This window comes from Mytilus californianus, unplaced genomic scaffold (assembly GCF_021869535.1).
Source record: "Mytilus californianus isolate M0D057914Y unplaced genomic scaffold, xbMytCali1.0.p SCAF_3, whole genome shotgun sequence".
NCBI lineage: Eukaryota > Metazoa > Mollusca > Bivalvia > Mytilida > Mytilidae > Mytilus > Mytilus californianus.
The window spans coordinates 59,744,975-59,889,153 of NW_026262679.1; the positions used below are offsets into that span (position 1 = coordinate 59,744,975).

Here is a 144,179-nt window from a genome sequence, read left to right on the forward strand (position 1 = left end):
TTATTTGACTTTGCCACCAACATCCACTATTTAAAAATTGTAAAACCCAAAATTAGTTACTGTGAAAATAAATGGACAAAGGAAAATAACTTATGTTGTACTTTTACGAAAATTTATTATCTGGAGTTGTCTTTCGTATACATACAAATTGAACAAATAAAGCAGTTATTGGCACAACTGTTTAGATAATATCATTTTGAATACTCTATTATTTCATGATTAATTAGCTTTCAACTGTTTGGAATCGAACGCGGCTGCTGAATCTAATATAGACAAAAAAGCTCGAATCAAGTACTTACTTTATCATGTTCTTTTTATGAGTTTGTTCCAAGCACCGTGTCTGTGCCACTGCTCGTTGACGTTTCGTCCCCGAAGGTAATTTCTGTGCGGACATGAAATATTATTAAAGCGATCATTTTTTTGAAACTTTCCTGTTCATTATATCATAAACACATAAGAAACACTAAAGTTTCTACCAATTGGTATAGATGAGTTCGGAACATCTGATTGGAACTTTTGGTTATAATATCTCTTTAACTTCGTAATTGATTTCACCTTCCAATTGTCAAATGGTAAGTTTTAAGTAGATGAAACGCGCGTCTGCCTACCCCTTCCCGATTGTATTTCGTTTACATATCTCAGTTGATGTGTTTCCCATTGCATGTTCACTTTATACGGACTACATTTTTAATGTACTATTGAAACGATCATTTTTTGTAACTTTCCTGCTGATTAAATCATAAACACATAAAACACTAAAGTTTCCACCCATTGGTATCGGTATAGATAAGTTTGGAACATCTTATTGGAACATTTGGTTATCATATCTCCTTAACTTCGTAATTGATTTAACCTTTCAATTGTCAAATGGTAAGTTTTAAGCAGATGAAACTTGCGTCTGACATAACCCCTTCCCAATTTTATGTTGTTTACATATCTCAATTGATGTGTTACCCATTGCATGTTCACTTTATACGGATTACATTATCAATGGTGTACTATGAAGAAGAACAACTAAAATCGAGACGTCACAACTTTAACGAGCACCGTCATGAACTATTTGACTAATACGATGTGACTGTGTCTGTATTCACAAGAGACATTTTTTTTGCGGTCCCAAATCTCTAGATACCCAAATACTGGTCTAATCTTTACATATACATATTGTGTCCTATTACCTCTTGTGACAATTTGACTGAATGTGATTTTAATGCATAGACAGAAGGAGATGCCTACCATATCAACGCAGTCGGTATTCCTCCGTTATGGGGTTAATGGAATTCCCACAGGTTTTTTAATCTTTATTCGTATATTCTATGTTGATTTGCGAATGACTGGTACGGTGCGGATTAACCTTTTGACCAAGGATAATTACCAGCTAAATGCTCAGCATTTCTGAGGTGACATAAAATATCATTGATGCGATCGTTTTCTGTAAATTTACTGTTCAATCATGCAAAACACAAAGCTTTTTCTACCCACTTGCACTGAAAACCTTAAACAAATTTATCATATTTTGGAAATTTCTGTTTTAAAAATTTTGCTTCCTTGAAAATGATTTGGCCTTAAGAGTGTTTTGAACCGAGGGTCACAAATGAGCCTTAATTATAAATCTGACATCTTTGACGATTTTTAACAAAAAACGTCCCACTTTTAGAATATATATTCCGTTACTGGATTACAGATGAATCAACTACGACGAAACTGCATCTTTAACGTAATTACCATGTTTTGTAACGAGGTTAAAGCCAAACTTTATAGGTTTTAAATGACCAGAATAATTTCACTCCATATACAGGTAATCTTGAAGTTTGACAAATGAAAGTTTGTATTTATTTTTTGTACGTTTGAATGTGGCCTAACCAGCTACGAAATATGATATATCATTGAAAAAAAGAGTTCTGATCAATTAGCGCAAATATTAGAGTATCTGAGTTCACCACCTGGTGCTTTGTGTGGTTCGTGTTACTCATTCTTTAGCTTCCTGGGTAGTGTTTTGCTAACTGTAATTTGTATGTTTTCTTTATTTTTTTGCCATGCTAGTGTTTGTTTTCTTTGACTTATGTTTAATGAACCCCCTTTCTCTAATTTGATAATGCTTATATTCATTAATTTGATGTGTTTGAGCTTTTGATTTTGCCATTTGATAAGGGACATTCCGATTTGAATTTTCCTTGGAGTTCGGTATTTTTGTTATTTTACTTTTTAGCAATTTTGTAGAAATTTGTTTAGGTTGGTTAAAAAGCCGTTTCAAAAACATTATTGCGGACACGACAAACATACATTAAAAAGTGCGACGCGCTTCAATAGATATGATTTTCTTTTTAGTTTTCTATATTACATTCCACATAACGATATTTCCAAAAATTTCACTGTAAGCTTCCTGATGAAGGCTTCGGACATAAAAAAAATTATAAAGTGTTATTTTCTTCTTTAAAATAATTAATAATTGACTAGACATTTATTTAGATTGACACCAAATTCTAAACAACAATATGATCGATAGTAATCGCATGTATTCAAGTGAAACCAGCTCAATGTTGGCAGTTTTCAGTGCCTCTGGCTCATTCTGTCGTAAATAAAATCATACATTGAAAAGTAGGTCCCTTAAGGATCAAAACTCAGAAGCTAGTGCTTATGTACTGACATGATTTATTGCATACCTTTCTTCAATTCGTCTTTGAAAAATTTAGAAATCCATAAAAGAATTAGGTTCGAACTCCCTCAGGCGATGCTGACCTTAGATTGAAATGGCTATTCTCTCTAGGCCCTTTGTGGTCATATAGCGTTTCAAGTACTGAAGTATTTATAAATCCTTGGCTTTCAAGTAATTGGTTCTGAGCGTTACAAAAGAATGCAAATCCAGAAAAGCGCTTCGGATGGACATCATTTAGAATTTGCTATTTATCTTTCTGTCAATCCTAAACCGGCCTCTGTACCAATACGTCAAAAAGGAAGTAGATACACCGGGGGAAATAAAAAAAAAAAGATTAGTAAAAGAAAAACAGACATCACCATTATCTAAAATGAAAAAGGATGAACAAATTAAACGACTGTCAACAAATCGTCGTGTGAATCTTATAGTGTTATATGTCCACTTTTGATAAAAATCGAAATATTTATTTGATATCCAAATGCAATGGTCTATCTCCCTTTACAACTGTAATACAAGATTTCTACACCCTAAAAGTTTTTGTCAGAACTACATTGTTCTATCTCTACATTCCCATTGGCTTATTCATCTAGTTAGTTCAGAGAAAAATATTTATATTGTTGCATGTCCATTATTTTTCGGGTATTTTTTGTTGTAAAATAATTGTTATCAAAATTATCTTAGTAGTACTATGCTTAAATTGTTTGCATGACTAAAATTCAATCTATGAGCAATTCTTATCAATTCCAGCAGTCAAGAATCGGGGTTATTACACCGTTAAAAAATCCATGGTTTATATCCTATAGAAATGTAGGGATACATTTTTAAAACAACATTGTTTGAAATGTTCTATCTCCAGAAAAGGGGGTGCTTTATTTATCTTAGTTGCTTGTCCATTTAAATAACAATCAAACAAAGAGTTACTATGCATGTACGTAAATTTGATTCCTATATAACTTTTTATGTCTCAGTCAAATATAAAAGATATTGTGCTCCTAAAATTTAAATTAAATTTTTACCATTAATACCAAATGGGAAATACATCATCATTTGATTCACACGACGAAATAGCTACATCACCTTCAATTTAGAACCCATGGAAGTTAAATTGTATTACCCATTTTTAATTTCACCGACAAATAGGATATATATGTAATAAAAGCCGGGATCCCTATGTCAGCTGCCCTCTCGGGCTTTTGTATTTCAGATAATTTAGAATAAAATATATGTTCAAGGAAACAAGCAACACAGAAACTAAAGATGCCAAATCAATTTTATGAAATTAATTCGGTGATATACATATTACTTTATACACATTGCGACTTGGATGGAGAGTTGTCTCATTGGCACTCATATCACATCTTCTTATTTCTATATAATTAACATTATAAAAAAGAAACGATGAAATTCAATGTATAATTGTAACCTTAGTAACTTGTGCAAACATTCCAGATATAAAACAGGTTAATCATAAACTTTGTCAAATACAAACCTGTATAAGGTTCCGCTTAATACAGGTGATTTTTACAGTAGGTCGACTGTAGAAAAAAAGACAATTTTAAAACTTGATAGTCCTATACTACTGTGTATGTTTTAATTGAAGACTTACTGTAAATAAGTTACTTATAGATAAGTGATTGTGCAGTTGCTAGAAAAAAATTAGATGTGGGGTTTACTAAACGAAAAAAGCACACAAAAAGAATAATTACTTAAGGAATGCTATACGTCAACATACAGGCTTTACCAATAGAGTTGTTTTGTTGCACATGTGTTCTTTAGCTTGTTTTGACCTCAGTATTGCTGTTATTTTTTTATTGTTGATATTTAAAGCTAGATATGCTATAAAGCATCACAGACGGAAAATGTGCAGATGATGCATCATTCCATTTCGGTATTTTTTAATTTTTATTCTAAATTTACTTCGATTTTGACACTTGAGTTGTTTAACTACAACATACAGTAGGGATACATTTTATACTCAGCTGAGTTCGAAGTCTATGTTTAAATCATTTTGAGTTGGATTCTCTTTTAACATTTCATACTACTGTATTTCTAATAATTGGCTCTTAGCATGACGAAACAGTAATAGATTTTGAAATTGCACATATGGTGATCACATTAATTTCTCTTTCTTGTAAATTGAATTTTTCCACATCTGTATGTATTTAGTACAGTGGAACCAACGGATAACGCAGATCAATAATTTTTAATGTATCTACATTATTTTATAGTAAAGAGTACTAATATTTGTACAAAAATATCAATATATGTAAAAAAAAAAATATTAATAGACATAAGTTTTGAACGAAAAATAATTCACCTTCTACTAGATTTTTTTCAAATAGTCTTAGTGTAATTCCTTTTATATCATCATTTTTAGTTTTTGTTTGATGAACAATGCGATTCCTAATTTTATTTCAATTTTCATTCAGAAAAGCGTCTCAAAGACGTGGGAGAAAATACCCATAAAGAGGTCTTCAACCCGAGCAAAACCACACACAACACTGCAAGTACAAGTCGGCCACTAGTATCTACTCGCTTGCATCATTTACTACTAGCCTTTTTTATGTTGTATTATTTGTTACATATATATTTATTTTTGTTGTGTGACAAACAAGTGTTTTAGAATTCATTTGTCTCTTCACTGCTACTTTTTACTAATATCCTTTGAGGAACTTTTATTATTATATCAAACGAGCTCCGGGAGAGTTAATGCCACAAAAAAACTAAGTTGACAATTCAACCCCGCAACATACTGACGCGTCTACCTGAAGTCAGGAACCTCTTCAGTTGTTGAAAGTAGTTCTATGTAAACCTTATTTGTCCTTTAAGAAATTTTTTTATAACTTATACTATAATACAAACACACAAGACTTATTGTATGAAAATAATTTTTATTTTTTTTCATTCATTCATAAAAATTGTTAACAATTACATTATAACGTTTTATGAAAGAAATAAAACCATATCAGTGATAATACAGGCACACACATCTAAACAGGACTTGCTGTTACTCAAAAGTTACTGTGGTTGAGTTACGTTTAAGAAAGTCAAATTGCGAATATAGAAATGATTATCTGTTGATACGCATTCAGTCAAAAGGCAGATGCAAAGATAAATTTTATTAATTGAACAATCCTTGAACAGAATTTATTTTTAGATTTGCTGTAAAAAGTTACACAAAAATGCTTGTTTTTGTTAATATATTTTAAACGAAACCAAACGAAAACCCAGATAATATAGGGAAAAAAATCAACATACATGATTCAAGCAATTCTTTAAAAATGATAGCAAATTTTGTTTTGTATTATTGTGTATACCCTGTGAGACTGAGCACTTCACGTAAGTAATAATTCATTTAAAACGAAAATCCTGTTCGAATTTACATTGAGAATATTCTAAATTTATCCTAAGATTAGTCTGGATGTCAAATTATCTACAAATTTAAAACGATTGTTTCACAGCTTCTTAGGAAATCTATAACAAAATTTTACTCATCCATCTAGATTTGTTCTATTATCTTCATTTTTCTGTAAAAGGTTAAGGTATGATAAAAGACACCTAAATGACCCCTGCAATCGCAGAATAATAAAAGATTTCAATCTATAGAAAATTTTTATGTTTATTTCATTGATTAATCTAGAGACTAACTGCCTAGTTGCCTTTTTCTTGTCACTGGAACGTCATGAAAACTTCATACGAATATTCACACAACAATGATAATTTCACACCATTTTTTGGTAAATCTGATTTGGACAAAACAGTTATATGAGGTCAATGTTTGTATAAGTCATTTTGTAAGAAACATTTCTTTGGTTAGGCTGTTGCTCATATCTTAATAGAAGATTAAAAATTGTAAAATCTTGTAGTTTTCAAATATATGCAAGAATTTTGAATGTCTCAATCAAATATTCCTTACAAAATTCAGTCATATTACTCATATATACAAAACTGGTGTCCTGTAAACATCTAAAGGAAAACCAAATATTCTTTTAATTTTTTGTCGGATCAAACACATAGCATTATCCTACCCTCTCCTGTAGTACATTGAAATCATATTGTATTAAATGAAAAACATTTTAATTCATTTACATTTGTTTGTGATCTTATTGCAACCACACAGAACACAGCACTCCATCTTAAACCAATGTAAAAAGTCCAAATGTTTGTATCAATAATATAAGAGTAGGCAAAATAACGGTCCAAAAAGTGTAACAAACAAAAAAATAAAAATCTTAAATCATTTTATCCAGCCAAATCTTTTGTAAAACAAGTCTAAATACATAATAGTCTCATACTTTGACTTTAACAAAAGCAGCTTAAGAACCGTGTATAGTTTCTAAAAGATTTATATTCCTCAAGAATCAGACTGCGTTATGGTCTGCTCGCCAACTACAACCTATTAAAAAGCTTGTACCAATGAATAAATTGGACTGAGAGCATAATCATGTAGCGTATTAAACAGTTGTCTATTAATTCCAATTAAATATACACCAACACAGTTACAGCATTAGCTAACTGATTTGTATAAATTTGTAGTGTATCAGACGTGCAGTTACTTTAACCTCTTAAAAAAATATTCAAGTATGATACCTTCATCTGCAGATTTTAAATGGAGTGCTGCTTTCCAATTTAACATTATCAGAAATAACCATTCCTAAATTAATGCACTTCAGATAACATGAAATATGAAATATAATTCATTAAAACGGAATCAAACACACAAAACAATATAAAAATATCAGTTAACAATAACTTGTGGTTACATCAAAAGCAATAATACAAATGGCGAACTTGGAAATTAGGAATGTTCACGAAATGAAACAATACAAAAATACACAAACATAATAATTCTCGCATGTCTGTTAAAATAATTAAGAAATCGTGCCATACTTGATCAAGTAATAACTGAGAAAAACAAATAAAAATATGTGTGGTCAACTTCGGTAACCTTTTGATTTTACTCGGAAAATGTCGAAAGAGGATAAGAACTTAGTACTTAAATATTATAACTTTAAAGTGATGAGATATTCTTAAATATTACTGCAATTTTCCATAAGGAACGGTGCTTCAGACAGAGAGGTATCTATCTAAAGAAGTTGACTAAGATTGAAACACATTACTCTTAAAAATCAATAATACGTTTGTGTAAACTATTTTCTTAAAGACAGGCTACGCTTCAAAGCGACGCCGGGTATTTTAATTCTGCTTTTCATTAATGTTTTAACAATATTGGCAAAACTACCCTAAGCAAACGCATTACTAATTTAAAAAGTTACCTCCTTTAATCCGGGTCGTCCACCTTAAGCTAAACAAGGAGGAAGTTTAGCAAAAATGGTACAAAAAGAGAAAGAAAAGTTATTTGCAGGTTAAGTATTTCTAACATTTGCAAGAAAGACTTTGGTCGTTTACATGGATAACAGGTAAAATAAATGAATTTTTAGACGATGGTTTAACAGCAAATAAAAAATAATCAGAAACGAAATTTAATGATTGATGAGCACTCGAAAAGAGGGAATGTTTGGTACGGAAAACAAATATTGAAAACATGATAGATATGCTGTAGTATGTAATAGTTCGTATCAGTCACTTGCCATTATACTCAATGTCATATGACAACTTTAACCTTGGCTTCTCTCGATATTTCGCAGCGTTTGTGTATTTAAGATAATATGTTTGGAGTTAATTACAACGAGTCTATTTTCTATCATATTTTGCCATTTTATCAGTCTTTAGAAATTTCAAAAGTAAGCATATCCAATCAAAACTAGTCAAAACGTAGGTAAGTCAACCCTTCCATGAATATAAAGACTTATATTACCATATATGTATTACACACTTCTTAATATACGGCTTCAGAAAAAGGCTCAGAACCTCGTACAAATATATCTAATTGTATTATGATAAATATTTTGTTATTATTTTAAAAATCGTCAGGTCAAGTAATGCAATATTTTCGTCAAAAGTTTGGTATTTTGTGTAATTGATAAATAAAGTCGTACCTACAGAAATTTGCCAAAATCAAGATGTTAGTGTGCACTCATAAATTCAAATTCAATCTTAATTACTTAAAATTAGAGTAAAAGGTTACATTACAATGCATTTTGAATACAAGAATATCTTATTGCTTTCTCTTTTTAAGAAATCGGTATGCTACAAGTCTTTTTATAAATATTCCAAAAAAAATCTTGAAAAAATCATACTAAAGTGAAAAACCGTTATGTAAGTGTTAAAATATTAGGTTAATCCCCTTTTAGTGTTAATGATAATGTAATTAACAATCCAACAATATACAATGGAATATAAACGAGTTACAAAAAAACAGGCTCTAAAATGTTTGGAGTGAGTTCAACTTGAATTTACTTCTTGTCTAAATATTAGTTCTGTATATAGCTGTAATTGTTTTAACAATGACGTTTGGTAAAATATTAAACAATATCTGGCACAATAGCTGTGAAAACAATCTATAACTATTATTGAGGTCAATCCAGAAGTTTCTACTGCATCTGCAAAATCAACCAACTAACCCAGACTACCAAACTTTTTTTTCAAATATTTTTTTCGTCGGAGAACCATTCATTATAATAAATGGACATAGACTACATGAATCAGATACAAGTACAAAACTCTCATAGATTTTAAATATTGTACAGTTCAGACAATTCAGTATGCTGAGTACAGGTAAATAAAAACCACTAAACTTTCTGGACATAGACTGAACAGATTTTAATTGACTGCAAGCGAATTGTGGTAACAGTACTTAATTTACCGCAGTAGATAAATCTGAAAATTGACTTAGAGACTGAAAATGACATAAAAGTTAATTGTTCAATCTTTTAAGCTGTTCAAATCAAAATGATCGTTTCAGATCAAAATTGGTTAAATAGTGTATTTATTTTGTAAAAAAAAGAAAATGTAAATTTAAAAAAAAAGGATCTGTATAGAGTTGTGCTTGACATTTCACGATAACTGTAGTAATGAAAGGACGGCAATTACATTTCAAACTAGTTTTTGAGTACATATTGTATTACACTTTTTAAATAACTAAATATTAGACTGAAACTTCCATTCTGATCTTAAGTTAACTCATAATTTGAAATGATTTTGAAGATGTTTGTCTAGTGATTAAAACACCACGTTTTAGTCATTTTGATTGCAGTGAAGTTAGATTTGTGAAGTCACTTTTCTTCAATACAACATTTACTTTTATAACATGTAAATTATGGCTACTGGATAGTTTAAAAACAAGACAAACCTTAATGTTTTCCTAGTTAGAAAATGAACAGTACTGGATTTATCAAAGCAGAAATGTCTTAAAATTCAACAAAAGATGAAACATGATTTGAAAATGTTGTGTTCAGACTATTCATATTCGTTTAAATAAAAATAGGCAATAGTAGTATACCGAAGTTCAAATGATTAACGAGTATATTTTTAATCAAATGCAATAATTGTAATCTGTCCAAAAAATATTGTCACACTACAGATGCATGTAAACATTCATAAATTTGAATACACAGTTTGAGTATTGCCACATTTAGAATATTATATTATGTGCTGATTTAATAAGTGTTATTTGTATTTAGTCGTGATAAGTGCACACAATGATTAAAGAACTGAATAACAAAATAAAGGTGAAATACAACAATATCCCAAACAGAAATTCAACAATATCTACAACATTTGAGCATAATATACTCATACCAGTTCGACATATTATGTACATAATTTTGGCAACAGCTTTGTTGGGGAAAACTGTCTTTAAATAACGACAATGAATTCCTCATTGACAGCCCTGAAAGACTTTGTAGACTTAATAGTTTGCTTCTGTTATCATATATTCGAAACTTACAAGTGTTTCAATATCTAAACAGAAACCACGTCTTAGGCCTCCCGTGATGACGTAATTAGTTAGTAAAATTTCTGGTTAATATCAATACAGTTAGAAGACTATATGAAATATTATTCCATATATGAGAAGTTTCTTAAATATAAGTTTGTTTACTTAAAAAACAATGAAAATTTGAATCTATGACTATGAGATTGCTGACAAAGTATTTCCAAGTTTTATCTACATGTACTCCTTATATAAATAAAATGTTTCAGTACTAATTCATGTAAATATCCATTAAATTTGTTTCATTAAAATATGAATTAGTCATTTTTGTATATTCAACAATCGATTTGTAGCTTTTAATATCTAAGAGATACAATATTCACACATTGTACAACAGGAATTACGTCATTATGGTGTTTTAATGGCCCATTTTACTAGTATTGTATTTCAATTAGGTGTAAAGTAAACCCTTTTGCATTGATTCTTAAACATTATTTAATTGAATAGTGACTTAAATTGTTCTCCATTGCTACCATCCCTTTAAAATTATCCAGATACATAACAGAAAATTCGATTTGATCAATTCAATATATATAAGTAATAATGCGGATAGTAATCTTTACAATCCATTTGATTGAACTGTTAACAGAAATTACACAAGTCACCAACCAGTGTTTTACAATATCGTACGTCGGCAAATATTGTCACAACCATGTTCCACTATAATATGAAAGTATCATAATATTTCGGACATACAATTAAAGCAAATTTCATTGAAACCACAACCGGTCTTAGTTTGGGCTCTTTCTGGTTTCGACCACGTGACCAACGAATTCTTTAATGCCTTCAACTTTAATTTAGTACAGTAGGGTTTGTTAGTAACTTAAAGTATTGTTATGCGGCGATTAATACACAGGAATCACACCACGTCAAACTAGAACCTTTGGTGAATTTAGGAATCGATCATCCTATTAATTTTTGATCGGGTTTCTCATTCGAAAACGATAATGCATATGGACATGCAATACAATGGTCTGTCCATGAAGTCGTAAATACTAGCCTAGGGATAGCGCATTATCGGTTTTAAGTTCTACCATTGTTTTTTATTGTGTTACAACTGGCCAAGACTATTTGAAGGCGGCACTGACGATCCTGAATGTTGAGGTGACTTTCGTCTTCGTGGTGGTGACGTTCTTCTTAATTGATTAAATTCAGTCCTTCTTTGATCAGTTTGTTGTAAATCTCTCTCACGTAAACTCATTTCTCGTTCGTGTCTGAGTTCTTGTCGACGTGTTATTACTTTATCCGCAATAAGTGCTGGTAGCATATCAAGCTGATTCTGCAAGAAAAACATACATATCAATATTAATAAGATAGATATTCTTATGTGAATTTGAATAATTTTAAGAATACATGTAGTCAACATACTTCAGACAATTAATAAAATATGGAGTTTGCATTTTATGATGTGTAGTTTTCCTTTTTTAGAAGTTATTGTTCAACACTTATATTGTGTTTTCTATTAAATATTTAATTCAAAACAAATTCATATAGATATATATCTCATCAGAACGTAAACAATTCTAAGTGTGCACTTGCAATCTATTCATTAATATTTGTGTATTATGATATTATCTATTAACGATTTTGTGATAATTCGAGTTTACAATGTATCTGTTTTGTGATGACAATCTAAATGGCACAGTGAACAAACAATTTACCTCCAATACAAGTAAACCTTCAAATACAAAATCCTGCCAGACAAAAAAAAACCAAACGTTTTAAAAATGAATGATACAAATCAATCGAATATTAAAACTTTTTCAATCGCAGTGATTTAGAAATCTCTATATACTAGAAGAGCTTTATAATAATAATAATAATAATAAAACACTTGAGTTTACCCAAAGTTCCAGCGGTGTCCAAATTGCTTCCTCGCAATGTTTTATGGATTGTTTGCTATTTCGTAGTTTTCTTTGGAAATGGCAACGATTGATGATTTAAAATAGCTCCATTGGTATCGTCTAATATATTTTATAACATAATTGATTTTAAAATGCTGTTTTTATCTATGATTCCATTGATACTTCGTTTTAAAGATTTAATTCAAATTCCAAAATCATTTTTTTAAATTGCATGTAGTAATGACAAACTAGTATAAACTCTCAAAATAAAATTTAGGTATTGTTAGAGTCATATGATAAGCCTCAAACACTTAACACTAAAAGATTGAGATGTTTTGGTATAATTTGTTATAAATTGATGACTAATTCTCACTGCATATGGCATTGATAAACAATGATAATAATTTCCAAGAATACGACAACAATTTTTTTTTTCTTGAATTGCAATTTTAATTAAACTTTTTGCCTTTAAGTAATGTAATGTTTACACAGGTTTGTTCATTTTGAAATGAAATGTCACTTTAATTTAAACGCAAACTGAAATGTCTGAACATTAAAAGATTTAAGTCTTAAATTTTATCCCTAAGAGTGTTTACAACCATTGGGTCGATGCCACTGTTAAGTGAACGTTTCAAACCCTAGTGCATCACAAAGACTCCTGTGTTGACATAAAATATTATTAATATGGGCATTTGCATTAAACTTAATGTTTATAAAATGTTATAAATCATTTGAAAACATTGTTTTTCTATCCCAGGCATAGATTGCCTTCGCCAGATGTGACACAATTTTTTGTATGGTTTGTCAGTGATTTTTAACTTCGTTAATGATTTTATATTCCAATTGTTCAAGTTCGAGTGCTACAGATGGGTTAGGCATAGAAATACGCGTATGGCATAATAAATTTTCTTTTAGGTAACATGCACTAAATCGTGATCTGTTTAGTCAATTTCCAGGCTACTCCCCCAAAACAGTTTGGTTAAATACAGGGAAACGACACCTGTGAGGTTTTATTTCATTTTTGTACATATAAGCACTCTGAAAATAGACGCATAACAGATCTTAATTGACCACAATGAAGTTTAGTGATGATAATACCGCAAAGGAAATGCATGAAACTTCACTATTTGGCTAAATACGACTCAATTATTTAAAGTTTAGTCTTTTTACACAAGTAAATATAGCAATTTCCGTTAGAACGTAAGTGTTCATTTATTTAAGAATGACATGATATTAAATTAAATTAAACAGATACTACTTGATAGGAAAATTGACAATTTATAATGTGTTATTGACAGTCTTTTTTTTAAACCTAGCTCTTCGTCTTTCCATCTTCATCAATGGGTTAATAAAAAGCATACAGAAGAATGCACCATTAAAATTTCAGAAAATTCAATTAAATCAAAATTATAAGAATAAGAGAAGACAAACCCACAAGTATAAATTAAATAATACAGGTGTTCTCAATTAAAAAAAAGTATCAGAAATAAAATGTTCACTGTTACTGAAAGCAAGCTCACATGACTTAATCTGATGATATTGAAATAAGGCCTTCCTAAATTCAATGTCGACCGCTATACTCGATTCAACAAAGTTACATCAGCAAAAACAGTTTAAAACAAACCGATTTCGTACAATGCTAAAATAAATGTACAGAAGTACAATCGACAAAAAAAAAGATTAAATATTTAGTATTGTTTAACTTCCAAATCAGCAAATCGATAATTATCGACCCATATACACGTGTGTTCCTTCAAACCATTATGATTTAACAACAATAGTAAAATTATAACTTTTAACAGTTAGTTTGTTAAGCCCAACGGAAGATTTGAAAAACACTTCACCTCGTATATGATTAATGCTTGCTTTATTAATAACATTGCAATAATTAAAACTTGTTTTGAATTACAATTGTATCTCTTGTTACTAAATTTCCGAGAGTGAAATCCCAAAAAGATAAATTTGTTAGTCCCCATTAGAATGCAAATCAATTTACGGTCCTCTCTAGCAAAAAAAACCGGCTGGCTTCAATCGTTTCTTTTCGTGCCCAAAAGTGCTTTTTTGTAAATTTGATCTTACCTAATTATGATTACAAAAGACATATTGTATTTAGCGGTATTTTTAACATTGCCATATAAGCGGGAGGTTTGGCTAGCAATAAAACCAGGTTCAACCCACATTTTTCTTTAAATGTCCTGTACCAAGTTAGGAATATGGCAGTTGTTATCAAATAGTCCGTTTCTATGTATGTTGGCGTTTGTTTTTGTTGCAGTTCAGTGTTTCTGTTGTTGAATTGTTTTTTTCTCTTATAGTTGATGTGTTTCCCTCGGTTTTGGTTTGTGACCCGGATTTGTTTTCGCTGAATCGATTTATGACTATTGAACAGCGGTATACTATTGTTGCCTTTATTTACAGTGACAACTAGATTGGTCAAAAGACTATTTTATTCAAAAGGATAGTTTCAGTTAAAATTGTTCAAGTTTTGCATAAATAGTATAAAAACTAAACTTTGAATGGACACAAAGTGAACATCAATGGAACCCAGTTACGAAAATTTCCAAATAATATTCAACGCTTCTGAAATATTTAATACCGCTATTAGCATAAGCTAAGTTATAACATAGTGTAAAACATCAATAAACAAACGAAACAGAATAGAATCTTTATATCAAAGAAGAGCAAACCTGTAGTTCTAAAAGCTTATCTTCTATTTTCACGACTCTTTTTTCAACAGAGAGGCCATTTGTCTGCATGTCAGCCACCATAGCTTGAATATGCGACTGTGTCTATAAGAAAAGAAAAAAGTTTGAATATATTATGGAATCTCCCATTTAATAATTCAATCAATACAATATTGCTCAAAAGATACAAGACATTTTAATTCTTATGAATTATTTCAGAATATAAAGATTTAATATCTTAATGAATACTTTTAACAATCTATTGTAAATAATAAAATACTTAAATTGAAAATAATATTTGCATATCAAGAGTTTTTATTTTTTGTTAGGAATAGAAATATCAACCCTATATATACATCTATAGAGGATGGGACACAACGCATTAATACAATCAGTATTTTATCTATTAGATATGACCAGATTAGATAAGACTTTGATATATTTTATACTTTTTTCTGTGTTTCAGTCTTCTTTTATGATATCAAATACTTATTGTTTTGGACAAATTTTGATTTGTGTCATCAGGCTTGACATATTGGATATATTTTGTCCTAATATGAAAATGTTTGATAGTGTGTAACAAATTCAAGGTCATAAAGTTATCTTTATAAATAAATATAATATTGCTCTTTCTATAACTTTTACTAAATTCTCGTGTAATATTGTCGAGTATATATATATATATATATATATGTCTGTTCATTGTGTATATAATGTTTTTCTTTTCATATAAAGATGATTTCAAGCATGGGTATATTTCTAATTGAAATTGTGATTGTTTTTTGTGTGCATTGGAACACTTCTAGAAAACTTGCATATTAAGGAAGACTGTTAGAAGGTAGAAGTCGAGATAGGTACATGTAGCATAGTGAAGCGTGAGATATTTTGGGGGAGGGGGTCATGCTGACTATTAGATTTAAGTGTCCCGGACAGATGCGGTATTGCACATACCTCTACCTTTAAGTTGAGACGTACATTCAATAATTATATCAGACAATTAATGTGAAATGCGATCAGCTGTTAATTTTGGTTCAAAATATAATTTTGACCTGCATATTTCTTATATTTTCAAAACTTTATTAATTATTGTAATATCTTTGATACATATTTTCGTGAAATAGAAAGTGTTTAATTACCCTTTGTTAGACAAAATACCACTTATCTATCATTATGTAAGTGATTTACTGTACCCGGTTATTATTATCTATAAGAGAATGATTTAAAAAAAATGTTCTGAATTCTAAAGAATATAAACAGCAAGCAAATCGTTCGATCCAAAATTTGGTTAATTCAAGAAGCCCCTGTCCCCTTGTGAATTCTCTTGATCATTTTTACTCAGAAAATATTTAAATATTATTGAATATTAATAATGTATAAGATGAAAAAGAAAAATCACTTAAACACGTTTTTCCAAGAAAGAGTCAAAAACAGTGCCCAAAATACCATAGGAAAGATAGTCAATAATGTTGCTCATCAAACTTGAAGAGAAAGACAATATAGCCATGTATCATTACAAAAAGTATATGATTAAATCAATCCACATTCAACAGTGGGAACTCGTGTGTACAAGAAGTATTAATAAGTATTTACTCCAATTGTGGCACCCATTAGGTTACTTGTAGTAACTTCGGGCTGAGAAGGGACGAGTTCAACCTAATCAGAAGTTTCCTTCATGTTATAAAAGTTTTGTGACCTTGTATCTTTGATGAAATTTATGCACGGATCGTATCAACTGTAACCTAAATATTTTAAATGCAAGTGGTGCTGAATGATTGATCGATTAACTGTCCAATGCTAAACGTGGAATGTCAAATAGTTGTGCTTGAATTGTGCTTAACATTTCGTACTCTAATCTTTTTTACCGTTCTTTTTCTGGTTTGTTTTTTCTCTACATGTTAAACGTTACAAATATGGGTTTTTAACTGATTTATAGAAATTGGTTTTCAATATTGATAAACTGTCTAGACGTAGATATGTCTCGATTGTATGCAATTTTGCTATAAAATGTAAATGTGGAAATTAAAATGGCTGGATTTTACCATTTAAACTATGCAAAACATTCAAAGTCAATGAAACATGACTGAAGGCCAAATATTATTCATGGAAATCACTGCATACCAATGATCATTGACTTATAATAGGTGGTTCCACTAAAACCGACTTGATCAAATACTTGTACATGTAAACTATGCAAAAATCTATGAAAGTCAATATAAACAAGACTGAAAACATCGGAACAAATAATATTCATGGACATAAACTGTGCCATGATAATGTAACTGCATCCCAAGTATCATTGACTTACCATTAGGTATTCTCCTTTCACTGAGCTAATTACAAACTTTATCATATAAACTATGCCAAAGTTTCAAAGTCAATTGACCCGGACTGAGTGGGCGGGGCAAAATAATTTCCTTGAAAATGAGATGTATCGATGATAATACAACTGCATACTATATATCATTGACTAACCATTAGTGGTTCCGCTTAAACTGACCTAATCAAACACATTGTTAAAGCCAACACCACCGAAAACAGCACATATGAGTCTCGCCTCAGCTGACAAAACACAAATTGGTATAAACTATCTTATGTTTTCACCTGGTCTTAAATAAGGCATTTCTATTGTAAATATGTGTGTTAATATTTCAATTATGTAAGCTCTCTTATTAAATGTGGTTAATGCTAAGAAACACATTTGTTTCTTCTCCAGCTAAAATGCTCCTACAACTTAATATATAGAACATAATATATTCATAAATAAGTTTTGTTTAGCAATAATATATACAAACAAAATTTACTAGTACAACGTTTTCTAATAAACACTACTTTAAATGAACTAGAATAATTTTATGTTTTGCAGCCTGTATCAATTCTTTGTTTATATTTTATATAACCTTTTCAGTGGCCTCTGGGTTTCGTTTAATCTTTAATTGACATGCTTCTACTTTTACTTTGAATTAGCCGCTAAATTGAATAATCGAAATATAACGGGCTTGAATTATTAAAGATTGATCGAAAGTAAATCTCCATTGAACTAATAAATAAATAAAAAGTGAAATGGATTTTAATCGTTTAGTCATTATTTCGAAGAATTGGTTTCTAATATGAAATTTGTTTCTGTATGTGTTTATTGCCAAATCAAAGCTTAGTAGACTCATTTCGTTCGTAATCCTCCATGTTGCCAGTGAAACACGTTTACAAAATATTCCGTTTGAAATTGATACTAAGAAGTCTCCTTGTAAAAAAATATGTATTTGGTGAAATGAGATTTACAAACTTTGACGCTATGCACGATGTATAACCTTAGATATCTCTTAACAATAATCTGAAACTGGTCATAGTAAGAAAATTGCCAAAAGGATAACAATACTATATCAAGTGAACCTGCTCGCAACAATACTCAAAAACTGCAACACATGTATTGTAACAATCAAAGGACACGGATTGCATAGTTGTGTATATCAATCCAATGTTAACATCTATATCAATATTTATCAATTATGGACTTTTGAGGAGGTCAATACGTTATATATGGACCTGTTCAGATTATATTGACCGAGGACGAAGTCCGAGTGTCAATAAAATATAACATGTCCATATTTAAAGTCTTGATTGAGTGAAAGTCCTTAATTTATATATTACATATGTAAATAATGTATCAGGAAAATGGCGTTCAATGTTCTTTCTGTGTATTATTAAATTGTATTTTGCAAGAATTTTAACATGTTATTGAAAATATCAATATTCTTTGACAACTTCATAGCTTGTTGCGTAAATTTTCTTGTATTCTTAGCGTCTGCGTTTAACCTAAAAATTCTTGTGATAAACTTGCAAATTTTCTTTTCATCTGCTGCGGCGCTTCCTCCATGGTTGTTATGTGTGACGTCATGACGTCATTAATCTAAATTTAACTATATTTTTCATATTGACCGTCAATATACATATAAATAGAAACATAGCGTCAATATACTCAAAAATAGAAACAAGGATTCGGATACATAAAATAACCTTTCAAACACGTGATCGTAATGTCCAATGAAAACAGGAAAATGCTACACCATATGTAATATTTGCAATTATGTGGTCAGTTTTTACTTACCTTTACATCTTAAATCATAACTTGATATCCACCTTAAGGTTTATAAAAGTGTATATAATAAATCTAAGAACTATGCACAATTGCATCTTGGAATTCTACAAGGAGTAATGTAACTTCAGGAAAGTGTGGTATTAAGATCATATGAACTAGTAAGCTACGGGAACAGTGATTGGTGCTGAGGTAGGAAGTTAAAACTTTCTACATATTGTTTTTTTATAATTACACGCCTAAACAAATAAAAATAACAACGAATGCATTTCATGAAAGCACAACCATGCAAAGAAAAGAAACTGCATGCGTTCTAAAGATGTCTATATTGCCATGCCTGAGATTATACAGGTGTAGCTATTTGACAGAGCTGTTATTAAACGTTTCAAACCTGACGAAATTCAACATGAGAAGTTGAAATGTAAACTTTGTGTCTTTGGGAAAATCCGTCAAAGCCTATCTTCTACATTGAAAAAAGGAAAGGAAGATCGATGGTCAGTTATTAACCGAATTCATAAAACAGATATTGTAATGCAAACATGCATTTTACAACAGGCTTTCAGGAGTTCATCGCAAATTTTAAACACATTGAAATGAACATCTACCGGAAGTTACAAAATATTTTCAAAAAAACCATCGAAGTCCTTTCCTTTTAACCATTAACCGTTTTTTTGTCTGATTTCAACAGAAGGAACACAGTTACTCACTGCACCAAAAAGGAAAAGGGGGAAGGAAAACGGAACTTATTTAACATTGCTGATGTTCTTGAAAACTTTATTTTCGAAAAACAAAGTTCTATCAAATGCTTAATGATTTTGACGTTTTCAAAAGAAGCTGTTAAGCAAATAAGTATTTACACACAACGGACAACGACAAAAATTTAAAGGTAAAGACGGGAGGGTGAAGGTATCTATGTACATTATAAACAACAAAAACTGTCTATTGATAAAGTATTTAACTGTTAAAAGGAAAGGCTCCGGTTGTCATAAAACTAACTTTAAGGTGTAATGTGCAAAATTGTGTTTACTTATTAATGCAAAAGTAACATGTGTACATAAATGTGTGCATGACACTAAATATTGAAAGGTTTTCAGGAACTAAACCAAATCATGATGAACACTTTAAGTATTTTTTCCTTGAACAATACGTGCCATTCTAATGTCAAATACAAGAGATTCCATATACTGGACGTGTGAACTATAATAACCTGCTATGTTATAAACAGCGTACCCAATTCAGAAATATATATTCATGATAATAGCAATGCAAATATGATTTTCAGCATTTCTTGTGTTGCCCTTATCGCAAAAATTGAATGAAAAATTCAGTTCTTGACAAAAACTTATAAATAAATATATATAATTTCAAATCTGTAACTGGTTAGTGACTACCTATACTATCAGCCATTTTGCTATCCAAGCTGTTTTATTTTCGATTCAATAATAAAATCAATACTCTAGAAAATAAAAATGCAAAATTTAATTTTTCAGCCAAACCATTTTTACCTTTGCCATATCAGCTACTGTATTCTGTTGCTCTGTTAACTTTCGTTGGTCCATTTTTACATCTCGCAGACTGAAAAATATACAAATAAAGAACATATTTGTTTTTTAGAAATTGTACTTACATAAGAAACACGACGCGTACCACATGTGGAGCAGAATCGGCTTACCCTTCAGGAGCAACTGAGATCACTCCCGGTTTTTTTGGTGATATGAGTGTTGCTCAGTCTTAATTTTTCAGTTTTTTTTTCTGGATTTTATAGACTGTTGTGTGTGTCGTTTCGGTTTTTTTCAATGGCGTTGTCAGTTTGTCTTCGACTTATTGGTTTGAATATTCCTTTAGTTTCTTCGACCTTTCTTTTAGAAATTAGAAGCTAATTCACACATCAACATGATTCAGTCGTTCACTGATACAGTTCTACATAATCTATCAAAACATGACAATATGTTTTGCTCCATTGTGGAAACTTTGTTTCTTATTATCAAGTAAAAATACTTATATTAGCAACACGACACATGTTGAGCCGGATGTGCTTGTCCTTCCTTAGCACCTGATATAACCGCCATTGAAATTCACAAACATGACGAAAACCGATGATTGATTCCTTTCTTTCCAAATTAATTTTTGTCTTTGTGCAGAAAGTGTGCGGTGAAAACTTTCTGCCCTATCCTCTTATCTACATTGTTCGCGATAAATGGTGGGAAAAGTCGAGTTTGATTCTTTTGCACACACTAAATGGCATTAAGGATGTTCCCTACTCTTGTTTTTGACTTTTTGTCAGATATTTGGAATTCTGTAGTTTTATCCATGAAGTGCCTTCAAATTGTTTGGCCGCTAACCCCTACTTTTTCTTTTCATTATTTGATTGCATATTGTTTATAACGCCATTTTTGAAAATCTTGAAAAAAACCTTGTTACTTTTATTGATAGTATTTGTTAGAAAAAAGGTGCAAATGTTAAATGTAAGAAAATCATTTCCCGCCAAATTTTTAATTGTTTGTATCTCAAAAACAGGTACACTGACCTGTAATTTTTTTCTGCTTTTTATGTCCCGTTATCTATATACTATCAGTTGATAACAGTCTTTAAAAAAGCTTGTTATTTTGAAACAGAGTAGCGAACATCCTTAAGTCACTTATTTGTTCATTCAGTTTGTTCTGTTTTTTCTGTTTAGTGATTTGCAACCAAACCAGTAGATTATACAAACACTTTCCGAAATGTGTTTATTATATATATATATTATATAGTATATAAAATTTAATACATATCTACACTTAAATGTCATAAAAACTTACTTATGAATCGCTTGCAGAAATTTTCTTTGATGCGATCTAACTCTGCTTGTATTTATTTTCTTCATTAGTTTTGTATGTTTGTATATCAGCCATGTTTCTCGTAAAACGTTGGCAGCTGAATTTTTCAACTATTTGAATAAAAAAAGACAATTATATAATACTTCATACATTTGTTTATGATGTTGATAAGTTGTCAATCAAATTTCTTAATATATGGTCCTGTAACTTACACTATCCTTAATGCTTAATAACACGAACCTTAAAAAATAAATGTATACTACATTATAACTTTGCGCCTGAAAACAATGAAACAAGTTTAAAAATATTAATTCTTTTTTAAAATATGTTTGTGTTTCATGTAAATGAGCCAATATATATATATAAACCTGGAAAGCATCAGTTGTAACAATCATTTTTTTTAATATATCTTATTAAATTATCCCGTATATCCTTTTTTCTAGGCATTTTTGAGTGACTTGCATCAGTTATGATCAAAATGTATAATCTTTCGCTACAAATTAGTCTAAAAATCCCTTCTCCATATCCATTTGAACTACAGTAAACATGAAATTCATTTTCTGTTTAGTCACATATAGGTTTTATTTATAGGATCAGGTTTCATCGTGAAAGTCCCCAAAATGGGGTTTTTTTTTTGTCAACTTTTGTCCGGCAGTAGGACCATAATGGGAGGATACCGTTTGACTGTACGGGATGTAAATTTTCAGCTTCGACCAATTTAAAGGAGGACTTTAGATCAGATTCTTCGTGTGAGGAGGATACCATGTTCTTTATGTGCTTATTTATCCTTGCAAAAGATCTTTAGGCGTTCTGAAAGTGATCTGTAGAAGGTTTTAAACTTTAATTCTTAAATGAAATGTGCCTACGTGATATATTGTGCGTTGCCTATTATAAAATATAAAAAAATGTATGTTGTCTCTTCAAATATGGTAAAATCTTATCTATTGATTAAATCAGAAATTTTAACTCAGCTTAAAGTTTGCCAAACAATTACAAATATTACTGAAATATATATCTGAAAAACAAATAGCGTTTAAAAGACTATAATAATTAACATGCATTGTGCAAATTTAAAATAAGGAGAAAGACAAATTGTACTTAATGACACATTTTAGTTGTGAATTTCAGTTGTTATTTAATAGTTCGTTTCTATGAATGTTGCATTGTTGTTTGTTTTTTGTTGCACTTCTGTGTTTTCCTCTTATAGTTGATGTGTTTCCCTCGGTTTTAGTTTGTAACCCGGATTTGTTTTCTCTCAATCGATTTATGACTTTTGAACAGCGGTATACTACTGTTGCCTTTATTCATGACATTAAACGGTACCAATTAAACCGAACCATATGCGCATGTCGATAATAAATGTCTCTTCAGTGATGCAAAAGGCCAAAATAATTTTAATCAAAAACCTAATACAAATTTTGAAAAGCAAATATTACCAAAAAGAATCAAAAAGCGAAGCCGAGACTGACAAGGAACAAAAAGTTGAGAAAGATACATTTCTTAATTTCAAATGATTTTCCAACTTTCAAAACAGAAAATGTCAATAACATGATATCAGTATTTTCATGCCAGTACCGATGTACTGAGTAACTAGCCTGGTGATACCAACAGGGACTAGTAGTCCACCAGCTGAAGTATCGACCAAGTGGTAGCACTAACGTTAAAAGTATTCTTAGATGAATTTGGTTGTTTTGTATATCAATAGTTTAAAGCAAGTTGCAAATCATCAAATATTTGCAAATAAACCCGAATAATTTCTCTTTGCAATTTACTCAGTCAAAATTGTAATTATATTATTTGGTTTGTTTTGTATAGGTCCGTTTTTGCTTTGCTGTATGCTTATTAATTATTGTTCATTTTACAATTTATTATGCTGAAAATTCATCTTTGAAAAAACATTCAAATTCAACATATGTTACGTAGATATGCGCAATCATTCTGTGTAAAGTTTCAGAAATCTATCTTCTTAGGAGTTGATTAAACAAAAGTGGTACTTTCTTTTGTAAATTTGGCTTCCCTAAAAAGATATAGTATCAATTATACCTAACGAGGTACATTCCAAAATCATGTATCAATCTTACTGAAATCGATATCATACGTTCAATACTAATTCGCTCAATCAGTTTTGTGCATTTGCATCGATGGCCCTTACAAAAATGTTCTACGTAAAAAACAAATATTGATACATGCAAATATTCGAAAATAGAAAATACACAACCTCCGTAGGAAATGCTTTTTTGGCCTGTGGTCTGAAAAGAGTTTAATGTGTTTTTGATATTAGTAGTCACACAGTGAAATGATCATGATTTAAATCTGTATAAAGAATAAAAAATTCTCTTTTGGATTGAGAAACTATAAGCCTTCCCTCTTTGAATGTGATGTTTTATAAAGGACAATCGAAATTCATAAGCCGAACAGAAACCGACAATACCATAGCAAATAAAACGAAAAAATACAAACAGCAGTCTTCAAACTACTACAAGAAAACTAAAGACTGAACCCCGCCAATAAAAACGGATTGATCTTATATGACCCAAAAGGGTAAGCAGATCATGCTCCATGTGTCCCTCGTGGTAGGTACATATGCAGTGTTGTCAAAACGGAGGAAACGAGGATGGGATTGTGGCTCAGACAACTGAGAAATATCCGTGGTAATCTGTGATAGAGATATTCCAACCAAAACACGATGGCGTCCATAAACCATTCGAAGTAATGACATAAATTTACTACTTTGAATCCTTAGTTCAATAGCTTCCTGTAAGCAGCAACATTCTATCCATGAAATCATGATAGGAAAAATCCAACTAGCACATTAACTTTGGTCTTAAATGGTCATTTTAATCTTAACAACATACGAAAAGTCTAAAACTAGTTTTGTGAAAAGTTCAAGTTATTTTTCAGTTTGATATTGTCTTGTTGAAAATTCATTACTGTTCAGAATTTTATTTCCTTGCAGTCGATCCAGTACTGTTCAGTTCCGTTTCAGACAATTCAGTATGCTGTTGCTATGTTCGGGTAAATAACCACGATTGAAAAGCCCGAACAAAGACGAAACAGATCATGATTTATTGTTCAATCGTTTAGCTTTTTAGACCAAAATGATCGTTTCAGTTCAAAATTGGTTTACTAGTTTCAAGCTCTGAAAAATTAAAACAGACTAATGCTCTTCTGTTCTTTTTTGTTTAAAACACAACAAATACAAATTCAGCTTAAAAAGTATAAAAATTGACAATGTTTCCTCAACCGGTGGAACATTCCGTGTCCATGCAACAATTTGACATATGTGTAGTGCACAAGACTTATTTTGATTTGGCGCTAAGTCACATCGACAACAAACATTTTATATTCTCTTGATTTATATTTTTCGAAAAGGTTTATGAATTATTGTTAGGCTAAAACATAATATGTTGGCATATCACATTGTAATATATCAACCAGAATGTTTTATTGTTGTACTGGAAATGCATTACATTGTCTTCTAATGTCAATTTTGCATTTATACAAACGGATGCTGTTGTACATGAGATTAAATCGCAAAAAGCTAACTCGATTAACGATTCAATAAAACACTGAGACATAACACGTGTGTGTTGTTCCCTCTAAGATTTGAGCGTTACTACAACATGTTCACAGCAAATAACAAAATATTTACAAATTGTTACAAAAGCTTTATGTTAGAGACAAATCTCTAAACAGGTTGGATAAAAAAAATTTACAAACGATTTTGTTTTATAAAATAGACAGTTTTGTGTTGGTTAATTATATTAGCATTTATGATCTTCCTACTGTTTCAGAAAGAGCAGAATTCTGCAATCAAAATTATTATAAATATCTGGTTTGTGCCAATTTCTTTTTTGTTTCTTGCATTGTCTGGATTTCTATACTTGTATTGTCGGTTAAACAGTAATTGGCTTCTTTTTTTTTTTAACATAAAACATTGAACAAAAAAAAAATATAATGTATATCATCAAATGTAAAATCGATCTATTTGATACAATAAAAGAAAATCAAATGAAATGAAATAACGCGTTCAATTAATTATATATCCAACCTGTTAAATTGAGAAGCAGGGTTAAATGAAAACATGGAATGAGAAGGTTACTCAACTTAATTAACACATTTTTAATTACAAATATGATTTATATTTGGTTTAAATGGATGTTAGAGCTGTATGTTTAATTAGGAACCGATAATTCTCTTACCGTAGTTTTAGATTAAGGTTTCCAAAAAAAATTTAAATCTAAGAAAATCCATTTTAAAACTGTTAGCAAATTAATACGAAATACAAATGTTATTGCAGACGTTTTAGCGCCAATTTCATCTTACGTTTTTCTCTATATCTTTAGAATGCATAAAGTTCATAACATTACGTTCAGCTAGAGACATCTCAACCCACTGTGTAAGAACTGCTACGAGTATAGCAGTGATGCCAGCTCCCTAATAAGGTAAAATATGGAAGAAGAGAGTTTAAATATATATAAGATAGTTTAAAATACAATACATAATTCGAACATACCCTCTTTGAATACTGTGTATCCATCATAAAATTATGGACATGTGTCTCAGCTCTGCTTAATTCAAGTTTTCTTGCTACAAGTGCTACAACTAATGCTGTACAACCGGAACCCTGATGCAAAATAATCAACATTATTAATGATATCAGATATAAATATTCAGACGAACAAAAAAGTATCCCTTTGCTCTCTCTTCCTTTGTGATGATCTGAAACTCATTAGGTGACGAATTTCATTATTTATTCCAATGTTCTTATTTAAAAAACGAGAGGAAAATGTTATCGCCAAAAGAATTTACTAAAAATTCAAATGCTGATAAATTGCCTGCTTTATTTAACTCAGACAATTATAGTGTTATTTTCAAAGCTGCAAAATTTTGTAAAATCATACTTTCTTTACTAAAATGATTGAAGTAACTGTATATCCATACATTTATTCAAATATGATGTTTATGTTTATATAATATGTCTGTTTTCCATATATTTGGAAATGCCTATCATGTATATTTGTTATATTGTTCATTTAATCAACCTATTTGGTTATATTGTGTTAATTTATGTTCAATTGTATTTGTTCACATACACTGGTTAAGGGTCTTGAGAAATAAAAACTTGAACTTGAAACATAACGTATTTTGTTTTCAAACTCATCTTTCTAATGTTGTGTTGGCGTTTAATTTTTCTAGAGGTTATTATATTGTTGACGATTTTGCAGTCTAAGAGCAAAAATGTCACAACGATAGCAAACGTCTTTTTTGTTTTCAATTGCCAATTAGTTTAGCTAGCTGTATTTCTGTATTGGATCCAATATAAGAATACAATACAAAATGTGAGACCTGAAGCAAACCAAGTTCCGTAACAATCTTATCTTATGTTCTCATTATTGATATAATCAAATGGGCTGGGATATTGGGACTAATTGAGTTGGTAATTTTGAAGGATAACTCGTAACTGGCTGCACGTTTAACAAATGAATACAAGATGAATTTGGCATTCACTTAATCAATTACTTTAACGATATCAACCATATTCTTATTGTAAAATAATGGAAAACAAGTCAATGGTTCAACCACAAAGTATACATGTGAAAACTCAAAATAAGAAAAACACACAACAAAGAAACATAGAAGACAATACAATATCGTTTAAAATTGTGTAATTAAAGTTAGATTTTTGAGGTTGTACCATTGAGTTATGATTTATTTTTGTATTTCCTGTAACCACTTCGCGGTTGACAAATGTGATAAATAAATGTAAGTATGTCATTATTTTTTTCATAAACAATTTGCATCTGATGTGAAGCAGTTATCTTTCAGAAAACCACTAAATGTTTTCTTTTTTCATGATGGGTCTATTCATCAAATTTAAACACAAAAAAATATGATTGTTTGCATAAAAAGCAAAATTTGCCAACATCAATAAAAAAAAATATTAGAAAATCCATAAATCAAATTAAGTCAATTATTCACTTTCAAAAGTATATGATAATCTTATTCAAAATAAATAAATTTAAAAGTTCATTTTAATCATAATCAAATGTACTAATATCTTTTAAAAGGTTTTGTATATTTAAAAGAGGAAGGCGTGCTTATGTGCCAAAACACATTAAATTGAAGTAATATGCACTTAGACAAAACAAATCGTCTGTGTAGCGCCATTTGTAGAATATGACAGCCCTAAATCTGCAACTACTGCTAATTTCATATTACCAACTTTTGACTCTGGATTTTATAATTTTTCGACAGGTTACCTACTCTGTGGTAGGACATCCTGGTACTCTGTCAAATAGGAGCAACCAAAAGAAGTAAAATCAAACATATAATCGGTGCAATTTGGGGAGAAAGTTTACTGTTTTCCAAAGATTTTGACGTGTATAAAAAACATAAAACAGTGAATTTCCCCCCTAAAGCTTGATTTTACTTCTTTATGTTGCTCTTACTTGACTGAGTACCAGGATGTCCTACCACAGAGAAGGTAACCTGTCGAAAAAATATAAACTCCGGAGTCAAAAGTCGGTAGTATGAAAATAGTCTATTTCATTATTGTTCACCAATCACATATTCATCTTTATTTTCCTATTTTTGTACACCGCTGGCCTTTCCTAGTAAATCATCAAACATTCTGCCCAACATTCCCACTATTTCTTAGTATTTTAAACATAATACATGTTCATCTGAAATACACATCGTACACGAGAAGAGATATTCAATGTCGAAATGTGCATCTGGTGCAGTAAAATGTGTACCGTTTATGTTATTACAAAATATTCTACTTTATTTTCAGAAACTTCAAGAAACATTCGTTTTCTTCGTTACATTTAAGATGAAAAATGCAGACAGCTTTCCCCGTGAAGATTTCTAGTTTTTAAAATGCTTGCATATCAAACACAAGCACACATGTCTTTGATATTTTTCATAAATTTGATGTCTTTGGTATCCTCTATGCATTTACGAAAATGTTTTATTTGTGATTTCAGCAGCATATATGGTTAAAGAAAAACCTTTTCGAATGCAAATGACCGTAATAAATCAGCACAACAGCCTTCAATATAGCCGAAAGAAAAAGCCAGAGTTGGTACAAACGTAATGAGCACTGTCCTGTGTCCTTAATTTAATGGATATTTCACATAATTATTGATCTAGCTATAAGAATCAACATAGAAATTGGGAACCGCGGTCACTTCTAAACATAAATGATCAATATGGCAAAACATTGTTTCTAAGTCTTTCGAATTGATGTTTAAGGAGATAGACCTAGGTTTAAGAACGAAAGTCTTAAGAAAGATTAACCAGAACGATTGTCTCAACCTTTCCATAAATTCAATTTTACGCTACTATGTAACACAGATCATTTTAATTCTGTTTCATATGAATGCTTAAAATGCATTAATACCACTGCCGTTTAAACACGTATTACTGACTTAAACAGTTATCTTCCTTAACGTAGGTCTATCCCCTTAATAATACACAGACGAAGTATAACGGCAAGTGTATAAAAACAATATTGAAATCAACTCTTCAGTCGTAAATCTTGTAGTCAGCGACAAAAAGCTGCTACCTAGAAATATGTCAAAATATGAATTAGATCTTCTTAAATCGCTGTACTTTAATCTCAAGTTTACTGAAACATTCTTATTGGAATTATATTGCGCTGAAAACATAACATCATCCAAATGTATGACAAGTTTGAGAACTAGGCTGAATTTATTTTAATAGATTTGTATTCATCCTTAATACACATTTGGTCTCTGGAGAAGAGTTGTATCATTGGCAATCATACCACATCTTCTTCTTTTTTGTATATTACTTTTCTTGTAGGAATGGCTCTTAAACATTGTAGTTACTTGAACGTATTTTATCCATTTATCTATTTTCATTGAAATCGTATACGTTTTCGTTATGAATTAATCATAGTTGGTAGGTTTCAGAAAAAGTTGACAATGTTGACCACAAATCATATTAGACAAAGACATTAACAAAAAGTCAGGATGAGGAAATATGTATGATAACTTATCGATTTAACGGTTATAAAGTTCGGTTGAGAGTTTCACAATCATGCCAGAAAATATGTGGCGTATATGACCTTTTTGCACTTACTTGTGTTTCCTACTATACTCATGTGTTTACGTATTAAAGAACTACTATGGTACTGACGCTTTACTAAACTAACAATATAAAACTACAATGATTTAGAAATTATGACTTCTAATTTACATTTAAACTTCTGTTTTGCGTGTTTATGGTTCTTTTTTCAGGAAGTGATTTTCATTTCGTTAAAAGGTTTACAGTTTGAAGTACACCTACCATAACTCCCGTTGCTATGGCGATTCCACGACCACAATATGTATTTGGAACTAAGTCACCATACCCAACTGATAAAAACGTAATGGCAATCATCCACATGGAATTTAAAATGTTGGAGTGCCTAGAGTCTAGATATCTGAAAGAAAATATCAATAAAGCGTTATATTATCCTACAAAATGGGCTAATTTAATAACATGCAAGAATTCCCTTTCTTATCACAAAATCACCATAAATGATGGATCAAAGCTTAAGAGAAACATACGATCGTGATAGTTGTCATGCTAAAGTAAAATAAGACCTAATTATTGTCCGGTATAAATACTTAAGTGCTTTATATGCGGAAGCAAGATTCAAACATGTGTTCTCAACTCTAGTTCGTATTTATTAAACTCCAAGGAACCAGTATTGATCGTATGCCATCTATGCATAATAGTAACTTAATCTGAGTACCATTTATGCAATTCTTGCTTCTTTAGTAACAGGTTACATTGCTGAAGCCCGCCTCCGGGTGCGGGATTTTCTCGCTGTGTTGAAGACCCATTGGTGGCCGTCGGCTGTTTTCTGCTGTTTGGTCGGGTTGTTGTCTCTTTGACATATTTCCCATATTTTTTAATTTTATTGAGTAAACTTTTCAAACTGTCTGTCTTTGAATGAAGCAGACTAAGCTTGTATTCAAACAGGCCTACATGTAATTATTTGAAAGAAGAAGATATTTTCATTTACTTTTCCTTGACGTATTTTGTATAACTATGATCCGAAAACTAGTATATAATATGTACTAAACGCAGAGCAGGGATATTGTGTAAATTTGATGAAAGTCGATAATTTTAACAAAATTCTAGCTACAAACGGTGACCCTAAGTCATTTGGTCTCTGGTGGAGAGTTGTCTCATGGGCAATTATACCACATCTTCGTATTTTGATATTAACTCTTATTTAACCATTCCAATGTTTCTGACAAGTTATAGCTGCATCTTTAATGATATAAATATTGCCTTTGAGATTCTTTTCATAATTGTTATGAAACGGTCTGATTTGAGATAATATCATTAAACAAAACAATTATGAGAGATGGCAATCAACGACAACCGCTGGAATACTTAACATTCCACATCATAATGAATCTGAGCACTAAGTTTCATGTTAATGTGACCACAATTTCGCAGTTAACTACCTTAACCAAAAACTTTAACCTAGAACGCTCTATCATATTCCCATGTTTAGTGAACCGTAAAATCGGAATCAAAACCCTAATTTGGCATATTTTAAAAGTATCACATCATAAGGACCATATGTACTAGTTTTCAAGTTGATATGACCACAACTTAATTGTAAATTGCCAAATGTACAAGCGGCCGTAAACATAATGCCTACCCCTTATGTCGTAGGCGGATCCTTAAAATCAGTTTAAATCATCAGATCTGTACAAAAACAACACAAAAAAAATGGAAGGAAAAAAAAGATACCGATCACTAGTACTCACAGTTATTGAAAACTAGTTCAATGCCTAATTTTAACTAGCAAACAAATCATGGTTTCTAATATTAAAATATCAATCAATACACCTTCTACGGATGTAGTTTAAAGACGTAAAATATATTGGTTCTAATGTCAAAATATTTCCAGTCACCTAGACTCTCAGATGAACATGTCGAAAGACCTGCGACGAAGTAAGAATCACTTTGACATAGACTATTTCATCATAGTTGGATTTCAATAAGCCAAGTGGTTTCAGGATGAAGACGAAAATGTGAAAGCTTACAGACGTCGTCGACAACAAAGACCAAAGGTCAATATGTGTCGGCAAAAGCAGCACACAGACTCTTTGCCGGTCAGGTAAGCTAAAATCGTAAGTCATGAATGCAGCACATATGTTTACATACGTACATCGGTACTGACATGATTTATAACAAACCTTTCTAAAATTGTACGTTTATAAATATAGCTCTTCAACTTTTTCGGTTTTTATACATCCTCGGCTTTCAAATATTCGGCTTTTAGCGTTCCTGATGAAGGTAAATCCAGAAAAGCGCTTCGGACGCATGAAATTAATAACGTGTTGTTTTCATTTTTTACAGAAAGAAAGTAATTAACCATCCTCCAATTCCATTTCATTTCAACAACACTGTTTTACAGTTTTCGTGTGACAGATATGTCTACACGTACATATTGGAATACCCTTGCGAAAAGGTAACAATGACTAAAAAGATAGAAACGTACTAAAACGATCAATGCATACTAGTAAAACACAGGTTACCAAGCAACAGCCAGTATTATTCACGTAATTGACCATAATTTCATGTAAAAAAGTCACTTGTTGCAAGAATTTAATTAAAGTAATTCATTTGATTTGATTAAAGTAATTCATTTTTCAAAATTACTATTACGGTGATATTTCACGCCAAGTCTGGCATCAGAGACTGTTATGGGGTTTTTTAAAACTTATTTGCATATTGAAGAAATAAAATTGAATAATAACGGCTTATAATTTGATTTCCTTGGGTAATTCATATTAAAACTGACACGAGCAGTCAACATCAAGAATGTATTGGTAGTTAAGCTTTTTTCTCATTCATCATTTTCTGGATCAATTTCGACGATGATATATTGAAAGAGGTTTTAGTGGTTACCGCAAAATTATAGCAGATTATCGGAATACTTAAAGATTTATCAAATTTCCGGAAAATTAATCGACTATTGCTAATATATCCCATGATTTAATCAGTATGTACTTCAATACAATGGGCTAAGTTTTAAGTTGGACAATAATTTTATATTTATGACATTCATTCACAATGAAGGTAATATTTCTGTACTAAGTAAAATTTCCGTTACTAATTATACAGTACTAATGGTTTGCCTTACAGAAATCAGACAAATATTTTGTTGAGCTGCATTAGACTAAAAAGGAGACATTTTCTCAATGTACTATTAGCTAAAAGCTTTGTGCTGTGTAGACACTTGAAACTTTGTTAATGGGAATAATTTTTCAAAGTAATAATTATTCATTTGGCTTTACACAATGAAATTCTGATTTAATTCCATAAATAGTGCTACTAATGTTGTTTGGATTTTTCAATTGATTTTTGTATGTTCAAAAGGGTCATGAAAAATAATCTCAAGCGAAATGTTATCAAAAACGCTGAAATGCGTATATGGAAAATTGAAAAAGACGACCTTACTTCACATAAAATACAAAACACACCAAACGTTTACAATTATGTTATAATTGCTCATTACCATCGGAAGATCACATGATGATATATCGTCCCGAAGATATATAATTTGCATCATGACCGTTTAAGCGATCACATGTTGTACATTTGACTTTCAGTGGGTTTAAACCATTTTGATAAGATGGTATCAGATGCTTTCTTTATTATTTATTTACCAAAGTACCACCCCTAGCCCTACCCACATATATAAACGTGAACTGATTTCCTTTCGAACAAAAGGTATCTCAAAACTCATATAGACTCGGGTCAGTTAAGAGTGTGTTCATCCGGCGGGGGTGTATTTTTTATCAAGAGGTTGTTATTTGGTGGTCAAACAAACAGAAACAAATAACAACCACAGGAATACAGGTACAGAGTACCTCGCTATTAGACAGGCATATATAGAATATGGCATGGTTAAACATGTTTGTAAGCGTAAGTGTAAACTCTCTACCTAACCTGGGAAAATTATAAAACTGAACAACAATCATGACAATAGAACATATTAAAAATCAGTTCAAAAGAGGGTATACTCATGCTGGTCATTGTATTGTCTGGTTTTTTTTTCCAGCTTATGAATTTTGAATAGCCCCCTTGGGATCTTCTTCAATTTTTGCAAATCAAGTGAAGAAAACAAGATCAGTCAAACAATAGCATTGACTATGGTTTGATTATATTGTTCACTGTGGGGAATTGATTCATAATGAATTCTTATACAATAACTTGTTTAATTCCAAAGTATGATATCCTCATGGGAAATAGTTCCTAACCTTTACATGTCATGGGAAAATTGGTATGGTTTATTAATACACTTTAGCCATGAGTTTGAATATCACTTTGGTATCTTTTGCCTCTCTTTTAGACATTTTGTAATTTGTAATACAATTTTTTATAACCAACCTTACGTTACAGGTCTAAATTACGTAATGGAATTATAAGAGATTAATTTTACTGAAAACCCTTATTAAAATTTGTCTCAACAAGTATTTAATTAAAACAAAAGTTTTTTTCAAGAGATAATTCTTAGACTAACGTAAATTACATTCTAATGTTTCCGTTATAATCCACATTTCGACGTTTAACAATAATGATTTGTAATCGCCATGACATAATAACTAGAAACAGCTGTTTTAGATTTGTCTAAATGAAAATACAATGTTAAGACATTTGGAGCAATATGATGTTCGCCAATAATTCAGCATGTGTTATGTAAACAGCAGATTATAACATACGACTTGTTGAAAGAGATGTGATTGAACAATCGCTATTATGTTATATGCAAGAACATTATGATTGAAATCCTGGCATGCCACCTGATATTCTAATTATAAAGTCTTCTTGACATATGAAAGAATTTAGTGTGTAAAAGTTGACCATTATAATTCCTTATATGAATAACTTGACCTTCTTCCTGTAAAAGTTACACGCGATGTGGTTTTATTTGGTTTCATTTTGTGATTTGTCTTACGGACCAAGGAATGCCTTAAAACGTCTAAGCTCAAACTTGACCATTATAAAGACAAAATGCAGTTTAAATATAGATGAAAATCAACGACATTCGATAGATGAACCTTAAAGGACTTGCTTTATGTTTAGGTTATTGCACGACTTTTGTCTCGAGTAGAATATTATGTTTGTGTGTGTAAAGGTTGAACACATGAATCCTCTCTTACTTCATCAGCACGTGATACACGTTTATCTTTTACAATTAACCAGCTTGGTGTTTACCCATATGTTTATAAACCTAAATCTAACCTCTTTGGCATTAAGCTGCAAGTAGTCATACAAAATAGACATATCAAAGACGGTGTGTTTAATAATGTTAAGAGGTTAGCAAAATATTGATAACTGTATGTACCGAAAGTCAATACAAATCATAATTACCAGAATACACCCGCGGTGACTAAATTTAATTAGTTTGGCTATTTTAGCCAGGTTTTTAGTATTCGCATTGTCATCTGACAAATGAAAATAACACATGGAAAAGTCACACAGCGAATTAGGTGGACCATTTTCTCTGCTTGCAATTACTTTTTGTCTGAATCCGTCCTTGTTTTCTTATTTGGTACTATCGGACTGTTACCGTGATCAGTACAGATATATACGAAGTTGCGAAAATCCTCTATTACATTCAAATGCATTTACCAAATATATTTTGTGAGAAAAAAACAAATTATGTATTTCAAGTTTCGATTAAAAAGCAATAAACTATCGAAAGAGTTTGTTAGTTGTTGTCTTGTATTCTTTAATGTTCGGAAATGATTGTATTCATACGGTTTTCATATATACATATATGTGTATACTTGTGGGCATCCGACAAGTAAGAAATTTTATAAAATCTGTTGGACAAATTATGATATATCGCCAATGATAAGATCAAATACATGTATTTGTAAATATATAATGAGTGTGAGAGTTCCAGACAAAGAGCGTTACACATGCTTCTCTTTGATTAACTATATGGTGTAAACCATATCACTTAACACTACAATAAATATTGCAAATATTATTAAATTTTTCTATGGTCGAAATAACAAGCTAAACACTTTATTACCGAAGCAGTTTAACCAAATTACTTGTGTCTATCAATATTGTTTAAATCATACGAGTTGCATTCATATAGAAATAATAACTTGCTCAATAACACGATTTCGTTAATAAAGCAATCATGGACGATATTCAGAGTATGTTTTATCCGTGAAATTCCAATTATTGGGAAATGTTTATGTGAACAAAGCAGAAACGAGTTTTGCTGCATTAATGTTCAGTGAATTTGACAATTAATTAGTCATGTGTGTACGGACAATCCTGTATTATGTATAGCGTCTGTAAATAGCAGACTACTAAATAAAATACGTACTTCATGTACTATAATAATCTTTGGGCATTTAGTGCAATATACGGAACAGGATATGATTACCCTTCCAGGGCACCATAGTTTAATTCTGAACGCCGTCTATTTCCGTTTTGAACACTGACGGCCAAAATTGAACAACCATTTTATTATGTGAAAGAATGATAGTTCTTCAGAAAAACATTCTTTTGATTAATCGCAGAATTATATGGATTAAAATGTTATAAATTGAGTATTCCATTGAAAAGCATGATAAAGAATTTGTTTCTCCCAGCCAAGTTTACAAGACCCGTGCCTATTCAGAAAATAATTCATCGGTCATAGTCATATGTTATTAGATAAATGAGTTCATTGATATCAATACTTACGCCTCACATGCACGTAGTAACCAACTCGCAATCACCCACATAGATATCATAAACACTAACATCACAGTTCCAGGACAGATTGTCATTAAAGTTTTTAGCACAAATTTAGTGTCAAAACTTATTCGATTTAATGCACCTATACTTCTAGACGAAGCGTCTGTAAAGAGTCTGCTATGTAATAACATAGATCGGGCAATGAGGTACAACCGCAAAAACATAGGTATGGATAATAAAATATCAACAGGAACCTCCGCAATCAACCACCTCTCTCCGTCGTAACTCTCAGTCTTCCAAGTAAAATAAAAAGGACCTGGTATGGGATTAACAGCACAAATGATTATTTCTAGTATTAATTGAAGCATTCGTTTCCATGATATGGCGATTCTCCAGTCTTCAACACAATTGTCTACTGCAAAAAGCTGAAAATAGAACAAAAGCGTTTTGAAAGAAATATAAGAACATTGAATGTAAGAGATTAATTGGGTTGAAAAAAGTAAAGGGATACAGATTGGTATTCTAAAACCATAACTGTCAGAAAGACAGAAAATGTAATGGCCAAAAGCAATCTCCGGCACATAGTTCATATCCGTTCCGTACATGCTTCGCAATACTTCACTTATTATGACATATTGGGTGTAGTGTTACGCAGTATAGAATGGAACGAATATGATCTTTGCGTCGGAGATTGGGCCAAAAATTAAAAAAAACACAAACAACAGACAACAGACACAAATTAAAACAATACACAAACAACTAAAAACTGAAAAAAACGCGAACTCCGCAAAATATACAGTTGTGAATTCGAGTGTTCCGAAAGTAGCAGCAGTTCCTGCTCCATTACGGACACCTGTCGTGTTACTCTTGTTTAAATTCGTTGATGAGTCATAACTGGAAGTTATTTGTCATTAAATAAGGGCAGTTGCATATTCTTTTCTTTGGAAATGAACATCAAAACACAACTATAAGCAGACGGGAGTTTGTTAGATTAATATAATTATGTCTGTTAGCACGATTCAACATACTATTTTCCTGGTTAAATGGGGTTTAATAACCCTTTGTAAGTAACATAAAGCTTAATAACATTGCGAAATTCAAACGTATTTTTAACAAAGTTTAACAGAAAGAAAACAGTTTGAATGCCATTGGAATTTTTCTATTGAATCCATCTAGTCGAAAAAAGTAAGGAATATTCTGTCTAGTTCCTGTGGATGAAGGTTCGGAGAGAAACAGTTGTCATTTTCATTTTTTGTTTAAGAAACCAGTTAACATGAAAATTTGTTATGCGTCTATGATCAACCTTTTTATATCAAATTATAAATGAAGAAAAAACTAAATGAACATGTTTAAGAAAGAGGTTGCTTCATGTAGGTATCGACTACATTCATGTATACAAGGAAATTATAAATATTTGCATCGCAGTACGCCCGAATGCTTACTACATTATTTATCTTTTATATCAACATCTGTTGGAATATATCCATCGTAACTAGCAACATGTATAAGAGTTATATTGTCTGTTAGAAGTACTTGTTGACAATTAATTAAACAATGTAATTCGCATGCAACATTGCATAGACAATAGACAGGAACTTCCAAGGACGCGAGATTACAAAAATTATGAGTACATGGTAAATTCAAGAGGTAAACACCATAAACTTCAAATTTGTATAGGAAATTACAGTTGGGAAATTGTGGGATATTTAGCAACATATGGCCCTATCAATAAATTACAAAAATCGAGATCCAGTTCCTTTCAAAGTTTTAAAGCGATTCTACCCAAAACATCATTTATCGGTATCAATATATCAAACCTATTTCAAAATTTATTTTTTTCAAATATAACCAAATCATAAATTAAGATAAACAGAGATATAATCCAAATCGTACCACAGACAGATAGACGAGGTGAAGGATTTTAAATATAATGTCCGTGTTTAAGCATTCATTTGCTTTAATATAATCAGTATTTCTGAATCGTTATTTTTAGAAACATGATTGGAGGGAAGCAGTTTTCAGTTCGTGATGTATAATCTTTCAATTAAACTTCAGCCCGGAACCTTCTTTTTCCCCAAACGAAAAAAATAAACATATTTCAATCAATACAAGAAACACACGCATATTTTCAAGGATGAAATCATAAGAATACAATGACACTTGCATGTGCATAAAACTGTATGTATTGCATACGAAATCTATCCAAGAAAGATTTAATGAACCAACGGAAATCGGAAATTGAAGAAAATAACAAGATTATGTCCAATAAGACAAAAAGTAGACAGCATAAAAATATGAGGACAAAATGAGGAAAAAAGACAAATAGAATACAACTTTCCCTAATTAAGAATGAAGAAAAAAGTAACAACATTCCACAAAAATATTACCCAGAAAATGGTAACAAATCAAATGATGTGATTTTAGCGGAGGATAAATCTTCTACTTGCATTTTAGAATTGCACTAAAATATGATGATTGTGATCAGTTTCTTATTTTGAATTTTTCATTTACTAATTGTGTTTTCTATGGTAAATGCGTCAGTTTAGATAATAGCAAACATAGTCTAATACTACAAGTCAGAAGCCTGATGTACAGTGGTTGTCGTTGGTTCATATCTGTCATATTTGCTTTTCGTAAATTGTTTTGTTTAAAGTTAGGCCGTTATTTTTTTTTTCGTATGAATTGTTTCTCATTTTTCATATGCCGTATGGTGACCTATAATTGCTTACTACCAGTTTATTTTAACTCTGATTGATAGTTGTCCCATTGGCAATCATACCACATCTCATCTTATATACAGTGTACAAATCTGAGTTACTTTACTCAACCTTCGTGACATTGCATATTCCACTTTCATGATTAACACTTCTAAGTCATACAAACATATAACACTACAACGCTAGTGACGCTTAGTTACATGTACTTCTGGACATTCCAAATTAAATTTCATGTCATTTATCTTTCATTGACTTGTATTGGGTTTTTAAGTAGACCTTTTAATCTTGATTTTGTCGAGCCTGCGACTTTTGTCGAAAAAGCGAGACATAGCGATCCTTCATTCCGTCGTCGTCGTTTTAAAAATTTTAATAACTTTCTTAAACTATCCTGGATTTGTACCAAACTTGGGTAGAAGCTTGTTTATGATCAAAAGCTAGTATCCAGAAGGAAATTTTGTAAAAATTTATTTCCTGTTTTTCCGTATATTACTTATAAATGGACTTAGTTTTCCTTCCAGGTAACATTACATGCAGTTAAAGTTTTTAAAACATTCATTAGATTCATAAACCATCCTGGATTTTTACCAAACTTATTTAAAAATTATCTTCTTTATCATTTGTTCATTCAATAAATTTATGTTTCAACTCTTTTATAAATCTATAGATTTGATTGCATACTGTATTCATTTTTTACAAGCATAATTTTTTTCATACATTTCAAACGTTTTATTTCATTAACTGTAAATATATTAAGTGCATTCCCCTATCACAATGAAAACATAGACAGCAAAAGTAGGCAAGAAACTAAGTTCCGCGGAACCCTTACAAATTTTATACTTATTTCTTGTTTTTACGCCTTAAAACACTTCGAAACAAGTATTTGTACATTTGATTCAAAAAGCAATTTATTATTCACCCATTACACTAAATTATTCCATTGTTTTGGTTTTTTTTTAAATAAACTGACTAATGATACTAAGTTAATACATAACCGATTGACTATTAGATCTAGAACATGCAGACCTTGAAAATAACAGTAATTATGTCCTTTACTGAATTAATGACGACGATATCAGAGGACATTTATTATTTATCAGACAGTATCGTTCAAGCTATAATGAGAAATGTTTCAAAAATAATCAAACTTTAAATAGAATTACAATGTTTACATAATCGATTGCAGCCTCTCTATCTTAATGTTCAATAATTTCCATCAAAACATAATCAAAACCAGATCAGCTTAAAAGGCATTATTTTATTTGTTTAATTTTTCATTTATATCAGTCACGGCATGGGTTTTCGGAGTTCTATAGCACTGTTGTGTACATTGTTATTCTTGCAACTGGTAAGCAAAGAGTCGGTTCTTTTGAGGTATGAGGGTCTGAATGGTTGGTGTTTACAGAATAGAGGAAAATGGCCCAAAATTGAAAAAAATAATGAATAGAGAAAATTAAGCAAAAAATATCAAGAATAGAGAATATTGGGGTACAAAAGTATAAAGGGTAACTGAGGAAAATAAAAGATTAAGGTTATACAATACTGATAACAGAAATGAACGATGTACAGAATTAAGAAATCACCAAATTACATGAAAATTTAATAGAACAATCATTTTCAGGTGAATTTTATTTGAGAATAAGCGTTATTTTTAAAGATAAAGAAAAATGCACTCAGAATTTATAGAATACAGAAATTAAGCACCCTCCAATCCAGACCCTCTTGTTTTATGAAATCCAACAAAACAGGTTTCTATGAAAAGGATATCCTCCTGAGATTTATATTATTGCATTTTATTTATGAGCACTTCCCAGAATTATTTTCTATTACGCCACAGTTGGTGCGTACGTAAACATATTATTTATTTGAAAAAAAGGTTAACAGGGACGTAATATCAAGGATTGTATTGTATAAATCTATTTGAGGATCACATAAAGGTTGCACTAATGTCATTAATTAATTTAATTTATCAAATAAATAAATACAACCACTCCTTTATTGCATTAAAACTTTCAGTACTTCCGAGTATAACGCATAGAAATGTAGTCTATATTTCAACAGTTAAACAAATAATGTTTAGTATGGCCTGCATGGTTAAGGACATCAAAAATCAAAGTACTGTCATACTGTTAACTTTTGTGATACATTCTAATAATGAACTCACTGTTGAAGGCCGTACGGTGACCTATAGTTGTTGATTTCTGTGTCATTTGGTCTCATGTAGAGAGTTGTCTCATTGGCAATCATACCACATCTTCTTAATTTTATATAAACCTAGTTACATCTCAAACAGATGAAATCAAAGGAAACGAACATTTCTTTCATATTGCCTTTTTTTCTATGGCTGCACGTTCAGCAAACATACGAATTTCTATTAGTTTTTTATTCGTTTCTTGTTTTATTCAATGCAATCATTCGAATTTTTATTTGTTTATTTAACACTTGAAATGGATCTTTCATTGCTATACGTCATGTTACTGTCATTTGCAAAAATGTGCAGTAAACAAAATTTATTCAAATTTTATCTCAAAATTGAGAATGGAAATGGGGAATGTGTCAAAGAGACAACAACTCGACCATAGAGCAGACAACAGCCGAAGGCCACCAATGGGGCTTCAATGCAGCGAGAAACTCCCGCAACCGGAGGCGTCCTTCAGCTGGCCCCTAAACAAATATGTATACTAGTTCAGTGATAATGGACGTCATACTAAACTCCAAATTATACACAGGAACTTAACATGCTCTATTGATTTTATTAATAGATAATGATATATAATAGACTATTCAAATTGAATGATGACCAAAAATGGGCTAAAATGAATTCATTGTTCAGAAATTAAACAGAACGAACTGTTACCCGTACTTAATTTTATTCAATACGGCACATTTATCAATAGGAATTATATAAAATTTATGTCAACATAACAATTCAAGTGGAATATCAATATGCATTGTGTTCATTGAAAAAGGAAAGACAGTTAATAAAAAAAAATATCCAGAAATAAACTACTAATTGTAAATAATATTCTGCGTCACCGATCTGAAATATTAGTTTAACTTAAAAGTTTGACGTTCTTACACCATATTGCACTTAAAAATACTGAAAATCAAAATGAAGTATGCACTAGTCAAAAGAAAATGACAGGTCGTATTATATATTGTGTGTGTTTTGTTTAGCTTTTGATGTCAATCAATGTTTCGATTTTACATATATAATATTTCTAAAGTAATATTACATTAAACTAATTTTCAAAGTACTTAAAAAATAGATAGAGGATTCGTATGTACTTTAATTCAACGATTTGACATTTGCACATGCTGACTCAGATTCCTAACGGAGTTATCAAAATGTTATAATACTAAATTTTATTATAAAAAACAAAGAAGAAAAAAGAAACAGACTGTTTTGCTCATTGTTGAAGGCCGTACGGTGACCTATAGTTGTTAATTTCTGTGTCATTTTGGTATCTTGTGGAGAGTTGTCTCATTCGCAATCATACCACATCTTCTTATTTTAAAATGAAAGTGATATTATAATGGCTAAGGTAAATTCAGTAATGTTTATCAAAACGAAAGATATTTCTCTATAATTTTGAAACCAATTTAAACTCAATGATTAATGGAATTGTACTGAATTTGATTAAAAACATTTTACTGATTAAAAGATAAAAAATAATGCTAATTATTATAAATCAAATGCTGCCGTAATGTCTAAACCAGAAATCATCTATTTTTTTTATGTTTCTTTACCTATCATTCTTTCTTTTGCTGATGATGTTGCATAATACAGCATGTCTCTCTTCCAGTGCAAACAACCTTTGTGCCAAAACATCTTAAGAAAACCCATAAACATAACTTATCTTTGTACAAATGTTTTACTAGAAAATCGTTGTTTTAGAGCAAACAAATTGGAGTGGGAGTTAATTGTTTTATTATAAATAATTCTATTTCTGTACTACACCTGTGAGTTTTACTTTGCAAATAATACAACTGTTTGGTTTAATTTGAATTCAGCAATGGAAAACCTCTTCTTTAATTAAAATGTACATCATGATGGATTTAGGTGTGTGTTTTTAACATTCGCAAAAAGCTAGAAAAACACTGAAAGGAGGTATTCAAAAAACTTTAACAAAACAAAATTATCAATGTCCAATTTCCAAACCATTATAATTAAGAATTAGGTTAGGCTATATCTGAATGTTTAACTGATTAAGATGGAATTGCGGATCAGCCGGGAAACGACTAAACATCTCCGCTCCGTTGAGCGGGTGCAAAAGTTTATAGGCCAGAGTCAAATACTATGAAAATTTAGTTAAAATCCGCAAAATAACCAAAAGACCTGTAAAGTTTTATTTGTCGATGGTTCATATACTGTGTGTGTCTTCTTTTTCAGTTGTTAATTCAAGCAATTTGTTATCTAGATTTCCTATTACCTATATTTCAATTCTGATATTCCTTTTTTTTGCTTTTTTAACTCACATTTTGTAATATTTTATATTTCTGTAGACAAAATGAAAATTAGATTGGTGGTATACAATTGTCTTGGACAAATCAGCGGTCGGGTTTTTATATCATTAGGGCTAGTCGTAGAACATTATATTACCAGCCATACAGTACGGTAAAATGTGTATATATACATATACCAGCAACGATCCGTCATATCTTTGTATGATTTCACACTGTTTTCAACAAAGGTTTTGCAGAATAGCCATTCATTTTTATTCGTTGTATCTTGAGCGGGTTTTATAAATTCTTTTGGTATGTGCATATATATTTTTCATAGTCTAAAGTCTAAGCCTCAACTAAAATCAGAGGAATCGTTTTGACTTTAGTTTTACTTTCACCAAACAATCTAAACTTTACTTGAAGTTGCTTAAAATTCCTCCCAAAAAATTGGCTAATACGTTTTAACATTATTACGCTTTTATGTAACAGTTTACATACAGGCGTTAAATTTCCATTAGAGAAAACTTTATCACATTTGGTGCCCTTCTCTATGACAAATGAGTTCAGAACAAACTAGGAAACATTTATACCATTTGCTACTCAAATGTAAATAAAATTCATTGATCTTTTCGTAAGATGAATGAGGAATTCCAAAGAATCGACAAGACATTATCCCGATTTGTATGATTGACGACAAAAGTGTGAGAATGTCGGCTTAAAACTGATTCCCAAACGTAATCATCTTACCCTTTAAGATGCTAAAAGTAAAAATAGCGATACATTATTAATGATGAGACTAATTTGGTTATTTCCTAGATGATGGTTTTACTCATTGATTGGCGATGAAAGAAATAGATAAGTTTATATGTCAGAAAAAGGTGAAATAACTGTTGACCAAGTGAAACATTTATTGGCCCGAAGGGGTCAAAGTGATGAGAACTTCTGTCTATACATTGATACATTCTATATTGAATATGTCTGATTATTACCGACAGTATTACAAATGGCGTCGCGTTTTACGCAATGAATTTTACTGTTTATGGAACTTGTGGCTAAAATGTCAAACTTCTCTCTGACATGTTTACTCTTTTTATGATGAAAGACAGTCATAAAGGAATTGAATAGCTATTTAAGATCTTTAAGAGCAATAAGTACAGCATGCCAACGCAATGTGATAAAAGGAGTTCTGTGGTAACGTCAGTCACATATGAGCACATTAAATATATATTTTACTAGAGGTCAGCATGCGGTCCTCATGGATCGATTGATTCAGTGTTGTTTCCTTAACGTGGCAGTGGCAAATATTTCATGCATATTCAAGACACGAATAAATAAACAACTAATACAAAAGATAGTTTTTCCACTGAAAAAATTCCATCACCTTTATCAGTTTGGTCGACCAGAATGAAGGGCTGGAAATTTGGATTTCCACTTGTAAATTAGTATATGCAAGATAGATGTAGATATTTTGTCTTGCAACAGGTCACCCATTGACACCTTAAAGAGTTGTTGCAAGGGTTCTTCAAGGTTCAGAGAGCGTCGAACTCATCTTACATGTACATGAAGCCTCGGATTTAACGTCCACATCCCGACCGGAAGTGGCTTATAATTTATATATCCCAAACGGCCAAACCTTAGCAAGGGTTTTACAGCCAGATGAGAATTCTAGGGATGACTATATTTATTTCTATATCCCAATCAATTCTTAAGATCCGCCATTGATAGAAAAAAATGTGCCAATATCAAATGCAAAACATATAAAAAAAAATGTGTATATGTTTTCAATACACTGCCGAATAGCCAAGCACATTAAAAAAAACAGATATTTACATAAGGCCCTGAGGTTAACCTCATTTGTTTGAACTTAATCCTTCCATTTCTATCTAGATCAATGGGAAAACAGAGACTAAAAAAACACAAAGAAATGTCAGTACAGGTAAATGATATCAGTATAACAAAGGATAAAAAAACATGAAACCCAACGTACAGCATTTGATAAGATTTCCGAGAGCATCACATGTTTCTACGAATATCCTTTTTTATATGCTAAACGTGTATTAAGTAGCTCTTTTGTGTACCTTTTTCTATGAAAAGTAGTGAAGTTTGTCACGACAAGCCCATTTACCAAAAGCGCTAAAACATGTTGGAGAATACAACAGGTTTTTATTGTGTAATTTTGCGGTCTGGTATGTAAAGGGGAAGGTTCGTAAGCACATGAAACTGGTTCAACCCAACCACATGAGCATACATGAGCTATTCTTATGTTTGTTTGCCTATTCTATCAAGTAAATACGACTGTCTTACTCAATTGGCGGGAAAACTTTGTGAAGGTCATTGATATTGAAGAGACAGCCTAATCTAAGATCAATATGAAATGTAGAAACACTCAGATTTTGTCATAAGGCCTGTATAAATCAAAATGCAAACCTAGCCTGTAAAGAGTCATGCAAGACTTAAACGATACATGTATGTGACAGAAGTTACAAGCACGCAGCATAAAGACGTTACATTTAGCCTCAGAGAGGTATTTTGTATGTCAAATAGAAGACAGCAAGATATGTTTGAGAATGTGAACTCTTTACATGTCTACAAGGAGGCAATATTCATCACTGACAAATGTAATTAGATGTCAGAAGATTGTAAGAAGTGTTCTCATTGGTGCAGCATTGAACACTTTATCCGAAAACTCTAGATGGATCTCTAATCAAGGCAGAAGAAATCATCCGAAAAGACGATAATAAATTGAATGTGTTTCTTTGATAATTGATGATAAAAGTGCATATCAGTCATCTAAAATATGATATTTCATACCGGACTTCGTGATACAAAATGAATAATATATGTCTTGGCTGGATATTTGGTCCGAGCTTAAAGCTTTTATCGATTTTGCCTTACTACTGATGCTTTTATGAGATCGGGGAATTATACATTGAAACAATATTGCACACTTTTCAATTCCCAAACAGATCACTAAAATGGCCATGAGGTCACCTTGATGTTATAGAATGTCATAAAAGTTTGTCTACAGTATCTGAATGATTTTGTGAGAAAATATACAATAAAAGTAAAACAAATGTAAAAATATATCTCTTATTTTGTCAATAAATTTGTTTATTTCAGATTTATTGTACACGTTTCAATTCCCATATTCATCATAAACACAGTGTCACTTAAAAGATTTGTATTCAGAAGTATAATAATGTCTCATATCACACAAAACTTAGCTCAAAGTGCTTATCCTAGTGGTTTTGGATACCTTGTTTTGCAACTCTTTATTGGTTTTTTTTAAGGTAACACAACAGTCGAATGTGGGAGAATTTGGAGTTTTGGTATTTAAATATATACCTTTGTCTTTTAAGTTATATAGAGACAATTACAATTATTATACTAAAGTACAGATATAGACAAGAACCATTTCCAAAAAAGTTGGTAAGTCCTATATCACCTACATGTTTGTAAATGGCCATATTTGGAAGAAACTGAAAAATAATTAAATAATTCTTATTTCAAGATTAGTGTCGTCGGGTTTAGAGATACTTAAAGTGTATTTATTTCTTCATAGAGAGAAATATAAATGCTACTAGACTGTGTCTCATTTTTTTATACGGTCAAGTTAAAAAATAATTCGATTTTGAATATTTATATGGCACCTTTTTAATATTTCCTTATAATTGGTAATGTGATTAAAGTGTTTTAAAGCAAAGGTTCATTGATTTTTCTTTCTTTAAGTACCTAACATGTAGTTATATCTAGGCAAAAGTTGCAAAGAAAAATAGAATTTCAAACATAAATAGTTGTATTTAAAAAAATACAAAGTTTCTATAAATATTTATTGATTGATTATTTTTGTGCACTTTAAGTCCAATTAGAATTATTACACGAAAATTCGGGACAAGAAACCGAAAATCCAAATCATGATGCAATACGGTAGGTTCTAAAAAGCGGGACATGAGGGGAGATTTTTGGGACTGCCGTTGGAAAAAGGGGTATGTTGGTTTTGGTAAGACATTTGGCCTTAATAGCTGGCCTACGGACCCCTCAAATAATTCAAGTTTTTGTTTATGGACAGAAAGCACGACATTGTGTCAATCCGCAGGAAAAAAGAGTACTATTGGTAGAGTATGAATTTTTGCCTGGTAATAGTTAACGTATCGACCCTCAAAGAATTTTTGAAACTGTTACTTTACGAGCATAATGCCTGTTTATACATCCGGCAAGATGAAAACAATACCCCCTCAGCACGGTTTTATAAAGGGACATAAAAAATTAAGATGAAAATAATTTTATTCCTTAGTCAAATCTTGGTGTGAAAATTGGCCAATGGAGATTTTGATGCAGACCAAGTTATTCTTAGATACATTTTTAAAATTCTCAAAATCATCGACATTAAACAGTCCTTATGGTCAAGGTTTGAGGTAAACGAAAACCGTGAATCGGTGTGAAAAAAAGACAACTTCTGGTCAAAAGAAAAAAACAAGCAAAAGTTCACACTAAAGCTAAGGATGCAGATAACCGCTGATGAAAGCACCAGTGATCCATTGTGGTATTCACGATGGTCATAAGTATTCATTAATATTAAGACATGGTCTAAGAGCAGATTCGTAGATATAAAATATCACTTATTCATGTATTAACACTATAGCTGGTCGTACTTTCCGGATGTTATTTATCGAAATCACTTATCTCTTAGTTAGCGAAACACAACATTCTTCTGAAATAACACGATGGTCTTGATTATACATTTCTCACATCATAACTAGCTCTATTATAAAGAAATAATCGGTCGCAGTTTTTTCCTAATCATAGCTTAAGAATAAATGAGAAAAATGACGAGTAAACATTTTCAGCCGTTAACAAATTAATCGTCCAGATATCGAAATTTGCATCAATCTCAATCAAGCGGTAAATTGGTCTACGACTGAGTTTGTTGCTATAAACGTCTTGATAAGGTACACGATAACTTTATGTTCTTACGTTAGTTGCCTAATTACGATTATACCATCAGTGCATTCTAAACGATAATACTGCAACGTGTTAATTTTCAAAATGATGGTAATGAATTAAGAGAGGTTAATGAAATGAATACAGAGAGCGCGTAAATGAGACACATACAAAAAAACTAAAGACATACAATGCTAACAATGTTCCTGATTTAAGACAGCTAGGCACATGACTATGTGATGAGCTTAAACTAGTTGTTTTGGGCGCTCAACTCTCCCATTTTTAGTTTCGATTAGTGAAATAACAAAAGGGCCATAAGAGGACAAACAATATAATAAATTCAGAGTAGGACTTATCTGCATTGTACGAGTATGATAGATAACAAATATAAATTTCAAGTAAAACATTAATACACAATACTGTATCTGAGAATGCTCTTAGTTACTGAAAGCAAGCTCAGATACTTAACCTGCTTATCCGCTTTATTTGATTATGTGTCTAAAAAATTGTTAATATATTTGCTTTGCAAGGGTGTTATCTTATACATATATAAAATAATTCATTGCACTGTCGATAGAAGGCTAGCTATCAAAAACCATTTTCAAGACAAGGCTTAAACATATAAATGTATTTTATTTCGGTTTCTATATCGATCTATTCCTATCATCTATAAATATTGTTCTGGAAGGGATGTCTTCACCTTCATCGTTTAGAATTCTATTAAACTTGGTTGATGGCAGTCAATGTGGCTGAAGTAATTAAAGTAAGTAAGTAAAATATGTGAGTCAGTATTTCACAAAATACTTTTCTGTTATATCATTTCAGTTTGTGTAATGTATTCTTAAGAAGACTGTATGGCATTCTAAAGTATGAGCATATTAGTGCAGATCTGCAACAGCACTTGGTAAGTACCAAATGGAGAACTTCTATGTCATACTTGGTAAATAAAACGTTTATATTTCATCTAATGAAAAGAACCTTTTTCGATCACCATTCAACCATCATTGGAAACGAATTAAGCCATGCGCATTCAGTTATATGCATTCAGCGAAATAGATTCCAAGTACTAGCAAAATATCACATGGACATAGTTTGGATTGATTATCTTATGAGCAAAATCTTAATAGCACTCATATAAGAAGGAGGTTTAGCTAGCTTTAAAACCAGGTTTAACGCATCATTTTCTAGCTTATAAAATCAGGTCTAACCCACCATTTTCTAGCTATAAAACCAGGTTTAACCCACAATTTTCATCGGAAAATGTCTGTACCAAATATGGCATATGACAGTTGTTTTCCATTCGTTCCGTTGGTTGGTATAGTCTAACGTTTTATTTTGTCAGGTTTAGTGGACCTCCCCCTTAATTTACCTTGGAGTTCGGAATTTAATCCACTTCAAAGACATGCATAAACTTTTTTATTTTTTTAGGTTTGAATTTTCTAACTTTCCAATACTTAAGTCTGATGGATTACAATTTTATATTAAAAATGGAATGCACAATTTTTATGACATTTTACTAGACATCATAATGATCTCGTAATATTCTTTGTCCTAGTAACAATGCATCTAGGTCCCATGGTATGTTTTGAAACACAAATGTTGATGAACGATTTATAAAACAAAACAGCCTTTCAATATTATTGTCTTCACAATGATCTATTGGATAACATCAGTTCTCGGGAAGCACTAAATGAACAATAAAATATACTCTGTCGAGAATAAAATTCGTATTACTTTTGAAATTGGAATTGATTCAAACCTATGGTTTTTTCAAATTAATTTGATACTTTAATACCAAATAGAAATAGAAAACAAACAATACATTCTTGATTGGTTTTGATTATTCTCCCCAATGACTCTTGACCTTACTTCCTCGTCCACTGAATGACCTTGTCTGTGTAAATATTTCTTGGGAAAAACACTGCAATGATATTTAGCAAAATGTATCAAATTCTTTTTTGGTTCAAATACGCAAATCCGGAAAATGTAAAAATTTTACCAAGTACCATGATTGGATTGCTGCTATTTAAAAGTTCTTACACATCTAGACTTTGCCTTTCAAATATTTGGCTTTGAGCGTTCCTGTTGAAGGCAAATCCAGAAAAGCATTTTGGACGCATGAAATTTATAAAGTGTTAATATTATTTTTTAGGGAATTAGGGTCATATTCGTTTACCAATAAAAAAAAATCTGTCTCTCTGAGATTTTTTATTTGGAAAAGGGGGGGGGGGGGGGGGCATACTGATTAAATAAAATTTCTATGTTTTCTGTGATAAAATATTTCCATTTACAAACTTATATGATAGATATTATTTATAGTAGTCCAAGCAAAAAATCTTCACTGGAAAAATGGTCAAAGTAAAAAATCTTTTGAAATTATTTAAAAGAATAGCAGAATAGTATCAATAGATTTTATCTTAATTTGACGAAAAAAACAATACGATTTTTTTTACCTAAACATTCGTCTCACGTGACTAGTAGACTTCCAGCCCGCACCGAGATAAACAGATGACACATATACTTATACAATTATTGTTATAGTTTTATTATGCAACATTTTGGTATCATCAGCACCAGTGTGGAAATAATGAAATTAATGGTGATATATTGATGCCTTAGACCAAAGCTTATTTAATATCAACTACAAGGAGAAAAAAAACGACAGAATCCAATTATTGCAAACAATATGTCATATATTGAGCAAAAACATATGAAAATACTGTAAATAAAATATAGTTTATATTGTGAGTGAAAAATCAAATTACGACCTCAGCTGTATTTGTACTTTCTCCCTATGTCTACCTAGTAATGAGTTTCTGACAAGTTCAAACGGGATTGTTACTTTTTTCCATGAATAGATCCATTTCTAGTTATTTTGTATTTTGCCAGACTTTTGAGCCTAGTGTTATTAAATTAATTTCTCGGCAAATGATATTGGGAGAGCAATATTTTATACACATATCTGTGATATATATAAGCTATACTTTTTTAAATCTTACAGCACAGAAATTTTTCTAAAAAAAAAAATAATTAAACTTTACTAAATGTTTATATAGTTTGAATACTGGTTATGTATGATAACCACCCTCTTTCTCTCTTAGTAAATAATTCATTCTTCGTATTGTTAATTTAAGTGTTTTATATATATTATTTGTATGACCGCTTCTGTGGTCTCGCTGTAGGGCGCTCGCTCTAAGTGCAGCTGGTCGACAGTTCAATCCACTGCCGGTTCAAAGCATAGACGTTAAAAGTGTTATTTTCTGCATTATAATGTGTCCGTGCAGGTTAACACTGTCTTATCTCTGTTATGACAGTCATATTATCGAATAGTAGATTGATTTGACCTCAGTATATTATAACATGTAAGTTTCAATTTAAAAATAAGAAGATGTGGTATGATTGCCAATGAGACAACTCTCCACAAGAGACCAAATAACACAGAAATTAACAACTATAGGTCACCGTACGGCCTTTAACAATGAGTAAAACCCATACCGCATAGTCAGTGTATACATCATACACAAATACTAATCTTAAGCTATATCCAATTTTTGTCGAAGAAACTCGAAACATTTAATTTTGTACTTGCACCCTGGTTCTTTTAGTGACCACGTGATAAGAAACATTACAGGTTCCTCTTTAAAATGAAACTTGTTTAATACTTACTTGAATTTCAAGGGCGTGGTAGGCAAGAATTAATGCTAGTAAGATAATTGTGGAAATACAGATGATCGACTTCAGCACAATGGAATAATGAGATTCCTGGAAAAAAAAGAATGATATAGTGTACAAAATAATAATATGTTTTGCATAGAAGTGTTGACATTACAGGTTATGGCAATTTAAACAGAGTAGGAAGATATCAAAGGGTTATTCAAATAGAACAGGTCTAAGGGAGCTACCATTTGATTTTTATGGGGGGGGACTAGGATGAAATTTGAAAAAAAGGCAGGACAGGAGTTTTGAGTAAATAAAAAAGGCAGGATGAGCAACTTGGCAAGAAAAAGGCAGGATGACAATTTATGTAAAAAAAGTCAGGATAAACTAATAAAAAAAAGGCAGGACCGAATAGAGTGAAAAATAAAAAGGCAGGACAGAGATTACAACTAAAAAAAAAAGGCAGGACAAAATTTTTCATCCTAGCCCCCCCCCCCCCCCCCCCCCCCCCCATAAAAATCAAATGGTAGTTCCCTAAGATGTGATTCAATGGTCATAGATGATTATTTCATAAAGTCAAGAGTGATGCAACATCAGCTACATGTATGATGATATTGAAAATACTTTTAGTTTTAAAATAGTTGATAAAAAATCCACAAGAAGCCCATTTGTTTTTGAAAAAAAAAATCTACTAGAGAGAACAGTAAAGGTTTTTTTTTTTTTGTATTTCATAACACGTGGATATATTGGAGATTTTCATACACCTCGGCCTTTGTTGTGACCTCGCATAGATGATGGAACGACTATTTGTTATAACCTATATAATACTTTATTTGTAAAATGAATCTCTTTGAAAAATATTGCACGATCAAACGTCAGCATGTTCAATTTTAGGGAAATTTGATAAGATAAAATTATTCGGTTATATCGTAGTTGATATGAAAATACTATCTTTTAAATCATAATAATGAATAATATATGAATTTTTATGTTATTATCTTACATATGAAATTGAAATTATATTGATTATAGATTTGAATGAAATAGACTTCATATATTAAGTTAAAAGATCAATTATTTTATAACACCGCTATTAAATTGACATTGGTATTAAAATTTAATGAACGGTATTAACTGAAACTCGATAAACATATTGCCTCGGTTACTAGGACGTGAAGACGTTATAATATTCCAAATGTAGATATTAGTTGAAGTATGACATATCTCATTTAGAAATTTTTCAGAAAACAAACTAACGGTTGCATGAGAATAGCTCTTAACAATGTTGTGTTTGAACAATGTCCATTACTGGCTGAAATACAAACTGATACTTTAACTATAAAAAACTATCAACTAGATATATAGCTTAAGCCGCCATCAGTAATTGCCACTGTTAATATCTGAGTGTTTTGTCCTTTAAAGCATTTGTGTTTATGTCAGATTTTTGGTAATTTGTTCAAAGAATAGGGATGGTAAATATAAAAATAAGGAGATGTGGTATGATTGATAATGAGACCACTATCCACCAAAGTCCAAATGACTTGGATGCCCATATTTAGCCTAAAATGTAATGCAATTAGAAAAGTTACCATTCATTACGTTACATTTGTCAAAACATGACCAAGGTATAAGAAGTTCAGAAAATAATATCAAATTTCACATTTGACGATTTATTTTTTTATTTTTCTTGTTTAGTGTCATTTTTTAGTGTAATATTTTGTTTGGAAAAGTATGGGCACTTCAAAATAACAATTCATTCATTTAAAGTAAGAATATTTAAATACTGCTACTGCATTTACCAAACCCAAAAAAAAACGACTTATACTTTTGTGTTCTTTATTCTTTTGTATAAATCGTTTTTTGTTGGTTGATGTTGTTCTTCGAGTCCCAGATCTAGTTATATGCAGAGGTCATTTGATTGATGTCTACCTTGTAGTGAAGACTTCAAAATTATACATTTTTGTTCTTTATTCTTTTGTTTATTTTTTGAAGTCTTGACTACAAGGAAGACATCAACATATTCACCCCTGCACCTAAGAAGTTCGTCAAAATGTAACTTTAAATGACATGTTAATGTTCCGAACAAAGTTATGACAAAGTTGGTTAACTAATGGTAATGAACCTAGTTACTCGGGTTAACTAATGTCAACAAACCTAGTTATTCTGGTTCACTGATATATATGCACTTAGTTTTTCTAATTATGGAGCTGTCGCAGGGTATTCCGATTTGATAGTATGCTAATGTTGAGACAATAAACCTTAAGTTTGTCTAACTATTGAGCTCGCGGGGTTTTCCTATTTGATAGTATGTTAATGTAAGACAATAAACCTAGCTTTTCTAATTCTAAAACTGTCGCAGGGTTTTCCGATTTGATAGAATGTTAATGTTGAGACAATAAACCTAGTTTTTCTAACTATGGAGCTGTTGCGGGGTTTTTCTATTTGATAGTATGTTAATGTTAGACAATTCACCTAGTTTTTCTAACTGGAGCTGTCGCAGGGTATTCCAATTTGATAGTGTGTTAATATTGAGACAATAAACCCACTTTTTCTAACTCCGAAGCTTTCGCAGGGTATTCCAACTTGATAGTATGTTTATGTTAGACAATACACCTAGTTTTTCTAATTTTAAAACTGTCGAAGGGTTTTCCAATTTGATAGTATGTTAATGTTTAGACAATAAACTCACTTTTTCTAGCTACGAAGCTGTCGCAGGGTATTCCAATGTGATAGTATGTTAATGTTGAGACAATAAACCCACTTTTTCTAACTACGGAGCTGTCGCGGGGTTTTCCAATGTGATAGTATGTTAAATGTTGAGACTAATACTAAGTCATAAATCAAAACATGAAGGTATAAATATATCTTTATCTACATTACAGTCACGTTTATATAATTTTTTTATGATATACACACGACGATAGAAAATACATTACTTAGCACTTCAGAAAATTGAAAACAAGTGATGTCAGTCTTTCTCCTTCATTCGTCTGTCTTTTATTAAAAAGTCGTAAACATGTACCAGAGAAGGTTAGTATACATGCTGCACTTTTATTATGAAAGATAAAATTAATCTACTTGTAGCATATTAAAATGAGAGATTTCACGGCTGTTATGCGATGAATAATTTGATCGTTGGTTATCTCTTTATTATAGTGTAATAAACGTATCGGGTTTTAACTTCATCTTGGTTTTTGTCTCGCCTCCACGAAGTCGCGGAGGCGAGCCTTGAGTGTGTGCTGTTTCCTACGTCGGCGTTGACAATGTTAAAGTATGTGATTATGGTCAGTTTAAGGGGAACCACTTATGGTAAATTGTATTGGCACATCTAATGTTCATGGAGATTGTTCCCCTCAGTTATAGTCTATTGACTTTGAAACTTTTACATAGTTAACATGTTACAAAAACAAGACAACAGTCTGTTTCAACAGTATAAGAACAGTGTAAAAACGAGAACTTTCACTTTTTTCGCGGAGGTTTAAATTTAGTTGCAACAGCTTATCTTCAAAATTTTGACGCCTAAATTAAAACAAATGTTAATCATTTTTGTGATACAAAAGTATGAAAAAAGCTAATAAAACAATAAAAAATAGTGACACCGAGACATTTCCCGTTTTATTACATGGCTCTCAATGTACAAGATCAAAGTATCCAAAGTAACGTCTTGTGTGCACCAAACCGTTTTACTTTTTTTCCTTATCAATTATTAAACAATGTTAATTCTTGAAACATTATTTTTCCAATCGCCCACATAAACAAGGAATAAACCTGCACAGTTTTTAAATGTTCCAGTTCACAGAAAAACTATACCATAATATTGCTTCAGATTAAAAATAATTTTCTAGACAAACTTCATATTCTTAATCTTCTTTTCAGCAATGTTGAGACGCTGATTTCCAGTTTGAAATGACTTATTCAATTACCTAGATTCAATAACTTCAGATTATTCCTTTGTTGTTTTGAACCAAATAGAAAATGTAAAATAAACGACATGTACTGATTGACTTGGTTACCAGCAGGGGACCATCAATTTTACCATTTCCTTAGTTTGAAAAAAAACAAAGCGTTTATGGTTACCTGTAGGGGACCATCAATTTTACAATTTCTTTAGTTTGATAAAAAAAAAACAAAGCGTTTAAAGTATCTATGAAAAACAAATTTACTATTATTGATTTTGGCAATACACGAGTGTTCATAACATGAATGGTCTTCTTTCAAAACATTTTATGGCTGCGGTAATCTGTGCTGGATCAGACTAACATTTAATGCATTGTTTACAAGGTCATTCAGTATGCCTTTTGCACTACACTGCTGTTGTCTATTTTTTCAGCAGATGTTTTGTTCTGATATCAATGTCAATTACTTAGAGTTCGTTCACTTTGAGAATAGTATGTAAGTTATCAATGATGTGATCTTATTGAATATATCTATGAGAATAAGTACGTTTTTACTTGCAAATCAACTTACAGATATACAAAAATGTAAACTGCCGACGGGAAGTAATATTCCTGATATGACGTAATCATGGTTATACGTTATACAGTGCACGTCATAAACACTGTTCCAGCTTAATTTTAACTTTGTTACATGTCCATTTGTGTTATGTAATAGTATTGTAAAGTACTGAGTATCTTTACTTTTAATTTGGTCATATAGTGAAAAAGGTTTGGATTACGATGAACACAATCTGTTTGATAGATTATCTCCCCGTTAAACTATAAGCTTTCTGAAGTTAAAACTAGAGGCTCTAAAGAGCCTGTGTCGCTCACCTTGGTCATGTGCATATTCAACAAAGGACACTCTCCAACATTGTAGACGAGAATAGAATTCATGACAAAAATCTCTGTTTTATTGATCTTGTATTGCTGATGATTTAGTCTGTTTAGTTTCTCTCAATCTTCTTTAGTTTTGCTCAAAATACAAAATATGCCAAGTGATGAGAAAAGTTCACTTGGCCCTTTGGGCAATTTGATCTAATAAAAGCGTCCAAACTCTGTGATGATTCTAAATTCAGATAAAAAGGGATAGTAGAGCAGTTTCCATGCCATGATACATATAACAGTTGAAAAATTGTAGGAACCATATATAGAATTTTCCTTTTCCATATTTGCTTTCTTCATAAACATGTATAATACTGAAAGGCCCTTTTGTTCGTTATTGTAAATAGAAGCAACTGGCCACTCTTTAAATATCAATAAAAATTATTCAAGTTGTATATATGAGTAAGTACACACTTTATAATCAGGTTATTAAGGGTAGGTAAAACTATTCTATCAAAACATATTTTCAAACACGTTTTTCAATCTCCGTTTTATTTCCTTTTGTAAATAACACGAAGGCTTTTTTCAAGATCATATTCGTCATATATATTACAATCACGTCATCGTTCTTTGGTATTACCGCAAATGAAATTAATTACTAGAATAAGCAAACAAAAACTCCTACGAACGAAAATTTCGTTTCAGCTCAGAAAACCATATCGCCATTTTCTTTAACATCTCTTGTGTTTCAAAAACTCTTTATCGATTTTGATTTACAAAGTCTTGTAACTGTGGACAGAATTGTTAGAAATATTTTTAAAATTCAAGTTAATGAACACAGTCATATTTTAGCATCGTTGAAACAGAGAACATTCATATTTCACGTGACGTTATTATTTTCTATTCTTTTTAGATTTCCTTCTAGGCTGTCTTCTGAAATCATATAATCGCCATATGATTTTTGAAATAAATACTTACTTTGAAGTAAAATATGAAGAAAGGGAAATCCAACTGATTCATCTAAGATTAATCGATTTCAAGTAAAATGTTATTAAAAAGGTAAAATAATACGACTGAGATCAAGAGTATGTCATTTCAGGGAAACAACAACTGATAAGGCGGAATGCTAAAAAAAATAGTTATTATATTGATTGTTGAACACAGTATGCAAGATACAATGGCGGCATTTTTTTTTTTTTTTTTTTTTTTTTGCTTGAAAACAGAAAACACCTGACAAATAAAATGGTGTAACTTTTTGTATTTCTAATATTTACCGATTCTAATATTTAACCTATAGACTTGAAACATTACTTTGATTTATGAAACATTTTCCATTTACATGTCATACAGCCATGAAACATTTGAAATGATCACACAGTATTATAGCAAAGTTTTTCTAAATATTTAATATTTTCTCGTTGTCACCCTCTCCCAAATTATATAAAAGCAGGACTAAATGAACTTGATACTAGCAAAAAACTTTGTTTTCACTTAATAAGAACGTTGCATTTAGGAGTAGGAGTAAAGACTGGTAGGGTGACATATTTCCTGTGGACTGTTATCTGGTGAACTTGCAAGTTAAAAATCCTAAAAGGTACGAAGTATGATTCATATTCATATCACGTCAACATGTTTTCGTTCTGATATGCATGTAATATTTACCGGTAAACGTTCAACACCAATCTTTCCATTCGCAAACTTTAACCGTAAACAATATTCTGATCAAATTATTTTTTTGAAAAGTCTTATTACATCATTCGTAAATATAGCTCAACATGCAGACTTCTTATACGTTCAGGTATTTCACATCCAATTTTTTATGGAAATATTCTTTATAAAGCACAAAAATGTCAGTATTCACCTCTGAAGCTAACAAAACCTTTAAATAGACTTATTAAGAAGGGATATAGTTACGATACTGTTGTCAGGTCATTAAAGATTGCATATTTTGGCGTTAATATTGATTCACTTATAGGGTCTTTGCATCGGCACTAAACACATTTATTTAAAAACCAGTTGTTGGCATGACACGGGTTATGTTCTCATATATGTTATGATGGTATGATACTAAACCCCTAACGGGAAGGATTGTGCCTGATATTCATATGATGAAGACATAATCTTTCAATCAGTTTAATTGAAGTCTGGAGCTGGCATGTCAGTTAACTGCTAGTAGTCTGTTGTTATTTATGTATTATTGTCATTTTATTTATTTTCTTTGGTTACATCTTCTGACATCAGACTTGGACTTCTCTTGAACTGAATTTTAATGTGCGTATTGTTATACGTTTACTTTTCTACATTGGCTAGAGGTATAGGGGGAGGGTTGAGATCTCATAAACATGTTTAACCCCGCTGCATTTTTGCGCCTGTCCCAAGTCAGGAGCCTCTAGCCTTTGTTAGTCTTGTATTATTTTTAATTTTAGTTTCTTGTGTACAATTTGGAGTTTAGTATGGCGTTCATTATCACTGAACTAGTATATATATTTGTTTAGGGGCCAGCTGAAGGACGCCTCCGGGTGCGGGAATTTCTCGCTGCATTGAAGACCTGTTGGTGACCTTCTGCTGTTGTCTGTTCTATGGTCGGGTTGTTGTCTCTTTGACACATTCCCCATTTCCATTCTCAATTTTATGTTAATAACGAACACTAGGAATTTTTGGTCCTCAATGCTCATCGACTTCGTACTCTATTTGGCCTTTTTAACTTTTTTTTATTCGAGCGTCACTGATGGGTCTTTTGTAGACGAAACGCGCGTCTGGCGTAAATACAAAATTTCCATCTTGGTATCTATGGTGAGTTTATTTACAACTACTGGGTCGATGCCACTTCTGGTGGAGTTTTTATTCCCCGAGGGTATCACCAGCGCAGTAGTCAGCACTTCTGTGTTGACATGAATAATCATTGATATGGTCACGATTATAAATTAACTGTTTACAAAACTTTGACTTTTTGAAATACTAAGGCATTTCTACCTCAGGAAAAGATTACCTTAGCTGTATTTGGCAAAACTTTTAGGAATTTTTGGTCCTCAATGCTCTTCAACTTAGTACTTTATTTGGCCTTTTTAACTTTTTTTTATTCGAGCGTCACTGATGAGTCTTTTGTAGGCGAAACGCGCGTCTGGCGTTAATACAAAATTTCAATCCAGGTATCTATGACGAGTTTATTTTCAGAGGGAAAATGTTTCCAAACCATGGTATAAGTAACAAGAAAGCATATCGACCTGCATTGTATCACAGGTATATTACTGCTTTAAAATATATCACTTTGAAAACAATTCACTGTTTTGTACTCATGTATAAAAAAAAATAAAATAAATCGGCGACATCCTTAGCACAGGAAATTATTCTAAACGAATGCCAATCCATAGCAGATAATATGTATTTACTAAATTAAATGTAAGTCAGTTGCGTCTAATTATTATTCTGTTCAATTATCTGAACAAATCGACTTGACTAACAAGATTGAGTTTTATGTGTATTCGACGGCCTTTAAAAAGATCAAAGCAATGTTACATTTCATCTAAATGCATTTTGGTAAACTTGATCACCCTAATTTTCCAACATACTTAATTTCAAATAACGTTGAATATTCTATACAATGTAGATCAGTGGGTTAAACCGTTTTAGTTTAGTGTTTCAAATTGCACCAACTGAGCTTAATGATAGCGGTAAAGATATTATCAAGCAAAATCAATGCATAGATAGAATTACGCGGTTAGCATTATGATGACAATTTTATCGAATATCTATATTAAAGGGTTGATAGTTTATCATTGAACATGCAATACTGATAATAAAATACCAGTATTAAAATGGTATATGTTCAGGTTTATATTACGGACAGTTATTGGAAACGAAAACATGCATGTAGTAAGAATCAAACACATTATTTTTATACTGTGATCTTTTGTATACTGGATGGTAGGTATAAACCATTACATCTGGTGTTTGTACAGTATTTGCATGTCGGAAAATTTTAGAAGATACGTTATAATATAGACATGAAAAGGGGGGATGATACAGATACGGTTGTGCTAATTTCTCGCCTTTTTGTATTTTTTTTCCCACTTCTCACTTCTTTCCCTTCTTTTTCCCCAGATCCCACTTTTTTAGCCCCTAAATCCCACAGAAATATGTCATACAAATTAAACCTTTATATTGCTATATATCTATTGTTTACGATTCTATTGCGTGACATATGATCGTCAGTTATTTTTAATGCATTTTACAACAAGTTATTGAACTATGCCACCTTTATTCATGAATATAGGACATATTATAGAATTCATTTCTCCATATATATAAATACTTTATAGAACAGCCCCGATTTTTCCTGATATTCAGCATTGAAACCATGTAATTGATTGTTTATACAAGCAATTAAATGATTAGGTTAAGTGCTTCTCTCACAGTTGGTGTCCACTGATGTTATCAAATAAACACAGATGGTTAGCTGGTCAAGATTATTTTATTTCAATATCACCTACACTAAATACATTATATATTCTTAGATCTGCAAAATATTCTCTTAAGACAATGTGTTTTCTATTTTTTTCTTCTCATTTTTGCAATGTTTTCATCAAAAATTCAATAAAAAAATATATAAATTTCATTTTTCTTTGAATAGTGATGAAAATATGATTTATGCAGCTAATTTGGAAATGCTATTATAAAATTTTTAGATTTGCTCATTTGGCAAATTTTATATGTTTTAATAAAACGTGTCAATGTAATTATATTAAAATCAATCGGGTCCAGGACCAATCCAGTGTATCTTATTATAACCCTTTGTATTTAATTCAATTTTGATGTGCATATATTTAGAGCTGGCATTTTCGGTGTAGGATAAATATTTATTGTTATGGAATACATTTTTCAGTATTTATCTTAATTTTTTTTTAGAATTTACGACTTGCATGCTTGTTGTATAATTATTGTGTGTGTATTTTTAGACTAGAAATCTGTGTTTCGGTCAAGTAGAATTGGGACTATCCTCATCAGGTATCCCTAGCCTATATGTTTCCTTTCTTGTTATATTTAGAATGGTTCGAATTTGATTTCGCTTATGGGGATACTCGAATAACTATATTAAAATCAATTGGGTCCAGGACCAATCCATATATAAACTGTATATATATATATTCTGCATTTTTTCAGTATATAAGGTTCAAATATTACCTACTTCTATTCATATGCAAATGTGGAGTGGACCCTCCCCCTTATTTTCCACTGAATATAGGGGCAATATGTATATAAACCACTTTTTTGTTATATCGCATTTAAAAGAGTGAGATCAAATGCTTAGAATAAGAAATATAAAAGAATGTTTTCAAATGAAAATTAAACACAAAAATGATAAACAGCTCCGCCATGAGCACATGTTACGCCTGTCGCGTTTTCAAAAAATAAAGGTTAATATAAACTTCTAAATGTCATATCAGAAATTTATGAAAAAGTAAAAGGAGGTTATCTTAATACATATAAACCAGTCATTAAAGTTTAATGAAAACTGCTCAAAGCACTTTAAAGATATTGTCCGAAAACTGGAAAATCACCTTTTTTTTTAATAAAATCCCAAAACTGGGAAATGTAAAATGTAAAATCAATAAAAATTTGAAAGGGAGCTTACGTCAATAGAAATAACCAATTCACCAAAGCTTCATGAGAACTGCTTAAAGCATTTTTGAGTTATTGTCCGAAAACTTGAAAATCCCCCTTTTTTTTAATGAATAAAACCCCATTACTCGGAAACGTAAAATCTGAAATTTATAAAAATCGAAGGTGAGCTCATGTCAATAGATAAAAACATTTCACCAAAGTTTCTTGCAAATTGGTGAAAGCATTTTGAGTTACTGTCCGAAAATAGGAAAATAACTTTTTTTTATGAATAAAACCCCAGAACTCGGAAATGTAAAATTTAAAAATTATAAAAAAGACGAAATGGAGCTCACGTCAATAGATATAAACAATTTACCAAAGTTTCATGTAAATTGGTTAAAGCGTTTTTTAGTTCATATTCAACATGTTGACAACAGACGGACAGACAGACGGACGGATGGACAACGGTATGCCATAATACCTCTCATAAACGGGCGTATAAAAAGGAGGGTGCTTTTTCCAAATTGTCTTTGTCTAATGAATATTCTATTAAGAATTTCTTTTAAATATTTAGGAAATTTCCTTTTATCATTAAATGACATTTTATCAAAATAAATGTGAAAATTACAAAGAATATTCATTTCTAATGAAAATTAATCTTCAAAATGACAACAGATTATGGATCTATTCTAAATTTTAAAAATGGAAAATTAATAAAAAAAATCATTACTTTATATTACATTCCTTTTACTGTATCTGACCATGATTAAAAAAAAAACACTGACTAGATTGTCGAAATCTTATGAAGAATATTTATATTTATCATGTTTATATTTCAAGTAAAGACAGAAAATGCCAAAATGTTGACTTTCTTATCAGATAACCTATGTGTAACATCTGTGGTCAGTTTATTGGGACGAGTGATATATAAATTACAAGGACTTCAAACTGTGAAGCTAATCAGTTGTGAAATTTGAGATTCCCTCAAATCTGAGGGCATTCTTCGGGCTGTACTATAAAGTATAAAGGTACAAGCAGACTCTTCAACTATACTATTGGTTCTTAGATGGAGTGGCGCTATCGGTAAATACTATTGCGTTCGTCCTTTTCCTTGTTAAAGAAATAATCATGAAAGCCTTCATGATTTCCTTTTACTTGTTTTCAAGACTAGTTAAACGATATACAATCAAAAAGGTTGATATAACATGCCTTTTTTTTTTATGTTGTTGGGTTTCTGACTCAATAAAGCAATTCCACCTCTTCTATTATCAAAAAGTAGAACAGAGCCGGAAGATACCAGAGGGATATTCAAATTTATACGCCAATAAAAAAACAACTGACAACGCCATGGCATAAAACGATGAAAAAACATACATCGATAAAATAACTGAGAACGCCACGGCAAAAAAACGATGAAAAAACACAGTCTACAATACAACTTCGAAAAAAACTTATGATAAGATTGACCAACACGAATACCACCAAAAACCGGTACTGATCGGAGATGGTTCGGAAGGGAAGATACCAAACAACGGATGTTGAAAGGAGAACACAAACCGAAATCTAAATAAACAAAAGAGACAAACTAAAATCAAGAAACATGTGTACGGGCGAACAAAGACAGATGTATGTGTACAACTAAAACAAACAAGAACTAACTGTTGGCATTACTTATATAACTGCCGACAGAATATCACCAGTGGAATAATAAGCAACAATTTACTATAGAATTCATCAATTAATATTTATAATTTAAAGTATATCCATCTTCTCTTTCTATTCTATTTTTTTTCAATCTGGACTGAAGACAATTTCAATGGACAATACGACCTTGAAAAGAACTCCTTCTCTTATACAAGAGTCTGCATACATAACTTTTATTGATATTCTTTACACACTATTTTTTTTATAGAAGTCGAACAATGATGACCTTCAAATTGAGATAATACAATAGAGAATTGAAACGGGGAATGTGTAAAAGAGACAACGACCCGACCAAAGAGTAGAAAACAGTCCCAGGCTGAAATAAGTATATAACTGACAATGGAGAAGAACATTATTCAACAGATTCATATCCACCTTTTTTCATTTCTTTTTTCATGTAAGTCTATCATGTAATATCTATCTAACTATCAGCGTCTGATTTAAGTCTAAATGAAATCGATGAGTATAAGCAGTTCTACTTTGTAGTGTAAGCTGTACGTTGGTTATATAAACAGTTTCAGCAAAAGAACAAATATTCAAATCAATGTTAAATGTATATTAAGAAAGCAAACAGCTACCTAACGTTTGACTTGCAGTTGGAAGAGTAGTAAATTCAATAATAGTTAGCCATTTCAATGATGAGTCATTAACATTCTTTTTGAATATATTTCCTTTCATATGAAATTATTGATTGTGAGGTCCTAAACCCTATAAGTAAAATAATTTCCATTTTGATGTTCTATGATTATAAATGAATCTTGAGTTTTCTATGTATTTTTTTATGGAGTGGAGTAGACTATCTATTTGAATGTATTTCTCATACGTGAAAAAACATACAAACAATCAGTTCAAATATAGATATAATAATTCTGAAATTTGCAGCTTGTGCCACAAGCCTCACGATGTCAAATTAAAAGAAGAAGAATTTACATGGGGGCATTTTAAAAACCTGAAGCCTAAAAAGAAAGACAACAAAATTGGCAAAAGAGAAGAGTCGAGAAGACAAACACATTCATTACAACCCCTTCAGATAGAATAAAACTTCAATTGACCCTTAGATGGTTTTTTGGTTATTCTATTTCACGCCCCTGTTGATAACTTTAGCGTCACAATTATACAAATCAATCATCGGTCGTTACTTTCCCCCCCACACTTCGGTTCTCGATGACCCAGATATTTGTATTGGAGGCAGGGAATCCTGGATGTTTTATATTGCACAGTGAATCATTATACATTAGAATTATAGATTCCAATCCCCCATCAGACATGTCAGAACTCTACTGTAAATGATTATGCATTATATATGTGCACCAATGCACTTTTCCTCCAGGGAAAATAAAACCTTATCTGACACATGTAGTAACCTACTGATCAATAAGTTCGTGTTGTTTTTTTATGGAAAGCCTCAGTTCTCAAATATTAGAGATTTACTTTCTTTTTGTGATATGATAAGTACACATCCCTTATTATTAAGTCTGAGTCTAGTTTGCTTACATAATTAAAAAAAACATTTATATTCATTAGACGTTGCTTATTTTTTCTTATACTCTCCCCACCACCAACCTCCTTTCAAATCCATTTATGTTCTCTGGTGTCTTGTTGTGTATTGACGGTATATGACTTATATGTTGCCTTCACTGTCTTATCGTTAACGGTATAATTACGTTTGTGTTAAAGTTATCGATAATATGCAGTCTTTTTGTAGTAATCCCTTTTAATTTTAATTGAGAGGCAATGTTTTTTTTATTATCTATATAATTAGCCATTATAAAACCTGTTTATATTTATACAAAGGTTACAAACGGAAAGATTCGTTTAGATTGGTATGTGAACTTTACGATTGTGCAATGCAATTAATGTCTTTTTCCAATAAAGTTATTAAACTATGCAGTTTTCCTTTGATTTGTCATCTGCTGTTCGTTTGATCGATGCGTTTTTTTGTCTTACATAGAAATATCTGGAAAATATCCTATTAAATATTCTAAGTCAAGGAAATAGCAAAACAGTTTATTGATTTTTGTGCATTTTTTGCAAGTTCTGTAAACACATCGCTAGTTTTTTTTATTGTGCATCTTTGATTTACAGGTGTAAATTAAATTACAGGAAATCTTTAAAATTCCAAGTTGTATGAATGACTTTTGAAGTACAGTTCAACAACCTTTTAAACTAGTTAACTTGAAGGTTAACAACATATTTTATGCTTTAAAGATTGCTGAATACAAATTTTGATTTTCATAAACCATTCTATAAATACAATGTAAAATAACTATCAGTCTTGGGAATAAAGAAAAGATGTATAAGGATATTATTTTAGACTTGGTGCGCATCTTGACCCATATGTAAACTTATTGTAGGTATCAATACACAACAAGGATGTCATGTTTTCTATTATTGACATATTAAGTCCTAAACTAGATATAAATAGAAGGAAAAGTGGTATGGAGGTAAAAAAGACAACTATCCATGTCAATGACAAGAATATAAGCAACTATTATAGGTCATTATACGGCCTTCAACAATAACAAAACCCATACCATATAGTCTGCTATAAAAGGCGTCGACATGACAAATTATGAAACTGACTTTGCTTTCATAACTGTGAGCAATTCTTTTATACGAGTGACGTGCTCATAGAAATAGTTTAACCCTGTCGGTGTTCATATGCATATTGTATACACACTTGTCAACTATTGAACACTGCATGTATATGTGGCCTCTAGATGTCTTTGGGTATTTTTGTCGTTCAGTTGCTGTATCATTAACGAATACCACACATCTCTTTTGATAATACTATGACATTTCAATCCTTTCGGTACTCATCTGGTCTCTACGTGTCTACCATATATGGCTGCTCACTCATCTATGTTGAAATCTTCGAGGCGAAAATGTCAGATATCCAATGCTTAAATTTCTGTTTTTAACAGATAAAGCTATTAACCTATAGTGATAAAAAAAACAACAGGATACTGTCATTTTTTTATAACAGAAATACCACAAAGCTCGAGTACTTAACACCATTGCTTTAAATGTCAATACTATTTTAATATAAATGTCAAATATGCATTGACATTCACAAGTTAAAACCGGCAAGCTGCAATTAGTAACTTTTTATGGTCATGAGAGAGATCAAACGCTCTAACGCTCTCTCTTTTGGCTTAGAAAATGCTGAATCGAAAAGTGGCGCATTACAACATGATCGATACATTGATTTTTTTATTCCCTAGTTAACAATCTCTGGCTAGATGTTGCATCACAATGAGAGATCTTGAACGTCTTTATACTCTTTCATTTGCTATTTCCGACAATATATATGACCGATAGACTTTGAGTTTCAAATTATGTGCTGAAATTCCACATGCGCTTGTGTGTATGTCAGGAAACCTGAGAATACGTTCTTTATTCAGTTTATGAGTTACAACTGCAGTATTTGTAAAACTTAATGATTTTATGCATTGTAAATATTAACTGCACTATAGTATTGGTTCGGGAATGTCATTTCGGTTGAAATGTACGCACAACATGTTGAGAAAACGTGGGCTTTTGTCGTTACCGTAATTATGAATAATCCAATTAGCTTATAAAAAATATATGTTTCATTCTAACAGTATGGTCAATATAAACGATGTAACAATTATCCATATTATAAAAACTTTTGTGCAGGCAGCCAAAAAAAGGTCACGGAAGTTATATTGCTGGACATTTTCCGAAATTTAATTCCTAGCATTTGATAATTGTGGTGCATACTAAGGGTTTATGTGTATTCAAAATTAAGCAATTTGAGTCAAAACGTCATTTTGAAAGTCTGAAAATAACTGTAATATGTAACGAAGTCAGTAAGTGGATAAATAATTTTATTATGTAATTATAAAGTCAAGAAAGATTCCAAAGTTCAAATGTTCGATTGTTCACAAACTGTCTTTAAAGTTGAATTGTTCGAATGTTCTTATCGTCACACGGACACCTGATCGTATAGTGGTATAACTGTTCGGTCCTGACTGAGTAATTCCGATGGTTAGTGAATTAATTCCAGCCTACCCACAAGGGGGGAGACCTTGGAGGAGTCTCCTGTCGGAATCTATCTGTACAAATCTATCTCATTCGAGTCCAAAGCTGGATCTTATATAGTTCAGTGGGGGTCATCCATCGTTACACAATGGCCCATAGCTGTTGGCAGGTTGCGTAGTAGTCTGGTTGTGGAGTAATACTAGTCTGTGGTTAATTGTCAAACTATGCAATTAACCCCTGACGGATACATGTTATTTCACAGTAGACATGGTCATTTATTGGCTGCAGGGTATAGGTCTATAATATTCGTACAGATTGTTATTAAGTGTCTGAAGGTTACATGTAATCGTTTCTGATTTGCTGTATTTAGTTACTTCCTGATGATTAACGTATGGAACACAATTGTGTTACATAATGCCTTCCATCCAAAATAGAACGAAAGTTCAATAAAATACGGTATTTTTCTTCCTGTAGGTTATTCTAATATAGTTTATTGTAAGGTTTCCGGTAACCATCACCACATATCTAAAGTTTATAAAGTTCTATAAGTCCAATATCATGATATAATAAGTTCATCACATTCATCAAGTCCAATAGCTGGATATATTTACACATAGTTCATTCGAATCATAAGTTCAATATTTGGGTTTATATTGTGCATACTGTTTCCCGTCACCATTATAGAATATTGTTCATCAACTGCTGGAAAGGGCACACATCTTTGTACACGTGTCGGTCATCATCATCATCTCCATTACGAAGTAGTTGACGCATCTAGCTGGTTGGTTCATCCTTCTTCAGAGGCTGTTAACATCGGCCTTCGGTTAAGTTTCGTCCTTGATCAATGGCGCAGAGAAAGACATCTCTCTGGAATCAGTAACATCTGTCCCAACCAATCACGTAGACACCATTTTGTACCCATTGTTCGTGGCATTAGAACCAAAACTCACACTTTTCTTTTTGGCCAACCAAGATATATTCTGAACAAATTAACAGTACAAAAATATGGCTATTCCAATGAAGATCGCACCTAAACCCCACTGATAAACTTATCTCAATTTGGAAAAACTAAATATTGTTTACTACTTTTTTATTTATCAATCGTTTGTTCAATCGCCTTTAGTTCACTGGGTTATTCAAGCCTAGCAAATTTTAATAAAACAATTTCTAGGTAAAATCAATACGTTCTCTTAAATATCGAATTATCTGGTTAAAACAAAAAACAAAAGAGGAAAAAAAACTGTCGTATACCACTTCTACAATTTTGAGAATCCTACATAATAAAAACAAAGTTTTGTTTATTTACACAAAACATAAGAAACATATTTACAAATTTACAATCAAATAAGTTCAATTTGTTCATTTTATATAACCCCTACACCTACGTATAGAAAATACTAAAAATTATGTGTTATTTTGTTACCAATTGTAATACTTTTACGTCTTTAACTTTAGTTTCTCATTAATTAATTTTAATGCTAAATATAGTCCACAAATTTATTCTCATCACTCTTAAAAATATTTAAGATTACATTGATAAAATTTAACAACGTCTTGCGCAATTTGTAACTGACTCTATGTTTCCTATTTGACAACAACACCTTGTTGCGAAAAAAAAAAATGCCTTTCTCCTTAATCTATTACATTTTTCCATAACAAGTTTATAGTTTCTTCATCATAATCTTTCCTTTCTTTTTTATATATATCATTTTAATTTGCTTTAAAACATCAACGACCTACTGCCTATCTTTTTTATACATTTCATTATAACTGAATGTATATATGTTGAGATTTTATTCATTCTATTTTTTTTTAAAACTTGACTTACTTCTTAAAAACCAAAACAATTTAAAGTTTGTTCTATGCTTATTTATGAACAAAACCCATTGTTTAGACTCATTTTTTGTTTTACTACTAAATTAATTATTTTCTTATTCTTATTTTAATTTCTGATAATTATCCTCATAATTGTTTTTAAAAAAAATCTATTTTATTTTAATGCTAGTTTTCCTTTAATATCAATTATCTATTTCACTTAAATTTTGTCATTAGTCATGAAGTTCATGTGTCTCTCATTTTTTACAAATATCAATCTACCACAAAAATACTGTAAATCCCTTAGGGCAAAACATATCAACATTTATCTTTAATGTGCTATTTTCTGAAGATACTTCTCTTTATCTATTAACATTACGTAAATAAGGCGTAATCTAACACCATAAAACAACTTGCACCATTTAATTACTTAACATCACTAATGTTAATCATCCGAAGAAGGGGTTGGAATCTAAAATTATAGACTATTTGTTTTCTCTAAACAAATGTGCATACACACTACCCAACTGCGTAAACCATAATCGTCAATGGCTATAACATCGCAAACATATGAACCCACAATGTACCCTTAACTTCATCTACCAAAGGTTCTAAATCAACCTTCATATATACCGGTGCTCTACTAATTTTACGTAAGATATATATTTTCTAGAATAATTGAATGTATCTTCAAGAAAACAACCCATAATATATATGATCAAAAACCATAAATACGAAAAAATGCTATAGTATCAGACATTTTACTTTTTTTTATTACATATTTACTCTAAACGAAAAACTAGCTTCTTCAAACTTTAAAAAAAAAAGTTTTATTTTTAAGAATCATACTTATTATATATAACGTATCCTATCTATTAAATAACTGCATATAAAAATAACTAAAAAAAAATATCTTCAATTGTTTTAAGAATATGTGTATTCATAATTCTTAAATTGACGTACAATATCTAAAAATACTGATAAAAAATTTCGTGCGAACCACAGCTCGTGAACAAACTTCTGATTTTAAGCCTTTTAAATATACGGCCTCACTCCCTTTAAAATTAAAAACTGTACTTAACATGTGTGCCATCCCTTGAAAAGCCATTTCTACTTTTTGCACTGACATAGAAATATCTTGATTGTCCATAAAGAAAAAAATGAAAGTAACTTAGTTCTTACGTTTTATATTCCTTTGCGTTGTTTTAGCCAATCCAAGTCGATCCTGGTCTAAACGGCATCAATTTTACGACTTGTAACGAAGTCAATTAAGTTAACTAATACTTGTCAATTAGAATTTATTGCTTAATTTACAAGTATTCAAAGAGCGATTAAAAGTTCAAATAAATGTTTTTCACTGAGACACTGGCCGAGATCTGACGAATTCTGGTGTGATCGAATTGTGTCCTGAAGTCCAAAATGAGAGATCTTATATAGTCTAGTGGTCCATACAAACGGTCCATAGCTGTAGGCCGGTTACGTAGTAGTCTGGTTGTGGAGTAATACTAGTCTGTGGTTAATTGTCAAACTATGCAATTAACCCCTGACGGATACATGTTATTTCACAGTAGACATGGTCATTTAGTGGCTGCAGGATATATGTCAATAATATTCGTACAGATTGTTATTAAGTGTCTAAAGGTTACATGTAATCGTCTCGGTTTTGCTGTATGTAGTTACTTCCTGATGATTATCGTATGGAACACAATTGTGTTACATAATACACATGGTGCCATTTATGGTGTAAAAACTATTTTGGGTACGATTAATGTCAATTGTTAATTTGGGCAAGGAGGTTACAAATGTGTTTGATATCTAATATAATGTAGATGCTTTGGGATACTCCTTCAATGAAAATGCAAACCAGGTGAAGTTAAGATTGCAAGATTTCAAGATTGTCAAGATTTTATTTGAACACTCATAACACATTACCCAGTATCGAATCACGCACGGAATAAAAATTGTGCAGCTCAAAACAATTACTGAAAGATAGGGACTTTGAACGTTATATACAAAATGGGAATAGAACAGTCCAATCACGCGAACAGAATAGAAACTCGCAGTGTTTTAATGGCTGAAAATGTGTAACTTGTGATTCAAATCGCCATGCATTATGTCTGGGCTCTTAATGTTCCTCCAACGCTGATTAACTATAAAAAAAATAAATATTGTATTATAGGCAAATAATCTGTTTGACCTTTAATGGTAAACCGTTATTTTCCTTCGTGAATACTTCATGTATTGTGTGGTAAACGGAAATTTGCTTCAATTCAAGTGATAAGTATGGTAAATTATTAAGTCCATTAAGTCCGGGATTTCTTTACCATAAATTACTTTAAATTTTTAATTAGTTCTTTCATAGGTTTTCAAGTTTGGTTGTATCTGTATAATTCTTATCAAAAACGGGATATCACATTACAATTTTTGGTAATGTTGTCTATTAAGCCCGTAAATTCAGATACGATCTATTTTTTTTTCTCATAATACGGAAATTTTTATGTTAAGGGGATCTATAATTCCGTTTGACAACATCAGAGATACTAATTTGTGACTTTTTCCAACTGGACCAAATTACTATCTAACATAAAATATCATGATGATCCGAATTTTTTACATGATTGTAATTCACTTGAAAATGCCCCAAAACTTATGTTAACAATGGCAAAATTCCATGACGTTTCATTTGTTTTTAGCCCATTATTAGGTTCGTGCATACAATATTCGTAGACAACGAATATGGTGTCCACGAACCCGTATTAATGGGCTAATAACAAATTAAACGTCATGAAAATTGCCATTGTAAACATATGTTTAGGGGCGTTTTCAAGTTCTGTTAGAGATGGAACAAAACAGACAGACGGTGATGCATGGTAACTGACTCAGATATCATTAAAAAAGAATTATTCACACATATTTCAGAAAGCACACTTTCTATAGAAAAGAAAGACTAAGAAGTAGAAATTCTGCTTGACGTGGATTAAAATACACTCTGTACATAGTGCACGTAATTACCCAGAATGCATTACTCACTGAGATTACTCAGTTTTGTCTTTTTTTTCCATGCAAGCTACGCTGATCGGAATTTGTGATTAGAGTAAGACAACGTCTTTGTTCAAACAGGTTAACAGAGATAAGATGCATTCTATTTTATCAGTCTATAAATAGCACGCTGCCAATTTATATCAGTCTGTTAATATTATTAACTTTCCTCCCTCGCATGTTTTTTCCCGCGATGTCAAGAGTACTGTATAATACATTTCTGTTTTGCAGCCCGCGTTTTGATTAAATCTAAACATTGTTAAAAATTGTTTTCAAATCTCATTATAAGAAAATCCTGTGCAGTTTAAGACTGACAGATTTTTTAAAACTGATTGATGAATGATAATTACCGTTTAACTTATTACATAGTTTCAAAAGTTAAAATATAAAGTTGTTTATCTCGAACAATATTACCGTGAAAATCATACACACACATCCGATGTTTAAAACCACACAAAACTTAATTATCGGAACCCCAGCCTGAAAAGCTAATTCATTATTTTTTCATTTCACCTGAAGATTGAGTAATAAATAATAAACTATACATTTATTTTCTACAAATGTTCAAAAATTGAAAAGTGAACGTTTTCCAGCGCGTTAAAATGCCTTCCCTCTGATCGCATGCCCAGTCCAGATACCATCCCCTTCAAATAACAACGAACAAAACAAAACAAAAATGATATGACTTTTTTTAATTATGCTGGTACAAAGAGATCGAATAATTACTGTAACGGTTTTTCCTTCAAAATAGGACTCTGAAAAAAATATTATTATAACCTTGATATGAAGCATAACCACAAGAAATATATACTAAATGAAAATGCCAACAAGTTCCTTACCCTGGGTATTGTGGACGTATGGTATCAGGTTTCACTATTTCTTATTGTACTCTTAGGAATTCAAATGTGATTAGAGATGTAAAATTAGACATTGTCACGATGCGATTTTCAAAAATTACTTAAACTACCTAAAAAATAATATATTACTTATTCATTAGTTATATTGTTTTTGTGTAATCTTCCATGTATCTCTGAAAGCCATTGCCAGTTTGTCATAAAATATCATTAGTGAGATAGGCGCTAGTAACACCGGAATAGTTTTGGTGTTTGCTTTAAGGGATTCCTGTATATTATATGATTGCCATGGATTTTCATCTGAAAAAGATAATATTCTAGACTAACGTGACTAATCTGTCACAGTATGTATCACAACTGACAGTCATAATTGTAACAAAACTTGACACCACTGAAATAGTACTTTTAGAGCTGTCACTTAAAGCTTTTACTGTTTTAACACCAACACTTGGAAAGAAACGATACATTAAAAAAATTTGTTAAAGCGACATTTGTTGAGCATTGTAGTTCAGTAAAATCCAAAGTCATGTGCGACGCATTATTGAGTGTCTGAAAAGGGTGTTTTCAGAAGACAGATTTATGTGCAAAAATAGTTAATAGAGAATAATTGTCAAAAAATAAAGAATAGAGAATAATTGCGTTCTAAAGTATCAACAGTAGAGAATAATGGACAAACAAATAAAGAATATAGAAATGACCTAAAAATAAAAAACTACAGATATGAAGAGCCCCATCCCCCAATCCAGACCCTCATAATTTGTTAATCAATCTGTACGTAACTTCATTTTTGAAAATGGAAGTACGTGTGAGCGATTTTCTTTAATTGAGATAATTTACCACCTGTTCACAGTTTTTTTCACACATAACTGACAACTAATAAGTTGAAAGCTGACTTGTCACCATATTTGTTTGAGTTTGTCAATAAGCAGTGACGTTTTCTTCAATAGCCATATCTTGAAAATATTGAATTCTTCAGCAGATCGAACTTTTATTGTTTATTTATCAATATAATGAGGTCAGAATTATTATTATTGCCCTTCTTTATTGTTATATCAATATTATACTAATTAAAAGTACACATAGGAGGACAGTACCGCGATCAGTATTATGTTTGTTTATCGCGTTTTCGATCTGCTAAAAAAAATAGCTTATTAGTTTCAACCCATTAATCCGAGACGTGTGTGTGTTCGGTGAACTTTTGGAAATATCATCGCTATCACTCTGAAATGTTAATTTCACTCTGATACATTGTACATGTCATTTGCAGATTTCTGGGCACTTTATCAAAATCAATAATGACAAAATTGCTTTTGCTATTTCAATTCATTAATGCGTAAGTCAATCAAATTTTTATTTTGAGGGAAATGTCATCTGAAAATAATCCACAGCAACTAGACCACGCTCTGTAAATTTTAATACGCTTTTCTTGAAGGTTTTGACATTTTAAATAATTAAAGTGGTTTGATGATGAAACTGGTGATTACTAAAAAGTTATGCTTCAGGGATCTAAGTTCTAATTTTACCTTTTTGGCCCGATTATCAATCTCATTAAACTCTAATAATACCAGGAGACCACCATTCTCCCTTGATAATGACAAATTGCGACACGTCTATTCTGATTATGGGACTGAATAACGCTTAATAAATTGAAACTATATTATGACATCATTTTATATTGTTTGCTTCATCAAGACAATCGATTTTTCTAAAATGGATTGTTGGAAAGATGACAAAAATATCCTCCATATGTCAAAGATGTAAACAAAATACTCCTACCACAAATATAATTTTATGTATTGATGAAAAAAATATAGCAAAATTAAATGATTATTGCCAAACACATTTGGGACACATTAAATACAGGCTGTATTTGTTTAATTGCATAATGGGTGCAAACTAAACGCAACAAACTAACATCTGTGCGATTTAATAAGAATGAAACCTGCTTTGTTTTGCCCTCGAAATTAGATTCTAGAAAAGTGGAAATTTACTGTACACAGTTGATATACACTAACGACCAAACTTTCTTTACATTTTATGCTGCTGTCTTATTACTAAATGAACTGCTTAATTACACTATGTGAAAAGTTAATGATGTTGTATGCCTACACATGATATGTGCGTAGCTCTTGCAAACATATTTAGACGTGTGTAATTAATTGAAAACATATGACATGCATTTTTTTTCTTACCTTATCATAAACCTTTGCCATTGTTAATTCCGTTTCCACAATCATTAAGACAATTCCTGAAATCCCAAACACTAGACAATAATCTGAAATTTTCCGTCTTTTTTCATACAAAGTTTTCCTTTTTCCAAGTCTATAACCAACATTGGGTTTTTGTTTTTCTTTGTTTTGCTTGTCATCCATGCCATACTTAGTACCTTCACCGCCCACGACAAGAGGTGCTATTCCGCTATCCTCGTTCGTGTAGCTCATTTTAGAGGATGTAGGCAAAGACTGCATAGATTGAGGTTTCTGGAGTTGCCGAAAAGATCCGATGGCACCATTAACACGCATGTAGTCCGCTCCAATGCTTGAAAGAGCTGATTCTTTTGTTTTATTGTCCTCAATTTTGACGCCATCTTCTGTTGTATATGTTTTCTCCTCGTCATCCGAATGCAAAAGTCGATCTGATTGCAGGCGTGAGTTCGAAACTGCCGACATGCTCTGTGACTGACTCCGTTCAATCACACCTTTATCACTACAATTGCTATTTACATCTTCATTAATATTATAGCTTTGCAATTCAATATCTGGCGATGTATAAGCTCTATTAATCTTTCCATCAATAATAGGCTGTCTTATTTTCAATTCATCAGAGATTTTGTGGTTGTTGAGTGATTCCATGTCATTTTCATTTTTGTCATCGGAGATCCGTACTGCTTTAGTGAGCTTGACATTTCGTTCGTTTGGATCTGCGAATGCAACAGGAACCTCTCGGAGCAGATGTTCTGTTGAATCGATACGCCCTTTCTCATTGGCTTGTGCCACTGGTATTACAGACATATTCAAATATCATATATAATTTTATCAACCAATCAATACAAGCCAGCAAGTGTTTTCAATGAGAATCGTAATATTGACGATACTTCTCATTAACGCCTTGATTTGTTTTTATGATATAAAAATAAACGATTTCCAAATGGTATACGCTCTTCCTCTTATAGCAATTTATTTAGTATCTTTGGGTGAACTTGTCTGAAAATATATAAAGTTTCATAAGTGTAATTTGTCTACATTATAAACATTAAAAACTGCAGATGATAAGGAACGTAATCTTACTCTTAATTGTTATATTGTAAACGTACATTTGTACCATCGATAAATTAATTATGAGAGGATATACACAACAAACTTTGATAAATTGTATTAGATTCTATCCATTAAATAAAAAAAAAGATTAAAAAACTACAAAACTGCAATAAAAAACGCATTAGTAAAATTAAAATCGTGAATTTCATAAATACATTAATTTAGAATGTAATCATAAAGTTTATTATCAAATTGAAAGCACTGACTACGATTACGTTGAAAATTTAACAATAACGAAAAATGCAATTATGCAATATTGCATATACGTTATAGTTTATTTAGAATGACAAGCTCTGCACATCTTCCAGTATGTGCTTTTAGGTGCATGTTAAGGCCGACACAACGTCGGTTTTGCACACCAAATAATTCCATATTTTAATAAAATCATTATAAAAGTGGTTGTTTAACTTAATTACAAGCGAGCATAGTTTATTTTTTTTACTATTAGAGCTTAAATATCTTTGATTTTATCAGTTATCAAAGTACAGTATAAAAAGTATATGTCAATGCGTTACTCTCGTGGTAGCGTGTTCGCCTCGAGTGCCGGAGTTCGTGGGTTCGAACCCCGGCGGGGTCAAACCAAAGACTTGGTATTTGCTGCTTCTCCGCTAAGCACGCGGCATTAAAGAGTAAGAATAAAGTGTCCGAGTAAGGTAACATGTCTTCCTGCGGACTGTTACCTTGTGAACTAGCACGTTAAGATCCGGCTCAGCGTGTCGGTTTAGTACAAAGCAGAGTTAATATAAATAAGAAGATGTGGTATGAGTGCCAATGAGACACCTCTCCATCCAAGTTAAAATGTATATAAAGTTAACAATTATAGGTCAAAGTACGGCCTTCAACAAGGAGCCTTGGCTCACACCGAACAGCGAGCTATAAAGGGTTCATTCAAACGGGAAAAACCAGCGGTCTAATCTATATACAAAACCAGAAACGAGAAAAACCTATCAACCACACCAACAAACGACAACCACTGAAGAACAGGCTCCTAATATTTATATTACATTAACATGTTCTCGTCCTGAATATGCATATTAATATGCCGCTGGACGTTAAGCAGCCATCAATCATCATCATCAATGCGTTGTATATGCTTAAGAATCATTGCAATACATTGTGATGCCATAATGATCCTCTTAATCAGATTTATGTTTTGAACTCTTTTGCCACATTTTCGGGTAAATAACCAACAATATTTTAATTCTATAAATCTATAAAACAAAGGTTGATTGATACTACATGTTACAAAAAGGTTAACATTTCATTCCTGCAAATGACGGCGGAACACGTTTTCGAATGAGAAGGAAAGAGATTTTCTAAGTTGTTCCATGTTACGGCTTTTGTGGTTATCAACATTTTTAAATACATTATAATTAATCAATGAAATGAAAATAATAATAATGAAATTGCCATCCTCTGCTCTGTTGCCTCTGTATTCCAAAGTGATGTTCATTATTATTATTATGATATGGTTTTGTCGAATGACCTTACTAATATTAGGTATGCACAGATATTGTTTATTTGTGTAGGTAATTAATAATTATAGCGATATTAATAACGATGTTATGAGTAATTATTAACTTATCTATATACACATGCATGCATGTATAAGTCAATTATTACACCATGATTATTGGTAAAGGTGTTTGTATAATGCATAAAGTTGATCTACCCATAGGCCAAGTATCATAAGGCTTAGTGGGTTTTTTTCAAGGGCAATTTTATTTGAAAAAATACAAATTTTACTGAAATGTCAATTTGAGGTCCTAGTTGCAAGACAATGAGTTGTATCACAAGCCAAATACACTGTACCATAGTTATAGGCGAATATATGTAAAAGTATTTGCCTGATTGAGGCTGTAAAATTTTAAGAATTAGTTCTGTCTATTAAAATGTACCTTGACCTTACAGTTACGTTGTGTTCTCGAAATGATTAATTCTTCTGTAAAAAGGGGACAAAACGAACTATTCGCCAAAATTTTTGTAGAAATTGCATACGTACGTAATGATGTCACCAAACTAAAAATGTTCCCACGATTTAAATATATTTGTAACTAGAGTAACCCTGAGACGAAACGTAATAAACATTCCAAAATCAAAATAGATGGTTTTCTCTACATGGGACATTATTCACTCAAGGTTTCTCAAGCAGTATAAGTCCACTTTTAAACATTTCTAAGACCTAGAATGCTGACCTAGTGACCTTGTGGCCTCAAAATCATAAATGGAAGTGGACATGACGACGATGCTCAAACGGGTGTAATCAATCGGTACAGAATGAGTGGAATCAGTCAACAAAGGTACATAACTCAATTAAAACACTTCAACAGCAACAATACTTTATTCTAAAATCAAATAAAATCAATGAATGGCCGACAAGTATAATAGATATACCAAGAATCAGATTGGTAAGATTTCCAACATTTAACTACAGATTAAAACACTAATCCTAAAAACGTGATGGATAAATTCGTGTAGAGTTAAGTTTACTTATATATGATATCACTCATAGTGAACAAAACAAATCAACTTAATGTTTCTTCTGGGAAATCTATATTCAAATTGCACTATTTTTCTCCAATGCAAGTCGGTTGTTTAAAATGTTGGATTAACTCTATTTATTCTAGTATTGTTCGCTTTTATGGTTAAATATATGACTATGTATGAATTCAGGTTTGATATAAGAACAATCTTATGATTCCCTAGAAATTCGCATGTATAGAAATTTAAGCAAACTATCATCATACATTTCTATCCAAAGCATCCAGAGCTAACAATAAATGGAATAGTAATTTGAAATTATATCTCAGTATTTTTTTTCTGTATAAAAAGAATGAAACATTCAGTGTGCTATATCATTCCTTAATCATTTCAGACTTCTTGCCAGTCAATAGTTCCAAAGACTATCGACCGGTAAATAGTTTTGTTATCATTTTCTAGATTTTTTTCATACTTGATTTTCTTTTTCATTGGACAAAAATTACGTCATTGACTGCTATAGTATTTGCATTGCTCGGATTTTTTTCGCATCCTACGTATCGCCTAGGCGATTTCGCCGAGGCGAGACAAAATTACATCTGATTAAACTAATTGACTTTTGAAATGTTTTTATATCTATTAACATGCAGTTTTGTCTCAGGAACAGACTTATAAAAATGTAGTCTAAGACTTCCATTTAAAAAATAAGTTCAATAAATACAACCGAAAATTAAAAAAAAACAGCACTCAAAGACAGCTCTATCAACTGACACGGTTCTTAGCTTCCGTAAATTTATATATCTGAACCCGGGTTCAATGCTTTTTCAATAATATACAATACTAGTAATCAAGTCGTTCAAAGAACTATTGAGCTGAATGGACTAATTGGAAGGGAAAACACTTTAACAGGTTGGTGTAAAACTACCCATTGTTTAAATGACAGTTTGACGTCAGAAATATGGATCACAATACAGAATAAATTTACTTTACTTTTGTTACACACGTGCCGCGTAAGCTCTTTATCAAAACAATTTAATTAATATCAGATATCTAACAATTTACTGTTATTTCCAGTAGGGCTTGGCGTATGATCATATTGAATTTCAGAGAAAAAAGAGACACACCTCGTCATATGGATAAAAGTAATAGTTTTTCAAATACATTTTATTTCATGTTTATAAACGGATAAACTGAAATTATTTTCTGCTTTTAGGTTCATTAGGAAGCTAGAGTATATTTTCTGATTTCAATTTAGCGTGTAGATCAGATATTTAATAATATAGCGTGTATCTAAAGAATGAATAATTAAATTAATTTGTCTAGAATCCTTTTTATCAACAAGAGTACATAGATATCTATTTAAGATGCACCCTTTAACCGAGTAGATTATTCAATTTGTACATCCAAAATGCACTCGATCATGCAACCGAACCTGAAGCACTTTCAATGACTAGCTTTATTGTATGACTATACATTTTCTGTTTTTTCATTGGCTGAAAGCATAGGGAATCTTCTTTTGTAAAGCATCATAACCAACGCGGGAAAAATCATGAGAAGTTAATATAGGGATTTAGCGCAGCTACGTGTAACGTGTACCAACATTATGTATAGTAATGGTACGTGAAAAAAATGAAATAACGTTATTGTATGAAATATACTCTTAAGTACATCCACTTATATTAGATTATGGGATGGCATATTATCGTATCAAAGAATGCTCGCATTTACTTTAATTAGAGAGTTCAGCGTTTTTCCTTTGCTAATTTTTGAACATAAATCTAATATGTTTCCTTCATTATTCAATTGATTTATATTCAATTGATTTACACGAGAAAAGGAAAAGGATTCAAATCAAAGAAAAATAGTTTAACCAGCCCAAAATATATTCATGTGCCTGTTCTTACTTAGAAACCTTGTCAAAAGTTGTCTTTAGCTCCATCTTCATATGTGTTCGGGGGCCTAAGTGGCCGAGTGGTCTTAGTAGTCGAACTACTATATCACTAGCCTATCAACACTTGAGGTTGTGAGTTCGAATCCCGCACGTGGCAGGTGCACTCGACTCCAATCTTTGAGTTAATTGACTAGGATTGTTAGTTTTCCTACCGAAGGTCGGTGGTTCTCTCCGGGCACTCCGACTTCCTTCACAATAAAAACTGACCGCCACGAAATAGCACAATAGTGTTGAAAGTGGCGTTAAACACCAATCAATCAATCAATATGTTTTTCTTTTGAGCAATTTGGTTTTGTTGGAATATCTTTGTGAGTTTAGACTCGAGCGTTTTGGGCTCAACTGAACATTCAATATAGTCACACGCCTTTTGTATAAGAATGTAAGTTGACCTCGGATTTTAATGGTTCATGTTACAAAGTCAGGGTGTCTTCAATGTTTGTTACTTAATAATTTTAACAAACGCAGATCACCTGAAAGCAACCAAATCAATTGTTGTTTAAAGATAAACATATACAAAAGATCGGATAATTAAAATAACAAATATATTCCATCAGTAAAAATATGTTCCTAGTGATAAACAAACAAAAACGTTCCATTAACACAATTGGAATAAGTACTTTTTCTTGTCTTCCTAGTAGGTAAACCTTTTTGCAGATAAGTGACTTGAGGATATTTTTGTCCACCACCATTTTTATTTGTCCACTAGGTCAAATTATTTTTATGGTAATCTTAGAAGGTCGTTCCATACTTCTTTCTGAAGGTTGAGAAGAGATTTTTAAATGATAGATTATATTATAAATTATTGTCACACTTTTTAATAAGCTTTGCGTCTTATTAAGAAAATAAAAAATAAAACCAAGCTTCCATGAACCATCCTTATGCTACTTCTGCTTTGTGTCTGCTAGCAACCTAAGAATTATGTGGTGACAATTGTATGTTTATCTAATTTTTCGCGTCCAGAGCAACGACTTACATTGGAAAACAATCGAAGTCATAGCTGGAGTACATACATTTGTAATATGACACTTACAAGATTTATCGTTAAAAACGATAACGTTTTGGAAAAAAGACTTAAAGGCGAGGCATAATTAAGCAAATATCAATCATAATATAAGAAAAAAAAACCAACAGAGAAAAAAACATAACATCTTACCCTTTAGAGCTTTAATCATATCGATATTAGTAATAAAACGCTGTTTAATTGTCTTTGTTGCAAATTGTGTGTGAAAGTTTTTGATTAAGTAAATTATGTATATTTTCTAAAAACAGTAAATCATGAAATATCAAAAAGTTACTTTAGTAAATGAGTATGTACTCTGAGAGCATGTTTACAAATAAGTTGCCAAAATCAATCGGAGATCATTGATACAAGAAACGTCGACCTTTTGCAATACATACAATTTAGAACACGACATGCAATTATCTTTCTCATTTGCAGTTACAATGTTTCATTCTTTCTTTCCGTCTGGTATATTAGATGTAAACGAGATCGACTTATTGTTTTTCTTTCGCTACTACAAATATTGTAATGATTCCCACTGAACAGAGTAATCATCTTTAATAATTTCAAATGGCAAATATTTCTTGTACAGTCAAAAAGAAAGGAAGTTAATAATACATGTATGTCAAATAGCGAGATATGAAAAGTGGGTGAATCGGGAAAACAAACGTACATACGAAAGGAAACGTTATTGTGGAAGATTCTGCACCCAAGGGCTCCTCCAAAGATTTGTTAGATTTCTTCAGCGTTAAGTTATCGTGAGACTCTCAAAACATGTACGCTCCTGCGATTCAAAAATCTAGACTATGTCGGATTTGGCTGAGTATCTACACATTTTCTAAATGAAAAAGAAAACCATTCAGAACAGACTTAACTGTGGCCCGGAAGATACGGTGTGAATCTGTATTTACACTTTTTACAAATCCATCACTCCGAACGCTCTCATTGTGAACTATATGTATATCAAAGGTCCCTTGATGTTACATGATGTTAAACTTATTGCATGACTATTTTGATTCTAGGTAACTAAGAGTATATAACTTTAAATGCATACCGTTTTTAATTACACTTATTGGTAAGTTCAAATACTGAGAGAAGCTCCTATTAAATGAAACTGTAAAACATATGCATTATTATGATGATGATGATGATGGATGGCTGTTTAGCGTCCAGTGGCAAGTTAAATTCATATTCAGGACGAAAACATGTTAATGCAATAGGAATAGGAATTTAAACTTATAATATGTGTTATAATTCATCATTGCAAATGAGACTACTATCCAACAGAGTCCAAATGACCCCTGATTGGTACTAGACCGACACGTTGAGCCGGATCTTTCACGTGCTAGTTCATAACATATCAGTTCGCAGAAAAACTTGTCATCCTACCCTGACTTATCACTTCTGGCCATCCGGTATTTAACCTTACTCATAAATTCTGTGTGCTTAGCGGTAAGGGAGCTACCATTTGATTTTAAGGGGGGGGGGGGGGGGGGGCTAGGATGAAATTTGAAAAAAGCCAGGACAGGAGTTTTGAGATAAAAAAAAAAAAGGCAGGATGAGCCCCATAAAAATCAAATGGTAGCTCCCTAAAGCTATTTTTCTAGTCTTACGTTTGACCCGTCCGGGGATACACGTAGAACCCACGCCCTCAGCATCCGAGGCAAACACGCAAAGAAGATATAGAAGGTGAACTACGTCTTCGTTGAAGAAACTGATATTTTAACCATCCAAACTTTCCTTAATGAGACATGCCAATTTGTTATCCTGTTCACGTCAATCAAATGTCACAAATTATTCATAATAATGTTCATTTATACTGTAAAAAGATCTTTAAAAAATTACAATTTTCTCCTCGATTTCTTGTTCTGAGAACCATCATTACCAACTTTTGACATCAAATCATTTAATTAGCTTTGCAACGGCTTTGAAGGAGAAAGGACTTGTATAAAGCATAATCTGCGTTGTACAATTTGTTCTCCAAATAATCAATATTGAAACTGTATGCTGAAAAAGGGTCAATTTTTGTCTCGTACTATTGGAATAACAGTTTATCTACCGAAGGAAAAGGATGATAATTGGAAGACAATGAAATTCATTTTCGTTGACCCTTTTAAAACCGTAACACAGGAAGAAATGTGCCGATTAAATCACTAAATAATGATTCGAGAAATCTTGAAATAATTTCTGTGTTGATTTTTACGAGATTACATCCTTTTGATATTTTTTTCCTTGATGGCGATATTGCGTGCTGACATGTGATTCGCGTTTTGAATAATGATCAATATAAAGGTTACCTTGAAATTAATCAAAACACTTAAGAAAAAGTTTCAGTCTAAATGTAAAAGATTACGGTATACCAAAATGCCGCACAAAAAAGTTTCCCTCGAGGAAACCAGGTAGAACTTAATTGCCATTAACTATCTTGATATATAATATACATGAAGATTTTTTCAAGTATTTTTAAAAATATCTATAGAATAAAAATGTTGTTCAAGTCTATACGGTGCTGTTAAAGACAATACTTGTAAATTTTAATGTAATGTTTTTGTAAAATAATGGGTCAAGTACTTTTATATATATAGCTAACACGAACTAATGGGATAATAACACGAGCTCATCAGTTCCCCTTAAAGCCCGCATACTTTGATCCCGGATCCATACTCCACAGATCTCAGAGCTCTATTGGTGGAGCCTGTAGCTTAACTATTTGAACATAGAACCCAAAGACATTGCTCAAACTCTAAATGAGGAGCCCAACGGTAAAAATAAGCAAGGAACACATAGCCCATGTCATTCCCAAACAAATATTTGTATCTTAAAACAATACATAGCTTTCCTATAAAGATTTGAATTTGGTTAAACCTGTTCTTCTTATCCCATTTTTGGATGAATTCTTAGAATGTATAAATCTTTCAAAATTGCCGTTTGAGCATCTTCAAATAATTTGTTTAGAGGTTCAGAAGTATGGCATTGCGTTGTTTTAACTCAAAATACGCTGTCGAAAATGTAATGTCGTAATTTTTTGAAACAAGAGTGCACACGCTGAAATATCTCGCCTGCTTTACTTGCGATTGAATATGTTTAAAGTCTGTAATGTGAAATTATTACAACGAGTACATGTATCACATACACTTAACATTATCAACGATTCATGAAAATGAGGTCACGGTCAGATGAACCATGCCAGACAGACATGCACATCTTACAACCATTCTATACATCAAATATAGTGGTCCTATGTGATAATGATCAAATAAAAAAATCTTAACATTGACCAATGAACCATGAACATGAGGTGAAAGTCATATGAACCCTTTTTATCTCGTTGTGTCCTCATAGATTGGAAACCGATACATTCGAGTTTCATCAGTTCGTTGACATATTGACGAAAGCTCTTTTCAATGAAAATATATAATTTTGGTCCTTCGTTCCTTATAGCATGATAAGAAACCAAAAGACCTCAGAAATCTGATTGAAAAACGGAGACCGAAATGATTAGTGTAAAATAATTCAAACAGGAAAACCAACAGTCTAGTCTATATAAAAAAACGAGAAACGTGAAACATCTATGAACCACACCAACAAATGACAACCCCTGAACAACAGGCTCTTAAAATGCAACGGGTTTAAACGTTTGAACAGGCGCCAACCTTCACCCAAACCTGATACAGTAGTGTTACATCACAACATAAAAAGACACACTATAAAATATCAATTGAAATGGCTTAACTCGATCAAAAAGACATTAAAACAAAAACAAGTAAGCATACACAAAACGAATAAGTTTGATCTATGACACAATATAAATACAATATTAAAACGTAGGTGCCTATATAACATAGACGTTACAGGTATGAATGAATAAGAGTGTCAACAAGTCAACTCTAATCTGGGACAAAATGGCGTTAAAAAACAACGTACACAGGTTAATTTGAATATAATACGAGTACGAGAACGGAAGTGAAAATTTATCGTCACACTAAATACTTATCAAAGGTGGTACATATTAAACATAGTGAGACGAGATATAACACAAAATAAGTAAACTTGAACTACAGAAATGCATTACAAATTGTGTAAACAGGTCAAGCACATATCCCCTTTCCTGTATCGGACAACAGAAAGTAGGTGTTTGGTAGATCCGAAAAGCACTCACACGTTAAAATCCATCACTGTCAAGCTTCTCATCAAATATGAATGCATTCTGTTGATTAAAAGTGGAGATACGTGTAACGAAAACTTTTAATTTCATTCAACATATTCAAACTTCAAAGTACACACACTGACTGACAATTAAATAAGTTGACGACATACTATAATACAGTAAAGCTTGCCTAAACCGGACTCTGTGTAAACCGTACATATAACTCGTTGTTCATTCAGGGCACCTTCGGCCTTTAATTTTCCTTGCAACATGAGCAAAACTACGAGATTTTTCGAAAAGCTTCAATTCTGTGGATATCGTTTTAATATTTGGATGACGTCATATCTTCATACTACAGTAACGTATGCCCTTAACGAAAGCTTGTGTAAACCGGAAAGTGAACTTGTTGTCTTTTATTATTGTCTTTGTCTGTGTTCTCGAAAGAATCTGTTGGTATGGTCAGTTGTACTGTCCAGATTTTTCGTTACTTTTGTTGTCAGTGGTCTCGGGTTCACGTGTTGCTTTTCTTTTTTTAAGAAAGCAACTTGTCTTTCCTATGTATTATCCAATATCAGGACAATCAATTAATATTCTTTAATAATTTAAAATGTAAAAATCGAACACCCGTATAATCAGAACAAAATCGTACCAAAGGGAAATTCGCTATAGACATATTTCACTGTATGATTAGATCACATTAAATTGCGATCAATTGATCGATTGATACAAAAAGAAACAAAAAAAACTGCAACGTTGACGAAAACCGTTCACTTAATTCCTTCAACATTTATTTGTTAGTTACAAAAATGTACATACTTTATCAGTCGAGAACGAAAATAATTGAACAGAAACCATTATCATGCAATAAGTATGACTGATTTTTTACGGTCGTATTTTAGTAAAAAAAAATCTACTAATTCTGAAAAAAAAACTACAATTAACAGCCTATGAATTATATGAATATGAAAATAACTACTCATGGTCTCAAAATATAAAATTTATTTTTACAAGGCTTAGAAATGGGTAAAATGCGGAGGTCTAACATGCGAGGCTATTGCCGAGTATTTCTATCCTGTTTCAATTCGAGTACAAATAAAATTAATGTGTTAAGACAAGTGTATGGTTGTTCTGTCTTAAAAATGTTCCAAATGAAATATTTGGTAAAAAGTTGAAGCGGACGACGTAAATATTCCGCGAACAGGCTATATTATTCCTTCATACATTATTCTGTCATAGATAAAACTTTAAGGGCATAAGATACAGTTTTGATCCCACGGTGATTTTTTTATGAAAATTAGCGTACAAGCTTCTTTTCACATAGTCAATTCAAATATGTAATAAAGATGTACCTTCATGATCTACTTTTAGAGATAAATGGGGTCGAAATTTTAGACATTAACTCTAAATTTCGGTTTCTTGGATATTTCTATCCTTTGGAAGCACATTATGAACGTCACAAACAAGGCTTTATACGACCAGCGACTGTTTAACGCAAACATTTATACAGATAATGCATTAATTTAGAAAGGAAAAATGCTTCACATTAAAAATAAAACATACCATGATATCAACTTTGAATTTATCCAGTGTTTCTATACTATGTTTCAAATGAACAACCCCAGTCTGAAGTACACTTGGGACTTATATTCACATGATATTCAACCTTCATATATGAGATACTAAATGTATATCAAAAGTAAATATCTAATTTATATTTTCATACACCCGGTCTTTATCAAAATTTTAATATTTATTAATTGGTATCGTGGGGATAATATTTCGCATTGTTTTGTCTAATATTCAAGATTATTTTACGTCTGTCCATCCGAATTCCCCTTTACTGATATATTAGACTCCTGATCGTAATCATTTTTGATTATATTTGATTATTTTTGCAGGCCTAATTAGTCTTAAACAATATAATTAAAACATACGTAAAGGAGCACTTAATGAATTCCTTCAACGATTTATTATATGTTTAATTGTCAATTTAAAGTATTTAAATCCATTTGTCAAACACTACAATTGCAACGTTAGCGACTTATATCAAATGATATTTATTATGCATTTGAAACATGTACACGTCTAGCATAAATTGTATAACTGTTCTGGTTTGTTTTAGAGATACATATATATGTATAGATGTATGAGGACGTCAGATAAAATAGGGATTCTAATAAGCATTCATTTTGCAGTTTAAGAGAACATTCGCAAGTCTATTTCACAGTTGTTGCTCTTTTTATTTTCCCGACCAATAGTGACAGAATGTGCTTAACCATATGACTGAAACTTATAAATTCATTATCACAATTGACCGAAATATCAGACATCTTAATTAAAGGAGTCCATTATTTAAGATAAGAATACCTCTCGCTTATTCAGTCTTTTTGCAGATGGAGCGCATCGAAGCTTAATTGAAATCACTATGAAATGTAAACGTTTCATAAAAGAGGGACGAAAGATACCAGAGGGACAGTCAAACTAATAGACCGAAAACAAACTGACAACGCCATGGCCAAAAATAAAAAGACAAACAGACAAATAATAGTACAGATGACACAACATAGAAAACTAAAGACTAAGCATAAGCTGCATTTATATAAGTGAACAATCTAATATTCAAACTGGAAAATCTAATACTCAAACTGGAAAAATAATATTCAGACTGGAAAAACTTATATTCAGACTGGAAAATCTAATATTCAAACTGGAAAAACTTATATTCAAACTGGAAAAACTTATATTCAAACTGGAAAAACTTACTGGAAAAACTTATATTCAAACTGGAAAACTTATATTCAAACTAAACATGACATAACTTGACGTTCATTGTTAAGTCAATTAATTTTTATACATGCAACTTGGTGTCAACAAAATTGCTAATAGCTATTGAACATTTTCTTTTCAAATGAAGCTGAGTGTGCATCTTTTGCTTTTACTTAAATATCCGCCACGGAAAACTGCCAATTAAGAATGGAATATTTCTCGCGTATTCGGTCTTGCAGATGCACATTGCCATATTTTTTAATTAGTAAATATGCGTATTGATTCATCTTCATTGTCAAATAATAACAATAGACACACTTGAGCCTATTCTTAGGATTTGAAGTTTATGAACATTTTCTATACCCTGCCTATAAATGTAAGCGCCCACTGGTAGCTATATTGGTTCGCTAATTGACACCAAAGTACTTAAAGTAGGAAACTACCTTACAGTGAACGTTCCTGTTATATTTTGATTTCAATGTGATCTGGGTTCAATGAAGTATATAAAAATCCTTCTATAGGCTTCAATGTTCTTTTTTAAAAAGCAGCCTTACTCTCCAACACCCTAGAGTCATTTACAATGGCCGATCAGCACCAAAGCAAAAGTCTCTCAGTACTTTATAAAGAAATTTCCAGTTACACGTTATTTAATTTGTTTAAGCAACTTTCAGTACGATGTTAATTTACGCAATTTTTTAGTAGGTTCAGATCTTGCTATGGATGCGATATTGATTAACCAGCAAAGTAACAATACACTCCAAGTGCCATTTTATTAATACCACACGGCTGAGAGAGTGATAGAGTAGATTGTGACACCGATAAAACGTTTTCAACCGATGCAAAGCCAAGGTTGACAATGTTTTTATGAGAGGTAACAATCTTATCGATGGCTTATAAACATCTGATCTGAAATAACGGTTGAAAAACCATCACCGTTGGCTTTGATTTTAATAGAAATCTACATAACAGAAACGCGAACCACGAGGACGACCAAAAAAGTAGTTTTAACATTCTTGCTCGCTCAATAACAGGAGACTTAAAACATATATATAAATAAGAAGATGTTATATGAGTGCCAATGAGACAACTATCCATCCAAGTAACAATGTGTAAAAAGTATGTATACTTGTTATTTGTACAATACTTTGGCTATTGCTGGATAATCTTTTGTACTCATTACTCTTTGTTTACTAAAAATGCTCATTTTATACGTGTTATGTGCTTGAAAATCATAACACACGTTTCTATAATTAGTTACACCTTTTCAAATGTTCAGCATTCATTAACTCATTTTTAAACATATTGTTGTTGAAACTACTCACAACCATATGCTGGTGGTCCTCTTAAAATATTCAAATGTTGATTTATTGAAAGACAATAAACTATATAGGGAAATTTTATGGTCTGAATGTCCCAGTTTAATTCGCAAACAATTAATTTTTAAGTCGTTTACAGCAATTAAAAAATCAATTATCTATTTTGAGAAAAAAATATTTAGCTATTATAACTCCTTTTAGAAAACAATCCCTCCTGTGAGTTGAAAATCCAGTCCATCTTATATTGTTACTGATTATTCATCTTGTATAAATACACTTAAAGTCAATAACTTTAACTATTATAATGTACTTAAATTATTTAAAATGGTATGTATTAGATGTTAGCTTGTTAAATATGAGGGGCATCAGCCCCGAAGATATGAGACGATTACATCTGATTTACATAGAAATAATAAATAGATATTTTATCTTTAGTCATGTTCTTAAAAGAGCAATTAGTTTTGACAAAATAGATCTCAAATTTTCACGATGCAGTAAAACTTTCAGAAGTTGTTTGCTTTGTTATGGATTTATATATATATATAATGAAATCTAAATTGCGTCTTTTTTTCTGTTATCAAATTGATACCTTACCATTGTTTTTGTATGGCAATATGAATCGCCGTACTATCTTGTCTTTTTATGGTATAATTGCCTAAACCTAAACTTTTTGTTGATAAATGAAAACAATTCTATGTAAATCTGTAAGTACGGTTGAAAACTACACTTTGATTGTCTTCTTCATAAAGACACAATATGTTTACTTCATCATCTGTTCAATTAACCTCTTCGTATATTTTTATTTATCAATTCGGCTTTAGAGTTCACTGTATGGCTATTTGTACTATTCCTTTTAGGCGCTTGGTGTTTCGATGCTCATAAACTTTTGTATATTTGGCTTACTAAACTTTCTGTCCCTAACGTACCTGATATCGGTCCCTAACGTACCTGATCATTCAAGGTTAATATTCCAGAAAACGTGTTGTTTGTATTGAAAATGTTCTGGAATGTTACATGCGCGCACGATCAATGCTTTTGCAAACCTATGAAATAATAAAGGATTCAATTCTTAAAATTTTATGTTTATGCAATTACATGTACCATGAATTACGAGTCAAATCAAGCCTTTCTTTTATTTTCCTATGCATTTCTGAAAAGGTGCCATGGAGAGCACAATCATGTGGTCATCGATCGACTGATTGTTGCTTGCTTGCTTTATATCCAGTGGCATATTTGCCATGCATATTAAAGACGAGAACAAGTTAACTGTTTTTACAAAGGGTATGTTCTGCAAGGTAGGTCGACCGGTATGAAGGACTGGTCTTAAATGTGGGACTGCCATCAATTAAAAGTCATTATGTTGGATAGGGGTAGAAATTTTGCCTTACAATAGGCCCTCTAAGAACCTCTCAGAGAGTTATTTCAAGGGTTCTTTAAAGTGCAGAGAACGTGGTTCTCCCTTTTCACGAGACATCGAATTTTAAACGTCCAAATTCGGACCGTATGTAGCTGCGTATCCATACATCCCACAAATACAAATGGACGCTTTACTTTAGCATTAATTATCGTGAGTGTTGGACAGAAGAAGTTTATGGATGGCCATATTTGTATATCCCAATCAACTCCATGGGTTTATTGTCATCGATTGGTTGCATTTTGCTTGGGATTTTGGAATCATGCCTCGTTATTGTAGTCCGTCAATCAAGATCACGGAATCTTTTGAAACATCTATGTAATGTAATTATTACATCATATAGCTTTCTTTAGAGTTCGATCGGTTGATATTTGTTTCTTCTGTTTACTCTATTTTCCTCTATAAAGTTTCATAATTACTACTGTTATTATTTTTACCGCATTTCGTCTTATATGATACAAAATCTATGATTAAATTTCGATGCTGTAGGCCATTTACCATTAGTGGTCACTTTAGAACATTATTTTGTTTGTAATCAGATTTTGTTATCCATTACCGGTTGTTTTTGTCTGGTACTCATCACATACTGTTAACCAGAGTGGTACCAGTAATAACTGCACTGGTACTATATTTAGAAACCACCGACTGATAATCACTTTTCATAAATCTAGACACTTTTTTGTGCTTTCCTGATCGTTGCATTAGCCTAGCGGATCTTCGCTGTCAGAAAATATGTCAATACAACGCTAATTTCTTCTACTTTCATGAATCTGATATATAAATGTAACTGTCTAAGCTTTTAACGTTGAAAAAATTGTTTGACTACCGGATTTTCCTGTCGAAAGTTACATCATATTACGATAAAATCGAATTAAACACTGATTGATAGAACATTCACAAAACAACTCAAGCATATTTCAGATGAATATGTTTTCTCTAAACAAGATATCAGTATGTCAAATAGTTAAAATCGAATAATTTCTATTCCAATTCCAGTAAACGTTTACGAAAATACCAACAAAAGACTTGGAATCCTGCCAAAAAAAAATTCCGTCATGAAATGCATGTTTTCTATAATGTTTATTGTATGATTAATTAGACAATTAAAATTATAATGCATATTCAATTTTAATGTGTCGATTCAATTAAAAAAACAACAAGGGTTGACTGGTGTCGGAATACAGTTATGTGGATTTCATCCGTCCGGAAATTATAACCAAGCTGAGTTGGTATGACTGAGCGGGATGTAAAAATACTCTGCCACGTCCGTTATCAATATGAAACTAAAATCCGATGCCCGTATCAGAGGAAGCGCTCTATACACTTCAAAAAATTTCCAATATTTCTTTGAAGGGATCCTTTGCAAGGCTTAATGACGTCCTTGTTTGCCGTGCCGGATCATCCTGACCGATCAGCTTTAAAAAACCGTAATGTAATTTGTTTCTGTCCGGAATATACAGGAAATGTTTGCCACTGTAAGCTATAAGGAAATAACATTTAACAAATCAACGGAAAAACGTTTTTCATTAATGACAGCATTTAGTTTTTTTTTTTCTTAAGTGGACGATGCTTTATCTATATTACTAACCAAAGCACTTGGGTGGATTAGATTTTATTTGACACGCTTCAGCCAAACGTTATGAAAGCGAAAGAAATGAAGAACAAAAAAAAAACAATTTCAAGAGAGCAATTCGTCATTGTGAATCTTCTGGTTTTAAAGTACCGTAGTAAATATTTTCGCTTTGCTGTTGCTCAGTGGGAAACCGAATTTCCGACTAGTTAACAGATATTCATCTATCAATTCAAAATGTTGTTCAGCCGTATGGATTGCTGTTGACGCCTATGTTGATTTGGTATTGCAAATTGTACACGTTTTATGCACAACAACAAAAAAACATTAACCGCAGATTAACCTAAATGTTGAAGACACCGTCTTCGACGGCATATAGCTGTAACAACTGGATATTTCGCATCTGGCTGGACGAAAAGGGGATGTAGTATTATTGCCAACGAGGCAACTATTCATTTAAAGATTAAAATAATAAGGATGTAAAAATACTACGGGTCACTGTATGGCCTTCAAAAATGAGCAAACAATGTCGGATAACAAAATGTTTGCGTGTGCTTAACGGTGTCTGATGACCTTCATATATATATATATATATATATATATAAAGAGACGTGGTATGATTGCCAATGAGACAACTATCCACCCAAGTTCAAATGAAGTGGATGTAAGCAATTATAGGCAACCATACGTACTTCAACAATGAGAAAAAACCCAACCGTATAGTCGGCTATAAAAGGCCCCAACATGAAAAATATGAAAACAATTCAATTAAGATAACTAACGGCCTAATTTATAACAAAACAATTTACGAAAAACAAGTATGGCAGACATGAACCAATGACAACCCCTGAAGTACAGGCTCCTGACTTGGGACAGGCACAAAAAGAATGTGGAGGGGTTAAACATATTTGTGTTGTTATGTTTATTACTTGAACCCTAAATATTTCAGTCCGTGCACTTACTTTTACGTTGGATATATAATCAAATGGATTCGAACAGTATACGATGCTAAAGAAATATACCCTCACTCTAATACCCCATTAATTAGATATAAGAAGATGTGGTATGAGTGCCAATGAGACAACTCTCCATCCAAGTCAAAATTTATAAAAGTAAACCATTATAGGTCACAGTACGGTCTTCAACACGGAGCCTTGGCTCACACCGAACAGTAAGCTATAAAGGGCCCCAAAAATTTACTAGTGTAAAACCATTCAAACGGGAAAACCAACGGTCTAATCTATATAAAAAACGAGAAACACTTATGAACCACATCAACAAACGACAACTACTGAACATCAGAATATTTAAAACTGCTTTTCATTTATCGTTTTAGTTCTGGAAGAAAATTTAAGAAACCAGTTGCGTCATAATACATATTACATCAGAGCTTTGCAGTTTTAATGAATTGTGAAATGACTGGCCTTAACATTTATACTGCTATCCATATGCCACTGATGGTGGAGTTTTATTCCCCGAGGGTATCACCAGCCCAGTAGTCAGCACTTCTGTGTTGACCTGAATTATCATTGCTATGGTCATTATTATAGATTAACTGTTAACAAAACTTTGACAGTTGAATTTTTGAAGTACTAAGGTCTTTCTACCTCAGGAATAGATTACCTTAGCTGTATTTGGCAAAACTTTTAGGAATTTTTGGTCTTCAATGCTCTTCAACTACGTACTTTATTTGGCCTTTTTAACTTGTTTTGATTCGAGCGTCACTGATGAGTCTTTTGTAGACGAAACGCGCGTCTGGCTCAAGTACAAAATTTCAATCCTGGTATCTATGATGAGTTTATTTAGATTTATGCTGCTATTGTTTACACATCTGTTGACGGTGTGTAACTTTCACTACTGTATCGCTCTTCAGTAACTGTAGCCTCGTTAAATTTTGAATGACATGTTTGTGTGAAAAAAAACGGCATGACAAATACATTCAAAATAATCTGAATCGATTATTTCAAGTCTTTGATTCCTTGTCCGTTGATTAATATCCGTATTTCAAGTGAGGTTTGAATAAGTAAGATAGTTATATGTACGTATTAGAAACTATCACGAAGGCGTGAACCCCATTTTACAACATACTACCAATGGTAAATGCAACATGATAGCTTTTAATAATATAGGAGGGGATCTTTCAGCAATTTATCCTTATTTCATGGAAAAGCATGATAAATGCAGGATATTTAATTACATTTAATGACATCACAGTTGTGAGTTTATGTACTAGATAGAAGTGTTATTACATAATTTATTAACAAACGGTATAGGTTTGGCAATAAACAGTACAATAGACATGATTGAATGGTAAATTATATAATCACACAGTAAAGAGTGAAAAGGTATCAATTTGATGACAGAAAAATGTAAGCACGTTACACCTAAACTATACATTATTCGGCCCAATATTCTCTGAAAATGTAAATACATTCTGGCAAATTCCAATTAATTTACATATGGCATATTTCTCCGCTATCTAAAAACTTTCAAAACTGAATCGATGAAGAATAAATCGGTCAAATTTGGTGATAAATCAACACACAATACGTAGAGCGATACAAAATGATAATTAATATTTGGAACACTTTGGCAGCAGTAAAAAAGAAATATTCAGCAAACAAATCCGGCTTTTTCAATACTTCCAAAGGCAGAGAAAACAGTTTGACAAAAACAGTAAATAAAAAAAAAGTGTTGGTTTTTTTTCGAGCAAAAAATACTTTTGACATATCTATATATACAAATGGAAAAATCTATTGCACCACCCTGATTTTTCTCACAAATTCAAATTTTATAACGCACACTATTAATTGTGGCCAAACAATTTATTACAAACATTATGAACTGAATCGGTATGCAGCAATAGCATATCTTAATTAATGGTCAGACAAAATTAGGTAAATGAAATTATTACCAAAACTATCATCAAAACTTGTACCGATTCAATGGAGAAGATATTAGCAATACTAATCCGATGGATGTAATTGCTTTGCATTATATGTATACTTCAAAAATACGAACAACATTTATAAATTTTGAAAAAATTGCCCGATGTGTCGTTAAAAAACAAAAACTACTTACCTCATGAATTATACATAATGGTGATACATTGAAGATGGTCGTTCTTTCAGGAAATAATTTCGACTAAAATAAAATGGCGATAATTAGAATTGGCAAAAACAAATCGTAATATGCAAGAACAGAGATAGTGACCTTAGCTACGTTATAGAAAAGATTGGCACCTTGCAGAAAGTTTGTCTTTAGCCCGAGATGATATATTTATAATATGAATTAATGTTTCCCTGCGTGTTGGATATAAATGCTTATGGCACAATGTAGCTAGTTAGTAGGTAAAACAAATTATATATATATACTCTGATATTGTCTAGCATTTTAATGTTACAATTTATTGGTGTAAAGAATCTAGACAGAGAAGATACGTAGATTTGATACGACTTATTCATGCGAAGCCCTCCTTGCTCGAAATAGCATCTATCAAATTAAGTTAAAAACTGCATGATTCTGAAAGATACGAATGTTCCCACCTAACTGCTGCTAAATGGTTGTACACTGTAGTTTTTTATTAGTAGGCCACCCGGAACGAAACTTTATCTTCGTCTGTAACTCGCATTTGAACACTAAGGAACCACATTATCAGCGAATATCTATAGCGTACCATAAAGAAGGTCTCGCGGGATACCTGTTGTGAGATTTCGGAAGGATAGAATAAAGGACATTGTTCAAAATATCTCCCGACCAATGAGAAGCGAGTGGAAGGTGTGGCATGAAATGAGGGTTGTAGACTGTCCGTGCTTGCTATCCAGACTAATTAAAATTCGACACAAGCAGCGAAAGATTTTAGATTTTTAAAGCTCTTTAAAGTAAAAAGAAATAAAATTTGAATAAATGAAAATGTGGGATATACAAAATGGAACAGGAAACCAATGACACAATAAAACCAGAACAGAAAGATATGAACTGTTTACGGACTTTTATGATCGTAGTCACAATCCCGTCTCTTTTCCTCGATTGCGACATCCCCAAATGAGACAAATCACCGAATTTGATCTTCCCATGAGCAATATGGAAGGTCTTACGTATTGGGCAATATCTGCTCACCCTTCCATCAGCTCCTCAAATCTTCCAAAAGGCGGAAAAATTGAGAAGGAGGCTGAAGGGTACATTGGATGGGGATAAAATTGTGCCTGTGTTATGTCTCGTAAGAGTGTTGTTGCAATGGATCTTTAATTAGCTCTCAGAACACGAGGCATCAAATTTAACGTCCCAATATTCCGACCGCACGTGGCTGCGTATTTATATATCATGTACAGCAAAACGGACGTACTTTTTCGTATGGTTTTTACTGTGGAAAGTGGGAAGTCCAGGTGACCATACTTATTAGTGTCAACCCTCTGAGTTATGTGGTATCAATGAATAGCTTGCAATGCCATACTAAGATGTTTCTTTTGGATGATACTACTAGGAAATAATTTAAAAGGCTTTTCGGCTTTTGTATATCTATAGAATTTTCGGCATTCGAAGCGATCAATTAAAATTGAATTGATCAAAATATATTTGTCACAAGAGCCTCTGGAATGAACATATGTAGATGGCATACCAAAGGACTACTTTTTTTAATTAAGCCCCACTTACCCAAGTTAAATATACGTTAATTTTCATTGGTGAAAGAACTGAAAAGTATAAATATTACTAAAATTTTTGTTGCACGAAACTAGAGCGTACTGTTTGCGCCGTCGGCGGCGTTACCAATTACTACAACGTGTTTAGGTAACCCTGGCGGATACATTTCTGTCGACTGTTAATGAACATCCTTATGACAAAGCTTAATTTGACTTCTATAATATCATTTTAACTCCGTGTGTTTCTCTTGCACGATCACAGCTGTAAATGTTCATAAATAGCTGTTATTATGCTTATGCTTAATGAGGCAAAGTTGCTTTTCTCTCCAAGTTAAGAAAATCATAATTGGTTGCTGAAGTTTCAAGAATTAGACGACATATTGATTTTAACTAATCCAGTATTGTCCTGCGGTTACCCAATGTTTTCTCAAGATAAAAACACTCTAATCAGTCAATCCTAGAAAATGGTAAATATATATTTATAAAATTGGTCTTGATTATGATTTGTTTGAATAATTCCTTCGCGAAAAATCATTTAATCGTAAGACGTTTGAAGGATTATGTGATTTATTTGAAATAAATGACACGTATTCATATAAGTCTATATTCTGCATGAATGCTGATAAGGTTTACACTGTCAACAGAACCAACAAATTAGACTCGAAGTTGATTTTATGGATTCTATCAAAGAAAACGAAACAATGAAACTGTCATTTATCAACCTAGCAGAAGTCTTTGGAGATTTTCAGATTACTTTTCTTTCGAATACATTACTCTCACCAAGGAATTTAAGAAATCTTGTTTTATCAACTTGGTGAAAAATGACAAAACAATTTGTGCTGATTGAACCTACTAATTGATCTCCTTTCCTACACAAACTCATTCGTCTTGGTTCGTTTTAAATGGTTTGTATACTATATATATAGGTTTTTCTTCACTTTGATTACATGTATAAATGAAAAACAAAATGTCAACCCACCAAAATTTAAAAAAAAAACAGCTAGAGGCTCAATATTTTAATAATGGTAAATGTTTCGATTTTAATGGTAAATGGACTTTTGCATCGTTTTTTAGTCTCCAATTTCACTGATATGATAAACCTTCAACTAAAACCTTTGTTGTTTATCAACAGCAATCTATAAAAAGGTAGTGAACAACAACGCACCACAATGAACTGAAATAAAACAAAATCAATTAATAACACAACACATTGGTGTTTAATGAACATAAAAATGGTGCAGGACTGGCCAAATTGAGTCCATGATCAAACAAAATAATGCACTTAAACTTGACGGGATAGGCCTACATGTACTTACTTCGACATTAGTAATTTAAACACGTAGGTTGTCTTCTATTATTATTATTATTTTTTATAAATTAAAAATGAAAACAACACTTTATAAATCTCTTGCGTCCGAAGCGCTTTTCAAGATTAACTTACATCAGGAACGTTCAATGCTGAATAATTGAAAGCCAAAGAACCGAGAAACAGTTGAAGCGCTGTATGACCAAAAAGGTATTCTATAAATAATAGCAAAATTTATACATCTAAGGTCAATTTTGCCAGAGGGAGTTAGAACCTTAGTTTCTTAATAATTTCTAAATTTATAATCGGACAATCTTAGAAAGGTTGGTTATAAATTATATCAGTACAGAAGCGGTATCGATCCAGCGCTGTAATAAATGAAAATAACACATTATAAGTTCCAAGCGTCCGAAGCGCTTTCTTGATTTATCTTTATCAGGCACGTTCAAAGCCGAAAATTTGAAAGCCAAGGATGTTAAAAAACCGAAACAGTTGAACTTTGCCTGTCTGAGGGAGTTGAAACCTTTGCTTCTTAATAATTTCTAAATTGATAACTTATAAGGGGATAAAACACGGATAATAACGGAGATAATTTTACATATAAATTCTTTCATGGTATGGTTACTCTGCACCGAAACCAAATAGTGGTGTCCACTTGACATCTGCCTCTGAGAACAAGACATGTACAATAATCATGTGATTCCCCTTTGGTTGTTTTAATGTGACGTGACTCTTGAGAGTTTCAGGTTCAGAAAAACAATAGGACTAGGAACGGATAGTTTCTAATACTAGTACCATATGAAGTAGTAGATAAGCTATTTCACTGATTTTGGTAAAAGTTTGCAAACTGCTTTGGCATGCTGAACTATAACTGAAAATCGAGAAAATTAATGAAATTATCTCTTCTTTCAAAATAGATGTAAAAATAAGAAGATGTGGTATAATTGCCAATGAGACAACTCTCCACAAGAGACCAACTGACACAGAAATTAACAACTATAATAGGTCACCGTACGGCCTTCAACAATGTGTAAAACCCATACCGCATAGTCGGCTATAAAGGCATATAAAATCGGCGAAAACGTTCTTAAATTTGTTTTCATTCATTAAATCTCCAAGTATGGCTAAAAATCATTAAACAGCTTAATTTTAATTACACAAAATTGGTACCCGCACTTATCCTGCCCGCCCGACCTACATTAGTATGATATAAGCTAATTTTGCACTTTAGGAACCCGGCCAATAATACCTTAATTCATAAAAATACAAATGATGCACCAACGATTAGCAGACGCGTACATTCGGTTTTTGCGTATTAATTTTTGAAATCTCCGATAATGTTCTGTACTATTACACGCCGCTGTAAACAATACCCAGAATAGGCTTGGCTAAAGTAAATGTCTACACATTATATCCTTTAAAAGTCTATTACGAACTTAATATCTGGTAATGAAAAAAATTTAGTCGATATTAAATGATGTTTAAACTACAAAAATTATCGACAGGTGTATGAAAGGATGATTAATGACGTAAGTGGTATGTTTGTTCAGGTTTCAGAATATCGGACCATGTTCAAAACCAATAATTGGTTTTACAGTTTAACATTGAGGGTATAAACAGAACAATTGTACAATCTTGTACCAGGATAATTTTTATTAATCGGAATCATTAGTTTTAACTCCATACAGTTATTTCAACAAGTGTGTCGATTGTTCTAAATGATAGATATTGATAGTAACTATAATGATTTTAATAATTAATGATTTTATTAATTATTGATATATTTTTTTATTTGTTAACTTTGTTAAGGGGGCTCTTTATTTTTTTTTCTGTTGATATTCATAATCGTAATATTGTGATCTTGATAGGTTTCTCAAACATGCTTGAAATTGTCTTATTATTATTATTATTATTATTATTATTATTATTATTATTATTATTATTATTATTATTATTATTATTATTATTATTATTAGTGATATGCAACAAGTACACACAATCATATAGATTTCAAAATTCCCCATCATGCAATTGTAAAAACAAAACAAAATAAATGAAAACTTTTAAAATAAAACAGCAGAAAATCAACATATTATCTTAAGAATCAGTCTAAGAATTGATTGATGTAAAATTTATCAGTTTTTCACCAGAAAGGTCCGAATCGTCGAATTAAATTATTATTGGTAAAAACGATAAACAAGTCAATTGAGAATGTTTACGAGTGGTCATGCCTTTGACAGTGTTTGATTAACGAACAAATCAGTTAGAAGTATTTGCGTGTATTGTTTGCAATTTGGAGTTCACTGAAACTACAGGATATGAATATGACAAGAATGGCAATTCCCTAGTCAAAGTTAATCCGCAGATACGATTGACAAATCAATTTCATTTAACGTCAAGACGACAGATAGGGAAATTGACAGTTCTGGTACTGACACCAATAAGTTCCCGTTAAAAATTAATTCAAAGATATTTTATATAAAGTTGATATCATATATTATGTTATTCCCCTAAGAATGACAAATATGGCCCTTCTGAATAATTCAAATATATGTATTTGGGACATTTATATAAAAGTAAGAAGATGTGGTATGATTGCCAATGAGACAACGGTTAGCAATTATATGTCACCGTGTGGCCTTCTACAATGAGCGAAACCCATACCGCAAAGCAAGATATAAAAGGCCCCGAAATGATAAATGTAAAACAATTCAAACGAGAAAACTAACGGCCTGATTTATGTACAAAACAATAAACAAAAACAAATATGATATACTGCAACAAACGACAACCACTGACTTACAGACTCATGACTTGGGACAGGCACATACATAATGTGGCGGGGTTAAACATGTTTGCGGGAGCACCAACTCTCCCCTAACCTGAGAAAGTGGTATAACAGCACAACACAACAACAATCTATAAAAATCAGTTTAAAAGGGTTGAATTCATCAGATCGATACAATGTATATGTATGTTAAAAGAGTGCAAAATTACTTTTCTGTGTTTTCCATTAAAATTCAGATAGTAGTTACTATAGATATCCAAACAACTTTCTATTATATCATTACAATAAATAAATGACACTTAGGGCGTATGACAGTTTATGGTCCAGTCGGGTTATCCCTCAAAAAAGTATATGGACCGTAGCGAAGCTAAGTATCCGCTAGATTATATGGGAGATGACCAAACTGTCCATAAACTACTATTTGGCCCAACTTGACAAAAACTAATAGTTTTATTGTACTAAATTGTTAAGGTATAAATAAAAAGGAGTGTTTTTTTTTTTATTAATTTGAATACAAAATATAGCGTAAGCCATATCTGCATATGAGTGTTTAATGACATACTATACGACAAGCTGTAAATCGGCCCCTGCAGTCTACATACTAGTAAGGGAGCTACCATTTGATTTTTATGGGGGGGGGGGGCTAGGATGAAAAATTTTGTCCTGCCTTTTTATTTTCCCTCTATTCGGTCCTGCCTTTTTATTTTCACTCTATTCGGTCCTGCCTTTTTTTTTTAGTTTATCCTGACTTTTTTTTTACATAAATTGTCATCCTGCCTTTTTTTTTGCAAATAATCTCATCCTGCCTTTTTTTTTTTACTCAAAACTCCTGTCCTGCCTATTTTTTTCAAATTTCATCCTAGCCCCCCATAAAAATCAAATGGTAGCTCCCTAAGTTGGAAATCATCTTCTTTTTTCATGTTTATAAATGTTTGAACATTCCGAGATAACAATTAAACGATTAGCAGAAAAGGAGGTTAATTCTCAATTTAGGTTAAGTGTTACCATTAGCTAAATGACCTAGAACAAACCCCGAAAGAAACCAACTAATGGTTACAAAGGCGTGTTTGACTTACTGTAAATGACTAGTTAACGTGATGCAATATGTTGTTAATGACGTAAGCACCACACTAACAATATTACACACGGGAAATGTGCACCTTGGTCCTATTAGTGGTTCCATCTTTATCATAAAATTTGCTCTGAACTTGAAATCGATGTCTTACGACCCAACCGGTAATGGACATTAATAGACCTCAAGAGCTTAAAAAATAAATTTATACCTATTTATAGAAAACAGATAGATACTTTTTTTTACCTTATGTCGAAGTTCTGTCTAAATTATTAAAAACATCTCTTTTATATGTAACTACTTTTAGTAAGGTAACTTAATTGTCACAAGAGTTTATTAAATAAATTATAATTTAAGCAAAGATTGCTCATGCGCAGAGTCTAAGATCAAACTAGTTTCAATTGATAATTGTGATCCCAAAAATCATGTTTAATATCGTCTATAAAAGTGTAAAAAGAATTGTCAATTTCTGTAGACTATAATTGTTTAACAGACAGACTAACGATCTAATCTGAAAATGGTTATGATTCTGTAACTTAAAATCGAGAAATTATTTGCGGCGTTTTGCATTTGCGCCGATCTGCATTTCATTTGCGCCGATTTTTTCTTTCATTTGCGCCGATTTTTTTTTTCATTTGCGCCGATTTTTTTACAGGTGAATGTTATTTTTCAGTTATCATATAGACCTCTTCCGTTCGCCAGTTGTACAAATGTTATGAATTGTCAATCATAACATGTATATAAATGTTGTCCTCTGCTCACCACGGGGAGGTGGAAGTAGGATTTTGAGCAGAATAAGTCAATTTAAAAGCACTATGTTCACATACTTTAAAATCAAGAAGTAAAAACCGAAGATAAAAGCACTCTGTTTTACTCTGTTTATACTAAAATGACGAATTAAAAATCTATTTACAACATTAAAATCCATAAAAACGGAATACATTAAAATCATAAATCTGTTCTTGCCGAGTATTTATAGGCAACACATCTAATATATTCCTTTCTTGTGATTTCGTCTCTATATTTGTCGTAATTGTCAATAACGAAGTCTATCTTTTCTTTCTCTGGCTAACATAAGTGTGCAACGTTTATAATCAGATTTTACCAATATACATTCATGGTATAGTATATGTACAAATATTTACTCACCTGTGTTAAACTGTAAATGCAATTAGGAGTAAATATAAAATCGGCGCAAATGAAAAAATGAAATCGGCGCAAATGAAAGAATGAAAACTATAAAAATCGGCGCAAATGTCATACGCTCATTATTTGAACGATGTTCATTTTTATTCATTTCTAATTTGTCAGACAAAAGTAAACGTAAAATTAATGGTTTCGAAATTAAAATCATATATATTGTACAAACATATGTATTAGAAATATTTCGTCTTTAGGTATTATTTTTTGGAAAATTAATTTATTTTATATTAATTCAGTGTTCAACTGTCTAGATGTACAAACAGGAATGTGATACAGTTACTAATTGACTCATTAGTGAACGACTAAATGTATTTAAAAAAATACTAATTTGATCGTCAGATTATATATTTTATTGACAAATTGTGTAAAATAATAAATATATTTCCTACCTTGTATGAAGTGATGATAAATGAACTTCCTACCTTCTAATAAAATATTACAAGGAAAGAGATATAACTCTTATTGATAACGGCAAATCAATATTCCTGTGTATTCAATGATATAATTAATTAAATGCTCCTATTTTCAACACTGTGATTGATATAAATATATATATATATATATAAATAGTGATTAATGACTGTATCAAAGACGTGTCAAACACTCTAACATAGTGCTAATTGCACAAAACAGTCTGTATCATTTCGAGAGATAAATCCAGTTTGAGACCAATTTGTAGCGTTTAAACTAACATGATTTTTTTCTTGAAAAGGGACTAGTTTGTAATAGGGCCAATTTCACCTGCATTGGGGGATTTATGAGGGACGGGGCCCTCCCACCCTTTATGGAACTTCATATATGGTTAATGGACAGACTTATTACAAGTCCCACACTTTACGTTGCATTTAATTTGTGGACCCTTTTGTCCTGTATTTGTTTCACTCACAGAGTTAAAATATAAAACCCAAATGGTCACTCTTGGTCTTCTTTCGACCAGCAGAAAACAATTGCCAAAGTTTGGTGACCGTTTGGTTGAATTGGATGTATAAATACGGAGCCACGTCCTTTAAGAATGGGAACTTTTAATCCGATGCCTCTTGTTTAGAGAGTGCCACCATCTCTGCACGTCGAAGAACCCTTTTAATAACCCTTTGAGGGGTCCGTATAGGTGGACTGTTGCAAGATCAATTATCTGCCCATTTTGCAGCATACCATTGTTCTCCAGTGTCAGTCCTAATATCCCGCCCTTCATTTCGGTTTACCCCTATTACAGAACCAGCCTTTTGTATTTATTCATAACATGCATGAAATATTTGCTGTTGAGCGTAAAACAAACTACAATTTTAGAATTACTATAAATCAAAATACAAACGTTAAGTATTACTGGAAATTGAATATTAGAGAGTCTATGCTATATATATAAATGAGGGCGCCAGTAGTTCACTGTCCAAATCTCGTAAATCGGTAAAAGAGACAATCAAGGTTGTAAACAAAATCCGAGGGAATCGCATGACGTCCAAAAGGAGCGAGACTAGTACGTTTACAGAGTAAGTGTCTCCTCCTATGCATGCATCATCCGCTCATGCGAATACACAATCACTTAAAATGTCACAATGGGAATAGGACAATCGGTTAAATTACAGATCAGACGACTAAGATCTAAGACCGCGAAAACATGTCTCTGTCTCTAGTTAGTTGAGATACTTACACAGTATCGGTCAACCAATTCTTGATGGTGACCATAAAACTTATGTAAAATCGATTTTAGTTGTTCTTCCTCATAACTCTCTTGAAGCAGTTTCTGTGTGAGGGGGCACATCCCTCTTAATGAAGTCCGTATAGTGTGAACATACTCGAGCGTAATGTTTTAACTGAAATATGTGAACGCCATTCGATAAAGGAGATGTTTTTGAAATTTGAAAGTTGAAATTATCACGTTTGTAATAGATTCTAGTTTGAATCCCGTCCCCTTTTCCCCGTATGTGACCTACCGAATTAGACTTATTACCGGGTTTGTACTAACATGAGCAACTCGACGGGTGCCACATGTGGAGCAGGATCTGCTTACCCTTCCGGAGCACCCGAGATCACCCCCAGTTTTTGGTGGGGTTCGTGTTGCTCAGTCTTTAGTTTTCTATGTTGTGTTTTGTGTACTAAATAATTGTTTGTCTGTTTGTCTTTTTCTTTTTTAGCCATGGCGTTGTCAGTTTATTTTCGACCTATGAGTTTGAATGTCCCTTTGGTATCTTTCGCCTCTCTTTTGAAGTCGCCATCTGTGTTAATATCGAGGAAAAGATCAAGATATGAAGCAGACCTACTTACATGTACGGTAGTATCCTTTATCTAAATTCACTATGATGTGTATGAGATTTAAGCACTCATTAAAATGTGGTTTATTCGGGCTGTTTATAGCTTGCTATGAAGTAAGGGTTTTAATTGGTCAATGTTGAAGGCTTTACAATGACCTATAAAAGCTCACTTCTGCGTTATTAGGTCTCTCGTGGAAAAATTTCTCATTGGTAATCATACTACATCTTCTTATTTTTATATTGAGTGGCAAAGTGGTGTTTAAAATTTTTAATATTTTCATAAAATCAAAACGTTTTACAGCGCTGCACGTTGTTGAGGGTATTTTTATACAAAATTGGAAAATTCTACATATTTTACATGTCTGATGTTGTTTTCATTTTATTTTACAGCACTGGGCCGATACTGCTGCTGGTGGACTATCAGTCCCCGGGAGTATCATCAGCTCAAGTCTCGTCATAGATCGGACGTTTAACCCACGGCTGGCCGATTTTCAAGTCTTCTTTATTTCCGGTGCAAGATTCTTAAATTCTTGCGTGAAACAACTGCATGAACACACGCAACGAGAAAGTCTAATCATAGTCGTATAGTCGGAACATTATATTGATTCTTTTATACAAGTATTTCTATCTTTAAAGTTAAGTGCAAGATATCCCGGCCACATAGGTTAAAAAAACTTCTATTAATAACGACTCGTCTGAATTACAAATCAACAGGTTTGATTTATTATCTTAACAAACAAGAGGAACAGATACAATTTTTTTTTTACTAACAACTAAGAAAACAAAAAAAAAAACCATTGAAGACTTCAATCACATTGATATCCGTGTTTACCATCACTTATCTTCAAAATGACATGTTTAAAAAAATATCCTGTTTAAAAATTATTGCTTTAGTGCAAGGAGTACATGAATGCATTATTAAAGTATTTATCCTGCAATCAGCACACTATTGTACTAATAACAGGTATACAAATAAATGCTTGCTTTACTTGTACAATAAAGTCTCCTGTTACTCCGCTTCCATGTTGAGCAAACGGTAATGTATAAAATTGAGAATGGAAATGGGGAATGTGTCAAAGAGACAACAACCTAACCAAAGAGCAGAAAACAGCCCAAGGCCACCAATGGGTCTTCAACACAGCGAGAAAATCCCGCACCCGGAAGCGGGCTTCAGCTAGCTCCTAAACAAAAATGTGTACTAGTTAAGTGAAAATGGACGTCACACTAAACTCCGAATCATATAAATGAACTAAAATTCAAAAAAACATACAAGACTAATAAAGGCCAGAGGCTCTTGACTTGGGACAGGCGGAAAAATGCGGCGGGGTTAAACATGTTTTGTGAGATCTCAACCCTCCCCTATACCTCTACCCAATGTAGAATAAACAAACACACAACAATACGCACAGTAAAACTCAGTTTAAAAGAAGTCCGAGTCCGATTTCAGAATAGGTGACAGTGTAATGTGAATATTTCTTCTTGGGTGACAGTTCATTTATGGAGTCCTCTTCGCGGTCTGCGTTTTAAAGTCCGTTGATTTCTTTGAAAAATCAGAGATGCCTATTTGGTTTTAAACAACTAAACCGTAAAGTGCCGGGTGAAAATTACAGGATAAAAACAAGATATGAACATTGTCGGAAAATATATAATTTAAATTTTTCCGACACTGTACATATATTGTATATAATATACTAATACTATATACTCTTCGAAATCAATATTAATTTTCTACACACATATATGAGCTTTTATATACCGCCCCGTTCAATATCTAAATATGTGACAAAGGAATTAGATCAAGATAAACATATAAACATATTAAATATACAATCATCGTTTGACGTTTATTCTTTCTTTAATTTACGACTATTTTTCGTGTGCGACTTCACCGTTTTATTTTGTTATTTGATTTGACCATCGCGAACACCACCAAAAGATCACTAGTAAATAGATGTTTTGAGCTGAAACGGCAATTTAAGTATAAACCTGAACCAATTAGAAAAGATGAACAAGAAATGGTAGAGTCGCTTACGGTTAATGAAGATGAAGAGTTTAGAGTTATCAGTACCTATCCAAACGTTAAGTATCTGTAATGTTTACACAATGCAATTTGATTAATTTACGAAAGGAATGAAAACCTTAATGTTATATGTTGAGAAAGAATTGCTGATCCTTCCTGAATACCTGGTTTAACCCCTAGCTTTTTCTGGGTTGATGTTGAATAATCTTAGTTTTCTGTGTAATGTTTTGTGTAGTGTTTTATGTGCCCATGTTTGTACAATTGTTTGTGTTTCTTTGATAATGTCATTGTCTGTATTTATTGCCTTATTGTTTTTTCTTGCCCTCTCGGTGTCATCCCTCTTTTAAATGAAAATCTGTACATGTCTAAATAAAGTTGATACTTTAGGTAATCACGATAATTGACATACATGTAAGACTTTCTTAGAAAGAAAGATAACTCTATAGCTTTTTTGTTCACTCTTATGTTTTAGGTAAATATCATTCTTTGCATCAGGAAATGAGCTTCTTTGGAATCCCAACCGACAGAAAAGGAACAACAAATAAATCGAAACCTTAGGTAAGGAATTTACATAGTCCAGATTATTTTTCCATTGTGGTTAAGATGTTTATTTCTCTTACCCGTTCTTTCAATCGTATTTATAAGTTAGAGTAATTGTTGACAATCCTGTTTAAAAGGCAACGTGAGTTTTAACGAATTACACCCTTTTTCCGGCACGAATCTGATATTTCACGGTACGAGTCTTTCTGATTGATAAGTTATAAATGTTTCTTGAACTATTATGATTATTACCAGAATAAGATAATGTCTAAATGATTTTAATTCCAGCTCAGTGAATTATGGATGACATAAAAGGTTTTGAGATGAGTTAATATGCAGTTCATGGTATGTCTTATATCAACGGTGTCAGATAGACACTCATCGGACGGTCATGTCATGACCATGGACCATTCTATTATATTACCAAGATTTCCTTTCTTTGATCTTAAGTAGTGAAGTTTTATTGCAAATTGCCATTAATACCTTTATTTATTGCATTTTCGTAATTTGTAAACAACGTTGGTTAACCAAAAGCATTAGTAAATCTTTGAAACTTAATCTGGAAATGATTATTTGATAAATTATGTACTTTCCAAGTTTTTTTTTATTGTGGAAATATGAAAAACGACGAGTTATGCCACTTTAATGGATATATCACCAAACAAAAAAAAAGAATTACAAAATGCAACAAGTTTAGCTTAGAAAAGCTAACCGACTTTACTTACTTGCTAGCGGTAAGAAAGTTAGCCTATTATTTTTTCTCTTTCTAATGGATGTTTCACTGGTCTATTATTTAATTTGTGTTTTTCATTTGGTAAAATGCTTTTTCATTTACTATAATTTATATATGTCATGTTTACTTATAAGAACTTTGAACTATCTGTTTTTGTAATATATCTCTGCATTTTGTTAATCTTTTAATGTGTTATGTCAGATATTGCTATGTAACTAGATGAGTTTGAATGCCCCTTTAGTATCTTTGGTGTCTCTTAAATAAAGTGATCCTACCCAAGACACAATGCACCAGAAGATGAAGAGGTAATAGATCAAAATAGGCTGTACACGATACCAAAAACAATTGGGTTTTTTTTTCGATACATGTACGATAGTCGACAATCGGTTGTGCATCAGAACATTGTCTCTAACAAAGTGTCGTGACACACTTAGAAGTATCAGAAGTATTCGTAAATATATTTCAATTATTAAGACCATTAAGATAGTTTTTCACGAAAGTGTATCACTCAAGGGATTCAAAAATTATAAGGGAGGTACATGTAAAAATGATATTGAAACATTATGCAAAAGTGCGACGTAATTTCGTTTGGAAATTGACATAGCAACGTTAAATCTGGCAGAAAATGGAGACGTCATTTTTTTAAGGAAAAAAAACATCTATCGGACAAAACAATACTTGAAATTTCAAATCTTACTTGGTCCCCTTTTTAATGAAACCGTAAATATTAAATGAATTCAATCATTTTTCGAATAATCAAGACATGGATTTTCAGATAGAGTTCTTAATTAAAAAACAAATGCATCAAAATCTGATCGGAAATAAATGATATAGATCAATAATAATGAACACATTGTTTTCAACATGCAACTTTTATCTCCTTTGTAGAAACGCATAAACGGATGGGACTTTCATTTGTCTAAGATTTATAAGGGACTAGTTCACTGAAACCTTAATTATTGCAAGTACAAACGAAAACAATGCAATACCACGCACTTTGATGACTTACAGAGTTGATGGTGTTCACAAAACTTTGAATTTTTCAAAATATTTAGGATTTTCTACCCCAGGAATAGATTATCTTAGCTGTGTTTGGCAAAAAAGTACTTTATTTGACCTTATTAACTTTTTTGATTCAAGCGTCACTGATGAGTTTTTTGTAGATGAAACGCCCGTCTGCGTACAAAATTTTAATACTGGTATCTATGGTGAGTTTATATACAGTCATGTTGGATGATTGATTCGATTGTTGTTGCATGATGTCCAGGTGCAAATATTCTATGCATATTGGAGGGGTTTGACCGGGGTAAAGGAACCTGGAAATGAAGGGTTGGAAAGCGGCAACCGGGAAAAGGAAAAAATAATGATATGCTGGAAAAGTTTCTTTGGTCGACTTTCGACTGGAAGTAAAGGGGAATGATTGTGAGAAAAAGGGAGGGAAGTGGGAGCAGGAGGAAGTGGTCCCTCTCATATATAGGACGATATCACATTAAACAATAAATCGATTCTGTAGGCTAGTGAAGTGCGTTGACTTGTTTGAAAGATGGACGATTTGGATCTCCCACTTGAAACGGGAATGAAGAAAAAACCTCAATTCAGCACTTAAGGGAATTTTTCTTTACCTCCTAAACGATAGTCATGGGCATTATAAGTTGCGGTCTAAACGTTCGTCCTTTTCGTATGTTCGTCTGTCACGCATCGGGTTAATGCTTTTGTTTAAGATAGTTTACCATGAAGTTGTGGTCACATCAACTTTGAAAACTTTTTAAGATATATGTCAAATTAAAAGTTTGATCCAGATTTGGTGTTTGATTATTTCAGCATGGAAATGTGATAGTGTTAGTGATGCATATAGTGTTCTAAATGCACATATTCTTGTGTTTTTTTTTCTCACTGCAATCGGTTATTAACAATTTTGTTTTTTTAAATACAACGTTATCGGGGATAAAGGGATCTGAAACATTTTAAGAGATGTTGATTTTACACACTTAGAAAGCATGAAGTCTTTGAATTGAAAAGTCAGAAGAATTTACGAAGTACAAAGTTATTGGAAAAGTCAAATATGTTTTGACAGAAGAATCTTCATTTGCAACTATACTCAATTAACTAAGTATTATCTATTAATACATGCAATGATTAGAAACTTATCCAATCTGTAAATCCTTGTTTTTGGTGTCATGTGTCTGTCTTGGCCTCGCTGGCCGAGTAGTCTAAACGAAACTCATCAAAGATACCAGGCTTATAATTTTGCACGACAGACACACGTTTCGTCTACCAAAGACCAATTTACCTACTGTATCACTACCCTGTCAACACTGAGATTGTGAGTTCGAACATAGCACGTGACAGGTGGATTTGACTCCAGTCGATTGTCAGTTTTTCTCCTGAAGGTCGGTGGTTCTCTGCGGGCACTACGGCTTCCTCTTCTTGACCGCCATGCTATTACCAATAGTGTTGAAAGTGACGTTAAACAACAACAATCAATCAATCAAACAAGCATGTGTCTCGTTCAAATTCAATTACTTTCTCCTCTCAAGGAAGACGGGAATATATATACAGCTGATACATATAAGCAGACAAGAATATTTAGATGAAGTGAAAACAAACAGAGTGAGGTGTTAGAGGTTATGGGTACCAGATTTCATTTACGTCAGATAAAAGTTCAAATTTTTACATTAATATCATTATTTTTGTTATTTTCATTCATTGATATTTATAACAAATGCACTTTATAAAGTTTTGCCTCATACATTTAGTTGAATAATGATCAATTTAAAGAAAGGCGTTGGGTTATTTTAATTCTAAATTAAAATTTGCAAATGAATTATTTCGGACATTAACTCGGAATTTTAATGAACGAATTATGCATTAAAAGTTACATTACGGTAGAAGATTTGATTGATTTTGGGATTCTGAATGAACATTTAAATTAATTCTTGCGTAATCGTAGCCATAATTTGCATCACAACCGCAACCGGAGTCCTTATCTATCAGTTCCTGTCACATTTAATCTGGATTCAATAACAATGTATTCCTAAAAGAAATTGAACTAGTCAGAAATGTTCAAACAGGCATCTATCTTCTAGTCAGTAACTTTGATGAATTGCATTTCTACTTCTTTTGACTGTGCAATTCATCATATATATATCTTTCAAGACTTGACATCGTACCGAGAAAAGTTTCGTAAACATGCTTTATCATAACCAAAAGAGTAAGTCTGTCGAAGTATCCAAAAATAGCATATAAACTGTTAGAAATTCGAACTTTTTAATGTAACTGACACTTAGTTGATTTATTGTAACACGATCTATATTCCACTAAAAGTAATCTAAATTTCATAACCACTAGAGTATTGTTAATACGAAATTTATTGAAGAAAAAAACTGCTTGGCTGTCTCTGCATTTAAAAAATTCCATTATCAATCAAGAGAGCCTTTAATAGATAAGGTGGGAGGTTCAAAACATTATTATATAGATTATCACTCTGTTTCGATATTTCTCCAATCAAGATCGTCAAATATTAGATTTTCAACATGCAAGCTTTGTTAAAATGCAAAAGTCAAATATCGAAAGAGGAAGATTGTTGTAACTTGTGAACTTAAAGATGGAAAACTAGTTTCTTCCAGGGAAAAAATCTTTTCAGTCTTTCGTGTGTTAAACTGAATGTATATGGTAGTCCCTGGACTTTTCCCACCCGACAGTAAAATCTGGCTTGCGTTAAGTGGGGTGTTCGTCTGGTGTACAGGATGTATAAATACACAGCCACGTCTGATCGAAATGCGGACGTTATATCAGATGCCCAATGTAGGGTGAAAGTAACGCTCTCTTCCGGTTTAGGTGTCTTTCTTAGGTGTCCGTACAGAAAAAAAATAGGTGTCTGTGCAGAAAAAAACACGTAGATGGCCATCCCGGAAGACCTACTGTACAAAACCTACCTATTGTATTAATTTTTTATTTGTTCTCGTGCTGAATATGCATGCAATATTTGTCACTGGACGTTAAATAAACAACAATCAATTAATTAATCTAAATGTGTAAAACCTCGTGATCGAATAAGTCAACAATGACGCTTTTGAAAAAGAGTATCCAATATAAACGTGACGACATAAAGCATAAGCTTCAAATCACTGCTCTTGAAATTAAGGTTTTCTACTCCCAGTTTGGCATAAAGTTGTTATCTCAGTTTTATTTTCAATGTTTTTCATCTTTGTCATTGATTTGACTTTCCATCTGTTTTGATTCGCGCACCTGTGATCAGTCTTACGCAGACGAAAGGCACATCAGGTGTACAAAAAAGCCTGGTATCTTTGGTGAGTTTGTTTTTACTGCGAGAGAAAATTTACCGAAATTTTGTTTTGTTTTTTTTTTTTTTTTTCTAACCACCTGAAAAAACGTTTTATAAAAGCGCCCATCAAAGGGAGAAATCTTTTTCTTAAACTAACATTCAAAAAAACGAAATCAAAACTAGAAAACAATTTTTTGCCTACAAAAAGTTTTTTTCTGTTTACCAGGTTCTTTCGACGGCTTCAAAAGTATGAAACTCTAATGTTTGGATTTTACTGAAGTCTTCAAATGAACATTGGTATATTCTAATTTAATAATTCTTAAAAATATTTAGTCCTTATAGTTTTAGCAACATTGTTTAATCTAAATCACCCCCATGATAGCACAAGTATATAAAATACTGCTATTGTGTATTATGATCCCTCAACTTCTCCCGTCCAGCGTTTTTACACATACTACAGGACGTCCGATTGGCAATGCCAGAGGATAAATAATTAATCGTCAATATATATTACTGATATTTCTTTGTTAACATTGCATCAGTCTTTAATACACGACAGTCGAAAAAGTTTTTAATAAAAAAAAATATTGAAAAATACGATATCACAACATACCTCACATACCCTTTACTGACGGTTAGAGATAAATCGCCCAGTGATGGAACTTTCTCTTGATTTTTTTTTTTTATCTTATCCAAAAAAAGATCAACAAAATTTATTTTATAAAAATAAGAACACGTGGTATGATTACCAATGAGACAACTCGCCACCAGAGATCAAATGATGTAGAAGTTTTGCCTTTTTGTATGCTTATTACTTCTAGTTGTCTATTGAATCACTCCATATATCGTATATTGGACTAGGACAGTTGACCGATGATTGTTTCGTGACTTCACGGATATTTACAAAGAACGATTTGGAAAAAAAAATATGGCTTAAAAATTATCAAATGTTTCACATGACTTTTAAAAATCATTCCTGTATTGCATTTAAGTTTTGGAGATGTTATGTACCGTTTGCCTAAAACACAAATGACTAATTATTAATGTTGAATTATTAACATTGACTATAAATAACAAATGTACTGTCGTACAAATACATATGAATGCTTCCAACAAATAGAATATTGAAATTAAATTTGACCAATATTTTAAGCAGAAGTGGTGTTAGTAAAATATTGAGCTTAATAAACGCATGCACGGATTCGACTGTCTCGCCTGTCAATACCTGAAAAATAAGCTCCGGTAGAAAAATAATTGTTTTTTCGTATGCTTTAACCATTTATATATTTAATTCTCCTTCTTCTATATATATTTAATTAAATAAAAATAAAACTGTTGTCTTACCATAGTAATAATTACAGTTGTTAATCATAAATCTACGTGTTATCTCCAAATATGTTTAATGGTTCATCCTAAATTCATAGTCTCCGGATCCATGATGCACGCACGTGGACTATCATTCCATTGGGATCTACAAAATCCATAATTTACAAATCATTACTCATTTGCTGTTTGAATTTAAATGACAGAGTTGCTTGCAATCTACAACACTATCAACGCTGTTTTTATTTTGAAATTTGTTACTTTATTTAAGATTTTTGTTGGCAGAGGCAATTTGATTTACAGTATTGATTTTGGAGATTAAAAGATACCATACTAATTATTTCCCTACTTTTCCTTCTTATTCAGCATTTTCTACATGTTTCTCCGACAGATTTGTACAAATTTAATTATTAACGACATATAAATATAAATTTCCCTGGTTTAACAAAATGGTTGTCTTATTTTCCTGTATTTAATTAAAGACTGATACATGTTCACGACAACTAATGAAGATAAACAACTATAAAATGAACTGGAATTCCTAATTACTAGTAATCATCTTTGAATCGAAGGCGATGTTGGGTATGCGTCAATAACACAGCAACCCAACGACACAAATAACCGAAAGTCATTTAGAGGTCAACTTTTGGTTGCAACAGTAGGCAAGTGTCATCACAATATGTCAAGCTCTTACTTGTCATACGTCTTAAAATGTTTTAAATGGCTTATCAGAAACTATTTAATATCTGTCATCACTCAGGTGGGGCTCGTGTTGCTCAGTCTTTGGTTTTCTATGTTGTGTTTTGTGTACTGTTGTTTGTTTGTCCTTTTCTTTTTAGCCATGGCGTTGTCAGTTTATTTTCGACTTGAGAGTTTGAATGTCCCTTTGGTATCCTCCGCCTCTCTTTCAGCATACATATAACAAGAATGTCTTTCAATAGTAAGATGACTTAAGACATAAGAAAGAGAGCCTTTGACGAGGTTCATGACTTCGAACAAGCACCTGCAAATGTAGTTTGGGTTGACATTGTTTTTTAGATCACAGACCTTCGTGTTACAAAAAATATGAATGGAGTACCCACAGTTCAACACGGTATATAAGTAGCTGTTTTTTCTCTACTTTTCTCATATGCTACGTCCTTTTGGCCAATATATTTCCTAGTTAGACACTAAAATGTCTATGACCAGCAATGCATTGATTTAGAATCGAATTATGTTTGAATGACGCGTTCGTAATCATGAGATTGAAACACATAATTTGATAAGTAGAAACGATTTGATCTGCCAGTTGCAATAACTAGTTTATACGTAATTGCATTGTTGCAGATAATTTAACTGTCAGCAGTGCTTCGTATCTAGAATTACATTAAGGGTTATAGCATTGTCTTTATATTTAATCAACTGCCACTCAAACGAACAGTGCTTTTGTAGACGTTTGCTACACATTAGCTCTAGACATGTCCAGGCTAACTTTAAAGTGAAGACAGATAAAGACTGAATTGATTCTTAATCATATGCTTCCAAACGTAAGGATGCCCAACCTTGAGATGACAAATAGTCATATGAGAACGTATGATATGGCCACTTATTGTTCCTTGGGTTTTAAAATTAAAAAGTGTTATCAATCTTCAAAACAACATCCTTTTAATTAGATGTCCACGATTAATTTTTTTAAATGTACGAATATTTATATTTATGAATGTTGTCTTACCAATGTGCTTTAGTCCTTAAAGATTATTCCTTCCATTCGAGAACAAACTTTTGTAAGAGTGCCAAACACTACGTATCAAAGGGCGCAGGGGACGTTTTAGCACAGACATTACAGCCCATTTTAGCGCGCGCATTAATCCGTTCTCCTGTATTTTTGATGACCCATTTTAGCGAAAACTTACCTGATTGGTTATGCTCACCATACTAAAACCGTGGACAGTAATTTATGCTTGCTTAATGTTTAAGTTGTTTTGAATTACAATTTGGTTAAACATTGGAATACGTCGTTGCAACAAACGGAAAATAAAAGTGCGATGTGTGATGGTTTTTTGTATACTATCATTAAATTACAAACAACAACATATATTAAAAAAAGAAGCATCGAAGAATCTGCACCTCAACTTAGAAAAGACAAAGAGAACGAAAAGTTTTTTGTCGCAATTTTATGAACAGTATTGTACAGGGGTATACAATGTACCTAGGACACATTACGTACTTTCACTGGGATATAAATTCAAGGCTAGAACGGACTTGTGACATGAGTTAACTTTTTAGACATTTAGTGCTTTACTTTAATGGAAATTATTTTTTTCATATTGTGCTGTCTTGGTTCCATATAAATTGATCATTCTACTATGAATTAATTTACGTACATGTGGTTAAATTGGGCATTATTAACTTCACTTTTCGCTAAAATGGTTTAAAAATCTGGCGCTAAAATGAGTATTACTTTAGCGCTAAAACGACCGATTTTTCCGCTAAAATGCTTAACTTTCTATTTTTAGAGCGATCTACATATTTTCAATGAAGAATCAAAGTTTTTCTACGATGTGTACTAAATGATTTATCAAACATGTTTAAAAAGAATTGAGAAAATGTCAACAACACAAAGGACCAATTTAGATATATTGTTGTATTATGGGAACGTCACTGTTCCCGATGTTCTGATTGGTCACGATATCACATGTCTGAATGAGAATACTTAAGACTCCGCAACGTAATTTACGAGAACGGAACTTGAAATTATGAAGTGGTCCATTGAATTTAAAAAACAAATCTGTTAGTCCTTGGAAGAATTAGCGGGCCAGTATCGTTGCTTCGAAGCTAGTATCATTTTCACATGCACACAAATAACAGAGAAGCTAGAGATACAGAACCTCAAAATGCAAATGTGTGCAATAAAGATATTAATGCTTTTTTAATTAATGTAGCTCTTGATAATTGTTAAGACTGCTTTCAAAAAATATATTCAAAGTTTACAGTTTGTTTAAAAGTTTGATAGCATAAAGCTTGGTTAACCTAATTGAGATCAAGTATGTCACGCAGTTTACTGTCAATGTACGTACTGTTTCATTCCGAAAAACATAAGGAAAGTGATGGAGGTTGTTCAAGAAACTCGTGCAATGCACACTGTTGGCACTGAAATTAGTATCAAATCTTTAGTGTTGTACAGAAGCGTAGCGCTAGTTCCTAAGCATAAAATCCGCTCAATAGCTTCGGCTTCTGTACTTCCATAATTTATTAAAATGACACGTTTTGACTGTAATATAAAGTTTACCATTTAAGAAAAGATACCAATAGTAAAATTGAAAATCCCTCAAGAAAGTCTTTCCAAAGACCCAGCAGCTCTATTAACTTGGGTATACATGATGTCAAGAAATTTTCGAAACTATTTAAATACTTAATCACAAATTGTACTCTACACGACAAAATTTATATGAGAAAATTTATTATTATACTTAGTTTTTTATAGGTTAATACGAGGGTGACATTCTACTTTCAATCTGAACTCAGTTTAAGAATGCTATCCTCTTATATTATACTTAATTTTTTATTGGTTAATACGAGGGTGACATTCTAATTTAAATCTGAGCTCAGTTTAAGAGTGTTACCCTTTTATATTAAACTATTAAAGAAACTGATAAAACTTTAACCAATGATTGAATAAAGCGAAGACGAAAAGGTAATATAGCAGATTGTTCACCACTGCTTCGCCCAGGTTGGCAACGATTTTCTCGGGGTAACACTCTACCCTATAAACTTATCAGCTATATGTTATTTGTATACTATACGTTAAGGGCATACTTTTTATCACTTATATACGCTACTGAAGTTACCGCCAGACAATTCAAGATAATTTGTACAATTTACATAAGCAACAATCCAAACGAAAAAATATAACAATATATAACATGAAGGTATACTCACAAAAAAGTTCGATTTACTTTATGTGCGGAGTACATATATAGTCGAGACATTTGTAATACAAATTTGCTTTTATAACTTAAAAAGAAACAAATATTTGTCTTTAATATATACGTTTTCAATCTCTGTTTAATCTTCAGAACAGAAAATAAATTGTCATTATAAACACTTCGGAACCAAAACATACCAATACATTTTATTTGACATACTCAAAAACTTTGCAAATAAGATGACTATTCTAATAAAAGGAATTTCATTTAAATATAATCTAAACATTTAATGTATGGCTTTGGTATCCTCCACAATAATTCAAGAAGTCTCAACAAAAAAATAAATACATTAAGGATTACTTTTTGACCGATTTCGTTTGTATTCTATTCAATGTAGTTATTAAAATCGTGTTTTCGTACATTGCAACAATCATAGCTAAATTATTGTCATGCTTTTATTGTTTTATACCAAACTACATATACATCTTGTGTATAATTATTAACTGTGTGCAGATTTACTGTACTGTATGTACAGATCGACAGTAAGGGTTCTAAATGGTAAAAAACAAAACTCATCAATGATACCAGTCTTATAATTGTGTACGCCAGTCGCGCGTTTCGTATACAAAAGACTCATCCGTGACACTCAAATCAAATAAGTTGAAAGGTCTAATAAAGTAGGAAGTTAAAGAGCATTGGAGACCTAACATTGATTCCGAACGGTTTAGCCACATACCGCTGTTACGTTATTGTTTTACGTTTTACGTACACCATTACGATTTGGTTATCTGATATTGCATATCACTGTATTAGATGATGGAAATGATTAGGGTGGATTGACTTTTTACGTACAGTGGTAAATATTACTTGTGTATCAGGACGAGAACATGTTGATGTGATATGAATATGAACCCTGCTGGTACTAGACCAACAAAATATGTATGTATAGTTATGATACAATAAACGGTACTAATTAAACTGAACCAGATGCACTTTTCGACATTTAATTTTTTTTTCAATGATGCTCGATGCCAAAATATTTGAAAATCTAAAATGAAGAGCTGATTAAACAAAAAAGAAACACAAATACCGCCAAACACGGACGTGGAACCAAAGCTTTGCATTACTACTTTTATTATCCACCTATCGTCATCATATATTTCCAAAACGCTAACTTTAACAAACACAAAACTAATGAATTCATTAAATTAAGAGAAATGATAATACTTGTTATAATATTAAATGAATTCCTTCTAATATGATCACAGTTTTAAACATATTTCCAGGAAAATTCTAAAGGCGAAACGTAAAATTTTTACACTTAATCGGGACATAATGGATTTTACACTGAATGTCGTAAATGCGCATTAAATCTTTGAACGACAAAGACATCCTACTTAAAACTGTAATTCAAAGAGCATTAAAGACTCGCGTAAACAAAAAAAAACGGTTGAGTAGCATGCAACATGCAACACGATGTAACTGATATTTAGCCTTTACCTGTTCAATGATTATCTTGTTCCCAACATGCAACACGATGTAACTAACTTTCAGCATTTACCTGTTCAATGAAGTAACCTGTTCCCTTGTAGGTGAGTATTAAAAGAGATAAAGCTCTGATTTAACTTCAGTCACAGTTCACAATATGCGTATAAATGTACATATGCGTTAATTATTTATTAACAAGTAAAGCAGAATAATCAGTCCAGATGACACATTATATCGACAAGTAGAAAGTACATTATACCTACATTCATTGTTATCGATACATTCTTTATATAGAAACAGAGCAGTAAAACAATCCGTGAAAGTGTTATATCGCCATAATTTATGGAAAAAATTAATCTGATTATATCATGTTCAATGTCAGCAGGGTTCTTAAAAAGAAAAAAAAAATGTCGGATTCACTGCGTGATAGTCTGTTAATTTTATATTTTATATCGAACGTTACTTTGGTTTTAAAAAATGTGTCTCAATGAATTGTAAATTGTCATATTATACTGAAGGTATCGGATAAAATGGACAAACATACATGTAAGTATGGTAAGTCTTGGTTAAATTGTACCAAATATCATAAAACTATTCAAAATGATGGATTGGAATATCTAAACAAATCCAGACAAAGCCGAAGTATTTTGCGACTCCAGATCTTCAGAACTTCTGTAGTGGATAAGTAACGTAATTACATGCCAATTTGGGGGGAACGCGACAACACATTGAAGATAAATGGGGGAATACCACTATATTGTATCACAATGATTGAAAATGATCCGTCCAGATGTTTAATACATTTAGTTTTGATGCAGAAATGCAACTAATTTTGAAACTTTTCATTTAAGACAATAATTTTACATAATTGACTTTATGCTGTAGTAAAAACATTTTTTGAACACAAACAAAATATATTGATTGATTAATTTTTTTATATATATATATAAGGGTAGATAACTCAGATTATTTAGTTTTATAATTGAATGCAAACGTAAACTTTTCGAGCTTGTAGCTTATCAACAGTCTCGACATGACAAATTGTGAAACAATTAAAACGAGAAAACCAACGGCCCTATGTATGGGAAATAATAAAAACAATTACGACAGACACCAACCAATGACAATAACTTAATTACAGGCACATAAAGAATATCAGATTTAACGTGACAGTCCGAGTAGATGACTCAAAAATTCTCTGTATTTATAACCTATTACAGCCAAACAACTACACAAATGCCGTTGAACCTAATCAAATGGTGGAACATGCGTTTGTTTAAAAGAAATGATAGTCATACTTTTAAAAATATATAAAAGTTCCTATGATACACACTATTAAAGGTTGATACCATTTTCGGGTTTGCTTCTGTCGTCGACAAACAAAGTTATCGAGAGGCGAACAATGTTTGTTGTTCATTTTGACATCTATAGTTTTTCTATGTATTTAAATAATTTAGGAAATTCGAGTACTTTTTTATGTAATGTCTTTTTACTCGCCATCTTGTTAGCTATTAAAAGAAAATTGCGCCTAAGATTATGATATAACTTATCTGTAGATATTTTGTTTGTTAATTTGAAATATAATCCACTTTCATTTCAATACATATTAGTTTTAGTAGAAGCAACAGGCGATACATTGTAAGTAATCGCAATCAAAATAAAACCACTTTGTTGTACAATATTGCCTCTAAATAAATTGTACAATTTTGAAACGATTGTGCACTTTACGAAACGGTATGTCGATGATCAAAATAGCTTTCTTTTTCGTTGCTTGCCAATAAAAACAGGTTGATTTTCTTTTGCATCTCAAGATCAACATAAAAATCATCAACGTATACACATTTTTAACAGCAAATCATATTCAGAGTTCAATGTATCTAGGGTATACATAAAACTCAGGTGGTTTGTACATGGCTTTCATGACGCATTAATTTGATGTCTCATGTTAAAAAAACTCACCAAAGATACCAGGCTTATAATTCATTAGTGAAGCTCGAATCAAAAAGGTTAAATAGCAAATAAAAAACGAAGATGAAGAGCATTGAGTGCCAAAAACTCCAAAAGGTTTTGTCAAAAACAGCTATGGTGATCTATTCCTGGGTCAGAAAATCCTTAGTACTTCGAAGAATTCAAAATTCTGTAAACAGTTGATTTTATAAATATGACAATATCAATGATAATTCGTGTCAGCACAGAAGTGCTGAATAATGAGCTGGTGGTACCCTCGGGGAGGAAACCCAGTGGTGCCTAAAAAAACTTAGATAACAAAGATATCAGGCTTATAATTTTGTACGCCAGACGCGCGTTTCTTTTATAAAAGACATGAATGTTACAGAATTACTCTTGTCCATATACCGAAGCTGTATGTTAATAAGGTGATATTTTACATGGCTTTTTATTAATTTGAAGCCCGGTGTTTGGACTTCTGCTGGTATACTGCTAGTACCGAAAGGTATCATGAGCGCAGAAGTCATAGCTTTGGTACTGAAATGGTTTATAACATACCTTTGTTAAAATCTCATCTGACAAATTTACAAATTATTAAGGAACTATGTTTCCAACTCTTACAAGAAAAATTGACCGCAGATGAATTTGGATACTCTTTTTAATTCCCTTTTAATTTCATACATCCTATTGTATTCAAGTACCTTTACATCCTTGGCTATTTAATTTTTCGCTTTGAGTAATCCTGGTACTGGTAAATCCAGTGTGATACTCATTGTAACAATATGGATAAGTTCTATTTTAAGGTTCCTAGCCTTAACCTTTTTTTTCCAGTGTACCCCAAATTCTCGACTAATCACCCCACACAACAGTATCTGTCATCATTTGTCATTTAACTAATTGTTAAATTTGTTTCGTTCTTCGTTTTCCGTATATTATAATCACAGGATATAAAGCGGACACTAATCAACCAACCGCTTCTGTATGCATTTAATTATACGGACTTTTAATAAAAACATACGGACATATCGTTTTCAATGATCAAAAACCGCTCTACACTTAATCGTTTTAACAGACCAATAACAGACATCCAAATATTCATAGAATTAAGCCAAGAGGCCACTCTAGGGGATTTTGATCAGATGATTACATGTACGTTGTCCTTTGTTTTAATTTTTATTACTTTAACAAATGTTGAATGTTAGAATTTGATCAGAAATACAGTTCGTATAATTATTGTTCGTTTGAAGTAAGATAAATTAGAAAACAAAATTACATAATGATTGACTATGCATTTGTTAACGTTAAATTGTCAAACAGAATTTTACACGTATCCTTTACAATCCAAATCACAGAGTGTGCGGTTAGTTTTCATATATTGCACAGGTCTATATCTATTTTAGAGACAACAGAAAGACAATATAATATACAAAATCAATTTTGAGCAAAAAACCTTTAGAAACGTACATTTTGATATACGATTCAATATTAAATATTGTACTCTTTGGTGAAATTATAATAATTAAAACGTCTAATGTGATGTCCAAATTATAGCATTTGTTTATACAAAAGCTTATGACAGTGTTTCTTATTTCGACGTTTACCACGGATTATCTAAAATGGAGAAACAACATTGTGCCACTGTCTAGTTGCGATCTTATCAAAACAAACCAATGGCCATGTTTGAGAGCACTAGAAACCATTATTTGAAAAGATTGTGCCTTATGTTTATAAACCCTTACATGCTTGGATGTAGAAAGTCTTTAGAATAATGTTACAGAGAGGCGAAAGATACCAAAGGGACATTTAAACTGATATGTCAAAAATAAACTGACAATGCCATAGCAAAAGAACGAAAAACAACCAAAAGACACAACAGTATACAAAACACAACATAGAAAACCAAAAACCGAACAACACAAACTCAACTGTATATTGTAGGATTAATTTAAAAGAAAATGACCGCATCAAAGATATTTAATGTCATCATATGAGTGCTGAATACTGGACTTGTGACACTCTACAGGACGATACATACAACAATAGTGATATAGACCAAGAGGTTTAAGAGAGTTACCAATTTTTCTGCACCAGATGCGCATTTCGACAATCAATGTCTCTTCAGTGATGCTCGAGGTCAAAATATTTGAAAATACAAAGCTTATCAAAAAGATGAAGAACTATAAGCCAAAAAGGACAAAAAAGTATAGCAAAAGCCAGGCAGGGAATCAGCTTTGCATGAGGGAGATACATTCCTTAATTTTAAATAATTTCAAACATTTTGTCAAAGTGTTTGTTAAAAGTCTACAAAGATACAATCAAGGCAACAGTAGTTTATCTATGTTCCAATTTCCTAGAAACAAGACCTATAATTTACGTTCGACGCACAATTAGTTCGATCTGCTATTTGGCGTTTAATGTTCGGCATGTTATGGTAATCCAAAAATAGGGTTATATAGATGTAATCTTATTACAGTTATTGGCAAATCCAAAGGATGGGGAAAAGACAGGCGGGAGATACCAAAGGGATATTCAAACTCCTAAGTCGAAGACAAACTGACAAACACCATGACACAAAACGAAATAAAGACACAAAATAGTTTACAAAAACTCAACTACCAAAATAAATCGAGGGAGTGGGGGGGGGGGGGGGGGGGGGGTGGGCTGGTGGGGGGTTGATAGAGCAGGTGCTCCGAAGGGGCAGATCCTGCTACATATGTGGCACCCGACGTGTTGCTAATGTAAGTACAAATTCGGTGATGTCATATTCGAGGAAAAGAAGACGCGATTACGATTATATTGTCATAAGGTATCGCTTAAGAACAGGTCATATTGAAAACAAAGCATCCACAAATGAAAACATTCTCCAAAAGTATTTAAAATTTTGGAATTGTGTCTCATGCATTGGTGTGTGGGCTTTTTGAATGTAGTTGTTGACTTTCTCCTCAAATAATTAGATGACATGAAAATAATTGATTAATTATCGGGTTTGTACTTACATGAGCTAAACGACGGGTTCCACATATGAAGCAGGATCTGCTTACCGTTTCGGAACACCTTAGATCACCCCCGGGTTTTTGGGTTGGCGTTGCTCAGTCTTTTGTTTTTCTTTTTTGTGTTTTATGTACTGTTGTTTGTCTTTTTGTCGTTTTTCGCTCTTTGTCATGGCATTGTCAGTTTATTTTCGATTTATGAGGTTGATTATTCCTTTGGTATCTTTTTATCGTCTCTCTTTTAATTAAGTTGAAATTTTATACTTCCGAAAGGCAATAATTTCATCATTGGATGTTCCTTTGTTGTTCCAATAATGTACACAAATATTCAACAAAATAAAATGATTAACACAGTTCAAAATGACTCGAGAAAGACTTTGAAGTTTGAACTTGTAAAGACCAATGCAACCTTGAGATAATCTGTTGTAAAATTGTAAAATTGAAACAAGAAAAACAAGTTATATAGTCAGTTACTACATGCATCCATTGGCTTTCCGACAATTCTCAGGTGGATCAAGATTTGACGAGCCATATTATATGGATGATCAAAGCTGTCTCAGAAAATTTAGATCCATGAACTACTGTGATAAAAAATAATCTAAAGTCAGTAAATCAAGTTTATAGATTACTAAAATGATATCACATGGATGACACATTAAAACATTTCATCAATACAGAAAATTAAATCTTTTCATTGTACCTATGGGATAGAAGACCACTGTTTTCAGTAGTTTTTTTAAAGGAAGGGGATTCAAAATGAATGAATGCTAGAGATGTTATTATTGAATTCATTCATTAATTTATTCGAGGGAAAAATTACAATTTCAGTAAAACTTTTAGCACAACGAGCTTGAAATAAAATCAAAATTATAGAAAAATATTGCCCACAGAGGATAAAAAAACCCACACAATCGAGTATACATTGATGACAAATTAAAAAAGACTGAATCATTCGCTTCAAAAAAGTATAGTATCTCAAAAGATTATAAGGGCCACTAGTATGCCTTGACTATGAGAAGCAAGACAAATATTCAGGTAAAAAGATATATAGATATAAGAAGATGTGGTATGAGTGCCAATGAGTTACGAGAATAAAACATTTAGTATAGATATATGTAACTTGTACCATCCTCAAGTATTTAGTATTGGTTTGCATGTACAAATGTTTTTGGTACCGTTATAAAGTGTTAAAAAGTTTATTTTCCTTAAGTGATTTCTATTGTTAGTTCTCTAACATACCGTTTGTTTTTCAGCATTGAATATTGCTATACTACTATTGCCTTTATTAAGTGTAGTATCTGTTTCATTAAACAAATATGATTGTCATTCTAATATTTCAGTTGCTCGTGTCGTATTTATTCATCATTTTGTTATTAGTGATTGTGCACCTGTCTACTTTCAAAAAGAAAAGCCAATAAAATCACAGTATACTTTACCCCTGAACAATAATTAACGAGGTCACTATTTATCATTTGCTTTATTGCAGAACGTTTTGTTCATATAGGAACTTATAAAAGACAGCTGCGTAGGAATTCCTAGAAATAAATCATGGTTATATATACCTGACGAAACAAATTGAATAAATTTATTTTCTGCAATCATTCACTGTATCATACCATATAAAATTGTAATAAAAAGGTAATTACTACGCTTCTACGTAAACCATGATTCTGTAATTTTTTTTAACTACATTAAGGGACATGTTCGAAGAACTATTGGTATTAATGACCGCATAAATACCAGCAGTGATATCGACACAGTGATTGTTAAAATTCCATAAGATACCAGGTTTCTAATTTTGAAGGTCAGACGTACGTTTCGTCTACATAAGACTCACCAGTTGTCCCTGAATCAAATAAATAAGAAGGTCAACGCAATTACGAAGGTGAAATGCACTGAAAATAAAACAAAATCAGAAAAATTGTGCCATTTCCAGGTGAGACTATTTATGTCTATTGGTATGAAAAGCATAGTATTCCAACGAGTCTAACATTTTGTGTCAAAAATTCAACAAAGAAATAACTAGCGCTGATTTTTCATGTCAGCATAATTCCCAAAATCTGTGCCAAATCATGCTTAGACAATCATGGCGTAAACTAGAACAATCATGTTGTTCTCAATGATTTCGGATCAAAAGAGACAGAGGTGAAGTGGATTTGCAACCAAACGGTCAAAACTGGAAGAATTCGCGTTTTCAATGAACAGTTTATATTTCCATTGACAGAAAAACCAAAGAAAAGGAATATGATCAATGTTATTGCAATTAGACGAATGTTAAACCAATGACTATTTATAGCTACTCAATGTTTCATAAAAGGTAGATTAGTACCGATTGTATTGGATACAGGAAAGTTAATACTTAACTTTGAGTTCTTCGTAATTGATTTTGTAACTGGAATTAACTGATTTCTTTTTTTATTTCTTAAGACGCTTATGAAATGTAAGGGTTTATACAAAAAGGGAAAAAAGAACGTTTGATATCATTTAAACCACATCTTTTTAAGTCAACTTAACCATTTAAGATGATAAAGTATTTACTTCACAGTAGTTATCTTTTGTGTTTAGACATGAAGAAAATTATTAAATTAATATTCAATTATAATGTAGGCTTTTCATATAAGTTGATTGATTAGGTATCATTTACAGACAAGATGTTACCGCACATAAGTGCATCATAACTCTACACAATAATTATAAACTGCTTTTACTGATAAGCCAATATCTGCATATTGAAATGTATTATAGTGCACTGCTTGGTATTCTTTTGATCTATTTAACAAAGATTTGAATTACATATATAGATAAAGTTGTCTTTTTTCATCTTTGCAATTTTAAAATGCAACAGATCGCGTCTGATAAGCTTATTATTAAGCGCCACACATGACATTGTTAAAACCTTCCCCTTTCTAGAATAAATAGTATAAGTTTAATGTAAACACGCCCAAACATGATTTTAATCTATTATGTTTCCGTTAACCGATCACACGAATGAAAGAAATTTATATAATAGCATGCAAAATGTACATTCAATTTGTTGCTGTCTTGTTACTCTAATACTTTTTTACAACATAATAATCTGACACGTGTCAACAGTTACGTGTTAATGTTCATTTTGTAAACGGAATTTGCTTTGCGCTTATAATGGGTAGCCTAGGTGATTTACTTTAATTATTATTTTTTTTTATTTAATTCAATAAATTTTCCAAACACAATGACAAATCACATTTATATTAAGTACAGAAAACAGAACAAAACAAAAAGAATAACATACACTATTTAAAACAGGCCTATCAAGTCAAAATAATATGATATTTTCTTACGGCGTAGCTCTTCATATCGTCTTCATATCACTTTAACTTCTTTACAATAGCGAATAGTGGATAAAAGATTGGTTTAAAATCTCCAATGGATGATGCTGAAACTGTTTGTTATACACACAGAAACAATCTGAAGACTATAAATGGAAAATAATCCCTCCTTATCACTACCTTGAAGGGAGATTCTATACTTGCTCTATTAAAGGTAAAACCAAATGAATAAGTCACAGTTCTTGGATTAACCAATATCCGAGATCAAGCTTACTGTGTTTATTTGACACTACTCTTAACTAGCAGTCGATCGTGGTCAAACCACTTGAGAGAAAAATATGAAACGGTAAACAAACCATTCAGTTTGTTTGAAATCAGATTTTGGCATCTGTCTGAATAAATAACAGGTACTCAAAAGAAAATGCAATTTGTATTGCGTCATTATCACAGAGCTGTAAACCGTCCCATCTAAAAGTGCAACAATCTGCAACATCCATAGATGCTTTAAAGTATGATTCATGGTGAGCAGGCGACCGTCGACAATATGGTACTGTGTGTTTCGTTAACTCCTTCAACATTTTTCAAAATATAAGAACAAACATGGAAGACATTCGCCTCACTTTATGTACACATTTGGAAAATTATTAGTATTTACAAGCTTGTGAAACTTAAGTCTATTTTCAGCTTCATTTGTGAAGAAGTGAACCTATATTTTGTACTGAACTCTTCCTACATTTTTCCACCATTAGCTCTAAAACAATTCTAGAGTGTGTCTATATAAGTAAAAAATGAGCACCTTACGTTATGTTCAAATTTGCAGATTTATAGAATGGTGAAACTACATCAATATTCAACAGCATTCTTTATGAAGATTACCACTTTTGTGTTACCAATTCCTCTTACTGTTTTTACCTAAAGTTTGCACTTTTTCTAGAATTTTCGTATATCATGACACTCAAATTATGCATCTACTTTTGTGCAGAAACTTGAAGATTTGTTTTTCTATATTTCTTTTATGGGAAGGGGAGAGGGATTTACAAGATGATGATACTAAGTCATTTTAGTAGTATTTTCCATGGGAGGTACCTATTTAGTGTAACAAACTTCTCTCATAGTCTTCAAGCCACAACTGTAACATTCCTTGTTTGTTTTAAATATTCGTTTCAATATGTAATCTGTGAACCTATCTGTGTGTAAAGATGTGGAGAATTTTTGTCTGTTTAAATTATTTCTAGAGAGACAGTAGTTTTCAGTAGATTTGGCTTACTTGTAAAAACAGTAAATATTCTCTCATTGCAGTCACTCGAATAGATGTTCCCTGAAAATATGTAATACTAGTTTCATTGCCATATATATGAACTTTTAAACTACATTCCGTAAGTATTGCAACCTAGATGCTTGATTCTGTGACCCAATTTTGTGAACTGAATTAATTGTGTCGTTTAAAGGCAATAAAATAAAATATGTTAGCGCTATTTCACTAATATACAGTAAACATACAGTTAACTTCTAATTGAGTAAATAAATGAATGTCGATTTTGAAACAGATTTCCCTCTAAATTTGTATGCGTAGCTATGTGAACTTTAATTGTATTTAAAAATTCGCTAAATAGAACTAGGAGTGTAAAACTAAAACGTCTGTTTAACATTTCACTGCAAGACGACTTTTTTTTCAGTTGTTTGTTTTTTGTTTGAAGCAGTGATCAGAACAAGTAAAATGAAAGGATACTGTTGGTTGCAACTGGAAAATGTGAACATTAAGAAAACATAAAAGCTGTAATACCTATTTCCATTTCATTTTTTCCTCAGAACCATATGTTTAAATTTAACCATATCCGGACGAGCTAGATCTGCAACTGGCTATTGATACCTTTGCAATACCAACAAATTTTAAAGGATTTTGATTTTTCTTTTTTTTTCTTCTTTTTTTTTTTTTATTTATAACCAATTTTATTTGCTAATTGAAAATTAAGCTGAATAAAATCATAAAGACAGCAGAGAAGATAATTCTGTATTAATTTTTTATTACTCAGACTTAATTTTCAATTAGCAAATAAAATTGGTTATATATATATGAAAAAAAAAAAATAAATAAAAATTCTTTAAAATTTGTTGGTCTTGCAAAGGTATCAATAGCCATTTGTCGTATCTAGCTCGTCCGGATATGGTTAAATTTAAACATGATTCTGAGGAAAAAATTAAATGGAAATAGGTATTACAGCTTTTCTCACATTAAGAAAACATAAATGCTGTAATACCTATTTCCATTTCATTTTTTCCTCAAAATCATATGTTTAAAGTTACCCATATCCGGACGAGCTAGATATGTCAACTGGCTATTAATACCTTTACAAAACCAACAAATTTTAAAGGATTTTGATTTTTTTTTTTTTTTTTTTTTTTTCTTTTTTTTATATATATATATTTAGTTTTAACGCTGTATTTACCATAATTATTTTTCTTCTCCATAAGGGAGTTACGAGACCTCTTGGCAACTCTCAATCCACCACTCTATTATTTCGGGGAATCTATCATATTTTTTCTCTAACTGACAGAAACGGTTGTTATGTTTGTTTTCATTCACACAAAAAAAAAAAAAGATTTTGTTTTTCATTTTTATGACCAAAAATTCTATAATTTTTTTGTTACGTCAAACTTACAGTTAAATACTTTTTGTATCTCTCACTGATTTATATACATATTTCAATTGACCATACAGCCTGCACATTTGCAATAGATTTGATTCGCACATTAAACATTTAATGTTACAAAGATAATGAACGTAATAAAACTTGGATAATTTGTTTTTAATAGTCATAATTTGTATTTCTTTTGAAACAGCTTTCCGAGTATTCCACATCAATGAAACTTTACTCGAAGTCTGATTAATAAGAAATTGATTGCACAGTACGCATGCAGGTAATGTATAATTCAGATTTTTCTAAGGTACATATCATTTTGAAAAGGATCAATTCACCCTCTTGAAACGTCAATTAAGTATTACTTAACATTTGCATATCAGGATATTCTAAGAAAATATTCTTCACTAAACAAATATGTTTGCTTTAAATCAAATTGATTTTCGTTGTCTGTCGAGTTTGTATCTATAGAAACATTACAAGGATAAAACAAAGATCAACATATCTACGAACAATCTAAACCCTTATCAAAGAGTGCACTATTGGTAATAAGCTTAGTACTTTCTTCGAGGTAATAGTTAATTTGTTCTAGTTTTTGTAGAGCTGAAAGCTGATTTTTTAATTTACATTTGGATATTTCTTAAAACTATGACATTTTGCTATTTACAAATGCGAACAGAAGCTTTCTCTATGATAAGTTCATGTTTTGCCTCATCTCTAATTTATTGTAGTTGCATCTAGCAGCTATAACCATATATTCAATCAAATTAAATGGTTTCTAAAAATTGTCGATACGTAGAGAAAAATCATCTAGTAGGTTTAATTTAATTTATAATTATCTCATATATTGTATTCCGATGGTTTTTAAAAAAAATTCCTTACCCTAGGGGCTGACTGGGATATAATAGAAATATATGTTCACTTTGACTTCAGTTGATGACCATGTAAGAAAACGCCATTCTCTTAATAGAAAAACAAAGGATATGGGGTATCCATCCATGACACAGTCTCAGTACATGCATAGCAAAAAATACACAAAAAGCAAAGGAAAAGCGGTTTTATTGCTGTTTCTCATCTCAAAGTCACAATGAGGCTCCAACATGGAACCAAAGAAAAAAAAAGAAAAAAATCTCACCTCACTGCACGTGTACGACTTATTGTAAGAAATCTTTGAGGGGCTATATGAGTAGGTGTGGCATGTGTTCTTAGTGTTAAGCAAAATTTATGAACTTACCGTATTATAAATATAAGAGGACAATAATCCACCAGAGACCAAAGGGAATGATTATTTTTTTAAATAAAACTTCGGTGAAAAATATGCTTACTGTTTTTTTTTTTGTTCTTTCGTGTATTTAAAAAGGAAATATGTATCACGGAACGTCAAGTTAACAAGAATCAATCAGCATACAAAACTATTATAATTAAAGCAAGGTGTAACCATCCAATCTTAAATTTGCAATTGTTATCAGAAACACATTCAATGATAGCATGATAAAACCTTAAACAAATGAAATATGTTCATCATTTAAATGTTCATACAACTAAATCAAATCGAGTTGTGTTGGTAATTTTTCTGCTGTTGTAAATGTTTGATGGGTTTATTGTATACCACCCTGTAATCAGTTCATCCAATTTTATTTTCTTTTTCATGTAATTATAGATTTAAAATGTGCGATTTTGAGAAAATATCTTTGCAAACGTTTTATTCATATGACAATTAGGAAAGAAACATCTATACCACTACAGCTAGCTGAATGTAAAACAAGTCTTTCATAGCATTTTAGTTCGGTAGAAGACCGGGTGAAATTTTTTCTATACTTTCTCAACTATTACGTATGGCAATTTATATAATGACTGGAATGTAAAATGCGATACAATCAGAATGCACTAAATAAGAAGTTTAATCTATTGTAATAGATTAATTCTTCTTTATGTATAGAAAACTGTTCGAAAACCTGTTCGTGTGAGTGAATAAGGACACATTTGGTAACATCAGCTGTTGATATAGACAACGACGAATCAAAGATTATGTATACATGTAACACGAACTTTGTAAGGTAAAGGGATACTGGTTGCATGTGTCGACAGGAAAGTTTTAATGACATCTGTATGCCTTATAAACTGTCAAAATAAATATCGTGAGAAGAAGTGGTATTCAACCTTCCTCAATTAATACAACCAGGTCGTTATGATATAACCAAGGTCGCTCAAGTGGCCTTAAAATTCAAACAAACAAACAAACAAATCGTGATAAGGACACTTAACATCATAATATGACAGCTGCTCAACAATAGGCACAATTATTTCGAACTGATATGTTTTTTATTTAATGATGATGGAGTTAACACACTTTAGTCATTAAGAAAAAGTGGAATAGAAGAGAAAAAATACTAACATAAAATTTCCATTTTTTTCTTCCTGTATTCAATTCGTTCTTACTTTTTTCTCAATCAATATATATATATATATGCGATGCGAATACTTACTCTCAATGGAGAATTGTGTGAAATAAACACTAAATTTCTACATTTATTTTAACAATTCATTTTATTCAATATTGGGCTTTAAAATCAGTAAACAAAAAATTAAGTTATTGCTATGTGAAATTATACAATGAAAAAAAATATAGTTGAACCCATCATTGAAAAGATAAAGTAATGGAAGATTATTTTTAGTTACATTCAACATAAACTAAAGACGAAAAATGAGAAACATATAGGAACATTATTAGAAATGCATACCTTAAATGCGTCAAAATTTGTATGAATTGTATCAAGCCCATGTTCAGTTTTTTTTTTTTTTTCGATTTTGAACCCCCCTCATGTAATTTGGATCAAATAACTATATAACAAAGGGGAGATACGAAGGGTAATCAAAAGTCATACTTCAAAGAAACACTGATAACACAATGACCAAAATAAAACAACGAACAAGCGAGTAATAGCCTACAAAACACTGCACAGAAACCTCATGATTGAAAAACACGAACCCCTTAAAAAAGGGAGTGAACTCAAGTGCTCCGGAGAAGTAAGCAGTTATTGCTCCTCTAGTACACCCGTCGTGTGTATCAAAGGATATTTCGCATTCAGCAATGTCACAATTGAGGAAAGGTGGATAGGATTGTGAGGGCGACAAAAAAACTTATGCGTTGACATCTGTAAACGGTCAACAATACCACAATAGAATTTGTAAAAATTTCGATCAGATGACTTCAAATTTATCATTAAGAACGTTTGTTTCAATAGTTTCTTTGTAATAAGCAACCCTTTATTATGGAAACTATGATAGGAAAAGGCAATCCCTTGAAGATCGTTTCAACTTTATGATATTCATGTGCTGCTGGAACTTTGCTACAAAGAAATAGAAAGGTCGCAATGGGAAATTTGAAGTAATCTCTTATGTTATAAATTTCACCTTTGTCCGACCCCCACTTACAATCACAAGGTATGAACGATGAGACAGGGAACGAATGCTAAATATAACCAAACGACATCAATATATAAAGCAGACTTTACTTCAACTGTATATGTGATATCATTTATTTCGAATTCAAAATGATGTATGCGATCAACATATTTACCCAGGTGCATAAATCCACTGTGTGCTTGAGATTTTGTACAAGCTTCAATGAATTATGGAAGCAGAAAGTGTGGGGGTCAAAATGTGCTTTAATTATAGGGAAATATACCTCAACAATGAAAACGATAAAATTAAAACTCAGTTAGCATAGCCATCTTTTTCGTCTAAGTATAAAAAACGAAATGTGTATGAAATTAAGTTCGAAAAAAAATTTCTCTGACTATCTGAATTATTTATTACAATCAACGAAACTTTTCTTTTTAAAGAATGATCATTATTTTGAATTAACATTGTTAACATTGATCTTATATGTAAGATTATTTCGTCAAAAATATCACTTTTGTATAAACTTAAAGAACACTTGCATAATAATTCTAATCATTTACATAAGATCTTAATCTGATTAAAATTACGGGTCCTGTGTCCTCGCTTAAGCAAGAGTCTGCATTTCAATCAGATTGCAAAAATCTATTCTTATGTATAAAATTGTACGTACGCCAGATTCCGTCACAATACTAATATCTTTAATAACGATTTGTTTTACAAACAACAATGACCAAATGCAATTTGTTATAAAAAATAGTTTCCTTAATCTGCAAATAAGGTATAAGATTTCACAATAAAAAAAGTGTCGTAATGTAGAATTATTCACGAAACATTGTTACAATCAACTTATTGTTGAAAACATTACGTAAGACATTATAAAATCTAATGATATTATTATTTTTGGTGAGGGTATGGAATGTTTCGTTATTTTAACTATTTTGATATATATGTGATTTATATGTTTATTTCGCTGCTGAATAAGTACAGTAGGGCCTCAATGGAAATAAAACAAGTTCTTAAAATTATAACAAAATACCGAACTCCAAGGTAAATTCAAAAAGGGAAAGTCCATAAAAGCTGACAATATCAAACGTCAGACGTTATCAACCAACAGAACGAATCATGGAAAACAACTGGCATATAACTGACTTGGTACCAGTGGCGGATCCAGAGGGGGGCGTAGAGGGCGTACGCCCCCCCCCCCCCCCCCCTTTGCTTGCACTTTTTTTTTTTTTTTTTTTTGTAAAATGATTAATCAGACTAGACTTCGTGAACTTTGCCATTTCCCGTGTATTTAATTTTTATGTGACAATTCTTTACTTATAAAGATATTTTTCGCTCGTATTTACTGTAATATATTATTTATTGATTATGTCAAAGTCATGTGATTCTCTACGGTGGAGTTGACCAGTTCATCGAAAAAAACGTCACTTAGTCATTTTGAAATTCAAATTACAGTAACACATTGCTTAGGCTGAGGATGACAAGCATGACGCCTTCAAAGCGACAAAGTATTGAGCAAGAACTATTGACTTCTATTTCACAATTCCACCCAACAGAAAGTAATACTCTATTACACTCTCATGAGAAAAAAAAGTTGCACAGAAATATTATTTACCTACGAAAACATGTTTAACCCCACACGCCCCAGCCCATTAATAACATTGCTGAATAGTGATCCCCAGTCAGTAAGCTCTAGATATAGATTTAAAGATCTGAGGGGGCAGTCTGAGATATTTTAGAGAAAAAATTCTGACCCTGATTTTTGCCTTAAACAAAAATTCTGGCCGTATCTGGATTGAAAACAATAATCTTGTCCACTTTTTTGCTATTAGAAAAAAATATTTTCAACAGAATTATTTAGCATTAATGAACATGATGAATAAAAAACGGGCGTAATTTTTTTTTTGGGGGGGGGGGGGGTTGCATGTGAATCCCATATCTGACCGGAATGTCTGTTTCGCCGAACTGATATACTGAATACATTTTCAAGGCCCGACTGCAACCTGCCTGCTTGGTGTGGCCTATATGTCTCCATGTGTCGTCCGTCATTCACAACTTCATTGTCATTTCCGACTAATTCGTAGCCTTTGGTTGATTTGGAACCCCTCACTTCCCTTGTTGGGTAAAACATTTCAACCAAACATTTGGATGAAGATTGATTGTTTGTCCTTCTTCGTGTCGGTCGTATTGTAAATTTCATTGAATAGCCGTATATCTTGTTTACAACAAGAAATCTGTGACGTTATGCTAACTAACCATACAACAAACGAGAATTTTCCATGTCCATTTTTACTGACAAATCCCACATCAAATATATTAATTAGTACATAGCTTTGGATCCATCCAATCATTTCATAATAGACAATTGATGGAGAGAATACGACACCAAAAATGTCCAACCCCTACACTTTAACTATAAAATGCATTTTACACTTATTTTATGTTTTTTAGCCAAAAAAAGGTCCAAAAAAAATCTTCGCCTCGCTCCGATCGGCGAACTCTAATACTACGCCCCCCTTTTCAAAATCCTGGATCCGCCCCTGGTAACAGGCATTTTCTTCGAAAATGATGGGTTAAATCTGGTTTTCTAGCTAGCTAAACCTCCCACTTGTACAACAGTTGTTATAGTTGTTATAGTTTCGTTATATTGACAAAAATGGGTGGGCAACCCAAACAGACATGATAGGTTAATGTGACAACTATTGGGATCAAGCAGCCGTTACTGTCTTTAAATACAGATTCTATCATTATTATTTTCATTATTATTACCGACATGTCCATGAGAGAACTAACATAGGTCTGCGTGGAAAATAGGACGTTTGGATTTTATTTTCGACAAAAAATGCCTCTTCAATGATGCTCGAAGCATACTATTTGAAAAATAACTAGTGCATTTGTTTTTATTTTTTAAAGTTTGTGGCCTCAAGAACCCGAAGAACTGAATTGTATAAACATGTGTTGTTCAAACTTTATCATATAGTTCTCGACTCATTTTGGCATAGATTTGGTTAAAGGTATTCATATACTTCATCGAGCTCACCGATTTTAAGGTATGTTGTTATTGTGTGCATGTAATGGTGTGCTATGCATACAACAATTTGAATATTTATAACTGCACCATGCAATATAATAGAAATGCAGTGTAATTAATTCTTAATTATTAATTAAAAGTTATTTATGATGCATTTCGATGTAGCAAATTTTCTGTTTTGGGAAATATTCTAATTACAAATAAGTATTAACATGACATTTGTAAGGATAGATTTCATGATATTTTACGTAAATTGTTCATTTCACACATAAAATGCCAATAAAAAGTCATTAGATATACGCTAGAGTCCGTGATCAAACAGAATTCCTTTGTTTATTAGGGTTCTCCATTCTATTGAAATGTTATCGCCCTAAGCTAGATAACAAAAGATTTTAAAAAATGCAAGATGTAAAGTTTTCAGAAATTTTTAAATTCAGATAACTTTCATCCCTGCCTTAATTTGAAAACCAGTAAACTTTCAAAAATACACCCGTAAAGGACAAAACGGAATTAAAAGGAAATTAGAAGTTGAACCCAAACGGATTAAAAAACTCAATTTTTTATTCTTCAAAGAAGCACATGTAAAATGTACCTGCTTACTAGTAATGTGTTTGAGAAGCACACGCCATCAACATGCATGAGGAAATACCCCTTATCTATTGCGCCATTTGGTGAATAAGAAGGAAGTCTAGGTACCTGATAGAAACTATGCTTCACGTTGGTATTGTTAAATCAGGACTTACCACTTTGCAAGACTGCAATAATGTAGTTAGTAATTGTATCCTTTGCAATAAACGAGGGTCTTGGTGGGATTTACAGGATATGGAATAATGGGTAAAAAATACAAAATAGAGAAAAATGAGCTAAATAAATAAAGAATAGAGAATAATGGGATGTTAAAAAATAAGAATAGAGATAAATAATGGAAAACAATGGCTTGAAAATGAAAGAATACAGAACTGAGGGACCCCATCAAGACCCTCATAAACAGTGATTGTATAAATTTCAAGTGTAGTGTAAATTGTTTAAAACTGACAATATGTGTAAGTTACAAATTTTCAGTTAACCTTATAGATAGCACTAGGCTGGAACTGCACTTCCTGTGTTACATCCAACACTATAGATTATATTCTTTCACTAAATCAGTAACTTACCGCACGTATTGCACTCGGATAGATAATGGATCATTTAAATATCGTGACAGTGACTTGCATCTGCCATTTCATCGCTTCCGAAATCGTTTATATAGTCCGAGGATTTTATAAAATGAGCTAAAGATTAAATGTGTCTTCGATCTTTGACTTTTCAAGGTATTTATTGAACACGATCATATTGAAATATATTCTACTCCCGGTTGTCAAGACATTTAAACAAAAAGTAAAATAACAAAAATACCGAACTCTAAGGAAAATTCAAAACGGAACGTCCCTTATCAAATGGCAAAATCAAAAGCTCAAACACATCAAATGAATGGAAAAAAACTGTCATATTTCTGACCTGGTGCAGACATTTACTTAAATGGTGTTTTATAGCTAGATAAACCTCTCACTTGAATGACAGTCGCATAAAATTTCATTATATTGACAACAATGTGTGAACAAAACAAACAGACATAACAGGTAAAAATGTCAAAAATAGAGGTACAGCAGTCAACATTGTGTTATAATCTTAATCACTATAAAACACATAAGTCGACAAAGAAAACCAAAATGGCATATAGATAAAGCAAAAATAAAAGACAGGAATACACATCGCATTAACGGCTTTCATGATGACAGCATGTAAATTACCATAATTCTTTGTATAAACTATTGAATGCAAATTAGGTGTTTTAACAATACGCCAATTACAAATAAAGTAATACATGTATCTACGTAGAAATACTCAATGTAAATGTTGATAACTATTATAATTACTTGAATATTATTTATGGCGTCCACCTTTTCAAATTATTTACCATGAAACTTATATATAGATATGTTTTGAATAATTTTTTGCATAAGTATTTCAGAAGTTCTAGTTACATAGTTGGCTGATAACGTTTGATATCGTCAGTTTTTATGGACTTCCCCTTTTTGAATTTACCTTAGAGTTCGGTATTTTTGTCATACTTGTTTTCATGTGTCGATTATGAGGAATTGCACTATTAATTCTAAAAAAACACCTTTTCAGTTATCAGTTTCCCAAACTCGACTTATGAGTTTTGACTGTCCCCTGAATATCTTCCACTTCTTCTTTCTGAAATTTTCTCTTATTGAAAATTATTTAATTTACATCAAGATACGGACAATATATAGCGTTTGCTGAAGACCGAGTTTGTTTTCTGCTTGTTCCCTCGAGGGTCTAAAATGTCATGGTTCAATGAAGAGCAACGGGAAGTTATGACTTTCAAAGTTGAATTTGATGTTTATGCCATGGGAATAAAAAATTTAATATTGCTACTACGAATTATTTATAAAGACATTTAACAAATGGAGTGAAATTATATAAATGCATTGCTATTCCTAAATATTCCAATGTGTAAATTAAAATTTTTTTCCTTGCTCAAGCTATAGACAGGGATTGTTTTGCTCCTTAAGGTATCAGTCAAAACATTATTTGACTCTATGATTACCTTTCCAGCGAACGTTCTATACTGCAATTTTTACTAATTGATCTCAACATCTAATCGATTTGCAGAAGTACTCAGAACTAGATGTTCCCTTTGCCAAGGAGGATTTTGTTTGTCAGTAATTTGCCTCAAAGTATTTAGTGTAGACATAACAATAGCAATGAATCAATTTAATTACATTTCACGCCTTTTATATATTTATAGTCTGTGTTTTTATCTAATGTTATGGTGTTTCTATCAGTCATTGCGTGTCAGTAATGATTATGCGTTATATCGATATTGACTTGATTATTATCTGCTTTTACATGTTCACATAGAAAACATGTTCATATGGAAAATGTAACCAAGGCATTTTAATCGTAAATTCCCTAACAATACTATACAATCAAAATAAGTAATTGAATCAGTGATTTGAACATTTGATTTTCATGTTTCAAAAAGATGTGTATGTTATTTACATTTTAATTGTTCCCTCTTACTATGTGTTTTACATTTCATGTTACATCTCATTCCTTTCGAGACCGTAAAATTTAGGTTGTTCATTCTATATCTTTTACATTTCATGCTTTTGTATCTTTGGCATTGTTTTATGTTTGGTTCTTCCCTCTATAACTTTTTAAAATTTTGTATTTAAAACTCTATGTGTCTTGTCTAATGTCTTTGAGACTGTTTATTGTTTGTTTTTCTCTTTATATGTCTTGCCTAATGTCTTTGGGACTGCTAATTTTTAGTTTTTCTTCTATGCGTTCTATGTAATGACTTCGGGACAGTTTATTTTTGGTTGTTCCCTTGTGTCTTATCTAAAGTCTTTGGAACTTACTTTATAACTCTTTCCACTAAGTGTTTTTCTTATAGCTTCGGGACCGTTTATTTTTGAGTTTTTTACTTTATAGGGACATGTTTTGTTATGGTCCTTCTCTGTGTCGTGTCTTTTATCTTTAGGACTTTTGGTTTTTGTTTGTTTCCTCTATGTATTTTACCGCGGACTTACAGATTTTCGTATATAAGCTTTATGTATTTACATTCTAATATTGCTCTCTCTCTGTCTGCGTTTACATTAGAATGTGGCTCTCTCTCTCTCTCTCTCTCTCTCTCTCTCTCTCTCTGTATGTGCCTACATTCTAATGTCGCTCTCTCTGTGTATGTGTTTACATTCTTATGGTGCTCTCTCTGCATGAGTTTACATTCTAATGTTGCTCTCTATGTGTTTACATTCTAATGTTACTCTCTGTGTGTTTATGTTCTAATGTTGCTCTATCTCTCGTTCTATCTCTGTATGTGTTTATATGCTCTGTTATGTCTTTAAATTCTAAGTCTATACCTTTTTTTTTATTATATCCGGTTGTTCTCTTATATATTTTTCATATTATAAAGAGTCTCCGTTAATTTTGTTTCTAGTGATCCCTTGTTCCTCTTTACGGTTAAGTAAAAAAAATTATAAAAAAGTACTTTCTGTTATGATGCATTTCTATATCTATTTTCTACATAAAAATATCATGCTGAATCGAGTACTTTCAAACACGTTTAGTTTTGTCTTGGGATTGCTTATATTATTTATATTACCAACCTACTGTTTGGTTTCAGGTGTATTTGATTAATTTTATTACAGACATAAGTGTCATGTGTTGCAAAACTAATTCTAAAATTACATTAAAGAGAATTATGGATTTAAAGTCGTAAAGAGGAAGCCGAAGAATGAAAAGTGTCTATTTATGGAGTCCGTTGCTGATTACAAGAAATTGTTGCTATGACAAATTATGATATTTGCCTAATGTTGTCTTCCTCAATATTTATTTAAAGCGTTTTATATAACGATGGCTGTTAATAAAATTGGCATACTTAAACCATCCTTTTTTCTGTTGTTTTATATTAAAAGTCCGATTTTAAAATCACAGTGACATCATTCAATGAAGCCGGGATGAATTCACCATGCGTCAGCTATGTAAAATCAGACATATTTTGTGTCTTACTGCAGTTTAAATTCATTTAATTTAAAACTTGGTGAAATGAAAATAGTGAAAATAATGACATTTTTTAATTGTTTACATAATTCTTTATACAAACTTTGTTCTACTCGCGTCATTAGGAAATTGGAAAAATCAAATGATTTCAGCGTAGTTTTGATTAGCATTTAAAACAAAATAATTGACTTTAAATGAGTCTAAAAATACTATTGCATTCATTTCTTTGATACTGAACTCGCTTTTATAAACATTATTTTCATTTCAGTTTTATCCTCTTTCTTGCAGATTTGAATAATATATCCTTTGGTAAAATTAACTGCGTATATAAATTGTCATTTTGACATTTAATGACTAACGTGAAATATCACAGATTTTTCCTTTTTTCCAATGTATGCCAATTTAATTGTTGTACCATATAGATTTCTATTAGAAATTAAAATCATACAAGAACTAAGTTAATATTTATAAAAGAGAGGCGAAAGATACATAAGGGACATTCAAACTC

General features: G+C 31.7%; 1 protein-coding gene across 3 annotated transcripts; it reads right to left on the minus strand.

The window, feature by feature from the left end:
* Nucleotides 1-9,555: 9,555 nt before the first annotated feature.
* LOC127733071 (small conductance calcium-activated potassium channel protein 2-like) lies at nt 9,556-116,527 on the minus strand. 3 transcript variants are annotated; one of them, XM_052242346.1, is made up of 12 exons: nt 116,405-116,527; nt 97,306-97,368; nt 76,458-77,468; nt 52,497-52,592; nt 36,736-37,154; nt 30,298-30,433; nt 26,308-26,418; nt 21,964-22,091; nt 20,671-20,740; nt 19,557-19,628; nt 15,079-15,180; nt 9,556-11,829 (listed from the first exon to the last, which is right to left on the minus strand). In XM_052242346.1, exons 3-12 carry the CDS (start codon nt 77,274-77,276, stop codon nt 11,602-11,604), a joined length of 2,181 nt encoding a protein of 726 aa, XP_052098306.1. In that variant the 5' UTR covers nt 77,277-77,468; nt 97,306-97,368; nt 116,405-116,527; the 3' UTR covers nt 9,556-11,601. The 3 variants fall into 3 exon arrangements, with proteins under 3 accessions (XP_052098306.1, XP_052098305.1, XP_052098308.1); XM_052242345.1 differs by lacking the exon at nt 26,308-26,418 and adding an exon at nt 26,498-26,608; XM_052242348.1 differs by lacking the exons at nt 19,557-19,628; nt 26,308-26,418 and adding an exon at nt 26,498-26,608.
* Between the last annotated feature and the right edge of the window lie 27,652 nt (nt 116,528-144,179).

Bases quoted from the DNA above. Each gene is read 5' to 3' on its own strand.
- LOC127733071 (XM_052242346.1), bottom strand. From the start codon at position 77,276: ATGTCTGTAATACCAGTGGCACAAGCCAATGAGAAAGGGCGTATCGAT. The intron at 37,155-52,496 runs GTAAGTATTAAA...TTCTATTTTCAG, and splicing joins ACCACGCCCTTGAAATTCAA to CTTTTTGCAGTAGACAATTG. The intron at 30,434-36,735 runs GTAAGTATTGAT...ATTTTCTTTCAG, and splicing joins TTACTACGTGCATGTGAGGC to ATATCTAGACTCTAGGCACT.